Below are 140,853 nucleotides of genomic sequence, written 5' to 3'. Positions count from 1 at the left end.
CAGGGCAGGGGGATGCACAGAACTGGGACCAGGAGCAGGGCAGGGGGATGCACAGAACCAGGACCAGGAGCAGGAGCGGGAGCAGGGCAGGGGGATGCACAGAACCGGGACCAGGAGCAGGGCAGGGGGATGCACAGAACCGGGACCAGGAGCAGGAGCGGGAGCAGGGCAGGGGGATGCACAGAACCGGGACCAGGAGCAGGGCAGGGGGATGCACAGAACCGGGACCAGGAGCAGGAGTGGGAGCAGGGCAGGGGGATGCACAGAACCGGGACCAGGAGCAGGGCAGGGGGATGCACAGAACCGGGACCAGGAGCAGGAGCGGGAGCAGGGCAGGGGGATGCACAGAACCGGGACCAGGAGCAGGGCAGGGGGATGCACAGAACCGGGACCAGGAGCAGGAGTGGGAGCAGGGCAGGGGGATGCACAGAACCGGGACCAGGACCAGGAGCGGGAGCAGGGCAGGCGGATGCACAGGACCAGAACCAGAACCAGGAGCAGGGCAGGGGGATGCACAGAACTGGGACCAGGAGCAGGGCAGGGGGTTGCACAGAACCAGGACCAGGTGCAGGAGCGGGAGCAGGGCAGGGGGATGCACAGAACCGGGACCAGGAGCAGGAGCGGGAGCAGGGCAGGGGGATGCACAGAACCGGGACCAGGAGCAGGAGCGGGAGCAGGGCAGGGGGATGCACAGAACCGGGACCAGGAGCAGGAGCGGGAGCAGGGCAGGGGGATGCACAGAACCGGGACCAGGAGCAGGAGCAGGAGCAGGGCAGGGGGATGCACAGAACCGGGACCAGGAGCAGGAGCGGGAGCAGGGCAGGGGGATGCACAGAACCGGGACCAGGAGCAGGAGCAGGAGCAGGGCAGGGGGATGCACAGAACCGGGACCAGGAGCAGGAGCGGGAGCAGGGCAGGGGGATGCACAGAACCGGGACCAGGAGCAGGAGCGGGAGCAGGGCAGGGGGATGCACAGAACCGGGACCAGGAGCAGGAGCAGGAGCAGGGCAGGGGGATGCACAGAACCGGGACCAGGAGCAGGAGCAGGAGCAGGGCAGGGGGATGCACAGAACCGGGACCAGGAGCAGGAGCGGGAGCAGGGCAGGGGGATGCACAGAACTGGGACCAGGAGCAGGAGCAGCAGCAGCAGCAGGAGCAGGTCCGGGACGGTGCCAAAAGCGGGGGCGCGGTGCGCAGGAGCGGGGCAGCGGTGCCCAGCCGCGGGGTCGGGGGGCGCCCAGGCCCGAGCCCGGCGGCGCAGAGGCCCGCGGCCGGCGGCGGCGGGGGCGCGCGGGCCGGGCCGGGCCGGTGCCGCGGTGCCGGTGCCGGCGGCGGCGGCGGCGGCGGGGGCGGCGGGGCGGGGGCGGCGCTGCCCCTCCCCCGGCGGGGCCGGGCTTGCGCCGCTTCCTGCGGAGCCGCCGGGCGCTGGGAGCAGCCGGCAGCCCCGGCGCGCCGCGGCCCCGGCCCCGGGCCCCTCGCCGCGCCCCGCCGCCGCCGCGCCCCGGCCCGGCCCGGCCCGGCGCCCCCGGCGGGCCCGGCGCCGCCGCCGCCGCCGCACGCTGGCGCAGAGGCCCGGGCCCGGGCCCGCCTCGCCGCTCAGGATGTCCCGGAAGGCGCAGCGGGCGGAGGTGTGCGCCGACTGCAGCGCCCCAGGTAAGGGCCGCGCCGCCGCCGCCGCCGCCGGCCCCGGCCCGCTGCGGCCCCGGCTCGCCGCCGCCGTGAGCCCGCGGTGCAGCCGCGCTGCCGCCCCAGTGAGCCGCCTTGGCACGCCGCGGGGCGCCCCGTGTCCCCCCCCCCGCACCCCCGTGGTGCACCCCGCGCTGCGCCCTCGGCTGCCCCCCCCCCTTTGCATGCCGCGGGGCAGCCTTTTTTCTCCCCGCTGCCCCCCCCCTGCATGCCGCGGGGCACCCCGTCCTCCCCCCCGGTGAGCCCCCCGGTGTGCCCCCGCATCCCCTCTGGTGTGCTCTCAGCGTGCCCCTGCGGAGCCCCTTGGTGCACCCGTGTTGCACCCCAGGAATCTCCCGGTATACCCCTAATGTACCCCCAGTGAGCCCTAACCAGCAAACCCCCCGCCCCCGGAAGGCCCTGCTGCGACCCCAGTGCACCCCAAAGCCCCCCCAGTGCACGACCCCCCCCAGTCCTCTGCACCCCCCGGGCGCGGGGGCTGCTGCTGCAGGCTGGGGACGCACCTGGCCTGCACCAGCAGCACCGGGGACCCTGCAAGTGGCAGCGTGGGGGGACCCCTCCCTCTCCCCCCGGCTTGCCGAGGGGCCCCCCGCTCCTGCCCGACCCCCCGCTCCTGCCTGGCACCCCCAGCCGGCCGGGGCCAGGTTGGGCGACGCCGCGCAGGGCTGCGCCAGGCCCGCGCCGGCCGCGCTGCAAGCCGAAGCCTGAGCCTGGGCAAGACGATTCGCGTCCCCGGCTGCGCCGGTGCCCGGCAGCCCCCGCGCCGGATGCCAGCCCGGTGCTCGGCACGCCGCGCAGCCAGCGGGGAGGGGGCCGGGGCAGCCCCCCGAGCTGCCGCCCGCCGCCGTGCCCGCCGCCGGCCCAGGCGCGTTTCCGCGGCGCGGAGCTAATGAATGAAAAGGGCCGAGCGTCGAGGCTCGCTCCGCTCGGAGCCGGGCCCGGAAAGCTGCCTCCGGGCGAAGGGTGTGCTGGAATTATTCCGGCCGCGTGCCAAGGGCCGGATCCTGCCAGGAGAGCCGCCGGGCGCGCGTGGGAGCCGAGCAGCCCCGCGGGTCGGGGCGCTTCCCTGCGCTGGCAGGCGAGTCCGGGGGACGGGGGCATCGCCGCCAGGCCTGCCGTGCGTCAAGGATTCCTCCCGGCGCAGCGAAATGGGAACCGGTTTCTTCCACTCTCTTATCACCCGGCAGCCAGGGGAGGAAATGAGTTATAAAGTCCAGCGGGGCTGCGTCCCACCGCCCGGCGCGGGGGGAGAGCGCCGCGGGCTGCCCGCCCGGCACGCCGCCGCTTCGCCGCCCGCGCGTCCCCGGATGCCGCCCTCGGCATCGCGCGGGGCGCCGTGCCGGCGTGGTCCCCGCCGGCGCCGGGCGCCTCTCCGGGCCCCGCTGGTGCAGCCCGCCGGCCGGCCAAGCCGAACGCAGGGGCTCCGGGCGGGGGGGGCGGCGGGGACCCTCCCTGGCTCTGCCCGCCGGCGCGGCGGGCCGTTCCCGCAGCGCCCCGCGGGCAGCGCGCGCGGGCACAGATGCGGCCGCGCCGGCTGCCAAGGCTCCGCCATCTGCGCCCGCGGAGCCGCCAGGCCGCCGGCGAGGGCTGTGCACCGCGGCACGGCGCCCCGGCCCCGGGGACCCCCGGCGCCCCGTGGCGGCGGGGGCAGCTCTGCGGCAGCACCCGCCGCGGGCGGAGGGAAGGGGCCCGGCGTGCCGGCGACCCCGGCCGCCCTTTTGCCGGGGCAGGAAGGAAGCGCGGGGCGGGCTGGCTCCATCGCCGCCCGCCAGGCTTCCTCCGCGGGGGTAAGGGGAACGGGTCCTCGTCCCGCTGCGGCCGCGAGAGCGGCCCCGGGGGGCCAGAGGGGCAGCGCCGAGCTGGGCCTGGGCACCCTGCGGGGGCTGCTGCCGGGCGGGAGGGGGGGATGCTCCCGAACTCGCGGCCTCGGCCGCCGCGGGGGCTGCTCCGGAGGCTCCCGCCCGCCGGGGACGCGGTGACCTTGCGCCGGCCGCGTCCTGGCTGCTGCGGGGCGGCCCGGGCGCGCCGAGGGCCCCTTCGCGTCGGCCAGCGCCCGGGCGTCGGGAGCTGCACGTGCGCCCGCCGCCGGGCCCCGAGCGGGCGCCGAAGGGCCGAGGCGGGCAGGGCCCCCCCCCCGTCCGCCGGTGCCAGCTCGGAGCCGGAGCGCCCGGCCGCTCAAACGGCCCTTTGTTCTCGCGCGGATACAAAGGGCTCCAGTCCGGCCGGCCGGGGGGGAAGGGCGGCCCGGCCGGGGAAGGGGCCCGGCGGCGGGCAGGGGGCCGCAGCACCTGCCCCCCCCTCCCCGCCTGCCCCCCGCGCCGGGCCGCTCGCCGGCCGCCCGGGGCCTGCCGGAGCTGCGCACGCCGGAGCTGCAGCTCGGGGCAGCCCTGGTGGGTGCGACTCCCTCCCCCCCCGCCAAAGCCCCTGCTCGGCCCAATCCTGCCCCCCCCCAACCCATTTTGCCATGTTGCTAAGGGAAACCTTCAGGTTTTCCCTAGCGATGGGCTGAGCCCGCAGCGGTAGCTAGGGAAACCTTCGGGTTTCCATGGCAACGGGTCCCCTGCATCCCCCCCCCCCCCCGGCTCTGCCGGCAGTGGGGCAGCGGGGGGCCGGTGGCCGGGGCGGGGAGGGCGCCCTGTGACGCCCCGCGCGCCCCCCGCAGACCCCGGCTGGGCCTCCATCAACCGCGGCGTGCTCATCTGCGACGAGTGCTGCAGCGTGCACCGCAGCCTGGGCCGCCACATCTCCATCGTCAAGCACCTGCGCCACAGCCCCTGGCCCGCCACGCTGCTGCAGGTGGGTGCCGCGGGCCCCCGCCGGCCGCGGGCCCCCCCCCACCCCGCCGCCGCCGCCGCCGCCGTGCTCACCCTGCCCGCCTCTCGCCCCTGCCCAGATGGTGCACACCTTGGCCAGCAACGGGGCCAACTCCATCTGGGAGCACTCGCTGCTGGACCCGGCGCAGGTGCAGAGCGGGCGCCGCAAGGCCAACCCCCAGGACAAAGTGCAGTGAGTGCCGGCCGCGCCGCGCCGCGGGGAGGAGGAGGCGGGGGGGGGGGTCCGCGCCGCCCCCTCAGCCCCGTCTCCGTCCCCAGCCCCACCAAGTCGGAGTTCATCCGCGCCAAGTACCAGATGCTGGCCTTCGTGCACAAGCTGCCCTGCCGCGACGACGACGGCGTCACCGCCAAGGACCTCAGCAAGGTGGGCGGCGGGCCGCCGCGGGGGTCCCCGGGGCCCGGCCGCCGCCGGCCCGCTCTCACCCCGGCCTCTTGCAGCAACTGCACTCGAGCGTGCGGACGGGCAACCTGGAGACCTGCCTGCGCCTGCTCTCGCTGGGCGCCCAGGCCAACTTCTTCCACCCGGTGAGAGCCCCGCGCCGCGGGCAGCGCGCCCGCACCCGCTCCGGTCCCTACTCGCGCCCCTTTGCTTGGGGTGGAGGTGGGGGGGGGGGGGGGCTCAGGGAAGCGGGGGGGCTCGGCGGGCGCCCGGCTGAGCCGCGCCGCGCCGCAGGAGAAGGGCACCACGCCGCTGCACGTGGCCGCCAAAGCCGGCCAGATCCTGCAGGCGGAGCTGCTGGTGGTCTACGGCGCCGACCCCGGGGCGCCCGACGTCAACGGCCGGACGCCCATCGACTACGCCAGGTGAGCGCGGGTCGGGGCGCCCGGCTGGCCCCCCCCGGCGCCCCCGCCGCTGCCCCTCACCTCCCGGCCTCTCGCAGGCAGGCGGCCCAGCACGAGCTGGCCGAGCGGCTGGTGGAGTGCCAGTACGAGCTGACCGACCGGCTGGCCTTCTACCTGTGCGGCAGGAAGCCGGGTGAGTGCCGGGCTGGGCGCCGGGGGGGGGGTCGGCGGGGGGGGTCGGCGGGGGGGGCCGGCCGGCCGCTCTCACCGGCCCCGCTGTGTTTGCGCAGACCACAAGAACGGGCACTACATCATCCCGCAGATGGCCGACAGGTGAGCGCCGCCGCGGCCCCCCCGCGCCGGCATCGCCCTCGGGGCGGCCTTTTGGGGGGCCGGGGGGGGGGGGGGACGTGCGTGCGCGTTTAACGCCCTCCTTTGTCCTGTTCTTCCCCCCGCTGCCTTCTCCGGAGCGCAGGGTGCGCCCAAAGTGCATGGCACAGAGGTATAGTCCGCTCGGCACCGGGGGCCGCCCGGGCCGCCGGGGAGGGGGGTCCCCCGCGCCCGCCGCTCCGGACCCTCCGCAGAGCCTCCCGACACCGGGGGGGGGGTAGGGGGGTGCCCAGGGAGCATTTGGGAGGGTGGCAGAGCCAGGAATGACCGCCCCCCCCCCGCTTTGTGTCTCCCCTCCTGCCCCGGCAGCCTGGACCTCTCGGAGCTGGCGAAGGCGGCCAAGAAGAAGCTGCAGGCGGTGAGTGGGGCCGAGGGTGCCGGGGTTGGGGGGACCCTGGGCCGGCCCCCCCCCCCCCAGCACCCTGCTCCTGATGCCCCCCCACCCCATCTCACCGCAGCTCAGCAACCGGCTCTTCGAGGAGCTGGCCATGGACGTGTACGACGAGGTGGACCGCCGCGAGAACGACGCCGGTGAGCGGGGGGCCGCCGGGTGCACCCCCCCCCCCCAGCGGGGCTGGCAGCGGCGGAGGAGGAGGAGGAGGCAGCGGGCTGGGGGGGGCCGAGCCCTGGCGCTCCCCCCCCCCCCCAACCCCAGCAGGCCCCTCCTTCCTCATTCCTCCGGCCGGGCCGCGGGGGCAGCCGGGAGGTGGGTGCCGGGCGCCCCCCCGGCGGGGAGGGCAGCGGCCGGCGGTGGCGGCAGCAGCAGCACCGGGGGGGGTGGGGGGGACCCTGCTATAGCTGGGGTGGGTGGGCACGGGGTGGGGGGGCATGCAAGACCCTCTCCCCCCCCTCCCCGCCCCAGGGATGCCGGGATGCACTCCGCCCCCCCCCCCCCCCCAAACCTCGGCCCCGCGGGGCGGGATGGGGCCGGCACGGCCCGTTCCCGGCAGCCCCGGCCGGGCTGGCCGGCCGCCCGCGGCCGCGTCCTTCCGGCCCCGGCGGCGACGCAGCCCCCCCCCCGGCCAACGCCTGCCCTCCCGCAGTCTGGCTGACGACGCAGAACCACAGCACGCTGGTGACGGAGCGCAGCGCCGTGCCCTTCCTGCCCGTCAACCCCGAGTACTCGGCCACCCGCAACCAGGTGATGCCCCCCCCGACCCCCCCTGCCCGGCCCCCCCCCCGCATCCCGCTCATCCCCCTTTCCCCGCTGCGCTCCGCCCCGGCAGGGCCGGCAGAAGTTGGCGCGGTTCAACGCCCGGGAATTCGCCACTTTGCTCATCGACATCCTGGGCGAAGCCAAGCGGCGGCAGCAAGGGAAGAGCCTGCTGAGCCCCACAGGTGCGGGGCGGCGGGGGGGCGCGGGGCGAGCGCAGCCCCGCGGCGGGGCGGCGGGCGCTCAGCCTGCCCCCCGCCCGGCCGCAGACGCCCTCGACTACTCGCTGCGGAGCCAGAGCGACCTGGACGACCAGCACGACTACGACAGCGTCGCCTCCGACGAGGACACGGACCAGGAGCTGCTGCGCAACGCCTCCCGCAACAACCGGGCCCGGGTGAGCCCCGGCGTCCCCCCGGGGCGGCCGCGGGGGTCGTACGTAGCCCCGCTCCCCCGGGGACGGACGGCCGGGTTCCCGCGGCCCTGCCCCGAAAGCCCGGGGATGGCCGCGGGGGTCGCAGCCCCGCTCCCCCGGGGATGGACGGCCGGGTTCCCGTGGCCCTGCCCCGAAACCCTGGGGATGGCCATGGGGGTCGCAGCCCCACTCCCCCGGGGATGGACGGCCGGGTTCCCGTGGCCCTGCCCCGAAACCCCAGGGATGGCCGCGGGGGTCGCAGCCCTGCTCCCCCGGGGACGAACGGCCGGGTTCCCGCGGCCCTGCCCCGAAACCCTGGGGATGGCCGCGGGGGTCGCAGCCCCGCTCCCCCGGGGACCTACAACCAGGTTCCCGTGGCCCTGCCCCGAAACCCCGGGGATGGCTGTGGGGGTCACAGTCCTGTTCCCCTGGGGACAGCTGACCGCGTTCCTGCTTTTGGTGCTGAGCGCCTCTCCTTGCAGAGCATGGACTCCTCGGACCTGTCGGACGGCCCCATCACGCTGCAGGAGTACCTGGAGGTGAAGAAGGCCCTGGCGGCCTCGGAGGCCAAGGTGCAGCAGCTCATGAAGGTGAACAACAGCCTGAGCGACGAGCTGCGCCGGCTGCAGCGCGAGGTGGGTGCGGGGCCGCGGGCCGGGCTGCGGGTGCCCGGCACGGCTCGCCGCTCACGCTTCCCCCCTGCTTCTCCTCTTCCTCCAGATCCACAAGCTGCAGTCGGAAAACACGCAGATCCGGCAGCAGACGGGCCCCGCGCACCCGGCGCCGGCCCCCAGCGAGCGCCCGGAGCACGGGCACCCCCCGGGCCCGGCCGCCGCGCACCGCCGCGACCGCCAGGCCTTCTCCATGTACGAGCCCGGCTCGGCGCTCAAACCCTTCGGGCAGCCCGTGGAGGAGCTGGTGACGCGGCTCCAGCCCTTCGGCTCCAGCGTGAGTGTGCCGGGCGCGGGGCGCCCCTCGGGACGGGCGTCCCGCCGGTGGCTCCGGGCATGCCCGCGGCCGTGCCCTGCGCCCGCCTCCCCTCTCTTTGCACCCTGGAGGGGCTTGGGGCGTTGCAGATGCCCCAGCGGGGTGGTGGCGTCCCCGGCGGGGCGGTGACCCCCCCGCCTCGGCGGAGGGACGGGGCCGCCCGGCTGCACCGGCCCCCGTGGCGAGGAGCCCAGGGGCCGGCGGGGCCTTTAACCTTTCGTGTGTCGCCAGGAGGCGGAGGACGAGGCTCTGTACCCCGTGCACATCCCGGCCAGCGTGTACCGGGTAAGGGGGCCGCGGCGCTGTGGCCGGCCCCAGCTCCTGGTTGCGGGGGCGATGCACGGGGCCGGGGGCTCTGCGCGGTGCCTGGGGCGTGCGGGTCCCCCCGCTGCCCCGGCCTGGGATCTCCTCGCCGGACGGCGGCTGCGGGAGGCTCCGGCATGCCGGGCCGCGGCGTCCCCTGTGCCCGTCCTCTCCTGCACGTCGCCGGGGTCGCCGGCGGACCCTTTTGCACCCTTTCCAGCGATGTCTTCCCCCTCTCTTCCCCCTCCAGATCCGGAAAGGTGTGTCTGCCTCCTCGGTGCCCTTTCCCCCGTCCTCCCCGCTGCTCTCCTGCCCGCCTGACGGTGCCCGGCACATGGTGACGTACCGGGTGGCAGCTCCCGGGGAGGGGGCTGGTGGGACCCCCGGGCCCTGGCGCGGGGCCGGACAGTGCTTGACGCTGCTGCTTCTCCCACCCAGAGCAAGCTGGACCGGCACGGCAGCGGCACCGACAGCGACTACGACAACACGCAGGCGGGTGAGATCCTGCTGAGGTGAGCGCGGGGTCCGGGGGCTGCGCCGGGGGCCGGGGCCGGGGGCTGGCCCTCACCCGCCGGCGCTTTGGGCCCCGCAGCATGGAGGGGAAGCGGTTTGTGGAGCTGAGCAAGGAGGAGGACTTCCCGCACGAGCTAGACCCGCTGGACGGGGAGCTGGACCCCGGGCTGCCCAGCACGGAGGACGTCATCCTCAAAACCGAGCAGGTCACCAAGAACATCCAGGAGCTGCTGCGGGCTGCGCAGGAGTCCAAGCACGACAGGTAGGGCTGGGGCGCGGGTCCCTCCAGCCCTTCCCCGTCCGACACCGGCCGGAGGCGGCAATCCCCCCGGCCGCCGTGGGTCGGCACCCGTCGCTCGCCCCGGCCCCGCTGGCGCTAACCCCTCTGCTCGCCCCCAGCTTCGTGCCCTGCTCGGAGAAGATCCACTCGGCTGTGACGGAGATGGCTTCGCTCTTCCCCAAGGTAGGTGGGCGCGGGGGCGTCCCCGTCCCCGGCGGGCGCCGCGGCCCCGCGGCGGGAGCCTGACGCCCGCGTGTGCGCCCCGCTGCAGAAGCCGGCGCTGGAGACGGTGCGAAGCTCCCTGCGGCTGCTCAACGCCAGCGCCTACCGGCTGCAGAGCGAGTGCCGCAAGACCGTGCCGCCGGAGCCGGGCGCCGCCGTGGACTACCAGCTCCTGACGCAGCAGGTCATCCAGTGCGCCTACGACATCGCCAAGGCCGCCAAGCAGCTGGTCACCATCACCACGCGGGAGAAGAAGCAGTGAGCGCCGTCCGTCCCTCGCCCTCCCCGGCCCTGGGTCCCGCTCCTCCTCTCCGTCTCTCTTCCCTTCCCTGCGGCGGCGGCGGCGCCCCGGGCGGTGCGGGAGAGCCGGCGCGGTGCGAGCGGCCGTGCTCCCGCCTGCCGCGGACGGCGCGGGCACCCTGCCCGGCTGGCGTCCCGGGCCGCGGAGGAGCTGGTGCTGAGCGCCTCCTCGGGCAAACGCGTGCGGTAGGTGCCTGCATCCCCTTGTGTACATATAGATTTACCCCCGCCCGCCCTCCCGCCCCGCTCCGGCGCCCCTAACTTATCCTGTACATAGCGTGCGTAGCCGTGCGCGGCGGCGGGGATGCGCCCCCTCCCCTCGCCCGCAGCCTTACACTGGAACGGGGGGGTGCACGCGGCGGGGGCCGCCCGGGGCCGCCGTCCCCGCTGTAACATGTGTCCTTGTACATTTGTATCAATAAAGGTGTGAGCGTTGCACGGGCCCCCCCGCGTGCCTCCGCTGCCTGGGGCGTCTGCGGGGGGGGGACACGGGGGACGGGACGGGGATTTGCTGCCGGGATTCGCCCGCCGGCGCCGGGGAGGGCTCGCTGCCGCGGCCCGTGGCGTTTCACCCAGTCCCCTGGGCTCGCGGCCGGTCACGCTGCCCCCGGCGCGGCCCCCCCGCGCAGGCAGAGCCCGGGGCCGGCGGCTCCGCAAGCAGCCGGGACCCGCCGCGCCGCTCGCCCCATGCTGCCCCCCGAGGATTTCACGGTGGTGGCGGCGGCTGCTCTCCTCTGCCTGGGCCTCCTGGCCCGGCACCTTTGGGCGCGGAGCCAGCCGGCGCCCGGAGCTGCCAGCGGTGAGGAGGAGGAGGAGGAGGAGGAAGGAGCGTGGGGTGCTGCCGAGGAGGGCGCGGGGTGCTGCCGGCTGGTGTGCAAGCCCTCGGCGCTGGCCCGGCACCTGGGGCGCAGCCTGCGGCGCTGCGGGGCGCTGCGGGGCGGCCCCTGGCGCTGGCGGCGCTGGCCCCGGCTCCAGAGCCTCCGGCAGCTGCTGCTGCCGCCCGAGCCGGAGCCCGAGGTGGCCCGGGACCACCTGGAGCTGGCCGACGCCGGCATCGTGGCCCTGGACTGGGTGGTGGGGCCGGGGCGGCGGGGCCGGGGCGGCGGGGACGGTGCCCCCAGCCCCGTGCTGCTGCTCATCCCCAACGCCGCCGGCAAGGTCACCCGCGGCCTGCTGCAGCTGGGGCTGCGGGCGCTGGAGCGCGGCTACGTGCCCGTCGTCTTCAACCGCCGCGGCCACAACGGCTGCCCCCTGGCCAGCCCCCGGCTGCAGCCCTTCGGGGACCCCGGGGACCTGCGGCAGGCGGTGGCCTACGTGTGCTGCCGGCACCCGGCCGCCCCGCTCTTCGCCGTCAGCGAGGGCTCCGGCTCCGGCCTCCTGCTCTCCTACCTGGGCGAGTGCGGCTCCTCCAGCGCCCTGGCCGCCGCCGCCTGCATCTCGCCCGTCTTCCGCTGCCGCGACTGGTTCGAGGCCGCCATGCCCTGGCTCTACGAGTGGGCCCTGCTCCTGCACCTCAAGCGGGGGCTCAGCAGGTCAGTGGGACACCCCCCCCCCCAACACACACACACTCGGGGTGGGGGTGGCTGGACGGCGGTTGCACGGGGAGCCCTGCGGCGATCGGGCCCCCGCTGCGGGCGCCGGGGGCGGGGGGGGGTTGCGCGGGGGCAGAGAGCTGCTGAGAGCAGCAAAACGCGCTGGTTAATGAACACCAGGCGCCCGGCTGCAGCCCTGGGCAAGGCTGGTGGGGGGGGGGGGGGACAGCTCAGCCCACCCCCCCCCCATCTCTGGTGGGGGGGGGGCTCCCCAGTGCATTAGCCAAGCCCCACTGGGGACAAAGCAAAGCCCCCCCCCCCCCCCAAAACCCCCAGCAAACCCCAGCCAGGAGGCAGCGTCCAGGCAAAAGAGCAGCAGTTTTGGGGGGGGGGGGGGGGGGGGGGGGGCCGAGCCTGCCGGCTGCCGCGCGCAGCCGGCCTCATGCCAAGGCACCGCCCCGGGCTGGCGGGGAGGCTGCAGGCCCTGGCGGGGGGGGGGGATGAGGGCCAAAAAAGGGGTGGGGGGGCAGAGATTTTTGGGGGCAGTCTCCTGGGCTGGGAGGGCACAATATTTAATGCAGGGGGTGGGAGGCTGGGGGGGGGGGGGGGGAATGCCAGGGGCAGCAGATGCCCTGTTGGAGGTGGTTTGGGGGGGGGGGGGTTCTCCCCCTTCCAACTGGCTGCAAAAGCTGTTGTCGTAGCAACAGGCGCAGGCAGTGGCTGCATCCCGTTGCCATGGTAACAGGGCTGGCACTACTGTGCTGCAGGGCCCCAGGACCCCCCCCCCCCCCCCGACTCAGCCCAGCTGGCCCTCTTGGACCAGCCCCAGCCGGGGAACAGGGACCCCCCCACCCCCCCCCCACCCCCCAGCTGGCTGCGTCGGGGTGACCCAGCTCGAGGCCGTGGCGCGGGAGGCCCGGCCGCGCGTTCCCGGCAGGCCGGCGTCATGCTGCGGGGAGCAGCTTGTCGCAGGCACAAACGCTCGAGGACGCGGGCAGCGCCCGGGGCGGGGGGGCACTGCAGGACCCAGCCCCACCGGCCGTGCCCGCGCCCCGTAGGTACGCGGGTGCCCTGGCCGAGGTGGTGGACGTGGACAAGCTGCTCCGCAGCCGTTCTCTGCGGGAGCTGGAGGAAACCCTCTTCTGCCAGACCAAGAGCCACCCCACGAGCTGGGAGGCGTACCGGGCCCGCAACGACCCGCTGCGGGACGTGGACGAGGCGGCCGTGCCCGTCCTCTGCGTGTGCAGCGCCGACGACCCCGTGCGGGGCCCGCCGGCCCGCACCCTGCCCCTGGAGCTCTTCCGCACCAACCCCTACTTCTTCCTGCTGCTGAGCCCGCACGGCGGGCACTGCGGCTTCCTGCAGCAGGGCGCCGGGCGCTGCTGGAGCCACGGCGCCGTGCTCAAGTACTTCAGCGCCACGGCCGAGTTCCTGCGGGCCGAGGAGCGGCGGAAGGGGCTGCAGCGGGCCAGGCGGGGGGCCACGCGCCGGAAGGATGCATCTGGCCCCGGCCCCCCGGGCTTCACCTGGCGGAGGTCCTACACCCGGTGACGGTGCGGTGGCCCCCCCCGTCCCTGCGCCCTGGCACCCTCCCGGCGCCTCAGCAATGCAAGCAGACACTCCATGTACTAAAATTACTTTATTACAGTTGATTTTTAACATTTCCTTTGCTATGATACAAAGGATACTTACAAACAAAATATTACATATGACCTTATTTTTTTTTTTTTCTCTTCTCTTATTTTCTGACAACTTGGTAACAGCTTTAAATGCACAATCTATACAATTAATACAGGTTATATATGAGCTATAATGTATGTTGACCAGAAGAATACCAGAATACTGACAATATACTGTACATTAAGCCTTACCAGTTAGTGCTTGTGGCATTTTCTACAAGAAGGAAAATGCACACCTGTAGATTCACCCATACCAGCTGGTGCTACCAGACACCGAAGCAGGAAGGAGTTCAATTCCCCTATTCAAATCCTTTGTGACCCATCACAGTAGGTGCAGGATCTGGAAACCTCAGACCAGTGTTCATAGTAAAACAGCAGATATGTGTGTGTCTAACGAACGCGCTGCAGCCCACCACCACCACCACCACCACCGCATGCCGGTTCCCAGCGCCGCAGCAGCCTGGCTTTGCTGAAGCCGTGTTGCTACACCTGGATGATCCCCCAGAGCGAAGGGCTGCCGGACCGGCCACGGTGCTGAGCGAGCTCTTGGTGGTGAGCTGGACTTCCTTACGGAAAGGGGGGGAAGAGGAGGAGGAGGAGAGGAAGAGCAGCAGCAGCTTTGCTGTGGTCAGTAGGCAGCTCAGGGGGTAAGAGCAAGCCCGAGGGCCGGCCCTGCCCAGCACGGCTCATCCGAACCCGCGGGAACAGGCGCCCCGCTGCATCCTGAGCACAAGCCCGACAAAACGGCCGCGGAGCTCAGCGGCACCGCGGCCTCGGCCGGGCCGCCGGAGGGGCGCCGACCGCCGGCAGGACTGCCGGCTGCCTGCCCTCGAGGAAAGCTTTGCGTCTGGTTTGCAGCTAAAGCTAGCTTCGTGTTGCTACAGGTGTGCACTTCCCCTCCTCCCACCGCGGTCTCCTTCGGACTGATAAGGTTACATTTTTGTTTGTGTGTTTGTTTTTTTTTTTTTTAAGCAACCAACAAGTGAAGTGTTTTAGTTGACTGGCAAAAGACCTGGCATTTGCACAGAAGCTGCAAATGGGAATAGCCATCCCCTCCTCCCACCCATTGCATCCCACCCAGAAAAGCCCAAACTGTTGGTGGAAGAAAGAAAAACAGGGGTGGAGGAAAGGAAGGGGGCGGGGGGGGGGGAGAAAACAGGTTGGAAAAATACCAGGTTTGAGTTAACAGTTCTTTGACTTCACACAATGCTTGTGCAAAAAGAAACAAAACAAAACCCCAAACAAACAAAAAAAACCAAACCCAGAAACATGCTGGAAATAATGAAAACAAATGGAAAGTAATATATAAAATTAAAAATATAAATAGGATGTCTGGCTGACTGGTAGAAGAATAGGTCATTTAGGTTACAAAAAGGAATATACATTCAAGAGGCTCTGAACCCAGTGGGGTAACTGATGTTAAACTTGTGTTAATAGTTAGGCTAGAATTCTCAAGTTCGTCTTTAAAATCTTCACAATACAAGCAAGCTATTTTTTAAAAATATACACTATACACACCTCACACAGCTTCTCCTATCTTTATTTCACACGTTAGGCTACCCTCTCACACGCTAAACCAAGGGGGTTCTGACAGCTGGCTTACGCAAGGTAGTCCATCCTTTCCCGAACTGCTCGCCTCCAGTGGTCAACGGGTTAATGACGGCTGCAGAACCACAGACAGGACTGTTAGCAACCCAAGAGCGCACACAACCTTCTTAAGCATTTACAAGTCACCAAATGGCTGTAGCCGTTTATGTTATACACACCTCACTTTGTAACGTTAAGTATTTACATCAAGCCCGCCCCCAGGTTTCAGCTGGTTTTTTTTCGGTCAGGTAAAAACGTTCCTGTTCCAAGCGAGCAAGGTGAAGGGCTGAGAGGGGTTAGGAGAAAAGCAAAGCCGAAGAAAGGAAGCAGGTGGTTTGCTTGCCAGAAGCCAAACCCATACGCACACGTACGCCTCTCCTCTCTGATGCTCCTAGCATCCTTAAAAGCCCACGTCCCCCCAAAGGGCCCGGGTAACCTGACAAGGCAGCCGCGAGAGCCCGGCCTCGCTCCCGCGCTCGGCAGAGCGGCTCTCGACCCGCAGCCTCGCCTCTGCCACCAGATACGGAGCGGAGGTGGGACAGATCGCTTACTTCATCCTTATGAAATGCGAGGGGGGGGGGAAGCCCACCCAACTTAGTGACAGGTCTTTGGAAAGAAGCGTCAACGCAAGCCAGCTGTAGCCTACAGCCCACGGCCCGCTGCCCGACAGAGCTCCGCGCTGGTCGAAGGACGCGGCGGGAGGCCAGGCCGGCCGGCCTGCGCCCGGCCGGGGCCCTGGGGTGCGGGCGCGCGCTCGCCCGCCGCGGCTGCACGGGCCGCCGCCAAGGCAGGCGCACGCAGCAGCTGCCCGCTGCAGCGCATTAACGACCGCGTGCTGATTTCGAACCGCTGCTGAGCTCCGAGTTGCCATAGAAATGCGTGATCCTGGCACTAAAAGCAGGCGACGGTCTTAAACGAAAAGCATCTTTTCCTCCGGTAGGTTTAGATCATCTCAGGTTTACGACAAAAGCATTTAGAAGGGGAAAACATATCGTTTCTATAGAGTGTGAAAGACACGGTAATAAGACGCTATTAAACCGTAGCGAAGAGACCGAACTCGGCCCATGGCGAGCTCAGGCCCAGAAGAAGCTCCAAGCCATCGCGCCCGTCCCTCGCACCGACTACGTTACAGCGCCCGCACGGAAGGCGCGAGGGAAGAAGCTCCCCAGCAGCGAACACGGGTGAGCCGGCCGAGCTCGGGGAGCTGAAGGACGCAGCTCGGCGCCGTCCGCTTCAGCCGTCCCGCCGCCCGCTCGCCGCGGCTCCCGCCGCCCCAGCTTGCAACACTCGGGCACGATTCCTTACAGCGTCGCTCGGACAACTCCCAGGGGTTAGATGCATGCTGAACTACAACCGGCGATTACAGCAGCTTTTTGCTAGCTGGCACATACTGTATCTATAAATTTTAGTACAAAAACTTAAAAAATACAGAAACTAGGTCAATTTGTTAACTACATATTTACAGATAATTACAGTATTTTCACTCACAATAATTAAACTAATTGTCAGTGAAAAATTCAGACTGTGCATGTTCTGAGGTACCCGTACTCAGGGGGTGGGGAGCAGGGGGCAGAGGGGTGAGGCAGGGGCTGGAAGAGACCCCTGGTTTTGTTCACGTCCCTGGCGGTAACTCCCGCCGCTCCTCGGCGGATTACCTCCAGGTTTCTGGACTCAGTGCGTGCACTCAGAGAAAGCAAGCGGAGAGGGAACTGATTTTGCTTCTTCCCCCCTAGAACATGGCTTTAAGATGTTTTGAGGACACCAGACGGGGGCAAAGCGAATGGTCGTGTACAAACTGCCTTCCTCCTCCCCCTCCCCGAGGAGTCTTCAGGTGAAGTGCAAGTATTCAGAGACCCACAGCTTGGTGGTTAAGGTGCTTGTTTGCCGGCAAATCCTGATGTACCAAGTCCCCCTCCAGCTGGCAAAGGCCTTTCCTTCCCCAGCACTCAGGGAAGGCGAGCCGGGACGAGGGGCAGGGGAGGGATGCAGCGAGTAAACGGCACAGGCCCAACTGGTTGAATCCCGCTACGCGGCAGAAATCGGGGTTATCTGCTTCCATCTCTCCCTGGTGGGGTCATGTTTAATGTAACCGCTAGATCAGTCAGCTGCTTTCTGGCTGTAAACAGCAACCCACAACCCTAGGGCCTGTCTTACACACATTTCTCAACACACTCCGGCTCGATCGACTCATAAAAGTGCAAATTGAAACGAACACAGCAGACGGACATCAGCCAGCGTCAGGCTGGGCATCCACCACTCCTCCGCTCTTGGCACGCGACTCTAGGCTCGCTACAAGGCAGTGCCAGGGTGGAAAAGTCCCACAGGCAGGAGCACAGGCAAGTTTACGATGACACTACTTGTGAAAGGGCAAGGATGTCACAACCAAGCCCAGGCGTCTCCTAAAAAGCTCACAAGAGACCTCCTTTAAAGGGGAGAGGGAAAATTGCCTCCCATTTTTCTGGGAGCACAAAAAGAAAGAGTCCCTGTGTTTGGCATGCTTCGATGCTGGTCCTCCCCAGGGGGTAGATAGCCTGGCCGGATACACAGTTGTGACTTGACCCACCCAAGAACCATTTCTCCTCAAACTGCCAAACGCCTCGCTAAGATAGTGGGGTTTTCAGAGAGCAAAGGAGAAGAGTAGAAGAACGGGACTCCACAGCTTGAGAAGCTCACGTTTGAAGGCTGCCACTTGTCCAGCATGGCTTTTACCCCTCTGCTACGAGAAAGGCCATAGCAAGGTTTACTAGAATCAAGACAAAAACCAAAATAGGCATCTGGGGGAAGAGCAAGGCTGTCCTCTACTTCCTGGACGTGAGTAACAAAACACACATGCCTAAGCTGGAGGAGCAGGAAGGGAGTAGAATAAAGAACAGAACAACTGTGTGCGTATGCATATAAACATATATGCATGTATATACACACACACACACACACACTTCTTTAAAAACTTCCCAATTTCACTTCTCTTTTACCCTTCACAAAATCTGTTCCAGTTATCGGACATGAATAAAGGTAGATGCAGTGTTCAGAGTTAGCGGCAGCTTAAACTCAGGAATGCCAAAAGTTAGTGCCTGTGCAGCGTGCCAAGACCTTGCTGGGCTTGTGATCTTTCGTGGTGAGACACAGCTGGGGAATCTGAGCTCAGCCTGCTGAGCACTTCACCTGCCCACTCACCGCCTCTCCAGCAGATCCGTACATTGCCTGAGCTGCTTTCCTATCGCTACACCATCTTGTTTTCTTCTCTGCTGCCTCCTGACTTTCTGGTACCCTTTGAGAGCTCTCTTTTCTCCTTTACAGCACACCAATAGCAGCTATCCTACCCTCCCGCTCCCCCACAAAAGAAAGCTACAATTAACAGGGCAGTATTTATGCAAAGGGCTTTTCACTGTATGCAGCCCTAGCACATTTTGTTCGGATGTACACGCACTTGCCCTAACAGAGCCCTGCTGCAGGGTAGTGGTAGCTCAGGAACAGAGGCAGTGCTAAAGCACAGCAGCACTGAAGTGCCCCGACAGAAATGCACAGCATGAGGCGCGTGTGCAGGCATAACTGCATGCACACATACACGTAGAGTATATAAATTATATACAAATGAGACACCATATATATATCCAGAGAGATGTGCGTATTCAACAGAGTAATGGTAGACAGTGGTACAATACAATTTATTGCCTCCCAAGAAATGGCACATAAACAGGGTCAAAGCAGAAGGGCAGCTCAAAGTTCAACAGGCCCTTTTCCCTGTGGGGTGAATAAACAGCATTATTCCAGGATCTACCATAGTGCTTTCTGCACAGGTTACAGCGAATGCGCAGTGCACATTCTTCTGAAATGTTGAGGGATGAATGGGATAGAGTGACGCCAGCCTGTTCCCAAGCCAGGCAAGGAATGGCTGCAGGGAATTTTCTGTGGAAAGCTTGGTATCGTACCACTTTTGTTTCTTCAACCCCTTTGAAGCTCACAGGCTTGGACCGAATGCAGGTGAAAGAGAGCTGACCTCCGTTTCAATGCTGCATCCGAGGAACAAAGCACAGACCGTTCAACAGGGATGGGAGAGGTGGTTGCTGACTCCCTGGGACCACAGAGAATGAGGAAAAACGTGGTCCCTTTCACTGATTTTAATTAAATAAAATCAAAAGAATTTCAAATCTGATAAAGAGGTGAAAACGTTGGCTCCTCTGGTTTTATATCTCTGGGCTCAACTTCATCAGAACTTCAGGTGTTTGCAACGGGGAAAGAAAAATAATCACAGAATAAAAGATTTTAGGTGTCAAGCTGGGGGATCTGACAATACTGCAACAAAATTTGCCAGGTAGTCCATACAGAAGAATTTCTGCAGTGTTAAGTGTCAACATAGAAGAGGCAAGAACATCTTTGCTGAGGTACTAGAATAGTTTCTACAATTTTCAGATTACAATATTTTTAAAACCAAGTTTAGGGCATGACTGCAACAAGTACAAAATGGAGTAATTGGTCTTACTTTTAAAAACAGAGTTTGCAAACTGATTCAGAAAGTGTTTGCTTCTCTCCAGCACATTTTACAGTCATTCATATCTCTCACAAATAAATACTTGAGATATATTAAAATTCTCAACACCAATGACCTCCTCCTATACCTCCAACGTACAACCTGATCTTGAGTCTCTGGCTACACTTGCTTTCTCTTGAGATCAGGCTTACTTAGGACAGCTTTCCTTCCCACAGGTACACACAGGGACACACACATTTAGACCAGTTAATCTGAATCAGTTTTTGCAAACTATTTTAATTAAAATATTAACTTGTTGGAATAGTCCAGGTCTGCACATGATATACATGTAAAAATGGTTACTACACAATTCTTTTTGAATACAAAAAAGCCAATATGGGATAGCCATCATTTGGATTCAGCATTCAGTCATGCTTGACATTACACAAAGAGATGGGTTGAGGGAATTCTGTTGAAGTAGCTCAATTTAAGCCAGAGACTTTGACCAAATTCAAACCATAACAGAAGCAAAAGAATGAACCCACTGAACTCGCAGGTACAGCTTGTCGCTGCTGCTGTTTGTGATTGAGGAGCTGAACTGCAAAACATTGTGTTAGCACCATGCTCTGGGCACACCCTCCACACTCGCACTGTAAATTCCAATACAATTTGGGGTTTTTGGCTTTTCATTTCATTTTTTCTTTCCTTCTGAACCCAGGAAAATATAGGTACCCTTCCTATATCAGTTTTGCTGCATTTCAACAACATTGCAATGCAAAAGAATGACCCCCAAACATCAATTCCACATTAAAAAAAAAAAAAAAAACATAGCTGAAGAAGGAATAAGACAATTCACGGTCATCGCTTGCCCCGCAGGGGTCAACCAAACCAACCCCCTCCTTGGGGCCACTGCCTCATTCTCAAGCTTCCATGAACTGTTAATACTACAAAGCTCCTTACTAAGGGGCTGCTCAAACATATTTTGGTATAGTTTCCATCTTTGATTAGAGTGATATGCTATGCCAAGGCGCTGGAAATCCCACTTGGATTCACCAGACATTGGCAGAGAGTTAAGGACTGGGAGCGGATGTTAATTTAGCTAATGAAAGAACGTCGCCGTGTTGAGAGTACTAAAACAGCAGCGAGACTAGAGCATTTACTATATAAATATGTCACATGGACAAACACATTCGGAAAACCTTGCTTTTGAGCCCTATAAACATATTAAAGGCAAATCCTAGAGTTAGCAGCTAGTGTTTTCTTCAAGATGATTAGTGTGCAAGGAAAAACATTTACAAAGAACCCTGGCTGGTCAGTCCCCAAGACAGAAATCTTTGCCTCAAGCAAACTTCATCTACCTGCTCTTCTCCGAACCCCACAGTGCTGGCTGACGCAGAACGCACTGGCACAAGAGCACGGGGGTATCTCCGGTTCCCAGCACTAAGGGATGACGCTATGCCACAAAGTCATTAGACTCCCCGACCCTTTATCACCGGATTGATTTCACAACCACCTTTGCTTCCTTTCAGTAGTACAGCAGCTCCAAGGAGCCTCCAGAAGTAGTGCCTTCTTGCATGGTGTGACATGCTGCCAAACAATCGCAGCATCTCAAGGGACTGTAAAAGTTGTAATATATTGCAGCAAACAAAATAATAAAAAGGAGCCTCACATGCAGCAAGATCTACAGTGGTGATGTGGGTTAGTCATCAGCTGGGAAAGAGTCATTGGCTCAGCTCCTCCTGGTACACTGTGGCAACTAAACATTTAAACAGTTGGCTACACTCTACATGTAAACAGGAAATTGCAACAAGCCAAAAAGGTAATAAATTGGTGGATGTAGTGTAATAATGAAAAACCCGATCAATGGCGTTTCATGACTATGGCATTCTTCAAAATACCTCTGGCATTTGAGATTGATTGGCTGAAAAATCTAACATTTCTGAATGGAGCAAAAAGGACTATGCTGGGCTCCAAGAATCATTCTGATGCTTAGCTAAAATGAGATGTCACAGTATTAGCTGTACAAGTGTATCACTTATGCTCCTCTGCCCAACCTCACCTGAGCTACCAGCAGCACAGTCAGGGAGTGCCAAAGCGGGAATACAACTTTGAACATTTCTAGCCTGTTTCCTCCAGACAGGTTTACCTATGCAGTTCTCGGGAAGCCGACCAGTGCCTTCTGGGAGAAGGTCACTTCTTAAGCAACACGGGGTGGGCACTTGGGTAGAAGGGCCCTGCTAAGCCCTGGTGTCTCTTGGCCTCTCTTCTCACCCTTCTTCCTCACCTACAGGTCTCTGAAAATGCCTCTTGGCAGAGGCAATACCCTAGAAATGTATCCAATTTAATGACAAATAAAAACGGAACAGAAGATCCAGCTGTTCCTCCCTTGGATGCTGGTTTAAGGGCAGCTCACCTGGTTTTCGCAGGGTGGCAGTTAGAAATTTATGAACATGGGAGGAGGTCTCCATTCTCCCTCAGACTTCCTACGGATGGCGTGACAACAGCAGTCTGAGGCCCTTCTGTCACGTCAGTGCGACAACCACCAGCCAAAGCCAACTCTTCTGACTAATTGCATATATTTCTCAGATGCCCTCCCAAGTCCCCTCCAAAAAGTAAAAACAAACAGACAAACAAACAAAAACCAACCCTCCCAACCCTGCAGCCAAATACTATGACATCCCAGTTAGTAAACACAAAACATAATGCTTTACAAAATGAATACAATATTCCATGTGCACCCAGCTTCCACACGTCAGCACCGCACTGAGGAGGCTGCTGGGCTGGTGTCTGTAGGCAGTTTCTGTTGGCAGACAGCTCCAGTGGAATTGCCACCCTCAGTTATTGTTTAAGTTATGTATAAGACATGTGTGAACCATTGGATATTTGTGAAGTAACACTTGTGCTCCTGCTCATGCCCTGTTCCGTCCGTCCCCCAGAAGCTGTCCGCCTCAGAGCCTGGGGGCTGTTGCGGACCCCTATAGCACTACCTCGAGGTACCCCCTGCATGGGCCCCGAGGGGTGACCCCATGGCTGAGGTCCACCTTGCATTGGATGGCCCCAAGCTTGTGGTGGGCCACCCATGGGATGACCCCAGTGAGGTGCTGCGCCCCCAGTAGGATTGTGGGACCAGCCAGAAGCTCCCGGGTAGCTGTGGCTGAACGCCTCGGGGGAGAGATTAGAAAGAACCATATTACTAAAACCTAGCCTCATGCTTTCTGAGTCAAAGGCTTCGATCTCGCGAGCTTGACGCTCCAGCAGGCTTCGTATCCGTTCGGTACGCTCGTTTTGCAATGCCAGCATCTCCTCCTCAATCTGGGAAGGCAAAAAGAAAAGACATTCTGTAGCAGCAGGACTTTGCAGGCACGGCCTCAAGCCTTTGAAGGCCTTCTAACAGCAAGCAAACGGGGAAGCCTCTCCCCATGTTTCTGTGAAAGACTGGATCTCAGTCAAGCGCCCCCCAAAACACAATCTGAGCAAAAGGGTGAAAAGCGATGGTCAAGACTAACTTAGTTCACTGGCATCTCCCCTGCTGTCAGCAACCACACAGCCAAGAGGTTGTCTTGGTCTGTACTGAAGGCGCTGGAGAGAGCACTGCGCTTGTAAGCGCTCTGTTGCCTTAGTCAGGGAATATGCAAAGTGATTTCATCTGGAATTTAGGAAACAATCTGCTCCAACGTGAGTCATCTCCTGGGCCATTTGGGGCTTTCAGAAACTGCCTCATTTACTTGCCTATTTCTTAGTGCTAGCAGGGAGATACTGACTCTCTCCATAGAGCAGCCTTGCTCACTCTTGCTGAAGGCTGCACAGTGGTCAGCTGGCTTGGAAACGACAGAGTAGGAAGATGGTGTTTTCTCTAATGTTATCTCTTTAGATTTCTGCACCTGTTTCTTCCAATACTACTATCTAAGAAGAATCTCCCCTTTCCTTTCAAAACTAGCGCCTCCAGGATACGAAGCTGCACATAATTTCCAGTCTTTGCATCAACAAAACAAACAGGACTTAGTGTGACTGAACTTCACAGAAAGACATGCCCAATGCAGCACATTAAAATAACATCACTGAGAAGTGACCTCAGGATGCAGGACTCTGAAGATGAGGTGTCAGAGGCGCATGGGAAAGAAATGAGTAAATCTAAATTCTTTTGGAGACTCTCTTGGGACAGGCTCATTACTGTTGCAACATGAGCAACAGCATCAGGGTATAGCATGTACAAGTACCTCAGTAAAACTTTAAAACTGCCCGTTGATGGGGCTGGCTACTCCCTCCTTAGCCCAAGTCAGAGACACACATGCTCTGTTGAGTTACTATGGTGAAGGGCACCATCAAAAATAAAAAGCACTGCACTGAAAAGGAAGTAGAGTCCTACGCACGCACTGACATCTGGAATGTGGTTTATTGTTGAGTATCAGAGATTGACCTTGCCATAGGCTATGTATATGTTTGTGCATATAAATTCAGAGATTCATCTTGTGCACATACCTGCCCTTCCTCTGGCTGCCAGACAGCTTCAGTTAGCACATGTATGCAAATACCAGCTGACATCGCTGAGCTACCCACACCAGAACACTTGCAACTGTTAATTCTTCCAAAATAAACCCCCAAAGCCCCACACCCTAGCAACCTGGGCACGCAGGTGGTGCAGTTTTCCCTTGAGCTGCCGCTAAGCAACTGTAATCCCAGCAGAAACCAGTGGCCCACAACTTTGCGTGTTGCAACGCATGAGTACTACATGTATTTCTAAATAAAGCCTCCCGCCTATGGAAGTTGAAGGACTATCCAATTTTTTGCTATTCTAAGGCAGTAATTAACTGCAGGCATTAAAACCTGCAATGGGCTGAACTCATTATCAATGGTCAGGGACACTCAGCATACAAGCAGTAGGCTTGCTATGGCATGCTTCTTCCCAGAGCTCTTGTCAGATCGTGCCGCCAGAGGGCAATGCAGACCCAGCATAAATTCAGTTGCAGGGCTGCAATGGGAGCCGTCCTCTCCCGGATGGGAACAAAATAACTAGGACCAGACCAACCTAATGATGGGGTTTAAATACAGGTACAATACCTGTGAGTGCCACAGGGGAATCTTGTTTTCACAAATTAAATTGCTTCCTGCGATTCAACTTTCTGTAAGACCAAAGTGCAATAGGACTGTGCTGTTTTCTCAGAGGTGCTTTCTCTGCTGACCATGAGGTGGAGCAGTTTTATTCCAATAAGGCCCCTCTACCAGCCAACCATCCATCTGACAGCCTCTGGGGGAAGTAAGTGTGAAGAATCTCGAGGCCACAGAGTAATTGCCGTAATTTAACAATCGCTGATCAGCACCAAAGTTTGGAACTGTCGTGTGGACGGTGACGGCTGGCACCCACAGGGCAAATCAAGAGGGGAAAAATTCACAGGAGGAAGGCTGACTGTGCACTTCCTTTCACAGACTAATGCGTTAGTTACCCTTCCCCTGGTTTGCGTAGGCCACTCGCACGCATTTCTACACATACCACGTGTCTGGCACTGGATGGGAAAGCATGCTCCAACAAGAAAGCCCTTAAATACAGGTAGTCAATTCAAGCTTAAATCTAGGGAGCAGCAGGTCCCATGCTTGCGTGTCTGGCTCCTTCAATTTGCTTAAACCAACAGTGCAGATATAAGCATTTCCACAACCTGAATGTCATTTCACTGGGAAACTACAGCTCAGTCCCCATAGACCGACAAATGGAGCAGAGCTGCAGTAAATTAGATAACCGTATTGCCATAAAACACAGGGTCTCAAATCACAAGTCCATCCTAACGCATTTTACCTTTCTTAATCTCAAGATACCTACTGCTGACACCATGGAAAATAAATAAATACATAAATAAATAAATAAAATCTTAGCTTTGGATTGTTGTCTGTCCTCTAACAAGCCGGAGGAGTCAATCCGCAGCTCACAGACTGAAAGAACAGTTCACCTTCCCTTCTGCCCCGAGAGCCACGACTTCCTCCAGCAGGCAAAGCTTCAAAAGCAGCCAGAAGCAGCTCACAAAGGCTAAACTTTCTGCCAGCTCAACTATCCTATGTGTCACTGAGCTATCATCCTAGAAAGGCCAATATCCAAATGATCTGTGTTGCTCTATACAACAAGGTAAGAGCAATTTCTCTCTGTTGATGAGCAAGGTGCAATTTAAGATCTGAAACAAGGACAGTGCTACTGATACTCGCCTGCCCGTCTTACCTTCTGCTCAAGGAGGGCCCGGCGGAGGGATACCCTCTGCTCAAGGTCACGCAGCTCCCGATCATGCTGGGCTTCTGCCTGCATCTTGATTTTACTCTGATATGCATTCAGCAGCTCCAATTCCTGCTGCAGCTGCATCTTCAAAACCTGGCACTCTGCTTCCTGTGCCTCGTCCAAACGCAGCTGGGAAAGGCAGACAATAGAGACGTTTCACTATGGGGTAACCACTCATGACACCCTGGGGGAGGAACTGCAGGGAGGGGAAGAGAATAGGATGGGACTTTGCTTTCTTAGCAATACAATTGGCCTCTATTGTACTTAGTTTCACTGAACAGAGAACCTATAGTGACAAGGACTGGGGACAGTGAGCCCACAGCGCTGATGCAAGTGATGCTGCCGAGCAGTGGTGCCTCAGGAACCATGATCCATACTGCAAAGACCAGATTGCTGGAGGTGGTAGCATCCACAGCTCTCCTTTTCATTAGAGGCAAAGCTTAAAGAAAGAAAAGCTCTCCTGTGCTCTGTTCAACTGGATTAACCAATTTCCTGTATGTGGGAGACTTAAGTCCATATCCCTGCCAATGCAGGACTTAGGGTGAAAGAATAAAATGACAAACTTAGAAACCCGTAAGCAACGCGATACTGAACTTTTTTTAATCTTCCTATACAAAAATTAAGCCAGCTACCCTGCCTCACAGTGTCAAATTTGTGCACAGAGTGACTTGCGCAGGACACAATATGCAAGAAGTGCAAAGAAAACTGCACGTTCAGTTGCAGCAGGGACTCAAAGCATTGCTCATGTGGTCATCCCTTAAAGAAGGGTTTACAGAACTTTCACATCGCTTTTAACATTATTTCAGATTTACAGTCAAAAGTCTGGACTCCTCCATGACTCACTGAGCATCCTCCACCAGTAGGACATGCTTTGGTCAGTATCACTGAAAACTCAAAACCTCGATGACTTAGACAGTAGGCTGCTCATTATTTAATGAAGCTTTAACAGCAGCTTTTACATTGTCAGATTTCATGCAAAAGCAGTCTTTTGGCCACACAGACGCATCATTGTGCATCTCTAAAACAGCGGCTTCAGCTTCAACCTGCCTGAAGTGGGCAATGTCTCCTTTCTCTGAATTTGAACGCTGTTTTTTTAAATATAGAGGACTGTGCTGTGCATGGCGTATGTAGCACGGAAGCAGATCCCCTGTGCTATCAGGATACAGATCGGTTAAAACGTAAACATCCCCATTTGGCTGAGGAACCCTGGGTCCCTGGGAGGCAACTCACAGCTTGTGTAGAGAGCATTTCATTAATGCTGTGATCATACTGCTCGGCCAGGATAGCCAGCTTCCGGGTCTGCTCCTCCTTGAGCCGTTTGAGGACAGCTTTATGTTCACTCTTTGGCGTGGTCTCCAGCAGATGGTTTCTCAGTGCTTTGTACTGTCTGGTTTGAATCTTGCATGTATCCTGAAACTGCTTCTTTATCTGTAGTTCTTTTGACTGGAAAGATGGAGGGGACACAAACAAAAAGAAAAACAGCACATTTCAAATGGGAGAAATATCCATTCAAATGGATATTTAGGATTACATTAAGGACGTGAGTTCAAGAATCCACAAATGTATATTAACATCTACAGTACAAGGAGGGAAGCAAAATGCACAAGAGGCAACGACTACTGCTGCAGCTGCTTTGACACTGCTACTGCGCAAAACAATTACAATACAGACACTTTTGCAACAAAGCTCCAGCCTAAATACAGCTGTCTCTACACAAAGAGCCTCACATTTGTCACTGGACTGGATCCAGTCTTGGGTATTGCTTTTCAAGAAAAGTTCTTGAGGGATAGGACTAATATTTATTAGTACCGAAAGCCATACTCACACAGGGTTGCGCTTGTATGGCACATATATACGAAGAGCACTTAACGTTATGAAAAGAAGCAGATCTGGTGCATGGAAGGGACAGGGAAAAAGGGTGACACTTTTTCCATTAAGGGTTTCATGAATGAGGGATGTATTCTAAGTCTTAGATATTAAGAGTTTGATTTTCATAAGGATACTCAAAAATGGCTTGGAAAGGTTAGACATCTGAAGAGGTGCACCACAAGCAACGCTAGTAGCACGCTAGCCTAGCGGACAAACAATTCTCCAGTCCCCTTGGAGGCTTACTGGAGATTGATTTTTTCCTTTGCACTTGTTAGCATCTCCGTGTTGTTGAGAGACACGGTTTTGTGAATGTGCACAGGACTGAGACACACTAATCCCGGAAAAAGTACCTGGAGTTGCCATCGACTTTGCTGTACGATGCTGGATAAATTAATTACTCCTTTCTTTCACTTATCTTACCTGCCTCCAGAGCAGCTTGTAAGGGTTAACATCTGCAAAGTTTTTTGTTTTTTTTTTTTTTTTTAAGAGCCTGAAAAGGAAGCTTCTCTAGAGTTCCCTGCATCTTTCTACATGAAGACTGGGTTTTGCTTAGTTAGAAGTATCCTAGCCAGAAGTGATGAGTGATGGTGGTTAACTGATGGATAGTTATGTTCTCCGAGGAGGCGGGTAGGGGTCAAAAATCGGAGCCGGACACATCAGTCAGTACGCAGCCCGGGCCATTTATACTGTTAGCCCACCATGGTCAAATCCTGAAGTGCTGGGGACAGGCAACGAGTGTAGGAACAGATTCCTGTTCCTTGAAATAGCTTGGAAGAATTCTGGGTTCTGAACCAGCAAGGCAGATATGTGCATGTCTCCCGTCAGCTCCTCCACCGAGTGCTCCTGGCACTAACTCAAGGCTCAGCAGGGTAGGTGATAAGCACAGCACTTGCAGCTACCTATGAAGATTGAGAGGGATCAGACAATAAATCCAGCCCAATTTAGATGTCAGTACGCTTTGTTGCATAAACCAACAATTCGTCTTTGCTAAACTGATGCAGAAAACCGGACAGAGATGGTTTTCATTCAACCAAAACATGCTGCCATGGAGAGGAAGATATCACTTTTACCCTTTCTAAATTCACAGGAAGTTATTTTCCTCCAGGAAACCTTTAAGGTTGTTTCTCCCTGCCCCTAAGGGAAATGCCTGCAGGTTACATACTCCCATCATGGACCTGGTCACAGCAAAACACTATCAATCTATTTTGTCCTCACTTTCTGTCAAGTTTCACTTGGACGCCAGACTCTGTTTACAGCCTTCCAATCCAAAGGCTTTAACAACAGGAAACAAGGGAGGGGTAAGGTTTCCAGTCAGACTTTTGACAAGATCATTTTGACCTAGCCTTGTGAAATACCAGCAAGAGGGTATTTGCATCACAATTAAAAAACTCAAAATAATAACAGAGCAGTTTCCACTGAAGGGTGAATTCTAGCTATCATTCCTTCCAATACAGTAATAATTGCAACACACACTGACCATTAGAAACTGCTTTCAGGACAAAGGACTTCACTAAAAACAAAGGGAAAGCCTGAAACCTGTGCCCTCTAAGGAAAACACTGCTGGAGAGGGAAACCATACAAATAATCAAATTATCTAGTCAAATAAGAATACTTGCCTGCATTCGTCAGAAGCGGGAGAAAGAGTTAATACCAGGGAACAGTCTCAATACATAGGGGATTGTAATACAAACTGAGTGACTGTCCAGCAGGCTGCATTAGCAGCACTGTGTGTACGTGGAGGTGCTAGACTGAGAGCTCAAGCCTGAAATCCTTCACTAATCACAGAACAGCTATGCAAGGCAAACTGCAAGCTTTCCATGCTCCTCACCAAAATGCTCCAGCCCTCTCCCCACTGGAAAGGGGGAGGAGGTTGAGTAGTCTGCAAAGGTGAGAGGGGAGCTAAGACTCCACAGCCTGGGCAGACCTCCAATTTCACTGTGCCTACTGCCAGCTAGGGAATTCATACAAACGTGCTGCCCACTCGTGTTTGCATCGCATCACCTTGGGGAGGCGGAACTCATTCATGCTAATCTCGGAAGGATCAACCTAATGCAGCTGCTTCAGTTTTATTCAGCTCAGAGTGCAGCACAGCTTCTTTGTGAAGTCACCAGCTATTTATACATTATATCCTTGGAGATTCTTAACAGCGATAAGATGGTCCCTGGTACTCACAAGCTAGGTTTTTCACTATTTAGTATTATTCTGATATTGACAAACCACATATTTTACTCTTGCTGAAATTCTATTTCCAGTTGGTTACTTTCCAGACAATCTCTGTAAGAAGATGACTTGCAGGTGGTGCAAACTAAGTCAGACAGAAATATCACGAAGCAGGAAGACCTAGAACAATACAGAAACGCCATGCTCAGTATGCCATACGCTCATTTTGTTACTGGCACAGCTGAACACTGGGCGGAGAGAAGAATGCTGCCTCCTCAAAGGAAACGTACCAGGCAGCTATGTGAATGGCCTTATACTCCATTCTGAGGCACTTCAGAATAAACCACTGGACTTCTTTTGATGAAGTGAAGGCTTACAGTGAAAATACTAAGAGTCTCAATTACAGAGGCCCCATAGTTCTGGTCAGGCATCACAGTGGCAAGGGCAGCGCGAGTAACCCATGAGAGCACAACACAGCAAAGGTCGGCGTTAGCATCTTCCTCTTCCTGACGATGCTGCAATTGGTTGTTACCTCTTTCCCAACGTTGGCTGGCATATCAGCATTAACACAAAAAAGTAACGAGGTGTGCTATAGCCAAGACTGGTAGCGCATTTTACTTTGATGCACAAACACCACAAAGCCTTTAAAAAAAAACCCCAGAACACACACACGCAAAACACTGCTTCTTTCTATAAAGACAGATTATCTTCTTGTGTGTGCGGGGAGAAGAGGATCAGAAAACGGTGTAGGAGGAAGAGGGGAAAAAGGACACTGCAAAGACTAAATGCATTTTAAAGTAACACAAAAAGGAGGGCACGTTGCCGAGAACAGTATGCTTTTCAAATTAAATGAGGGAACAGTGTTGTTAGAGCCTGCCTATAATACCCTGCAACCATGATCACCATTGCTACAGTTCATACATATGGTGCTTGTAGGGCTGCAGTCACACAGCTTGACAAACATGACACTTCTATAAAAACATATTAATTATAGAATTAGATAGCTCTTCAAATTAGCGAGTTTCAAAATACCTTGGACCCACATGCACTGCAAATAAGAACTCAGCTGCAGCCTGGTCTCACGCTGCATCGCTCATGTGCAACGCGTGCACAAGCTCTCGCACGCTGAGCTGCGACATACCACTTTCCCACTACCACTAGCAGTGTCCTGCTCCTGCAGCGTGCTCCCAGCGCTCCTGCGTTACATAATACCTTCAGGCTCTTGGGCTGCTGCCGAACCTCCATGACGTGCTTACGCCGCAGCTCCCGCTCTCGGCGCTTGTTGTATTCCAGCTGGTTGGTGAGCTCCGTTTGGTGCTGGAGTCGGATCAGCTCACAGCGCATCTTCTGGATGGTACTGAGGTGGCGGAACTCCAGCTCCTGCATGGACTCGTGCTGACGCAGCAGCATGGCGTGCTCCAGATCCTTCTGTGTCTGCCTTTTGTTCAACTCCTAACAAAAGGAGGGAGGGAATTATTAGATCCTTTGCTTACTTGGATTTGCATTTGTGATGTGATATTTCACTTGGTCCACAAGGCATTTCCCTCTTTCCAAGGCATTTGAGGGCAGAGCACGGTTTTTACATCTTATCAGAAGCAAACAACATTGCCATAGGCAGTTTCTCCCTCCTCGTTTCACTCTTCTTCTTCCTGTCCTGGATGTTCAACAGGATTCACAGGAAGCATTTTCTGGAAAGGACAGTAATTGTTTTCTCTATTGACTCTTTGGATCTAACAGCTCTCTCAAAACAGAGCACTAAAGTGAACATTTGATTCTGAACGATCCCTTAAATGTCATGTTGATTCCCATCAGGGGTTGTGAAAAATATCAACCCATTATTTTACCAAAAAAATTTCTGATGTGGTGATTAATGTTTCAGTGAGACTGCAGGTGCTCTACAAGGTGCATTTCAGACTGGAGACAGTTCCACAGCCTCATCTCTACCTATTCTCTTACCTCCCGAACCAGGTCCTGCTCCAGGTTATGGCGGCCAAGGAGCATCCGTCTCTTAAAGCGGCGGCACTCCAGCTCCAAGTACTGTCTCTGACGCCTCAGTAAGTTGGCTTCCTCCTCTGCCTGGAAATGCTGGATATTCTCCTTCTGCTTGGAGAGCCACTCCTGCTTCTCCTTCTTTGGAGTGCTCTGGTTTTCATTCAGCTCCTGATAACAGCAAGGTAATTAATTGTGGAATAATCACATTAAGCTCCTTGGCACTGACCAACTGGACAGACCTGCCTAATAAACCACGTTTCAGGCAAAGCTGTTCCACCTTGTCTTTTCAGGGCCAGTACCATCAAAGCATTTGCAAAATGCATCATGTCACATATCTAAGGGAATATCAGAAGACAACTCGGACAGGATCAAATTTAATTGCAGCTTTTTTTGCATTGACCATTTTAGCTAATCAAAATGCTGTTCATGCTCACAGTTTCCAGGCACATATGATAGCCTAAAACTTAAAAATGATGGTTTGAAACCGAAAATGTAGAGGTGCAATGAGATCCAGCCATATTGCCTGACAGATATTTTTACAGGCCCCCGGGGGGTTGAAAGGAAGGGGAAAGTTTCATCATCCTAGCTCATTCACAAACGTTCTTCATACAGAACTCCAGGCCCCTAGCATATCAGACAATTATTATATGCCTTGCTTGATCAGAACACATATACACTGTACAAGCAACTCACTGAGGCTGGGCGACTCACTGAGATTCCATAACTTACAAAAACAATTTTAAAAAGTTCACAGGTGAAATTTAAGGCCACATTTTCCACATTTGTATTAAATTCAACATATAGCTTGAAACCTCTTTTATCAAAGAACTTGCTTGCTTGAATTTCATACTAGAGTATTCCGTACAATAATTAGACTTGTCACAATACATTTCAGCTCAAGTATGAGACAGAACTCCTCTGTATTTCATCAAGGGGTCAACCTACTGTGTCCTGGTGTGCTGTGATCTACTGCCTGTCCAGGAAAAGATTCCAAGTTATTATACAGAGCCCACGCTGCTACAGTTTTGCTGTTAGATCTTTCAGCTTTGCTGCTGGTCAGCCTTTTAACTCCCAGGAAATGTCTATGTCTGGGAATACTTCCCTTTGGATTTCATGGCTGCAGGTGCCACAGTTGCATCACACAAATTGATGGTTGAACTGTTCTTCCAAAAACATTATTTATAGTGCCTATAACTTCAGCCACTCTTTAAAAGGAACAAGGAAGTTCGATTCTACAGTTGTTCTGCATTTCACAAAGGTCCTTATTTTCACTAAAATACAGTAGCTACTGAACTAGTAGATAGATTTCTCCATTAAAATTAACTACCGTTTTACACATATTTTTCTTTAAAAAAACAACAGCAACAAACACTGCAGGTCACCTTTACTGCTCTATTTTCTTGCTGCCACATAGACAGCATTTAAACGATGAGAAACTTCACTAATTGCTGCAGTGCGTGGTCAATATTGCAGCTACAAAATATAAGAGAAATGCTCACTACTTTTCTTAAATTATTTTCATTCCTTAGGATTACTAAATGTGCGTGCTTCTAGCTAAAAATTAATACTGAACACAACACAAATATATATGTGCCAATATCAGGATAAATCCTCTTATTCTAAGGTCAGAGATATGAAACAAATATAATATATAACGGGACTCCGCTCATGAAACGCAGAGCTTGCTGAAACCAGCAAGTTTTCTTGCTCATAGCAGCACTCATTTCTGAACGTTCACTGCTCTTGCACTGCATTTTACACTGTACTATTGGTTCACATTTCTCATTACAGATGAGTTACCTCTTTCAGCTGCTCTTTACGCAGCTTATATTCTCTCTTCTGGGACTCCAGGAAACTGTTCAGTTCTTTTTTCTGTTGGGCCTGAATATGCTGCTGAAATTTCTTTTCTTCATTGGCCATCACTTTAGCCTACAGCAAGTCCAGAGGCAAATCAGTCTGAGGCCTGATTGATTACAACCCATCTTCCATTTCAGCCCCAATACCCAGAACTCATGGTACAGTCACGACGATACTCACCATGGCTCTGAAAAAGAGCAAGTCTCAGGAGCTTGCCCTCACCCTCTTTTCATTCCACCCCACTCCCCACATAATCACACCCTGCAGGAGTCCTTTTTCAGTGCTTCATTTTCTCAACCCATTATAATGCTCAGCTCTTCTTACCAAAGTCAACTGCTTATGACAAGCTATATCTTTAGCTTTCCACTAAGAGACACAAGATAAGCGTATCATCAAGAACGATTTCTGCAGACAATACCACTTCGTTATCAATTATTTAAAAGCATAGGAAGGAGAAAAAAACCAAACATATCCATAAGCAACTAAAGGGTGAACATTCTAAGCACAGCTGGCACATTTCTGTGCAGGCCAATCTGCTTCCATAACTCTCTTGGCAGTCAGATATTGACAGCAGATATGTGACAAAAGAAAGGAAAACCCTTACAGTATTTTTTCTGGGGTCAGTATACTAACATTTAGTATAACGCACTGTGATGAAGGACATACCTTTCCTCTAGTTACATAAACCCCTTAGTGTAAGGAGGTGATGTATTAGCCTTTTTCTAATTAGCAATTTGCTTGGCTCCTGAAAACAGACACGTAAGAGACTACAATGTCATCTCTTCGTCAGTGAGGGGAAGCGGACAATTCAATGTAATTAACAGATAGAGACCAGTCTGCTAAACTGTAATCTCATACCTCTTTTTCCATGGCCGCTTGGTGCTTTTTAATTAGCTTTTCCATTTCTGCAGCAAAATTGTTACGCTGTGTTTCAAGATCTTTGTCCAACCTGAGGCGATGCTCGTCCATCTCCGCCTTCAGTTTATTCTCTAATGCCATCAGTTGCTTCTGGTGTTGCCGTCTCATGCGTTTATAGCCAGACATTTGCTCTCGGAGTTCAGAGTCTTGTTCATGTTCCTGCATTTGCCTCGTCACCTAGAAAGACAACCACAGCAGGGCAAAATAACTTAATGCTTCTTAATCTGCTTTTCAGCAGTCTTCAAACCACACAAGAAAACTACTCATGAAATAAATACGATTTTGCTGTAAAGGAAAGCACATGTCCTAATGACAGCAGGTCAGATTAAAAACTGAATTCTGCTGCAGCAGAGAAGACGCTCAGTGGGCTCCAGCAGAAAACTGGACAACCGTTATAAACTGTTACTTTACTTACTGTTACTTAGTGTCTTAGTAGCCCACTGCAATATGAGTGTGCGCGCATACACACACACACAATATACACATGAAAATAAAACACAACTCGTTATTATAAACTGTTCCCTGCATTCTACTAGGTATACCGGTTTTGAAAATATCTAGTACAGAGAAATTAGGTTTGCCCAGGTGTCACATTTATGCATTTATTAACCCATATTAAACTAATTCAGTGATAATATGATATCAGGATATGAGGATAGCTCATATTCTGATGAAATCCTAGAAGTTGCACATCGTTTCATAGCTGCATGTACTAAGACAACCTGTCTATACAACTTCTTCAAAAGAAGAGTCTTAACATACCAGCGATGCTGTGCGTATAGTAGCAAAGTGCTCCCGGTTGCGATAATGAGACTTGTGCCGAGACACTTGGGGAGGAGACTGGGGTTCTGATGCCCTTGTTCGAGGATCTGATTCTTCTCTGTAGTTTTCTTCCTCCTGAAGAGGACACGAGAGCGAATAAAAAGAATCTGTGTTACAAAAGATTTTTACATTGTTCTGTTTCAGAAGGCATAAAACCAAAAGGAAGCAAAACCATTTTACACTCATCAACCCTGAAAGACTCTCCTGCCACTAAGTACACCAAAAGAATATACTGTAAGAAGAGCTATATTATGCTATCTCTGATGCTGGAAATTTCATTGTGCAATTTTATTACTAGAATAAAAATTACTAGTTACCACTGTAAATGAAAAAAAATGGGAAAATGAAAACTGAGTTAAGTAGTTTATTCCAACAAAACATAAAAGCTATATATAAGTAGATCATATCAAGTCAGGACAGACAAAAACAACTTTTCTGTAGCCCTGAAAGACAGAAGATGATTTTTTTTTTTTCAAATACTTCAAAGCAAATTTTAAAATTTGTCATGGTACAGTCCACATTCTTATTTTGAGTTTGTCATTCATCACAGAGCGATTAGTAGTTAGATATGATATACTAATTAACTCCCTGAGGAAATACCTGTGTCTTTGTTGCATATCTGGCAAAGAACAAAACATTCTAACCACACCTATCATTAGCTAGGGAAACGTTACTAGTTTGAGAAAACATATCATATCCCCTCCATAGCAAGGGCAGCATGGTTCAGAGAGACACGCTGCCGCTGAGCCTTCATCATTGTGCAGGCAAAGCAAGGAAGTGGTTTCACAGCGCATCATGCCCAAAGTGCTGTATTTTTTTTCTACTCACCTTTCTTCATTAATCAAATATTCAGCTCAAGTGCTGGGATTTTACCCAATGCTGTGGGTCTAATATTTAAGAATCCACTAACAAGGAGGTAAAAAGTGGGAACTCTCACGCCTTTTGTCCCATGAAACAATGCTCTGTACACTAAGGGCACCCACTAAACAAACTTGCTATTCCAAGCCCTCATGATAAAGCAAATTTGTTTTGAAACAATTCAATTACTAAAATAGCTGTTACCAAATCAACAGAAATAAATAACAAAGTACATAAGCACAAAGTCATTTGTACCCACCAAACCACTCCTGTTCCACACCTTTAAAGTTATCCAGCCAAAAAACTCAATGCTCACCGGCTTTAAATGAATGACAGAGCTATTTGACATCACGGTGTGGTCTCCCTCCATCATATCCAGCTCACTCTTATCATCTGAGGCATCTGGAAGACTGTTAACACTACTGCTTTGGCTACTGGCACTGATAGACATACTGGGAATGGACTGATTACTTCCGACACTATTCACTGTTCCTGTCCTGCCAACACCATGATCTTGTTCCTAGGAGAAAGGAATTACACTTTTAAATAACAAATCTATCACAGTGGTATCTATGGACACTACCAAATGATATGCTCATTCTACTCTTTTATATAGGCATCCACCTGCCATGTCACAGTAGCTCCCACCCTCCAGGCATTGCCATGAAACATTTCTCTTGTGGGATGCTGAGGCTGGAAAGAATCAACCTTGTCAAGATTAACCGGCTGATGTCAGATTCTTTTCAACAGTGAGCCTGTTAACAAGCTGAACTCTATCATGAATCAGCAGCAGTGTGTTACCAGAAACTGCTCTGACACCAGCATCATCTAAGCAAGCGTTCTGCCGGCACCCTGCACTTTGCACAGTTCCCTTCTCTACACGAGAGAACTGGACTGTATCTCCGCAGTTCAGAAAGCCTTAACTTCTGCATGGTGACTGCAGCACACAACCCCAAAAAAATGAAAAAAGAGAGGAAAAAAAAGAAAAAAAAAATCAAGTGGACTCCCATGGGTGTGAGTTTGTTTTTAAATCAAGTACAAGTTTCTAGGTCTTAGATGCGGAAGGAAAACATTCCCCAGAAGAACCAGAAGGCTGCAAGGGGCCTTGCATACACGGCCAAAATAGGGGGCTAACTAACTACAATTGCTGAAAGAGTCTGCATAAAATCTTATGAGCATGCAAAGAAAGCTAAGATTTATACCACTGGAAGGTAACTGTTCAAGCATAGGCACAGCACAGCTTCTTGCCAGCACTAGGCATCTACCCTGCCTGCCCTTGTTTATGTCTTTCAGTAGCTTTATTCCGAGCATAGAGTTTACAGTCAGGTGCGTAAACAGCCTCTATTCATTTTAGCAAGATTCGAGTCATGGTTATTTAAGTGACAGCATCATTCTCTGGCTCACTGATGAAACCTCAAGTTTCTCTCACCTCCTCCTCCTCCTGTGCTTCAACCGCAGGGCCATTGTGTGCCTCCTGGAAGAGGAGCTTCTTCATTTTACGATATTGCAGATTGTCCAGTTCTCTCACTGCATCCTTTGTTCTCTGAATCAAGTCTATTAACACTGTTTCGGGCCGCTCCCGAAGAACAAACATGTGCTGTAGAACACACAAATAGGTGAGTGACATCTCACACCTCCAGCGCACATACTTTGGAGCACACAATTATGAACTCCAGTTGGATTTGTTCACCCTCTTTCCTGGATAGGAGGAAAAGATCTTCACAGCCTATTTGGTACCATTTTCAGACTTTGTGATCCAGGGGGCTATCAGAATGATTGTTTTCTGATGGGAGACACTCACTAAAAATGAAGATGTAAAAAACCAGAAATAGTATTTCAAATACTATGAAAACAGGGGCTCAGTTTAAACCTATACTTCTTTGAGTTGGAGCATTTAGAGACATTACCTAGTTGTGGCCCAGTGGGGGGGGAAGAGTAACAAACAACATGTAAATTCTAAAGGTGTAAGATTGGTCCCCTCTCAGCGCTCAGCGTCTCTAACCAAACACTAGTATCTCATCAGCTAACTCTCACTCTAAAACCCTTTTCCTAGTTTTGAAAGGCCTAAGAATCAGACATTCAGCATAGAGCTCTGAGTCATAAAATGGGCTGTGGACCTTTGCTCCTGGTCTTAGAACGATTAGCCCATATTATGCTCCTTCTTGGAGACATTCACTGTGTTTCATTGCAAAAGTAGCTACATTTTGCCAATAGGTGAAACGAGCCTTGCCTATCTATGTATGTTGGGAAGCAGTTTTTGCAGTCTCCAGATGAAATGTGCTGTGCAAGCATGAGTCATAATTAACATCACTAGTTTCATTTTGTTCCTTTGGAGAACTGTACTGCCATTTCCAACCTGTTTCCCTACCTGTCCCTGTAAAGCGGTATGCAGCTGTTTGAGATTAGTGATATGAAGGGAATATATGCACAAACATTTAATTCCTACTAATGTTCTCTTTAATTGCTGTGCCATGCTCAAAATAAAACCAGCCTGCAGAATTCTGAAATGGCAGGACTGACTACACACCCACACCAAAACCTTTCGTGGATAATTGCATTTACTTTCTGAATACACGATTTCTAAGGAGGCAAAAGTCCTCACAACCATTTAATTCTTTAAATAAAAAAAAAAAAAAAAGAGCAAAGGTGATGATTAAACTGTCATGAATAGCATCCATTTGCTGGTAGGGCAAAATTTGGGAATATCACTCTTTAGTAGAAACATGGCTAGCATAAAATTCTCCAAAATAACGTCATAAGAACTGTAAAGAGAATGACAAGTTAATAAAATTCCGAATGCCACTTGATATCACAAAGGAAATGCACCAAAGTCACACTTAAAATGAAGCTGTAACACCTAAGTTTCACGTGAGTTGCGTTCACTTCGGAACACGTCCTTTTTGCAAACATCCAACACACTTGCTTTGTTTCCAGACTAGAGCAAAGAAAAATCAACTCTCTGCAGCACACAGGAGCACAAATCAAGAAAGAAAAGCTAAGAAATAAAGCAGGAGAAAATTTGCAAATGACTGAGGCTTATTCACGTCAAGAAAAGGAATGTGGGGAGGAAAAATCGTTTTTCTCTGTTCCCCTTCCCCCTAGGGATACTATTAGAACAGCAGATTTCAGTTCTACGTGTAAAGCACAAAGGTGACGGGAGGTGATAAAAAGCCTGCAGGCGTATATATAGCATAGCATAAAGAGGGAAGTAAAGAAAGGTATTTGTTAACTAATGCATGGCAGCTTTGTCAGGATTAATTATAGTCACTGGAAGGAGAGACCGAGCTTAAGAAACTGAAACTCTCTACAAGCTGATGGTCACCCAGTGGCACTCGTTGGGATGTTCCTTTATGACGAGAACATGGCTGGCTCGGTGAGTCACCTGGTAACTGCTTGAGACACTGCAACGGGGCAGTAAAGCTAGGAAAGCCAGCACATTACAGTCCACAGCATCCGTTAGTTCTTAGCTCAGAAGTGTTAGGGATAACAGGCAGAGCATTGTTAACCATAAGCCAGTATTGTAGGTGAGACAGGAAGAAAATTGCAGGGCACGTCCCTTTTTTTAATACCACATTGAGAACAGAAAGGACAAGCAAGCCAACCTTCAGAAGCTCCTCTGATGTAGGCCTGTCTTGAGGAATTTTCTGGAGGCAAGAATCTACGAAGTTTCGGAAATAATCAGACCTGTGGCAAGGACAGGAAAAGAATCCATTTGAATTAACTCCCCAATTTAATTTTAAAAGCTCAGTCAGGAACCAAGACATTCACATCTGTGTGCTGCTAGTAGAAAGAGTAGGGAGAAACCACACATAGCCAGTACTTTACACAACAGCATCTGACATCCCTGTGTACACCAAAGCCCACAGCTACTAGTAGGCAGATTCCTTTAACCTCAGCTTCCAGAGGAAATGATTATTAAGAATGTAAAAATATGAGGCAATTCAAGAGGAAAGAAAAGGTTCTGTATACACACAGACACCCATCTATTTCAGTACTGGGATCAACACCGTCAAATTCAATATTGCACAAATACTGCACAAGACCTAATGAGAGCATCTAGCCTGTTCTGACCTCTTTGTGCAGGTGTGGCTCATTCTCAAACCGCATCAACACACAATTCCTGAAATATTTTTGGCCCCTTAGACAAAACTTCCACACTATTGTGCAATCTGTCAGAAGTAAGACTTAAGGCCATGATTTGTTCAGGAAAAGCATCCCTCCCTCTATAAGCTAAAATTCTGTATTTTGCCCTTTCTTTCTCTGAACTAAGTTTTCAGAAGGGCGTGATTATACCCTGAACGTGGCAGTAGGTCAGTTTTACAGGTTTTATTTCTTTCCCTCCCAGTCTTCCCCTCTCCTCCACATAATTTGGAGTTTGGCTACTGCATTTTTTCAGTAAATTAAATTCTTGTGCTTTTTTTTTTTTTGTCATAAAAATGCATAAAATGAGTTAATTTTTTTTGTCAAGCACCAGGGTGTAAAATAGCCTAACCAGAATATTTCAGAAGTAGAGAAAAATTTATAACAATATGGCAGAACAGATTATATTAGAGACCTAGGAGTACGGCTCAAAAAAAACATAATTTGGAATTTTTTAATTTTTATATTAGCTCACTGCATTTGCCGTTTCTAAAGACGGTCTTCAAGGCTGGCAGGCACAAAGCATTACCACTTTATGTGTACTTTATGCTTCTGAAGCTTATGCAGCAAAAACATTTGCCACACGCAAGCAACGACTTCATCTTGCAAACAATACTTCAACGAAACAAGGTTTAGGAATTGACAGTGTGGTTTGTGATTAAAAAACACACTAAAACACACTTTTTTGGCTAGCCTCTGAGCTTCAGAAGTTTACTGACCCATGAACTGAACTTATTACAGCATCTTAAGTTCTTTTAACAGCTTTGTCCTGTTTCTACTATGTTCTAGAGTCTAAAATGCATATTTAATAATTGGTCAATCTTGTATATAAGACGTACAGTGAACCTGATAAGAACCTTCCAGCTCACATCTTCCCAACAGGAACCCAGCCATTTCAAGAACTCAGCATGACAAAGCACTCCATTTATAGCAATTCCCTACAACATTCCTCCCTCAGTAATACTCACCATTCATTAGACTGTAGTGTAGGGGATTCATTCTGCGCTATGTGATATAAGGCACTCATTGCGTTCATATTAAACAAAGGAGGCTTCCTTTCCGCTACACACAAAAGAAAATAATTTTTATATAGGGAGATAGTCTCAAGTTTTTCCTTTTTTTTTTTTTTTTTTTTTTTAATTTACATCCCTTTAAAAAGAAATCACATCAGCAGAATCACTATTGCCCGAACATGGAGCCCCAAGCCAACCCTACCCTGCAATCAGATAGACATGTTGGCATATGTCCTATACCATCAGTTTCCCCACTGCAGAAGATGAAAGCACTTTGAAGATCAAATGCCTTGTCCTCTCAAGCTTTTAAATTACGTGGTTTATCACAGTTGATTTCTCTGACTCATTTTAATATACTAAAATAGGAGTAAGTTAACAACAAGTTCTATACTCAGTGCTTAGCCGCAGAGTGTTCTTGGTTTGGTTTTAGTGCCCCCCGCCCCTTTCTTTTTCAAACTACAGCTGCTTAAAAACTAACAAATATTAAATTCTAGTAAGACAGCAGTGATGAAGCAAAAGCTGGTTACAACCACCACCAAATCACACTTAACTGACTAAGCACACAGGCAGGAAGTCAGGAATAGGCTAGCCCTTTATACTATTTTGGGAGTTGCATTCTCTTTGGCTCTTCTCTTTCAAGCTTGTTTTACTCTTATAGACTGACACAGCATGAGAGCTTAATGAGGAAGGAGATGATCTCACTGCAACAACAGGATTGAAGCTTCACCAGAATGTTTCTAGGGTAAACCTACAAAGCTCAGCCTCTCTACAAACATTGCAGAGAAGCTGGTCAAGCCGTAAGGACGTTCTTACACCAGCGAAAACGCAACAGAGAACTTTCCTTCCTGAAAAAAAACAAACACGGAAAGAAAACACAACAAAACCAAGCCTAGGTTTTTATTGCCCTTCTCAATTTTGAATCTAAGGGTAGCACTGTGACAAACGCAAACTCAGCCTTGTTTCTATCAAATATTTTACAGTTACCTACGTATCAGAGGTCATGGTTAACTCATCAAGATTAGGGAACAGATTAAGCCCTACAGAGTCCTCAGAACTGGCAAATTGAGGAGTTGAACCTTTCCTGAAACACAGCAGTTCACCTTCTCTAATCTGTCAGATAACCACTTGCCTCTGCTTGGGACTGGACTGATTATCCACTAAGCTATTTTAAATAACTGTTCTCCCTATCTTTGCTCTCTTAACTCACCTGAATAAAATATAAAATCTTCAGAAAACACTGAAACTCAGCCTTCAGCAAGGGCCACTTACAAGACCAAGTAACAGCTTGGGAGTATTATTAGACATCTCATTTCTCTGACTTCTTTCCGTGTTTATTCAAACCAACTCAAATTGGATAACCGCACAGATCCAGCTTATAACGCTCTACTGTCTTGACCCAGTCTCACCTCCCACCAAGCGAAAAGCTCTCCACAAAGCCTAACGCTTCACATTGCAAGAATGCAGCATGCAGTAAGGCGCCCGGGGGTGTGGTCGCCATGAGCTAACTGCATTCCTGGAGCAGTGCATCCAGCCAAATCTCCCCAGCCCGCTCTGCGCAGGATTCTGTCATGACAGTCACACCCCTTAAACTTGCTTTATATTGGCAACAACAAAATTGCTGCTCTGAAGAAAGAATCTATTTCACGTCCTGGAAGAAAACGAAGTTGACAGTTTGGAATGCCAGACAGCATTTTTAGCTAAACTGTGCAGTTCACATGGATTAGCGTGTTCCCGAGAGCTCGCTCTGCCCAGTCAGACTGCTCCCTCGACCGAGGCTGTTTTAGAGAACAAGCAATACGATCTGACAAGGATGGTAGGACAGCCTCAGGTACAACGAGCAGCAGTACGCCCCATCATCCCAGGAAGAACTTTTAGCTAAGTGATTCCAGAGAGTTGGATCTTGACTATAAAGTAAATCTAAGTATTCGTGCACATTGTGTGGTGCTTTCCTGAGTGTATTCGTGTCCCAAGAAAAGGTTATACATTAAATTTAAATAAAGTGCTATATTAATATAGCCCTTTTAAACTGATGTTTTGCTTTAAGGAGCCTGCTCTAACAGCAGTGTCACTTCTGCCCCCACCCCACTTTACAGGTTAACACTTCAAAAACTGGATCATTCCAAATCTTAAAAGAGACTTTCCAGCCAAATGTGATAACAAGTGACAACATATACAGGGTATATGCAGCTTCCATGAAGCTGTCTGCTTGCTCCAAACTTCATTGTGATATCTTAAATTTTCATGCAAACAATATCACCATTTTACCACTAAATATATTTTCACATTGACAGATGTAATAGTTCATTTCATGTGTTTCTCAGTTCAAAAGTTAACTGCCTCTCCCACAAAACGTGAGCACCTTTAGCAATATAATTTGGTTATTTTCTTTCTCTGTACCAATCTTTTTCTTTGGGTAATGAAAACATCCATTCAATTAACATCAAACTGGAGACTTCAGTCTTGAATTCTGGGGAGCACATTTAGCTCTTTTCTCTAAAATTTAAGCCCCAAAGAAACCAGACAGGGAAGGAAGCATGGGTACTCTACACTAATTCAGATGAGTAAGTTCTAGGTATTAGAATGTTATAATTTTTTCAAAGAAAATAACTTACCTAACTCAATACAGGTAATTCCAAGAGACCAAACATCTACTTTGCCATCATACTGCCCTTCATCCATGGCTAAAATTACTTCTGGGGCCATCCTAAAATAGGAGATGGGCGCTCATAAAATTCTGTGCAATTGAACTTATCATCATCATCATCAATATTTCAGTGAAATGGAGTGCTTCACTAATTTCATCTACCATAAACAGATCATTCCCCAAAATATCAAGCATGAACACAGGTTACCAGGAACAAAGACCAGGTCTTATGGAGATAACCATTAAAATGCCACACAGCTGGGCACCCGCGCTAGTTCAAGCCTATAAAGAGGCTGCACAATGTTTTCTTGTGCTTTGCCCAGCTCTCAATTTATGAGTACTACCACCTTCTGGCCCTCCCACATTACCAATAGTTTAGCTGGCTGGCCTACTCTGGTGAAATAATTATAGCATGCAGTTGTGTAAACACCACAGATTAGGTGTAAGAGATCAAAAGCATACAAGGATCTGCAAAGGGTTTTGTTCAATGAACCTGGCCTTTCCTATGAAAGAAAAAACACTTCAGTTATTTCAACAGCCAGATGTGGTGAGAACATATGAATTGTTAAAACCACTGGGGGGAGTGATTAAAATATATTACAGACGATTAAATCCCACCTCTGTACCACTTAAAGTCAGAGTAAGTAGAACAGCAAAATATTTTTATTACTCTCTGTGAACTGTAAATACATGGAACCACAATTTCTTGAAGTCAGAACCCAATTACTATTTTTTCATTTTTTTCTTTTTCTTTTTCTTTTTTTTTTTTGCAAAGGACTTTTTATCACTACAACTACTGTAGGATCACAAAGCTAATTCATCTAATAGAGCCCAAGTACATTAAATACCCAGTAAACAATCCTTTTATTTCAAAGCCAAAAACGTGTAAGACACTTAGCTTACCAATATGGCGTCCCCACAAATGAATTGGCAGGAGAGGCTATGGAAGCAGATCCAAAGTCAGCAAGCTTCACCTGTCCTGGCTCTGTCAGCAGGATGTTTCCTGCCTTGATATCTCTGGTTATGGAATACAAATGTTAGTATTAGTCCTTCTCAAGGAAAAAAACCTTCTATAGGATAGACTATAAGACATGCCGGTATTCATACACTCAAGCTGCAAAATACCTGCATTTCTTTCAAATATGAAATCTTTAGTCTTTGGGTTAATTGCTTAACATGGTCCTTGATCTTGGAATCTAGTTTGTCTTAAACATCAACTTAAAACTTCAGCTACTTCTAATGGTACACTTAGATGAGCTTCAAATACAGTTCAGCAAAACCTGAACCAACTACATCTTTTATAAATGCTTTTATAGGAACTTCTAATAGTGGAATTATCCAAATCATTCATCGTACTAAAATGCAGCAGGTACTTTAAATATCAGGAACATTTGCATCTCATACTTATTGTCTACTTCTCAATATGTGTGTTCACTTAAAACTTATTATTATTATTATTTTTAATATTAGCACTTTTTCCCCCTTTACCAAGCAATCTTTGCACTGAAGTTGCTACGAGCTATTTAGGTAAACTGTGTACTCGGCCCGGCTTGTTATTCTCTGCTTCAAGGGACAGTCAGCACTGCATCATATCAAGAAGGGAAAAGCTAAGCAGATTCAAAGCACTTTGACAGAAATTACCAACCCCAGGTGTGGGAGATATTTTGTAAGGAAATACATAGCTTGCTAGTATTTTACTACTATTATAAATTACTAATTCAGAAACATATGGACACTGCAAGAAGACAATATTTGCTTACAAACATTGAACCAGGGATGAAGGGGATACAATCAACCAGGTAAATTACCTGTAAGTGCGTGACAAATCAAATCTATAACCACTTACCTATGGATCATATTGTGAGAATGCAAATATGCTAATCCCTGGAGAGCACCATGGGTAATTGCTGCTATTTCCACTTCTTGCAATGGCTTTTTATGAACTTAAGGAAAAAATTTATTTGAAATTCAATATTAAAGAAAACAATGCAGTTTGCAAACATGCAGTGAGTACTGTTAACAATGTAAACACACAGAAAATACTGAACTTTGATTTTACTAGGTCCAACAGGAAAATCAAACGTACAATTTAAAAACAGTTCACAGCATAACACAATCTGCAATCAAATATAATCTAACTGTAATACAGCAGCTATTTACTGTCAAAAAGAGACTCCTTTGCAATTTTAAACTGCATGCCCATCAGCTCTGTGATCATTCTCCCAAATACCTATTTGAGACTCAATATTCAGTTCTCCTTCAAAGAAGCTAAATCCCAAACCCTAGAACTTTATGACCATTCACACTTGAATAAACTGTAGCAATACAGGTGACTCCCAGGCAGCTCAGCCTTTTGTCTTAAAACGCTTCTGGCAAGGGAAGGAAGATGAACAGCTTACTGGCCACACAAATATCTTCAAAGACAGTTCACTTCAAGAAGCCTGATAGGAAAACAACCTTTTAACAAAAGACCTCATCAAACAAACCCCTAATACTGCTGCAGTACTGTTTTACTCAACAGGACTACAGCTGTCGTAAGCATTAGGATCAACAGCAAGGGTTTGCAGAAATAAATCTTGAACTGTCATAACAGGAGAGCCTCAAACTCAAAAGAAAACAAATAGCTGACTGACAACTTACTTTAAAATAACAAAAATAAATCACACACCTAGGAGAGCTGATATTCTACAGAAAAATATTATAGCCATATAAGATTTTGAATTGGCTCTGCCCCAACATTAAACCGTAAATTCAAGGACAATTCTGCGATCCTGTAACCTCTTATTTCAGTATTATGCTTCTGACTTGCAGTCAAATAAACGTTCATGACATACCTTCTAATAAGTCTGACGCTGATCCTAAACAATATTCCATAACAAGCTGTATGAGAAGAAATCAAAATAGTTGTTAGAAAACCACTATTGGTAAATACATATTTTCCAGATTTCTATGGAGGTTAAACTATCACTGGTACATACAATGCAACCTAGATTGAGTCTGCCCTGCGTCTAGCAATGAGGAAAAGGAAGGGACACGACTTCAGTTTCAAGTTCATATTTTATGAAAATAGACTGTCTTCTTATAAACTCTGTAGGTTAAGATATGCAGCTCTTATACAAGAAGGAAAGGAGGGAAAAAATTCCAGGATACTTTGTATTCATTAGAAGTAGCAAATTACTCTTTAGCAAAACAAACACATAAACAACAATAAATTGGCATTTAGAGTGACCAGCGCTCTTTGAAAAGAACTCTGCCAGTATGATATTGTCAGTTATGACGCGCTTTTCTTGCAGCCACTCAATACAAGCAAAAATCCTAGCACAGATCAGTTTTAACAGCATAAAAGCACTTTGGCTGGTATGGTTTACTCTGCTCAGCTAACTGGCACATGCTGTATCAATGAAAGCACTTTTTTTTGCTGGTACAAACTGCCCCTACTGTAAAAAGATTTGCTGGTCTAACCATATTGACACACCTTTTTTGATGTAAGCTCAACTTTGCTGGAAAACAACAGCACTCGGCCGTAACAATGCAAGTATTATAATAAACTGCCCCATCCTGGCACTGTCTTACTGACCCCTCACACACGGACAGCTCCCACGGAAGTTAGCGTAGCCTGCCTGCGTAAGATACCAAGTAATAAAGCTTCTAAGGAAGGCAAGAGCTCATTCATAGCCAGTTACATATCGCACTGCGTATCTTATTTTATATGTGTGTATCTAGTAGGAATGTCAAATTGCAAACAAGCATATCAGAGTATTACAGGGCTATTTAAGGATTTACTTAACTTTTTGTTCAGTCAAACTAAAAAAAAAAAAATTTGTGCTACAGATTTACTGAAGCTGATGCATGAACAGTACTTACAATTTAAACTATAATTTCAACTATGTGATTTCTTTAGTATGCTCTACTACAACAACCTTGTCAATGAAAGGTGCTAAATCACAATTTTAGTTTGACAGGATTCTTCTTCTGCACAACCAAATGCATCTATTCATACACAAACATTTTATGCAGACCAAGTCAAATGAACCAATTTTAGTTTTGGGTTTGCTTTTTTGTTTAAATCAAGCATATGAAGTTCTGTTGCGATATGACAGTCAGAAATAAAACCAGCTTGTTTTTGTCACCTAAACATAAGAAAAATTAAATGGCAAAAGTAGTAAACAATATACAAAAGAAGAGTTTAGTTAAACAGTCGAAATACTAACAATTCAAAAGTTACTTTAATTAAAAACTTATCAGTTGGGGATTCTAACCTGTTCCATTAAAATACAACTGACCACTCACTTCCAGAAAATATTTGGTCAGCCTGTAAAGTACTGAGTCACCATTAATAAACTCAGTGGCATAACAAATATGCCGCTACATGACCTGCCATAACAAAACTGCCATACTTGTCTCCCAGGCGCTACAAGTGAAACTCTCTCCTTTCCTTAGAGCAGGAACAGTGGCCACAATCTTTTTTTTTCTGTTATTATTTTTATTTTAAAATAATCAGTCCATCAAGCTAAAAACGCTGAAATAACAACGTATCAATCACCTCAGTCTGCAAAAGAAAGGAGAAATTTCCCCAAATCTTGTTTCAAAAAACTACACCTAGTTTTGCTGAGCATTTGTAAGGGTCCTAGGCTATACTTGTCTGTGCCTGTGCGATGCAAATATTCAGGTGCCTCTTGAGAGCCAGCTGGAGATACTTTATTTAAAGTGCCCCTAACCAAGGCAAGAGAAGTGCAGAGTGCAGCAGATGCTTACCCATGCTGTATGCTCCCGCAAATAGCAGCCTTTGTATTCTATACTGTTAGGGTGTTTTATTCTTTGGAGGAACTTGACTTCCTTAATAATATCCTGCCATTTCTGTAGAAAAGAAAAGGAACAGAAAGACTTTACAGAACTGTTACCTTATTTTTCTTGGTGAAGTTAGTATGTCATTTATTTACTTTAAAAGGCAGAAACCATCTTAAGATTCCAAATTAAAATAAATTTACATCAACACCATGCTTTTCACGGCTCAGCTCCTCAATGGGCTTGCAACATAAGTAGTCAGCTGATCACGCAGTATGGCAAAGATCTCCTATCAATGCAGTATTTCATATTTGTATGTATGGATAGGATACACTGGTAAACACTTGATACCTGAGCAAGTCCTCAAAAAAGAAGCAACCTCTTTCTAAGGGATACCATTTCTGCTGTCATATCAAACACACATCCCAACCTGAAAGAGAGGTAGATGATAAAAAGTGTCCTCTGCCAGTATCAGCTGTCTCTCACTTACTCTGGAAGATGTAAATATCTATCCCTACTAGTAACTACATTACATCAGATGGGGCTCCATTTGCCAGCTGCTAAGCATCTCTGTTTTTGATAACATTGCTCCATTACTAGTTTAGTCTTTACAGGTAACAATTTAAACCGAGTTGCCTACCGGATAAGGGAGTAGTTTGGACAGAGTAAAAGAGTAAACAGATAAAACAAAAACCAGCTTTACATTAAAAGGAACTCTGCCAGTGCAATTTTTAGGTACAAAAGAGGCCAAGAAAATGCCATTTTCCACTGTAAAGCTAGCCACTTTCACTGCTCCACCTTGTGGGAATCGCCAAATCTCCTGTCGCATATCCGCCCAGCCTCAGGTGAGAAAAGCAAGAGCTTGGAAGTGCAATGGCAAAACTAAAACTGCTGAGAAAGATGTTCAAGAACAAATGTAGTACCCAAAACCATTTAAGTACACAGGCGTCAACATGTCAGTGTTGACAATGAAAACGTTTTCAAGGAAGAGCATCAGTCCTGAAGTTAATCAGAAGTCGAGAAACCTCCCCCAAAACTAAGAGGTTCAAAAGCTGTTTTCCAGGTCCTGTAAACATACACTTCTTCAGACATACATATGTGGCTAGGATATGTAGATGGAAAGTGATTCCAACTTACAAATAGGTTGTCACATACTCAAATGTTTTGGAAAATAGGTACAAAACCCAAACTCTACTCAATAAAAAATTTTAGGGTTAGAGAGACAAGTGAAACCTGGGCATGCGGTACCCACAGACAAAGCAGCTTACTGACTAAGCATTTCTGAACACAAGAAATTTTATGGGAGCTACATTAGCGGAGTTATCCTGATAAAAACTCTCTCACCGACACCCTCACTTTAGTATGAAAGAGTCACTTATTTGCCTTTGAGGTACTAAGCAATAAAAACAAAAACAAGAAAGCACCACTCTAACTGGAACAAGCATTTCTTCTACACTGGGAAGAGAAAAGCATTACATTTGTTTATCAAGACATATTTTTGATTTCTTGCATAAAAAAAAAGCTCCAAGATTACATTAGGAGTACAGCACTACATATTATAAAGGCCCCTAACTTATTTTTGGAATGAAATATGTACTTATTGTAAGGAATCATTGTTCCCAAAGATAAAATCTTATTATGAAACCAAGTAAATATAAATGATACTGGAATGTCCTTAATCAATGTTATTTACATAGGCTATGTAAATAACTCTAGTGAACTTCTGAACAAAACAAATATAGAAGTAAAATAGAAAGTGTTTTAACCCTGGTCTGATTACTTTCTTCAAAATAAAGACACATATGCAATGAAGACAAACAAAAGCTATTTCTGAAGCATGCACAGTTTGTTTCATGTGAATAGAGTATTTATAGCTCATAGTAATTAAAACAGTAGGACAAGCAGTAGGTACAAATTATTCTTTCATCAGTACATGGTTAAACAAGCCACTGCGGTGACAAAAGAGAGACATGCATAGCAGATTTAACTATGAAACTAGAATTCAGGATTGCTGAAGACACTGTCGCGTCCTCCACCACATGCACACAGGAAATTATACTTGAGCTCCTTGTTGTATAGATGATCAATACACAAAAGGTATGAAGGTATGCACAGAAAAGCAAAGAGAACTGACAGTCAAACTCAGAGCAAGGTTACTTCTAAGAGTGGAAAAGAGAGAACGGAGGGAGGGAACCCTAAGTGCCTTGAACAACAGGCTTATAGTACTCTTATTAAAAAAATGATTCCATAACCTGATACATGTCATTGGTAGAAATAATACCAAACAAGCTGTTCAACTTCAAGTCAAGTTGGGCTTTTCAAGAATCTACATTAGCACTTAAACATCTCAACCATAAAACCAATTATCTCTATCAAGTGTCCTAGGGAAAAACCACACACCTAGGGTGGCCATGAAAACGTTTAATGTTTAAATCTCAGAGGTCTACTTTTACAGCTGACTTTTAAAGACTACCTAAATCCTCAGTTCTGACAGTTCTGGCTTCTGTAATTATGCCACTGCTCAGATTTCCATTCATTCACTGTTGTTGTTTTGCTTTTGTTTTAGCTCATCAGCAGTTATTTCAGGGGAGGATGCATTCTGCCTTATTACTTTATGCAAACAATATTCCTTCTGAATTTTTCACTACCGCATCCACTGCTATCATGCCTAACAAGCCTTTCTCCAGTTAGCAAAATGGTATTTTAAAAAGAATTTACAATGGAACGTTTAAGGGCAAAAAGACAACTTTTTTTTTTTTTTAGCTTGAATACAAATATACTATTTTATTACTTTCTATACATCTATGTGGTCCCATAGAAGAGCCTTTTATGTCCAAAAGCAAAGAAACCTACCATTCCTTTCCAAGAGCAGACTAGGCAGAAATTTGCTGGGAACAGTGAAACTGATTTGTTTTGTTTACACAGCCCCCTCATTCACCTTTACTGCCATAGGAAAGACCTCTCTTGCTGTGCAGCCTCTATCATAAGCGTTTGCAACAGTCTAGATTTAACACACAAAATGCTTCACGTACCTCATTTGACTGCTTCCCACTATATGACATTTTCTTGATGGCCACCACTTCATTGGTGCGCACATCACGTGCCTGTAACATTAAAACATGAACCATCAGTCTCCTCAGATCATAAATATGATGGGAACCAAACACATACACACACACAAGGATTTGCGTCTCTGGAAGAAGCAGCGAAAACTCTTAATTTCTGCAAAAGCTAACCAGAATGGATAAACTAAAGCATCTTCTAAGTGGTGTGAATGTTGTACCTATTAGAAATTTCCTTCCAAAGCTGAAGATCACCCTCTGGTCTGTGAGATGAGGTAGGATTATTTTCCCTGTTTTTAGCATTTAGGAAGTCTCCGCAGGAGTCAAATACTGTTAATTTTAAACTACAGATCATAGCTTATAAAGGCAACTGATTCAATCAACTTCTTTCCCTGCCCAGGTACATTCCCGGCAAGACAGAAGCAAGGTTCAACCCCTTACTCCATTTCAAACATACGCAAAGATGTCACTTTGTGTGTAGGAGATACCTGCTCCAGACACTACTTTCTTCCCTGTGCTCCCAGGAAATAGCAATCGTTAAAGCCAGACAGATTATATAGCAAAAAACGGCAGCAATTTAAGTGACTAAAGCTTAGTTTCCAATTCAAACTTATTTTTGCTCTCCAATAGCATTGTTGTTTATACAGCGCAATAAATGAACGTGGTTTTTCACACTTCAAAGGCAGGCTTCCTGACTTCACACAATAATAGTCTAAGATAAGAGAATACAAGAAGTTCTGTTTAATTTAGCACCAAAGCAACGTCTCATTCACCCTTGCAGGAAGAGAGACAGCATTACTTCACCTTGCAGAAGTGATGCTTCCAAACCACATGCCAGCCAATCCCCTGTTAAGAATTTCAGTAGCGCTGGGTGGTAGACAAGGAAAAAAACCTCTGAGTCTCTCTGATAAGCATAATCAACTTGGACACGAAGCCAAATGATATAAATCAAAATAGCGTGCATCACAGCATTCATGATGACTGATGAAAATGCTGATTTTTAAAAATATCTGTACTATCAAATGCAGCCTATCAGAACACGGATTAATGAAGTACCAGGACTCTACCTTTTGTAAAAAGGTTTGTCATATTTTAATTCTGCCATTCATTAAAAAAGAGATTCCCAGAATCCCTGTCAGTGCTTATTTCAACAAGTTTACTTATGATAAGCTTGAACCAATACTATTTTTAGTTTTCCTTTTGTTTGAGAGAATATTTCCTAGCTTCTTGCTAATATTACAACAGAACAAAGATTTGGACTTTTTATTTTTGTTTTTTTAAAGACAAAAAAGAATAAAATTCTAACTCCTAGATCTTCACTAACTAGAGGCAAGCTTTGAAACATTCAAATCAGCAAACAGCCACAATAAAACCGGCAAGCAGAATAGTATAGAGCAGAAGGATCACAACTGTAACAAAAGAAGGGGGGTTATTCTTCTGCTCCATCTGCAGTATTTCAGTATAGTAGGTTTCCTGTGTCAAATGAAAGCTATTATTACATTGCAGAACACAGAGTGGGGTAAGGATAATACCAAAATGATTCCAAGGTGTCAGACTTGCAATTTCTAAGCAACTAAAACCACGAGGTGAACCAACAGAGTTCCTGTCAATTATAAAAGAAAAAGAAAAACACCCTGCGTTGACAGAAAGTTAAGTGACAGAACCAAAGAAGAAAATAGTTAGTGAACGTTCTTAGCCAGTTATCACATACGATAAACGTATCACCCCGTCTTGGGGATCACCAAGAAAGGGAAAGAAAGGTAGGTACAACTAACAAAGAGTAAACTGCATTTTAAAAAAATGCAATATTTCAGGCCTATCTGGATTTTTCTATTTATTAATTATTCCCACTGATATTTATTATCAACCTTTTTGATCCAGGCTGTATGCAATAAAAGCAGACTGTTGGTGGTGGTGCCATCTATTAAAAAACCTAAGCAAACAATCACTGATTGTGTTTGTGCAACACCTACAGTTCCTCATTGCTACGGTTGGACTAAAAAGAGACCACCACCATGGTCGAGACTGCCGTGAACGTTAAAAATCACTGAGTTTAGTTAGCTTTCCCCCCGCCCCAGGTTCCCTGTGATCTTGAATAGCTAAAAAAAGACAGTTTCTAGACAAAAGATTTGAAGATGTTACAAGGCCAGCTAATTTAAACAATTCAAACAAAACAGGTCTCTTTTTTTTTTTTTTCTCCAATGACAGACATTTATGTGCACATATCCTGCTTTCCTCTGAAAACTCCACACAAAGGATCAAAGTCAGGTGACTATAGCAACTTCAGCAGTAATACAAGAGCTGCATAAGCAAAGAAAAGGTAAAGCACATCACTGGCTTTGGTAATATGCTTTTAAATAGTTATTAACTATAATCCAATATCACATTGATTAGAGGATGTTTCATAGTTTACGTTAGCTGAATTCAAACCTTGTTAAAGAAACTTAAAGGGATTTTTTTCCCCTAGTTTTACAGAATAAAAGATCCAAGACACACACTCCCCTAATTTAGTTCTTTATACATACTTCATTTACACTAAATTTCTCTTCCCATGCTGCCTTTCTCATCTTTTTGGCTTGTGCTTGACATAGGAAGTATGTTAAACAGTTTCCGATTCAAGATCTCTTGGAATTGGTAGCAGTGAGAAGGTTCTATATATTTAGTATGTAACTTATAGGTTAAAGCTTCATTACACAGAAATTATACTAGCTAACAATGTATCTTCTTTGTAGGAAGCATCCCCTTACTTAGCAAAATTATAACCCCCTGCAATGAATGCGAGTAGTGTAACGCATGCTTATGCTCCGTCTTTTTGCAAGTGTCGGACTTGCTTTCTGCCAAAGCAGCACAATCTGAACTGAGTAGAGGTAGACACGCTCTTCAGTGAATGAATGCTAGCCTACACTGAATTAATGGTCTAAAATGGTGGAAATTCACGACATCTTATTTCCTATCTCATTGGAAAAGGAGCTGGTAACGGGTAGTCAGCCCTTACAAACACTATGAAGTTTGGGCAGTCAACAGATGCTGCAAACACAGCTTCTTGCTGATGGTTGCTAAAGCCGTTAGCATACAGCTTGCAGGTTATCTCTAGCTGTATGCCAGTTTTGCATACCCCTGTGGTTTGTGCATACCGTTATAAGACAGAGTAGTCCTGAAAAACTTCAGTAATATTTCCACACAGCAGGAAAATAGATTTATCATTTCTCTCCTTTTATATCCACTCTTTTGTCAGAGGGAGAAAATTATATTAAGTAAAGACCACAGGTGAGTACTGTTTTGTTAGAAAACACTTTCCTCCTGATCTGTTCCCAGACAGTGGCAGCTCATACTTTCAAGCAGGGAACAAAATTAAGAAGCTTTTCCTAATTAGTTCATCTGTGCTGCATTAAATTTGTGCTGGAAGGTTCCCAACATGGTCTGCTGCAATTATTAACAATGAATAGGCATCTCATAAAATACTGACACAAACGGCTTTCTGAAGGAAAATTGGCAGGTTTGGCCACACCTCTTGTAATTATAAATGAGAAAAGGTTTTCTGAGGAAAAGGGGTTTTTAATGAAGGTCTCACAGTATGCACTTCGGTTAACATACAGCAACCTGCAAATGAGGTTACCATGAAATATCCCACCTCCAGTTGAGCTATACAGGCAGCCTGGGAAAAATTCTGCTGACCAGAAGCTTGTGTCAAATAAGGAGTTTTATACAGATGAGCACTGGGATTCTTGCCTGCAGCAGGAAAGGATGTGACAGGGCAACTGATAACGAAAGCACCAACATTCAGGTGGCCAAACACAAAGAATGGCTTTAAGGGAGCCTGTGGGGTATGCAAGACAGGAGAGAGAACTCAACTGCTCTCCAGGGACAAGAGCTGATAAGGAGGCATACAGACTAATAAATCTGCATTGCCAATCAAAATGGATGGAGTAGAAGCATGAGTTTTAATGTGCAGATAAACCTCTACTTGAAACATAACCACACACATAAGAGCACCAGGCAAGGACCAAGTTCCCGGTTTTTCTTTTCAGTTTGCATGCAAACACCTTACACATACTGCAAGTCCGTGAACGGACAGAGACTGCACAGACACCCCACAAGAAAAGCATCCTTACCCCAAAGATCACATGATGAGATCCACATTAGTTTCTTTTCCTCACTATGTACAAGTAGTCAATGTCCAGGGTCTAAAGATAAACAGAATACAGCTAACTTTCAAAGCCATGAAGTTACTTACAAAATAAACTGCTCCGAAGCTTCCATGGCCAATCTCTCGGAGGTCTGTGAAGAGCTTTTCTGGATCTTCTTTGAAGAAGAGCTCTGCAATTTCTGGGTCCTTCAGGCTGCCCGCTCGGCTGGTTGATGGCATCCTGCTGGGCAGTTAGCCGACCGACTATCTGGGTTTAAAGTGCTGCTTCAACCCTTGGTTCATCTGTATGAATGGAGCCTCTTCAGCATGGATTACTGCAAGAAAAAGATTGCAATCCTTGTCTGATTATCCTGCTCTCAAAGAGTCAGAAACAAAGCTACAGAAGAGCAGTTTCCCCTTCTTCCAGAGCAAGCATCCCAGTTACATGGAACAATGCAACCTATCCGATGTGATAATCCAAAGTCCCACTGACACACCAGTCAGGCACTTCTACAGAATGCAAATCAAAATGAAAACACAAAACGAGACAAGATTCCTCACTCCATCATCTGCTCAGTCACCTGCACAGAAGTCCACAAAATCTCTTTTGACCTACAACGATAACCAGTTTGTCATTAGTGAGCCCAGATTATCTTGTTATCTTTCCTTTGAAGAGTTAAGTTACACATACTAAAATTTTAGTTGGATTTTTTTTTTTTAAACGGACTACACAATTGCGTATGTGTCATGGTCTTTCCAAGACAAACTACGTGGTACAAGTTTGACATGTATGAACTACCACTTCCATGTACTAGTTCTGCATTTACATCTTCTTAATTCAGTACTGTATTCCTTTCTTCTGTAATTGTACTCCAGCTAAGAAGCCAGTGACTGATTTTTACTCATTTCTGCATGCACACAGAGACTTCATTAAGGCTGCTCCGTCCGTGATTAAGTCCTAGTCCCTTCTGTCTTTTCTCATATCGAAATTCAAGAGCTCTACCTTAAAATGCTCTTCCTCTTCAGATTCTTATTCACAGTCCCCTCCCATCCCCTTTTTTTTTTTTTTTTTTTTAAAAAAAAGGGGAATGGTATCTAGGATAGGAGCTATCAAATTCCACATACGTCTTTCTACTCTGTTTAAAACAGATGCAAAAATACATTTTAATTGTGATAGCACATTATACAACCCTCTACGATAGCCTACTGGCAAGCAGTTTTTTCAGAGGAACTTGCAACTTCAGATGCCATTAGGAATGTATGAAATTTTCTGTTTACACTGTGCATTTGCTTTCATTTATTCAAAGTGTATGTCTTGGAATCTATCCACTTAGGAATAAAAGTATACTTCAAGTTGTGCTAAAATTTTACTGCCTCTTTGCAACAGGTGAAGCCAAACAACCATCACAAGTAAAAATGCACATTCTTTTCCTCTTAAAGGAAGGGGCCTTGACAAGAGGGCTTTCCTGCCAATCCTCCATAAACTGTCACCAACAAAACCAGTTCTGTGTCCCTGGCAAACAGCTAATCACACAGCTCACTTAACCAGAGAGAAGGATTTCGTGTAAGACTTGCATTTTTATGTTATGCATTTCATATCTTAAATCTATTTTTAAAAAAAAATGTTTTACAACTTCACAATGGGAAAAAAGACAATTATTTTGAGTTTAACAGATACACCAGAAGGCCCTACCCCTGCCCACTTTTCCTCCTTTTCTGGAGTCTGTAAACTCCACCTTTCTCCAAGTCTCTAGATCATCAATGAATCACTTGTTTTCTCCTCCCCGTGGAGTAATTCCTACAAGGATGGAAAAAGACATACTCTTGAATGTTTATGCTTTGTGGTACTCTTCTTTATACACTTGCAGCACATAAAGTGCCAAAGACTGCCTGGTCCTTGTTAGTTCGAATGCCACCAGCTGCCAGCTGGATGCTGCCAGAATACTGCCAGCATCACTACAAGGAAAGTACGATTGCACGAGAGACAGCCAAGCATACCTAGTTGTAAAGTCTGCAAGATTCTCCAATTTTTCTGATTAAAGACATGCGTGGGAGAGAGAACGCAGAGAAGGGACGTGAAATCTCATAGCTTTCCTCCAAACAGGTTTTAAAAAGATGTATCATGTAACCCAAAACGTGTTTCCATGATAGCCCCACTCTCAGGGGCTCGGGAAAAACTGACATTCACATCTCAGTGAATGGACCAAGCACAAAAAATATCCGTATACAAAATATGCAGCTGTTCACAACTGTTATCGTGCACTTGGTGAGCATGCACACACAGATCTCACATCGAGGCAGGCAGCCTTACAGGAACCTTCACAACAGGCAGCGTTAGCACATGACACATCAACTGCCAAAGAAGCACTTAGACGTATAGCACTGCGATATCTCCACCTTGGGTTACATAACCCAGTAACAAATACAGTGTGGGAAGGATAATAATTAGCCACAATTCAGGCCATACCTGAAGCATGCTACATTTATGAAGACTGGAAGAAAAGTTTTTTGTTATTTCTGTCTGGCTTTCAAAAAAGCCAACAATATTCCACTTGATTCCAGCTCTAACAAGCACATAACACTGAAAGACAACTGTTTCGCATTTACAGCCCCGAACTAAACAATAGACAAAAAGCATCAGTCAGAGAAGCGAGCGAAAGGCGCTGGGGGAAGGGAGCTGATAACCAGAGCACACTCAGTATTATTGAAGGAATGTTTCTTGGATCGACGGTAATGATGTCATGTTCCATCTTTTAAGAAGCATCAGATTCTTACAAAAAGGACATTGTTGTTCAAAAGCAACTGCTGCAATCCCACAATGCCCTTTTCCCTACATCTGTTAGTCAGAGGGGCTAGGCTTGGATAAACCTGCTAATGTGGCCAAAAGTCACATGTCCCCTCGAGTGAGCGAGTGTGCCCGCCCGCGAGAAAGGGGGAGAGACGAGAAAAACCCCTGCGCGCACGCAGCTGAAAGGGATTACAGCTTCCTCCCCTCCCCGTTTACCCCTTATGCCAAACCAGCCACTAGCCTCCTTCTTGGCATGATGTTTGAGCATGCCTCGGAAACGTCAGCAACAGGCAATGCTTTTTACCGTTGCTAAAACTCTTACTGGGCTAATTGGCAATATATGCAGAAGTGGTACAGGGCTGGCTATTGCTCTGCCTTACTTCAAATGGCAAATTAGAGGAGAATTGGCAAGACCAGAACTCCTCGTCTAAGGAGCGCGATGCACCTTAAAATACATGTTGTTCACTTTAACCCTGAGAATCTCTAGGGAAATTTAATTATCTTGATTCTTGGAAATAATCGTTACTACTTTCAAATGTATGAAAATAAAAACAGTACATATTAACAACTCTGTTTAATGGAATAGTTACAAACGTGTATGTGACACAATGCTTATCATTCCCTCTGTTTAGGTGGAACAATGAAATGCATTAATGTAAATCCCATCCATAGGAAAGCTTCGCACAGTCTTACTTAATAAAGTGCTCCCATTTTTTTAAAGGATGCTACAATATTAAATTCCCTCAGTCTTCTTTTTGATCCAGACAACACACACTGCCTGCCAAAGCCCAACAGCTCCAGCAGCTGAGATGCTGTCTCCTTTCTTGCAATAAGGACACCTGAATACTTTGGGGAAATGGAAGTGAAGCTACGAGAAGCGGCATGCAAAGTGTTTACTGCATTATTTTAAGTGTATTAAAAACACAGATGAGCCTTAAGATTTGGGGGGGGGGGGAATACACACACACACACACACACACACACACCATGCTGCACCTAAACTGCACTGAAAATTAAGTTATATATCAGCAGGCAGCTGATTTTCTAAATTAGGGTCAACCTGCACTTAGACATTTCACATTCTTTCCTCAGTGCCGTCTCTTTCCTAGAGTTCTTTTTTTCCTTTTTTTTCTTCTTCTTTTCTTTAAATTATAGTGCAGCTATATTGTTAAATATAATTGTTCCCAACAGTTGGGACTGATCATCTCATTTTAGACAACTCAGATCGGGCGGCCAGATTCTCACTGTGGCCCCGAAGAGACAGGCCTTTCGGACAGGTTACAGTGTCCTCTGACTGTGCCCACCTCTCTCCGCTGGCTGAAGGGCAGTCTACATAATAGCTAAGGCTAGAAGCCTATCTTGTAGGCTGCTAAAGTTACATACAAATAAATTTCACTTTTTTTTTTCCTAGCTGTCAGTTGACGAAAGAATAGTACCATGTATACAACTGGCAGTTAGATTGATTCCACTCATAATCAACAACAGGACACAGGAATCTGAAAAAGATTCAAAATCAGTGAGGGAATGACCAAGGCACAAGACCCAACCATTTCCGTATAGTAGGCCGAACCTGCTTTAGTTACTGGATACCGTTACTTGTGTAACCGACACTGACTACAGGTCAAAATGTTTTATCAAATTACTTTCATTTGAACAACTATCAATTAGCAGGAACTGCATGCACACATCCACAAAAGTCTATACATAAATAAGACTTTACATTCCCTACAACTACAGCTACATTAAATCTACCCACACCCACTCCTTGAGCAACTGACACCATGGAGCCAGACGATGAGGAAGGGGGTCTCTTCGGGTTTCTGCCCGCCACGTCGCCTCTTGCTCCCGTCAGACCCACCCTTGCGACTCAGATCCCCTGGGATCCCGCAGGGTAGTTCACGCAGAGCTCTAAGCAGTCAGTTGCCCTATTTAAAGTAGAGATTTAAACTTCATGCTACACCAGACCTTAGAAAAAACGCAATCAAAACGGAGCGCATGTTTAGCAAGGCTGTTAAAAACAACAACAACAAAAAAAATCTATTAGTCAACTGCTGTCCATGCTACAAGAAAGCACCCAACTGCTGTTAGTTGACACAGATAACTGCTTTCACGTAATGAGCAGACATCCTAGGAAGAGAACGTACTTAGCCTTCTCCACAAAAGAGAAGTGAACCTATTCACCAAGACTCCACCCATAGCATTATTTTTCAGATCCATATCCAGGCATGGAACTGCGAGAATGACGACAACGAGAACATATTAGACTGCGCTTAACGCCTGTGAATCAAAGGATTGGTAGTTCCTTAAGAAGGTTCACAAAGTTGTAGAAAACAAAACGTGACAATTAGCACATAGGCTTGCTTGTAGATTATTAGCATTAAAAAGCAGCACACCTTCTCCATACAACTCAAGTTTCAAAGAATCAACATATTCAATGTCTTTCAGCTTCTATAAATAGGAATATTACTACTAAAGTTAAACAAATACCACACAACCACAAAAATGGAAGCAGATTTATGCACTGTAAAACAATCCATCATCCTGTGTCACTCTCCATTTCACTGGGCATCAAGCGGCACGCTACATGGTGTCCTAAAAGCTGGATTCCTATGATGTCTAAGGAGAACAGGAATGCTGTCCTCCATTACTGAACTAAAAACAAAAATAGTTTGCAATTGGAAGTGTAAACCTTGCATTATGTTATAGTCTTCTGCCATGTGATACCCTTAGTACACTAAAACCTATAAAAACTTATCTTTAGTATCAAATGTAGGTACACTATATATTTCTTACTGGCAAAATACATGCCACATTTAAAAAAATAAATTCAGGTGTCCAGCTACAGCACCCAAGACCTTTAGAGGTGTATTCTCTAACAGCAAAGACTACAAAGTGAATATCCAACACAGAAAACCACTGCTTCTTCAGATAACTTCTTACCCAAAGCTAGAGGAAACCCTCTGCCCCCACACCACAGTTTAACTTTATTTGGAAATTGGCATGCAGGATTTTTTTTTCTTTTTGGTAAAGCATCTACACTGCATATAGTGCAAACAGTTGCTAAATTTTAGAGTAATTTCCTTTGGCAGGATATAATGCAAGAGCATCAAATAGATGGGGAATGAGTGTCATCATGCAACTGTCAAACGAGGGAAAAGGGATTTTCTCTTAGTTGCATATGGGTCAGTTCTGGGGAGTGTATGAAGCAGAGATTAAGTTATCCTCTCAACACACCATTAAAATTTTCCTGAATGGCTTCCAGCTGACACTGAAAATTTCCACCACTATCATAAATATGGTAAACTGGAACTATTGGAAGTATTGCTTTACTTTTTTTTTGTTTTGTTTTGTTTTACTTACTCTAGCTGTAGGTATAATTGTTAGATGGGAAGAATGCCTAAAATACAAACTAACTTCTTAAAATTTCTGTTCATTTTCAGTACAGAATTGAAGGCTTGACCTGCAAGCACAATTTCTTGAAGTAGCAGATCAGTCATTCCCCCTTTTTTTTGGGTAGATTCTGAATAAAAGTACATAAGGCAAAAAATTAAGCTAAATTATAGGATGCATGTTGCTGCTTGTACACAAATGTGAAGAAGTCAGTATTTCATGTATTTTCACAAAAAATTCTTAAGAGTTTTATTCTTACACTATAACACAGACCAGATATACCAGTATGTCCGAGCTGCGTTCTATATACCACACAGAGAAATCCTCAGCTGGACTTTTAACATAAAAGTTACTTATCACATAGAGGAAACATATGTGTCTTTGATACATATTTAGACTGCCTATGAGGTTCTCCCAGCACTACATGCAATTGTGTAGCCCTGGCACATCATCATTTTATCAAGACACCACCATCATGAGGCTGAGCACTAGCTGTTATATGACTGGTGGTAAAAGACCTTATCTACAGCGCTGCAAAACAAGGCCACAACATATGGAAAGAGAAGACAATGTGATGAATAGCACATGTAGCAATTGAGAGAAAAAAAATCCTCATTGTACTCTGCAATGTACTCTCCTCCAGCGGAAACGAGATGTTGCAATACCCACCCCTCGAATTTGTGGGGACGTTAAGTGCGATATCATTTGGCACTAACCTGGTATCAGAAGTGGAAGGGCAATACAGTTGTTGGGGATATATCAGAACAGATGCTGAAGTTTCAGCATCAGAGGAAATAAACATATTATGCCCTCATCACACCAGGAAGTGCTGATATATGTGACTTTAGGAATGATGCTACTATATGTAACTTATTCTGTGATCTTCGTATAAATCTCCTCCCTGTATATTAGCCTTTAAAATTTTAGCCAGATGAAATCTGAGTGCAGTAATCTCACCCGGAAATGGAAAGAGCAAGCAGAGATTACCTGCTATACATCCCATGGCTTTATTTGCTGCTTAGCAGAAGCCAGGCACTAGCTAGCCTGCTGTGGTGGGGCTGCGCAATAGGACCAGTATCAGTAGGTTCTTTCTGCAAGGCACAGACATAAAAAGTTCTGTTGGCTGATCTGAAGTTCAGCGGATCTGCAGTCAGTGCAATACTGCCAGATTCAGGACTGTCTTCTCCTATTTATCCATCTGCAGATCTCAGCAAACACAGGGACGTATGCCCATCAGGTTCTTCAGGAGCCCTGAGAAAGTACTTTCTTGATCATTGCACCCTATCTCTCCTTCTAGGAAGCCAACCCAAACTATACGACTGTATAACATGTTTTTCTTGTTCCCCAAATCAAAAAAAAAAAAAAAACGCCCTGCCAACTTGCCAAGTGCTGTGGCTGTTCCTTAAAACATCTCTCAACACAGGCTCTAGTCCACCCAGGCTATTCTTTTTCCTGTTCTGATAAAAGCAGAGCAACTCTCAAGTGGCTTAACGTGCACTGCATACATGGAAAATAAGTTACTCTGCTCACAGCAGAAAAAGGCTGCTTCCTCAAACAGCTGAAAACCAGCTTCCCATCCATGCTCAGTTACACCACGGCAGATGGTACCAAAACACTTGTATTCTAGGTGACTATCACAATGGAAAGTCTATCAGCATCTTCAGGCCTCTCAAAAGGGACTGCAATTTTAGTCACCTGATTCATGTGAAACCACATACCACTTACGTACTTGGGCAAGCCTCTCCCCCCTCCTCCTTCTAGTTCTGCAATTTGAAAGTCTTACTCGAGTGACAATTAAGAAAAACAAAATCCAGGAAACAGGACAGGAAAAAGCTGGAGGTGCAGCAAGTGGCATGTAGCTCCTCCTAGGCTCTGCAGAAGGGGCAGGAGGGACCCAGAAACATCTCCCCTGGGAGTCTCCCCTGGGTAACTTACTTTTACCACTTAGTAGTGAGCTGCAGCTGAGGTGAAAAAAAATGCTGGCAAAGTCACCAACTTGCCTTTTGCTTCATTATCTTAAAACCACTCTTTTTTGGTACACTTGTTCTCTACGCTGAATCCACTAGGACTATCTGTCACTAAAGAAGACAGCGATGCAAATGAATGGCATTCTACCAGAGACTGTTAGGAAAACGTTTAATATTCAGAAAAAAATCCAAAGCGCTGTCACAAAACTGAATTAAAAAAAGGAATCATACTGAAATACTGCCAACCAGAAGCCAAACAAAGACACTTGGAAAGGGCTGAGAAAACTGGACTACAGAAGGGAGCTGTAGACCAGGGAAAGCCCCCTTAAACAGTGTGCTCTTCTACGTTTTGCTTTTCAGCCTCATGCATATATACACTAAATGCTCCTCTGTTTCCTCCCAGCCTCCTGGAGGAGACAGACAATAGAGGGACTGCTGAGTTAGAAATCACTCCTACTGCCAGCGGCTGAAGCAGGTGAGATCTAAACAGCCATTTGGACAGTTAACGCTGTTCCCTTTATATATAGATGAGAATGTGAAAAGCATTTGTAGAAGGAATAGATTATAGGGACAAGTTAAATCTGCACCTGAATACTGTGGTGAATTCTAGCAGCTTTTCATGTCTGTGAGCTCCTATGTTCAAATAGACTTTATTTCCTCAATACAGTAAATTTTTCCTTCATCTTAATTCCAGTAAGATTCCTTTTGCAGCTGTATTTTTCTTCTTCTTCTTCTTTTCTGAGGGGTTAGGGGGGTGCTGAGGAGTGGTTCCCTCCTGGAAAAACCTCTTTAGGAACAATTTTTTCTTCCTCTGCTTCACCATCTGTATTTTTTCTTGTATTATACTTCTTCACAGAATAGCCTCAGGAAGATACTTTTATCTTAGAGTACTGCTTGCATTTCCCTTATACGTGCAGTTGCAGACTGTGTGGCTTACTTTGATTTCCTCTCAAAATTCTGCCACTAAGATGTCCATCATCAACGCCCTGAATTACTTACCCCAGCACACTTTCTGATGCTGCTGAGCTGTTCTGCTTGGATGCTTACTTTCCAGGAATGCCACTAGCAAAAGGGTCAGAGAGGTATGTTTTCCCATAGCTCAGTTGACAAGGCCAGGATCTATGCTTCTAGGTTGGGCATAAGTATTTGTTAGGATGACCTGCACCAGCAGCAAAGCCAACAGTGACTACCATTAACAATGCCAGAAGAACCAATGCTTTTCCCATACTTTCCATTTCATTTTCTGTACTTCTGATTATTTCTACAATCTTTTCAAATTTTTAAGTAGGAGAAAAGGCAGCTCTAACTAGGTAAGCCTGTTACTGCGTTCAAGATAGATATTTTAAACATAATGAAATCTATTTTCACAACATTTACCTATGCCAGTTATAAACAAACATAAATATATCTAACACTAGCAGTGCTCTTGGAAATACTACAGTTTGGTTAACTGGCAATTTTTTGCAACTACACTCACCTGAGAAACAAAGCTTACCACTGATCTTATCCCTTAAATAACACAAAAGACAGATTGCTGATGTAGTTGAAGAAAGAAACATTAATGCCAAGAGGCATCTAGTATTTTATGAAATTTCTCCCGTTTACAACGAGGCATCCCATATGATCATAGTTAGACGCAGACCTACAGAATAGCTGAAGAATAGCCAGTGTTCACAGACCAATGTTATGGAAGGTCAAGAAGCACTAACCATACTCTGACCTATGCAACACTAACATCTCCCGTATCTCTTTGCTTGCGATAGTTCTGGTATATTTATTATGAAGGTCAGCTCTAAATTTAGTAATTCCTTAGGCTAGCAAAGCTTTGAGGAAAGCAACTGGAAAAAAAAGAAATCCTCTGCCCCCTTCTTTTGCAATTCATTAGGTTCACAGTAGTTGCCAACTATTTTCCTCTACTACATTAAAAGCATCACATTAATACACATTCTGTGTCTGAATCATCTACAGATAACCCTCTGCGGCCACATCTCTTGTCTTAAACTTTAATGACTGAAGAAGTTTTGAGTGTTACATTATAAAAATTCCTGTGCAGGAAGTGCTCTGGTGGTAGCGTACTGCTTGAGAAAAGGTTAGCAAGCAACCAGCTGAGGAGAGCCAATTACGTCTAGAGGCAAAAATAATGGGCAACTCCAACTGCCCAGATAAAACTAGTCAGATGTCACAATGGGATTAGAGTTCAGAGAAACCTCTTCTTCACCTCCCCCCCCACCACCGATTTTGTCCCAGAACAACGAATGCGGTAAGGTTAGCTATTTTTGATTCAGCATAAACAATGTACAACTCAGAAGCAAGCTACCAAAGCCCACATTATCCTTGAGAAAAGTAGTAATTAAAAAATAACAGTATCAAACTTGGTTTTAGAAAAGAGGACTGACAGGAAGGAATTCAAAGTCTTTCTGACCAGTATGAAAATATTTAAATTGCACATGCAAGTTAATTCACTACAGTGTAGAAGAACGATAGGAAGCATGTAAACTCCAACCAAAGGTCTACTTCCTCATAAAATAGACAATTCACAGCTCAGAATCTTATCTGAGCAGGTATTTTTCTGAAAAAGTAAACCTGGCAAAATTGATGCCTGCAGGAAGGATCTAAAGTAGAAAAAAGATAAAACACAAATTGAAAAAGCCGAGAGAAAATTGGAAGACTGTATGGCCACAGTCTTAAAACAAACAAACGGTCTAAGCAGGAAGCCTCAGGCAGTCACCAGCCTGTTCAACTACCAGGGCAAGAAAAAGAAAGCCACAGAGGACAGTAAGGATATAGGAAAGGAGCTAAATTATTTGCACAAAGAAGATAACTTTACTCTGTGAAAAGACTAGGTATACGTTACGGTATTGTCACAGACTATATGCCAAGAAAGCTGGTCCTTCAACAAATTTGTAAATTAAACATTATTGTGCCATCAAGATGAGTAAGTAGCTACTCTAAAAGTTTAAAACAACTCAAGAACAGACGTTTATTTTTGTCACAGAACCGCTATCTCTTCCTTACAATAGCTACCACTCCAGAGAATTATACAACAATGGACACAGCCAAAGAGAAGAATTAATTGAGCTAATAATTAGGGGAAATAATTCTCATCACTCAATGCCTATGAAGCAATAAGAACTAACAAATCAAACATTTATGCACTAGACTATTTGTCATTAAAATAACTCAACAACTGAAGAGGATTTTCGAAAAGTACCGGGCATATGAAATTAGGTATTAATTAGTTATGAGTGGAGAAGAGAAACATTAACTCTGAACTGAGAACTGAAATACTGTTACAATATGAAAAAACAAACAAACAAACAAAAAACCCAAACCCAGGAGGTCAAATACATAACTAAACATTTTAAGCAAGGGAAAAAGCCCTTGCAAGCACAGGATGACCACAGGTATTGTACAGACCCCAAGTAACTTTCGCATCTAAGATCTAGAACGGGGGGAAAAAGAACCTGACAAATTTCATTTAGGGCAGCTGATAGCAACCAAAATTGCAGAAGAACCTTTTAAAACAATGTGAATGAGCAACAAAATAGGGGGTGAAAGTTTAAAAAGTAACACACCTAATCTTAAACTAAACAACTCAAGACGGGTCTTTTGCAGACTGCTCAATGAAAATAGTTGCACAATGATATGAGGGCATGTTAGACATTTCTTTAGAGCAACAAGAAAAATCAATTAGGAAAATAACATAGAATTTCTAGCAAAATGTTAAGGAAATCTCTGGCACGTCTGCTTCTGGATATTGTTCTCCACTCACATCTTCCAGCAACAAAAGTACAGCACAAAAAGGCTTCAGAAATAGGAAGTCATAAATGTCTGAGAAGACAACCTACACTGGAAGAGAAAACGTGTAGAAGTTAAAAAGCATAAGAAAGCCATGTAAATTGCTCAGGTTTCAAGAACAAGGGGACATGCCATAAAATGCAAGAGCAGCACTTTTTAATAGGGTGAAGGAATTGAACCAACCAAGCCTACAAAGAGCAAAATTAACCTACAGAAATTACTGCAAGGCACTGAGGCCAAGAGATATAAACATTGTTTTTTAAACTAGACATTTACATGAATAAGAACATCCACAGACGGGTCAGGTAAGGTATTTTTGAATGCTCCTGGCACCTCTTCTGAAGCATGTAATTGTTACCACTGCCAGAAACAGAAGAGAGGACTAGACAGACAATGCGTTAGATTCAGGATGGCAATTTCTATATTGCTAGTCTTTCCTAGGATCAAACAAATATCATTTCATTAAAACCGGTTATAAGAAAGGTCAATTTTGGTTAATAGAGGAGTTAAATATATATATATATATATATATACACACATATATATACACACACACACACTACTATCAGATGCAGAAAAAAAATTGACTGAAAGGCAGCTGCACAGAAATAATGAGAAAGTATCTTACTAGGTTCTACTAGTGTGCACGTATGTGATATACCTTCATTACTGGACAAATGTTGATAAGCTGTTTGAAATTAGATTACCAGTGAAAGGCTATTCTGTTCTTTATGAAGAAGTGACCAATCTAATTGAGTATCCTGAAAGCCGACTTTAGGAGGAGTTCTGCAAGGGTATCTAGCTGCTTACCTAAGTTTGTAACTTAAGGCAGATTCAAGAAAGCTAGCATGTATTTCAAGAGTTTAAGCAATTACAGGAGATTTTAATCTATCAGATTATCTATGTCCATAAATCCAATACCTTTACTGAGCTATTATTTCAGACATTTCTAGAGCCCACAAACACCTCATTTCCTGTTGCAATTCCCCAAAGGGATAGCATTTGGTTCAGTTTGACTCCAGCTGAAGTTGAGTATTTACCCCTCCAGTCCTCACATGACTGAATAAAACAACTTTTTAAATAGCACATGGCAAGAGAACGAGTCAAAAATATAATCAAAGAAAAACATCGTCTTCTTTCTACATTTTGCCTAACGGAAGAAATGCTTCTCTAGTGAGTTCTGCAAGAGCTAGATTGCTTCTCTCTATCCCCTCTACTTAAAACAAGAAGTAGTTCTCAGTGTATATTGATTTAACAAGCAAATTCTTTTAATTTGACAGGTTTTATTTGGTTTCACAAAGGAAGAAGCTAATTTGAACTAACATACAAAACAACTTAGGTACCAGTGGTCAATATACAGAACATGCCCCAACTGGATAGTTAAGATCACTGGATTGGAGGTCCTATTAAAGTCCTGTACCTGCTATTTTAAGCAACTATATAATAGAATTCAGTTATCAACTAGTGATCAACTCGTGAGAGCTTTTTAAAGCCCCTATTCTGCCTACAAGGTTGCTCCAGAACCCCACTATGACCAGTAAAAAGACACTTTCTGATTGACAGTTTGTATTTACTAGCTGTCAGTTTACACTGACTGACTCTTTGCCCATACTGTCTTTTAAGTTCTCTTCCCTTGTCAGTATTGAGGGATAAGCACAAGTACAGACATATAGTATATCTACCTTAGCCTTCATTTGCCAGCTGAACAAAACAGACCAATTTTGCTCCCTTCATGAGACAGGAGAGACGACCCATTTCCTTGACCATCCTCACAGCCCTTTCACGCATCTGTCACAAACTAAGGCTTTGTTTTTAAAATATCACTGACTAGAGCTCTTCACATCTGCTTATTTCCTGGCCAGACAGTATTAAAGGCTTGTAATCATCATGCTATCAATAAATATACTCGAGTCTTTCTCACCCTCTCATTTCTAACTGATAATCCCCACTTTTATGCAACATATTTGTTGTTAACTGCCCATTAACTGCATAACCTTGCACTCTGCACTATCCCATTTATCATGTTTCTATTATTCCGAATCCTCCAGCTCATTCAGCCCTTCCGAGTGAGATTCTGATCCTTCTCTAGGTTGACAATGCCTCCCAGCTTTGCCTCGCAGATTTTATTAGTGTGGTCCTTCCATGTGTACATCAAGACCAAAATATCCTGTAAAATTTGTTTTAAGACTGGTCCTTGAAAATTATCAGCAACTTCCCTTTAGCCCATTCTCCCTCCTTCAAGACAACCTAACTCACCTTCCCTCAGCCAGTTCCTAAACCATCCTACGATATTCAGCTTTAACAACTTCCAGCAGGGTGCTGCGTCCTATGCTTTACTAAAGTTTGCCCTTTTAAGACGAATCATGTTCACAGTGCTATTCCATCCCAGCTGCTGTTCTGCTCCAAACAGTTCTCCAGCAACCTTCTCCTCTCTGCCAGGACACTTTCAGCACAGATGATCACCCCTCGCAACCATTCTGTCCCCAAGCCTGAGAAATGCTGTACGAGTAGTTCTTAAAGTGGAAGGTGTGGGTGGGCATACAAAATGTATCCTTACTATAGAGGGGGAAAGGAAGGGATGGCATGGCACGGGAAGCACACGAGAACCACCATCCTTTCGACTCCTATGTTGATGGTTGTCCTACATTTCCACCTGATGCTCCTACTGAATGCACTTACTCCCCATCACCTTCCCAAAACGCTGTGGCTGAGCAAGAACAGCCCCTCACCAAGTCGCACTAACGAAAGCAATTGCTTCTGGCCCTGACTTTTAAAAACTAGACATCAGCTGCACTTCCCAAAATCAGTCTAGACAGAGCACCAACAGTAAGGAGGCAGGAAGGAGAAAAAAGAAGAGAGAGAGAGAGAGAGAGAGAGAGAGAGAGAGAGAGAGAGAGAGAATATGCCTGGAGACAGACACATAGCCTTGCAGCAAACCCAACCCTGCAGTCCCTCCTCAGGTGCAGGACCGGTCGCGGGATCCCGGAACGAGCCACTCACCCACAGCTCAGCTGGCCCAGCCACTGAGCAAGGGGGACCGAGGGAGCCGGAGCAGGCAGCAGCAGTCCGTCCAGCCACTATCTCTCCCAGGCCGCACACATGTGGTGCGGCAGGTCAGCACAAGTGCAACGACCCTGGCACTCCCAGAGGCCAGGGTGGGACCACAGAGACCTCCCTCTCCTGGCACAGGAGGGAGGTCTGTGGTCTGTTTATCCAGATATTTTGGGCACGTCTGCTAAAATCCCATAAAACCAAAAGACTTCTTGTAGTGGTTCACTTTCACATAGGAACAGACATTCTGGCAGTAAAACATGAGATCGAAGTAGAAGTTTATAATGACCTGCTTCCCCAAATTCATGGCAATCATAGGTTTGTGTGTCAAATTACAGTTGGTTCGTTTACTGAAATGTTATCTCTCATGTACTTATACACCCATTACCATAGTAACCAAATTCCTCAGAACATACAATGCAATTTTTGTACCTAGCATATTAAAACAAAATTAAGGTTACAAAGTCAAGCACTCCAAAATTAGGAAGCGTCAGAATTAAGACTACCAGCTCCCCTGCCAAACTATCTTAGCTTGTTGCCTTCCTCCCCATCTCCAGAGCTCCCAAGTCATCTCTTCCGCAAATCTCCATCTCCATCTCTCTGTCAGTCATAGCTCCTTTCTCTCTGATCCCTCTGCAGTCCCAGTCTCACTACACTTCTGTCCTGACCTATTCTTATCTCTCCTCTCTTACCTGACTCTTATACCTTCTGCATTCACATCAGACATTTTCCTCCTCCACATTGCCTGGGTGTTCTCCAGGAATGATTCACTGGACACAGGACAGAGATTCCCTATAGTCTAGGAACCGGAAACCAAAAAAAGTCCCTGTTGCAGGGAAAAGTCCTTCCGATCCCCCATAGCTCTGAGGTTAAGCATCAGGTCAGCACCAGGAGCAGCAAAATGCCTAGACAACGCATGGTGTTGGTTTACACTGTTGCTACCACCGAGTATTATACTAGAAGAGCATCCTAGGGACCGCAGTAAGGAATAGGCCTCTATCTCAGGAGATGCTTTGGGGGAAGGGGGAGGGGGGAAAAAGGTACATTCTGATGAGCTTACATAAGACAAATTGCCAAATTAACCTTTATGCCTTACTGTCTATACCATGAGGATATATATCACTAGGAGTAAGATAAATCCACGGAGTACTCGAGCACTACAGGTTTTAATATCAACAGCTACGAGCACTCTAAAGCCGAAGAGTGGAACTACTTCCAATGGAATATATCGAGTAAAGACTGGAGATCTCTCCTCAAAGAGGTTTCACTCAAATACTAATCAAATCAGAGACTTTTGCATTTTGTTGCTTAACTGCCTCTCTACTAGAAAAACAGGTTAAGTTAATGTATCACTGCACACACACAAAAGACAAACGAGTAGATCTTTTCTCAAAATATCTGCTTTAAAAAAAAAAAAAAAAAGAGCTAGCTCTTTTCTTGTTTTAACAGTATTACTAAAAATCCTGACAGAAGGAATGAAAGAGGTAGGTCAATATCTGCACCTGAAGGAAATACTTGGAAATATAGTTCAAAAACAAGGACCACAAAGCAGGTTAATGCCCAAGCTCCATTCAACGTAGGCTGATTCTTACTGAAAGTCTTTTCAAAAAATCCTTCTCTTCTACACCAATTCTTCAGCACTCTAAGCAAAACACACTGCACTTTCACCTAGGACTGAACAGAAAAGCACCCAGAAAAGCACTTAAGTTATTTCAGTGTACCTAGTAAACTTTAAAATATTTTGAAGCTGAAAAGGCAATTTCAACCCAAGTAGGAACACATCCATCCCAAATCTGACAGAAAGCTGTAATCAGAAATCAGTCTATTCCAGTAGCATGGATCCAACAACTTTATATTTCACATGTTCTTTGTGTGCTCACAAACCAAGCTTCTTAATCCAGCTCTTCTCAGGATGCATTCACAAAAGGAAATGAATGAATAAATAAATAAATTCAGCAATTATCTCCACTCCTATCCTTTAACTGAGGCGAAGGATAATTTGACTGCTTCAGTTTATGGACAAACCTATTTTCTCTGTCTTTTAAAGAGGTTAACGGAGATATGGTGGAACCTGCTCTCAGTTCAGCTTTCTGAAAACAGTGTTGTCCTGCCTGTTCCAAGTACTCTGGCCTCAGCGTTTGCATGAGGTGAGACGGGGAACTGGCCAGAAAGTGCCAATAACGGGTCACTTTTCTGACAAAGGCCAGATCTTTGAGAGATACAGTAAATGAATAGCATTGCAAAGGAAAGCCAATTAAAATAATCTTATACTCTTCCTTAAGCATCCACTGCTGACTACTGTCAGGGACTGAGCTAGAAGGCCTTTGTCTAAGCCAGTGCTGTGCTGGATGGCAGTAGCGGCTGTTATGAAGAGCCTTTGATCTAAAGGCAATCACTGATTTGGTCAAAGCTGAATTGTACTACTCACAGCACAATCATGCCATCTAATGAAGTATGGTAGCTGAAGATGATAAAAGCTACTACCCAGGACTATGACCACATTGCACAGCTTGAGCTGGATTAAGCTGTATGGTATAAAGAGCCTCCTTAAGACTGTCTGCAAATATGCAACATAGGAGCTGGCTCCATCAAATTACAGAAGTAAAGCAGCAGGGGACAGAGAGAGCCATGAGAACAGTCCCAAGAGAGCAGTGGGACAGACCTTACTAGGGAAGAAGGTTGTAAATTTTCAACAAGAAATAACCTGCGGTTTTTTTTTTTTCCTCCAGAAACAGGGCTTTGTATTCTTCCTCCATTTTTGTTTTAGCAAACTGACAAAACACACAAAACACTATGCTTTTCTTATACGACACCTTCCAGAAACCTTCCTATTTCCCTGGAGGGCATAACAAATATTTTTAGGCAAAATAAGAGAGGTTGGTTGCATTAGAGTTTAATACTGTTACCTTATCTGTCTTGATACTTTAAAATGGTCCTCTTTCTTACAGTTACAGCTGCAGTAAATCAGTCCTAAATTCCGTGGCACACAATCCCACAGCATTTTTCACTTTAATTTTAAGAAAACTAGTGGAATTTTAAAAGCAAAAGAGTACATAACAACAACCCTTATCTAAAATCCAACTTGTTTAATGCTGTATCTTCAGATTTTATCATACCACCACTATTTCATACTAATGCTGAGTAACGCGTGGCAAACAGTAGAAGCTTTTACAAAGAGCTCTTTCTTTTTGGATGGAGGCAGTGGTTTGCACCAGGGCTGGTGGTACCTAATTGCTGGTGAAAAGTAAAATAAAATAATGTCTCTGAAATAAAGATCATTCATTCTAAAGCTGAAAGAGATCTATCTGTGGTATTCACACATATTGCCAACCCAGAATGAAGAAAGCAGATCACAACTCTAGGTCTATTGTTTCTCAGTCTGCACAGTGAGGAAGATAGCTTTGCCTGACTAACCTGAACCAACAGTAACAAAACAGCACGATGGAAAAGACTGCACCTGCAACGTTTCCATTCATAGATTCCTTAGCATTTCTCAGCTCTTGTGCTGCGTCTGGAAAAGTATGAAAAGACCAGAACTCTGGTGACAAATGACTGCTCCCTCTCCTATTTTTCCATTCTCACTACCTTCTCACAAGAGGATATTATTCAATTGTCAAAACTGGTGTTGCACATCTGACCTGGACTTTCATTATAAACACTTAAAAAGCATCTTACTTTTGCAGAGTACTTGGTAGAGCTGCAGTAAATATTCTTACCTTACAAACACGTAAACTACACGAGTAGGAGGTGATCTGCCCGAGATGACAAAAGTTCACAGCAAGAACAGAAAGGTCCGACATCCTGTTCCTTATACCAACCATTAAATTAATAGCGTCTGATCTTTTTCAAGTTTCACCTAGTGCCTAGCTTACTAAAATAAGGAGCAGCCTGGCTTTATAATCTTGTATCTCAATATGACTTACATGTATCACAAGACAGTGTTAAACCTTTGCGGAAGAACGGATAACTAAGTGAATCACAGAATTGTATCCAGAATCTTTCAACTCTTAAGACAAAGTCCCAATACGAGGCAAGAATATGGTGGCTGAAAGTTGCCTCTGCTACAGTAGCTGTTTAAGAGATAGATGTTATAAAATTCCTTTCACATCTATTTAGACTTCAGGAGACAAGCACCCACATCACAAAAAAACCCAGCTTCACATCCTGTTGGCAGTTTCATCAAAGTAGCCAACTACTTAAACAGGCACAGTGAAAGAATGAGTTCCTTTTCCCTAGAGGCTGCCTGTGAAGGGCACTGTTAAGGTATAACAGCAGAATAAAATAGGAAATCTTTGCACTACTGCAGTCTGCACTGTACCTAGGGATAAATAAAATTCCAATCTCCACAATCTCCAAGGCTGTCAATCTGACACCTTTTGTGAATACCAAATTCACGCCTACAAAGAACTTTCTTCTTTGCAGGTTCTGAAACATCTTACACACCGTTTCCTACTGGTAACTGAACAAGCAGCATAATTTCATACCTGGCAATTTGACGGTTCTTTTTCAGCAGCTTGGAATAATGGATTGTGTCTTTTGTTTGTCAGCAGAAACAGACAAATAAGAAAAAAAAAATCAATTTTCAAGTAATATTTCCTTTCTTCCTAAAAGAAGACCTATTTGCTGACTGCTCCGGTTGGCTAATAAACAAAGAGAAAGTCAGGTGTCCATTTTACAAAGTTCTAAGGATCTTGGATTTTGAGAAGGGAAAAAAGTAGGACAACCTCCTGATACCTTGGGCAGATACTGCCCTAACAACCAACCAGCAAAAAGCAAGAAACAGCTCCCTCATAATGCATGCAGGTCACCCCTGCAGTCCAGCTGGACAGGGAGTTACTGAGAACTCAACATGCCATGCCAGAAAACACTATTTACTTTTTGGATGCAAGCTATAAAGAGCAACCAAGAACTAATTAAGGTTCCTGAACACAAAAGGGCAAAGAATATGAGCTGTAGTGTTGCTTGCTGCCCAAAAGTTCTTACTACATCTGGACCACTTCTCAGAGACCACCAATCTCTCCTCTAACGACCAATACTCAGGGTTTATATCCTGCAAATACCTAAAAATGTCTCTCTGCAGATTATTTTGCAAAGTCATTATAAGTAAAGGAATATCTAAAACTCTAGCCTGTAAAGGAATAAACCTGTTCATATTTACATGAAATATATTGCTTAGTATAGCTAGTAACAAGCTTCATGAAGGCCAGTTGCAGCTAGACTGCAGAAGTGCTCCCTTAAAGCAAGGGAGAGAACTCAGATACACTCTTACATTAAATTTCATAGGCTTGAACAAAATCAGCCTGGTTATATCAGTCATGTAGTTGGTTTTGGCTGCCCCCCTGACCCTGGCCAGGGCCCAACAGTAATCTTGGTGGAAGGCTGCTGTTAGTACTACCACGATATTAATACAAACATCTGAAGTGTACAGGAGAGGTCTCTGGTAGAAACCGACACAAAGTGTGACAAGAAGTGATTATGCAGTGCTAATTTAAGTATCTCCACAACAGCGAAAAACAGGGAGAGGTTACATTAAAAAAAAAAAAAAAAACAACGAAACACACACACCATACTCACACAGAAATATGGAGGACTTAAGTATTTATAAAGTGCCCATATATTTGCATCTGGCACATAATGCATATCACGTCCTTTACTACATACAGCATACAAAGCAGAAAAAAAAGTTTGAGAACTTGATAGTAAGAACTGAAAAGAAGTAACTGTGCTTCTCTCTCTTTTTTTTTTTTCCTACTAAACTAATTCCTGTTGTATAAAGTCAGCTTGAAAGCTCCTTTCAAAGAAAAAGGGGGAGGGAGGAAAGGAGGAATCAGATCTGCTTGTTTTTTGCATTTGGAATTCAGGTCTCGTCTCCCCTGTTTTGTTTTCTTGGAAGATGTCGAAGCGGAGAACTTGCAGAATTATGACATCATGATTATTTAAAAAAGAAACTAAACTAAACTTCAAGGAGAAGCAGCTTTCAGTCAAATAAGAGTTTAAAATTTCAGGCTGCTTGTGTTTGTTAACACTCGGACAACTCAAAACTCCCCATGTCCACAGATAAAAGAATTTTCCCTTCAGACCTCTGGTCCTTGGAAACAGCCCAATCAAAATGGGGGAAGGCTGCAGTTCTGATGCTTTCAAGGTTAGCAGAATAAAGTTAAAAGATGTTTAGCTATTGTTCATCTATAAAGATACCTGGAACACTGCATTAGGATTTGCATTATTGAGTTGTACAGGCAAGTGGCTTTTACCATGACAAAACAAAGCAAAGCATAGCATGTTTAATCACTGTAAATTTGAAACTGCTATTCCTTGAAGACTTTACAAATTATTTCTTCCATATTATGCAAGCACTCTAAAAAGCATCTTTCCTGTAGAGCAAGTAAAATATGCCATACCAGAGACAGAGGAATTTCTCAGTGTGTATGCATATAGAAAGTAGCATCTGCAAAAGGAAAAAAACATGTTTCTCGCACTGGAGAGGATTTCATACCTTGTCTGCATTCATTAAAGCTCACGAGAGGCTCACGCTAAAACACACAAACTGACTACTCCATGCCACACGCAGATTCATCCTTCATGTAATACCTGAACTCAACAGAATTGACATGACTGGCAAGCTCAAAGATAGAAGGTTTCAAGTGAGAAATATCTTCAATGTCTTTGAAGAAGAAATCTCCAAGAAGTATCTTGAAGACTGAGACATCAAACTAGAAACTGCACAACCACTGTCCTTGCTTCAAACAATTTATGATTTAATTTCAAACAAAAACAAACAAACAAACCAGCAAAGCAAAAAGAAGCAGGAGAAGTACTGAGGTGGAAAAGAATAAATATGCAATGGTCACATGGTTTCACTGATAGCTAAACAGCACAATGGCTACAAATCATTTGAAAACTCTTTTCCTTGATTTTTTGGTAACTAAATATGAAATTATTAAGATTGCCCTCTCCACTTTATGCACAAGCTAATCAGTCTTAGTGGCCTGCTCAATTCAGTCAGAATACTAAGAATTTCTCAAAACAGCAAAGCTAATGTAGCTTGCTATTAACTGAGGGACAATGCTCCAATGATAACATCAACTAACCAGATATTTTTCTGAGACTTCATCCACAAAAAGAGATTTTTAAAAGATGCCATAGTGCAGGACGTCTCATACCTCTGCAGAACTTGTAAGACTTACTATTACTATCCATTTCTCCCTTGAGAAATCCAGGCATAACAACTAGTTGAGTTCAGATAAAACGCAATTATAGATTTCTGGGAAGCAGCTGAAGTTTTCTGTAGAGTTTGACTTCAAGACTTTAAACAGTAAAATGGTAAAACACTGGAATACACTGTCTAAGTATCAGAATCTCCTGCCCTGGTAAAGTTAGACAAACGGCTATCATTAATGAAGCATCAAAAGAAGGTGGGTAACTCCATTCAGAGAAGGAATTTTACTCAGAAGTTTTAACTCTGAGATTTATTAAATCATACAGAAGCAATCAAGAAAGCTGTGTCCTGATGGGTTACCTCTGGAAACTAGTCAGGACAGATGGACATCGACCACCACTGTAACTTTCTGTTTATGTACTTACAGGACATATTTTAGTGGTGTAACCATATGTGTCATGCACTTAAAAATGCAATCACATGCATGAAATCACACAAAAACTCCCTAAATCAGCAGGTGCTTGAATCCTCCAAACCAGAAAATAAGCGGACAAGTAGAATCACAACTCGGTACACTCCTTTCCACTTATTCTAGTCCGAATCATCCTGGTTTCCCCAATCGCTATGTAAACAGGTAGGTAGATTTTGCGATGCACAGGATGAAGATAAACAGAACTAAGAGTAAGAACTATTTCAAATCAACAAGGGTAGTATTAGTTCCAAAGCAAAAGAAGATCTTGGAGAAAACTAACTAAAGTTCGTACTCCATGACTGTGACAATATTGCACAGGGGGGTGGGGGAGAGGAACACACACACACACAGAAAACCTAGGTCCCAAAATACTGGGCATTCCCATAAAAGGGCTCAAATTTCAAGGTTTTTATTCTGTTTGGTTATTCTAGTTTTAAAACAACATGACTGAAGCAATATAATCCTTTGTTTGATTATTTCCAAAGAAGCTCCAGCAATTTTACTGTGTAGATATACTTTAAATGAAAAACAACGTTGTAAACTTCTCTGTAGAGACAATTAAAGTAGAATCTAGAATAGATGAAAGTTACTTGTGATGTATTCAGCAATGTCTCGCTCAGGGTGCTTACAGATGCCTTACAGGAATAGGGGGCTGGAAGCTCTTCCTTTTACTGCATCAGGTGAGAATGCTTTCAGCTTTCTACAGAAAACATCAGTGTGCATTTGTATTACATAATAACTGGACTCCAAGAAGATTTGACATTCAGGTCTAGTAGGGACGGTACGAACAGGATAAAAGGATATACTCTTCCTCCAGCTATCTCCACAAAAATCTCTAGTTCTTGCAATTATATATGCAGAAGAGTATTTTTACTTAGGTAAGCAGCCCCCAGGTATTCCTGTGTGCGACTGACTCACGCACTGAAAAGACCGAGTTTGTTATTCATCAAGTTCAAGTGATAAATATGTGAAATTGTAATGCATTAAGGACCCCTTTCACATTTAAAACAAACAAACAAGCAAACAAACATAAAGCAGGCAACATATCACATTACAAATTTCAAGATTAAGCTAGCTCATTCAGCAACAAACAGCATTAATTTGTCATAATGATAAGAAAAGTCTACATAGTGCTCATATGATGAAACAAAAAAATCTACACTCTATTCTTACTAGGTCAGGCAGAATTCTAAGAAGAGATCCAGGACAGCGCTGCTGCCATGCTTTTGGATACCTATGCCACTGCACCCACGGAACGGAGACCACACGTATAGCATACGACCCAGTACACTTACGCTTCTAGTTTACAACCTAGAAGGTGGTGGAGTCCTGTTGGTCAGCTGTTAATCAGGGACCAAGGAGACAAATTCTTCTACTTCTGTCACTGGTTAATCAGCAATGCTGGACAAATCACTCACTTTTCCACCTATATGACAGTATGAAGTACACCTTCTGAATGTGAAAAATAAATATACATTGATCACCTGTTTAAAATATCTTAGGATTTATGGATGAAATTAAGAACTTGAAATTACTATTATCATCCTACCACCTCAGAGAAAAGTATAAAAGCATCACATATTTCAGATAATCTTTCAGCCTTCTAGCTCGCGTAAATTTCTGTTTGTATATTAATAGTTCATTTTTCATATTAATACTTAACAATACCTATTTCTATTTAAACATTAACATATTTATAATACCTACATAAACAATTATACAAATGTATAGTCACAACAGTAATTAGTTCTCAATACCAAGAGTGGGAAGAATGTCCAAGCCTACTCGAAAGAGGAACATACACCCTGGTGCTGGTGGTGGACCAACCACTGTGGAGACCCCACAGCTCTGTGATGGCCTGTCTGCATAGTCACCCACAATTACCACTTCCTGCAACTGGAGAAAATACAAGATACTTGAAAAAATTAATTCACACATTATTTTAGGAGACAACAGCATCTAAGAAAAACTGCCTACTATTTAAATAAATTACTTCGAAAAACAGAGGGACTTTTCTAAAATATTTTTAAAAAATAGTGTGCGTCAAAAACTGCACATCAAACCGTTTCCAATAAATTAGCAAGTAATTCTTTAAATGTTCTTTATTTATATTTTCCTATAGTAGTAAACTACATTCACGTTGCTCTAGTATCCCAAAGCACCCCTCTTCTTGTTGTCCAACCAAGAACAAGTCTTTTGCTTTGTTTTTGCAAATTAATTTAAAGCATTAGTATTGCAATGAAAAGAAAAGTAATGGTGAGGATGATAACTTGCTTCATCAATGGTATACTTCTTTTTGGATAAAACCTACTGAAATTAAGCTTCTTGTCTCTACTAATAAGTGAATCCTCAGGCACCGATTTACACAGGGACATCTTCTTAAGCACAGATTATTTCAGTGCTTAGGACCCTGAGCTCTGTTCTTCCTAATCAGCAACAGACTGAAATTTTCAAGACTCTGGTCAGTTCAGCAGTGCTGCGTGGGCCTTCCGCAAAGCGAGCGAGCTGCTAGCAGTCTGAGCTTCTGAGCTAGCGGTTTATGGCAACATCTTTTAACTCTGGGAGAAGGAAGTAACTCAAATGATCGTTATGCAAGACAACAAAGCTTAGCTGAGAGCATCCTCACAAAGCTCTCCCCTGCTTTGGTCTGTATGCGCTCACACATGTATGTGTCTAGGCACGCGGCGTGACTTTTGGAGCGGAGATGGTCCAGGATTCATTTGCCCATGTATTGTGTCAACTGAAGACAAAACAATCTTCCATCCTCCACAAAGGACAGACGATCAGCACTCAGATGGGTTTGCCTGCATTCTTGCTGCAAAATGGGCAGGTCCCAGCAAGAATTAACAGGAGGTTCTAATATACAACTCCAGCCAGAGACTAGTCTAGTTTCAAATACTTCAAAGCATGGGTTGGGGGGGGGGGGGGGGGAGAGATTTGTGGAAAGGAAAGAAGGAAAATTAAGCCAAAAACCCAGGTAAGAGTTCAGGGTTTGCCTTCACAGCAATTAACCTGTAAGAAAAATGGAGCTTGACGTTCCTAGTAGGGCCCTGCCTCCAAAACATACTATTATTTCCTTCCCGACTTTGATATATCCTTCTGGAAGCTAGCACGAAATTTTGTCAAGGCTTAGGCTAATTTATTCTTTTTAATTAAGACAGCAAGCCTTCACAAAAACCTCAGTCTAAGGGCCTGCCCGCATATGAGGATATACTGAGCCAGTATAAAGTGGGGTTTGCACCACTTCAGCTGACTCCTAGGAAAATCATATCACTGCAACACATTTAGCCTTTTTTTTTGGGGGGGGGGGAGGGGTTGTGAAACCACATTACTACAGTTAGTCCAGTCCAGCAAAGAATAACAAAAAAAGCCCAAGCAGAAACGGCAGGGTTATGGACTTACAGGCAGATCATGCGCTGAGTTACAGCTATGCATATATCCGGTGTTTGATTTGACACCTAAAAAGGTAGACAGTTTGCCTAGGTGTACAGGGCCAAATCATACAGAAATGGATTTCAAAACCAGGGTTTAACTATTTTGCTATCTAGGCCAAGAAACAGTCCTGGAACATATTTAACAGAGTTTAATCGCATCAAATCATGGCTGGCCCAGAACCGATTTTAACAACTGTCAACTGCTTTTTGGAACAGGCAGAGCCAAAATAACAAAGATCGCAGCATACAGTTTACACTACGAAGAACATAGAGACAACCCAAACATTCATAGTAACAGCAGAAAAGCAAGGAACATTCAAATCCCATGATCTTTCTTCAGATTGGATTGCAAGGAAGTAGGAATGGGGAGGAGCTAATGCTAGTGACAACTGCAAACTAGAACTAAGGAAGAAACATGTTGCACTGCCGCTGGGACACAGCTTGAGAAATCCAAATATCTGATGGTTTCCCATGGAGGAAGTTACTGCACTGCTTACTGTCTACTGATGGCCTATTTGCGAAACTTTAGCAAAAATAGCCTCTTTTCTCATCCCCTGGGCTGGGGGTGGGGACGTGACAGTCAACAATTAAAAGGAGACTCAGGTGGGAAATAAGAATTGCATATTAAGGAGGAGGAAAACAAAAATAACAAACACGCAATACCACATGCAATTATTTCCAAGGAATTCCATTACAAGGAAGGGGCTCACGGGTATGTCACTGCCTTTGAGCAGCAGTACGTCAGGGAAGAGGAAGGATTTCTAGATGCTTGGAAAACAGACTGGAATATATGGTTGGGGAACAAGCCAAAAACTGTTACACAAAATATCCCCTATTCTTTCAACATACTTGCATTCACATACTCCACTTTCCCATGCTTCTGGACCTCAATGCTTTCCTCAGGTTAGAAATTAGTCAGATCAGAATGAACTGAAGCTGAACCAGCAGCAGACTGAGAGGGGCTGATCTTAAAGGAATTTCTAACCATTCAGGAACTGCTTCTACTGACGCTTAGTGAACAGCAGCAGACTAAGAGAAAGTTTTTTTTTTTTTTTTTAAGTTTAGCTGAACTAAGTCACAGCTTGAAAATAACTTTATTCTCTAGAGCAGCATTTTAAGAATTGACATATAATACACATTGGCTTTCAATCTGAAAGCTATGAGCAAAAATCTCTAAGATTAATATTAAGCATCAGCATTTATTTTTCAAATATGGCTCTACATCACTGACATAGCGTCATACATAGAACTTTCAACTAAATTCACAGACACCATTCATCCACATTCTACGAGAATGCTGCCCTGTAAATATGCTACATTTGATGAGCACAGGACAAAACTCTGTTTTTATAAAATTACATATCATTATAAAAAAAATTTGCATGGCTGTGGCCAGGACTATAACAAGGGTCAGTAAAAGAACACAGGCAGAGAAAATTGCAGAGTCTGCCAGCTTTAGGGTTCTGATTTTTTGCTTCTTTCCTCAAAACCTAAGTTTCCCCTAAAACAAAACATTTCTAGTCCTTTCCATTCTGAGGACAATATTCAACATGTAAATCTCGTGCTGTCACCCAGTTAACTGACCCCCAGAGAAAAAATAAAGCTGTTCCTAGCCAAGCAACACAACAGGCAAAACTACTAGCTACTGTCCACTCACATTAAGAAGTCATCATCACAGTACCCAGGAACGGCTGTTGGACTATCTTTGCAATACCCTTAATAGAAGGAAAACATTATCTCTAAGCTCAAAAAAAAAAAAAAAAGAACTAGAGCACATATAGCCAAAGGACCAAATCCAAGAAGAAATGTAGGTGCTTAACTACCTTTGGGGATCTGGGCTTAGCAAGTACTGATTAAACTGGGGCAACTTTTTTGCTTAGACAAAACTTACTACTGCTTTGGCAATTTCACATAATGTTTACAAGGGCTACCCTGCCTTGTCTTCTGGCAAAGAAATCAAGATTTAGGAGGGTTTCCCCCACCCCCAACATTGTCAAGAGCGTCCAATGAAATAATTTCTAACAAAGTATTTAAAGTTCTCAATGGCTATCCTTTGGTAACGAACAAATACTGTCATCTAGTGATCATTAAATAACTGTTTAAAAAATGCTTTAAAAAACATCTTTGGAGCCTCCATTGTGCTGCCTAATATCCACTGTGTTCCTTAAGACCTTCAGAAAGTATTTTTTCCTCCATGTTTCGCAGTGTAAACAAGCACTTAGATAAGAAGGAAGGAATATAGCATCTAAAAGCCAACTGCGCTTTAAACAGCTCTCCCATCCTTTCCTCCTGTTTTGTACACATTTTTTCCCCATAAGACACTTTGCACTTCACCTCTGATTTCAAGTTTTCATATTTTAAATCCTGTTTTCACAGAAAGGACTTGTTGCTTTGCACTTCTGCACAGCTTAGCTCCCTCTGGAACTTCACATGAGCAGATTAGTGGTTTTCTGACCCTTTATCCATCGGATTTTTTCCAACCTGTTCTCCCCACAGAAATCAATGTATATGAGTATCTCCTCGGCCTGTTAAAGAACAACACACACAAAGAATCCCTGAACCCAGCTACTACAAATTTGGGGTGCCACCAACCATCTCTGTCTGCAAACGTTTCTCTTTGATCAGGCTGTGGCTCCATAGCAGCATACATAAACTAATTTAATAGCTGGCTATCACAGTTCAGCCCAGTCCCTTGAGTTGTCCCTAGTACTCCTCTAACACTGCACTGAGCCATGTCAGCTCACCAAGCTGGCACAAAACTATTTAGATTTTTCCTTGGCTTAGCTTTCTGCTGTGTAGCTGAAGTGGCTCCGTGCAGGTTCAGAGAAGGACCAGAGACACCAGAATGGCATACATGGAAAAGGAGGTGGAGGATGGAACCATGCAGCTAAATATCAAAATTTATTTGACCATAGGTACTTTTAGCCTATCAAGAACTCACTAGAGAGCAGAAAATTGCACAGACCAGGGATTCATCCCGCATCATGTCACTTAAGAATGAGGAGTTTATGGAGAAGAGTAAGACACAGGCAAGAGTTATAAAAGAAAGGACAGCTATTGAGCTACGAAAGGTATTAAATCATTCCTCTCTGTATCTCTATAGGCAAGCTTGCCTCAAACATGGTTGACTGAAGGATGACTTACTGATATGTAAGCTACCCATAACTGTTTTCTGGATTATGAAAACACCAAATCAACCCGAAGTGGCAAAGACACTATCGGGCACAGGATAATTTTCTAATGCAGGCAGGATTCTAGTCCAGCATTGAAGTTAAGCTCTCCCCTTTGTCCAGGTTCACGTAAGGAAATACAAGGAAAAACCTTCACGCTAAATAGCGTACTTGAAGAGGAAGCATACAACGGCCAACCGCAACCACCAGAGCCCAGAAGACAGAAGCCTGGGTCACTGCCTGTACACTAACTGCCAAAGAAAGAGCTTTAGTTTCTGGTGTGCACTTCAATGTAACAACACATATGCTGTTTAAGCAGTTTTAATCCGAACAACGGTAGAAAATGATTCTAAGCAAGTATCTTCGTAATTGTACAAGTGTTCCCCAAAAAGATGTTGAGAATGGAATTGGACAAGTGATATTTATCATAGCGTTTTTACCACTTTTGCATTATAAAAAGACCCAAATCAACTCCAAGTATTTTCTTCTTTGATGAAGCATCTATACTGTCCAATATACTTATAAAAGGAATATTTTTCAAATGACTAATCTCTATTAAGATAGATCAGAAGTATATCCTTATAGAGACAGAAAAGAGAGAGAGCAGCAGTACATCCAGTCTGTCTTTGATAGATAAATTTCTTTGAAAGAGAATTAGCACCTTAGGACTAAGTACCTGGAAGTAAGCTAATGTTCCTGCTCAGAAAGCACAGGTTTTGTCAAAAGTGGAACTCATTACTGTAGAGTTGGCTACCTACAACATCTTTAAAACAAATCTCTGAATTCTTTGCCATATCTATTGTTCTTTGCAAAACATCCTCGTTACAGGAAATTCAGTAGTAGGATACATCTGAAGATGTAATTATTAGTATGATATTTGCTTCTTTTCTAAGATATCTCACCAAGTCCAAAAAATAGGCTGTCTTACAACCCAACTAAAATATATTATTCAAGTGACAAAAACTAATGAATTATAATGGATAGGTGAAGATGAAAGCTGCACAAAATGGAAATACTATTTAGAAGGAAGCAAACATTTTAAATGCTCCAACTTAGCTCATGACAGAATGTAATGGAAGGGCATGTGATAGGTAACTTTTAACAATAGTCTAACTTGAGGCCTAAGTCACCTTACTCCAACATCTGGTCCTCTACAAGCAGCATTTAATTTTAGCTTAGTTTAAAAAAAAAAAAAAAAGAAACAATCTAAGGAGTTTCTACTTCAAGAAGTTTTGCAGAAGATTAAATTTAATTTAAACTGTTCCTCCAGAATCACTTTCCCCTTAGCGAGACATTCCTAACACAGAAGAAAAACATTCAAGTTCAAAGGACAAATTAAGGTTCAAGTTTATCAATGTATTTGAGTCAATAGACAGAAGGAAGAGGAGATCTAAAAATGGCAAACATACCAGCCAGAACTAGGCCAATGTTGTGAAGAATCTAATATGAAGGCTCAAACCAATCGTTGATTAGGTTTGTCCTTGGGCATAAGTAGCAAAAACTATGACACATTCAATATGAACAAGGACAACAAAAATGAGAATGTAGAATCAAGCTAGTTTCTAGAAAAATGTATTTAAAAGCATGCTTATTGCAATAGAAGTTTTTATTCTGTAATCCTGAAGAAGGAGAACAAACCTATTACCACTGTCAAAATATATCACAATTTTCCACAATAGTTTCACTATTATGATGTGCTATATACTAAAGCTATTTTTCAAAGGGTGAAGATCTGAACTACAATATTCCACAAGATATATACCATTACGGATGGTATTTTGGGAGCATTTGATTCGAAGCATTCCAAGCTGATAACCTTTATGCAAATACATAAAACAAGAACCATGTCACATGCACTATAAATAGCATTAATAGTAAGGAATCAATAGCATTCAAACCTCTAGGTAACATCTCGTTAATCTGTCCTTGGCATGCATGGACACACTGCTGTAAAGGCTCTCAAAATGTACTAGTCAAAGGTGAAGGACACAATTTGTTCAACTAGTTAATGCAACTGCTATTTAACCAACTCAGTCACTAAAACGGTACCTAATCAAATAGTCCATACCATGATAAGCAGAAGAGACAAGTACGATAAATACTAAGTGTTTTTTATGAAGAAGAAAAAAAAAAAAAAGGTTCTCCAGGCTACTACTACGCTGTCATTTTCACTAAGATATTTAAAGATTTGACAACAACCATTTTCATCCTCGTCCCCCCCCCCCCCCCCCCCCGTTTCTTGTACCGCGCCCAACACAATGGTACAACTGCCCGTTACAGGCACCTAGGTCTCTCTCTCGTATTTATTTTTGTTTTCGCGATGACAAAGGTGAACTCCAGTACCCCAGAGATGCTTGCAGCAAAGCAGGCTGCACGCTATTTCTGGACACATACCCGCACACAAGTTGCGGAAATCCACCCTCAATGCCATATTTTAATCTGCCGGATGAAAACGGCTGGCAAACGCTATTCGGCTAACGGGACCAGCAGACACATGCCCGTCAGAAAGGGAGCGATAGAAGGTCTTTAAAATAGGTCACTTTCCTCCAAATCCCACACCGGCGCTGAACAAAATGGTATTTACACTGAAAACTCACCACTTGGGGAGGAGCGAGGGATTGGGGAGGGGAGGGGGGGGGAGAGAGAAAAAAAAACAGGGATCGGCGACAATATCTGAGGGAACACCTCGGAGGAGGAGGAGGAGGAGGAGGGTTAAGCGCCGGCGCTGGGTGACGCTAACGGGACGAGGCCCCCCGCCAGCACACGCACCCGCCGGGGCGCAGCCGAGGCGAAGAGCCACCGCCGCCAGCCGGGGCCCGGCCCGAGGCCTCCGACAGCGGCGGGGCGCCCCGGCCGCCCCTCGGCGGGCAGCGCCATTACCCGGCCGCCTCCCGCCGCCGGGGCTCCTGCGGCACTGCAGCACCGCGCGGCGGCGGGGGAGGAGGAGGAGGAGGAGGAGGAGGGGGGGGGGAGGAAGGAGGTGCCGGCCCCAGGCCGCCCCCACCCCGGGGGCGCCGCCGCCGCGCCCCGGCCGAGAGCCCCCCGCCGCCGCCGCGCCCGCCTTACCCTCCGCCGCAGCCGGGCTGGGAGCGCCGGTCGGCCCCCCGCGGAGGAGGAGGAGGAGGAGAGGGAGGAGGAGGAGGAGGAGCGGGGCAAGGGGCGGCGGCCCCGCGGGGGGAGGCGCCCCCGGCCCCCGCGGGTGCCCGGGCGCGGCGGGCACAAAGGCGGCGGGGCACGGCACGGCACCTAAGATGGCAGGGCAGGAGCGGCGGAGCGCCCAGCCGCCGCCGCCGCCGCCGCCTGGGCCCCGCTCGGCGAGCCGCGGCCAGGCCGCGCCGCGCCGCGGGGGCACGGCGTGTGGGAGGGCGGGCGGCGCCGGCCGTGCCTGCCGCGGCGGAGCGGGTGCCTCGGCCGCGCCGCGCCGCACCGCGCCGGGATGGCCGCCGGCCGCCTCCCCTCAGCGCCGACCGGGCTCCGGCTGCTGCTCCGCCGCTGCCGCCGCCGCCGCCGCCGCTCCGCGCTGCCCGCAGCCAGCGGCCCCCGCCCGCCCCTCTCGCGAGACTTCGCCGCCCTCCCTCCACCCCTCCCTCCACCGGCCGGCGGGAGGGAGGGGCGGGGCCGGGGGCAGCCGGGCCGGGAGGAGGGGCGGCGGGGGGCAGTTGGGGCCGGGCGGGGCGGCGGCAGCTGCTGCTGAGGGAGCGGTTGTGCCGTGAGGGAGGGCGGCTGAGCTGTGAGAGGGGGCAGGTGAGGGGGCGGTAGGGACGGGCAGGCAGTGAGAGGGGCAGTTGGGCCGCGCCGGGGGGGCAGCTGGGGGTGGTGAGGGGCAGTTGGGCAGTGAGGAGGGGCAGTGAGGGGAGAGGGGAGCAGCCGGGGGCGGAGGGGGCAGTGAAAGGGGAGAGGGGGGCAGCCGGGGGCGGAGGGGGCAGTGAGAGGGGAGAGGGGGGCAGCTGGGGGCGGAGGGGGCAGTGAGAGGGGAGAGGGGGGCAGCTGGGGGCGGAGGGGGCAGTGAGAGGGGAGAGGGGGGCAGCTGGGGGCGGAGGGGGCAGTGAGAGGGGAGAGGGGGGCAGCTGGGGGCGGAGGGGGCAGTGAGAGGGGAGAGGGGGGCAGCTGGGGGCGGAGGGGGGAGAGGGGGGCAGCTGGGGGTGGAGGGGGCAGTGAGAGGGGAGAGGGGGCAGCTGGGGGTGGAGGGGGTGGGGAGGGGGGAAGCTGGGGGCAGTGAGGGGCAGTGAGAGGGGAGAGGGGGGCAGCTGGGGGCGGAGGGGGTGGTGAGGGGCAGTTGGGCCGTGAGGAGGGGCAGTGAGAGGGGAGAGGAGGGGCAGCTGGGGGCGGAGGGGGCAGTGAGAGGGGAGAGGGGGCAGCTGGGGGTGGAGGGGGGAGAGGGGGGCAGCTGGGGGTGGAGGGGGCAGTGAGAGGGGAGAGGGGGCAGCTGGGGGTGGAGGGGGTGGGGAGGGGGGAAGCTGGGGGTGGTGAGGGGCAGTGAGAGGGGAGAGGGGGGCAGCTGGGGGCGGAGGGGGTGGTGAGGGGCAGTTGGGCCGTGAGGAGGGGCAGTGAGGGGAGAGGAGGGGCAGCTGGGGGCGGAGGGGGTGGTGAGGGGCAGTTGGGCCGTGAGGAAGGTCAGCTGGGGTGCGAGGAACGAGGGGGCTGAGGGGCAGTGGCATGAGGGGCAGATGACAGAGAGGAGGCAGTAGTGAGGGAGCGGCTGTGAGGAGGGGGCACTGGGGCAGGCATTGCAAGAGCCCCGTGGCGGAGCAGGGGGGCCATGGGCGAGCTTGCGGAGGGATGTGAGGTGTCTGGTGGGAGACTGGCAGCGGGGTGCTGCTGTGGGGGGCTGAGGTTGTAACAGCTTAACGGGGCTGCTGGGGGGCAGGAGGAGGAGGGGGCACCTGAGGGGGAATGGAGAACTTGAAGAGGGTCTCAGGAGGCTTTGCTGGGGGGCTCTGGAGAGAGGGGAGGGCCCGGGAATGGGAAAGATGGGGCCTGGGCACATGTGAGGAGATGAAGGATGAGGGCAGGGGAGAAACAGGTGGAGCTGGGGGGGCAGGTGTGCCTGAGGAGAGTAGTTATGGGGCAGGACTCCTGGGCGGGGGGGAGGAAGGTGGTGAGGATATCCAGCTGAATGGAAGGCTGCTTTACTTACTGGGAGCAGCTCAGCTACAAGTGATGGTCCTGGGAGCTGGTAGGTGTTTACTTGTGCTAACCGTGTTGTGCTACTGGCCTGACTTAATCAGTGTGTTTCAGAGCATCTGCCTTGGCCGAACTGTATCCGGTTTATGGCCAGAAGAGGAAAAATCTGGTGGACTGAGCACATGGCCTTCTGAGCCCTAGTCTCAGCTCTCAGTGATGGGCTTTGAACTTCATAGGTTGTTGAACTTCTGTTTGCTTTGGTGTCTCCATCTATGAACTAGAGATAACAGTTGGCTCTATGTGGGGATTAATTATCTCATCTTGTAGTCACATATTTATTTATTTATTTGTTTTTACAGTGGAGGACTTCTAAAGAATCCAGGTCTCCTTGTCATGGTGTTTAACTGCATTGTGCTCTTTGAACAGAGGAATCACTGAGGTCAGTCTCCCTTGTGTTTATTGTTGTTTTCCCTTTCAGAAGTATGAAGGCAAAGAATCATCAAAATAACAATTTATACTGACATCCTGACAATATATTAATAAAAATAATTACACAAGACATTGAGTTTTAAAAGGTGTGTTTATAGGGGTTGTTTCCACTTTTAAGTTCTGGATTGTGTATGAAACGACAGTATTCTCAGTCTGTAAAGTATCCTGCAAATATTGAGAGAGTTTCAAGTTGCCCTCAATATGAAATACTACAATTCTGTAAATCCAACATTACGGAAACTGCTCAAATAAAACAAGCAAACAAAACTTCCTTCCTGTTTTCCTAAAACGGTACGGTTTTGTACCGTAAGAAGGCTTTGTATCCAGCAGCCATTGAGGATGATGTTGTAGGCTCTCTATCAGAACTTCATACTTGCTTTTAGACAAGTAGAACTATGGGGATTATTTAATCTGGGATGAGGGAAAACTGCAGAAAGCTGAGAACAGAGGTTGACTGTAGTAGTTGTGGACCACATCTAGTGTTTTGCAAACTTGTCACATGATGGTCTGATACTTTGCCTTTTGAAATCCCAATAGGAAAAGTAAGACAAACGTGGATCGCTTCAAGCATATGTTGTTGTAAGTATTGGGAGAGGCAAACTAAAGGTTTATCTGATTATCTCAACCTTAAAGTTGGCAGCTATGACAGGAAACTTGGTTTCATTCATCTGCCAAAGATATTTGTAGCATATCACTTGACAAGTTAAAAGGCAGGCATTTCTGTAATGGCACAAAAATAAAACCATCCGCTTTCTCAAACTGCAGTTTCTGTCTGGTAAAATAATATGGGTTTGGAGGCACGCTTGGGGAAAATTAAGAACATACTAGAAAAGGTAAATATTTGTATTTGCAAATGTTAGAACAGTGGTATTTAACATGAATCTAGAATTATGTCTGTTCAGAATGGTCTATAAATATAAATTTGTTCTTGTATCAGTTTGGTCAAATTAGTGGGTATCATTTGCCTTTACAGATGAGGGAACTAAATGAAACAGTAGAAGGGAGCGATCTGCTCATGACTGCATAATGTACTTCCTTTTCTGAAGAACCTGTTTTTAAATCCTACAAGACTGAGCGTCAGGACAAGCTGCCTTTAAAGTTCATAGATGGTGAGGGTAAAAGCTTCGGTCAGTGAAGTCCATGGAGATAACCCAGCGAACACCAGCTGAGTGTCTGGGCCTCTGTCCTTTTCCTCTTTGTCTGTGCAACACAATGGTGGCTCTAGGTAGAAATCCATAGAGTCCCTAAAGGTGGCTGATGGAAAAATGTGAATAATGCTTCGCCATTAGCCATCAAGCATTTTAAATAAAATACTGGATCTACGTTTGGTAACAGTTGTCAGTGGCTGCTTCAGAAATACATCACGTCATCTGTCTACCATGAGTTTAGAAAAAAGTCTACTGAGATTCTTATGGAACAAGCGTTATTTGAAAAGAAGGCAAAAAATGTTTATTGTCGCCAGCTAAACGAAATAAAGAGACATTTAGCATCCTTTTTTCCTAGCCCTTTGCTGTTAGGCGTGCTCTTGCTTCCTTTTCAGATGATGATAGTAGGCATCTAGAAAGTTAAATTGGTTTACTTTAGTCTGCTAATTTACTGATGCAAATTTAGCTCACTTAAAGAAGAACTAAACAATTTCCTGTATGTCTGCATCTGGGATTTGCACCAATTTATCTATCAGATAGCTATACCCAAGGTTAATTCCATCTAAAGGAGGTGCCAGAACATCAGTAAATAAAAATTACAAATTGCCTAGCGGTTCAGCTGACAGGCCGAACAGGTTTCAACATGTTGTTCCTGCTGTTCTGTTGTGGAGCTTGTCCTGGGGTAGACCCATATGATGTTCTAGTGTAGACAGGACCTTTAAGAGCGTGCATCAGCACTCCATGATATTGTAGGAGAGGAAGTAGAGAACAATACTATGTCCAACGGAAACTGTGGCAAGAATTTATTCAAGGCACACTTTAATTACTCAAGCTGGGAATTTGGCCAGGACATTGGGGTTAACACCCCTACTTCTTTAGAAGTGTCATAGTTTATTTTTTTAATGACTTTTAAGTGATGAGGAGCTTGGCTTTCTGTTTCAGCAGAATGACAACACCTCTAGCAGTATAAACTTCTGAACCAGCACCTTTGTGTTGTTGTAAGCACTAACTCAGAGGAGTGATGGGGCCTATTACAGTAATCACTGCTATATAAATACTTTCAGTAGATAAGAAAGATAAGATTGTGATTATGGCAGAGTTTTAGCTAGTGAAGTCACATACGTACCTTCCTTAGCTTTCAGTCCACATGTTGCTTCAGTCTAACCTTTTTTAAGCAAATGAACGCAAATTCTAGACTAAATCCTAGAACTTGAACCTGTGAATCTTGGTTATTGTGATAGCAGTTAGGAGCTGCAGTTGTTTCTGCTTTTAAGTTCATTGTCTTACAAGCAGAATGTGCGATTAGCCAGAAATTCCTTTTGAAATTCTCACATGGCATTGAGATTTTTAGAATATGTTTTTGTATGTATTATGTACCGATTTAGAAACTAACTTTCACCTTGATCTCTGTTGGTGAAGAAGATAAGCGCTTGTGTGTTTTAGCTGTGAAATGCACAAATTGGAAATTATTTTTCTTTTTCCATCGTATCCCATGAAACCTGCTGTCATTCCTTTAGCACAGTTTAGGCCATTATTATGGGTTACAGGGTTATACAGGAAAAACGTGTTCTAGAGAAAGGTTGGTCAGAATGAACGAGGTAGTCTTCTAGATTGTTGTAATCTGTTTGGTATCAACAAGGTAAACAGTTCAGTACATCAACTGGGATGAAGATACCATGTCAGACAGCATCCCTTTGACAATTTATGTGGTAATGACAAAAATGAAGCAATACTGACCTTGTTACGTAACCACTCCTGTAATATATGACAATAATAATACTTCAGTCTTATGTTACCTTTTATTGTTCTTTGCTGTACACTTATGATTGTCCCATGAGTCAAAGGAGTGTTGTAATCCATTAAGAAGTGGGGAAACAGAGGCACAAGAAAAGGAAGTACTTGCCAAGGGTCATGTGGGAAATCAGTGTCAGAGGCGTAAACCAAATCTCAGCTTTCTGACTGACTGTCCCACTCTGCCCTCGAGGCAGACGGACTTCCACAAAAGTGGAAAAGTGGCTTGAGGTGTGACTCAACAGCTTTTCCTTCCTCAGGGACTGCCATTCTGTGCAATTACAAATAAATGCCAGCAGGCCATTCGCACCTGTGTCAAACAGGTTACCGAGGGACCCTGGGTAGGCATGTTTTTTGCTGGAGAGGGCAATGTTTTCAAGACTTGAAAAAAGCATATTTTCTTGCCAGATGTATATTTCCTCTGATTACTTTCAGGTTCTCTCTTAATTGTGTCTCTCAGGGATACCCCAGGCATTCTCTCTACCTTTCTCCGTGAGGGAATAACAATAAGCTGATCAAGCTGTTTCTCAGGTGCTTTTGTGTGCACTTATGACATGCATGCCAACTGAACTCGTTCCGGAGATGATTCCTTGGTTGATCCTGCAAGCTGCTCCCTGAGGGGGGAACTCTGCTGACCTCTGCAGCCCTGCACAGATTTGCCATGTGAATGAGAATGTATGATCAAGCCTTTCCTCTGGGGTAAAGCAAAAGCTGGGTGACAGTTCTGGAATTTAATTGCAAAACAGGGGGATTTGCCCAAATAGCAATGAATGTGGTCACTGTGGCCTGTTCTGTTCAGTGCCCCACAGTGAAAAGTGAGAATTCCCTTGACTTAAATGCACTTTTCATTTCTTGTAGCCAGTTGGCGAGGATGTTCAGGCATTGTTGGCAGTCGTGTCCATATCTTTTTACCAAGTACAGGGTGAAGTCCTGCATCTTTAAATTAAGAGCCACCTCTACTCTTGGTATGTTTATGCTTCTCCTCTGTATCATGCACCTGAATGCTGTTTTCATGGGTGTCTATAAATGCATTGTTTGGCACACTCATGCTAGGAGGTACTTCTAAAACATCAGTGTGATGTATTGTGACTGATACAGCCCAACAAGATGCATTACACGCGGATAAGTCAGCCCAGATGCTTAGAAATAAGTGGGGTGTTGGAGTATCTCTTAAATAAAGTCAGAGCTAAGAGTATTCTCATCTCCCTTTTAGCAATGCAACCAAAATGATTCGAGTAAAAAAATTTATTTATAGTTGTTCCAGGCCGTGGCAGCTGAGTATAAGGAGAATTTGTTCAGATATCTAAGATCTTCTCCCAAACAGTAGGGCTGAAGAGGGTTTTACTCTAGAGTTGGTGCAGAGTAACAGGGATGGAGAGCAAGGGTCGTTGTTGTGGAGGCCTTGACCTTGAAGAATCTCTGAAGGATGGAAGCAGCACAGGAAAGGCCTTTGTTTTGGTTCTGGGCCTTGCATGGATGGAGGGATGGAAGGATAAGAAGAAGCCTTTGACAGAGAATGGTGAAAGGTGACTAGTAACATGAAACTGGGAGGAAACCCTCTTAGTTATGCAATCTCCAGGTGGTTTTCTTCCTCTGTAAGAGTGCACCTTGCATTAGTTGTCCCACTGACAGTTGCTGCTTGCACTGTTTTCTGAACAGAAGTGTTAAAAATGATTTCTCTACTTGACTTTAAGCTTGATTTAACATTGTAGCAATGAGACTGCAACAGCACTTCATTTCTGTCTTCTCTGTCTACAGAATTTGTTTTAAGTTTACTTTGCCTTTACCCTTTCTTGTTGGTTCTTTTTCTATCTGTCTGGTAGTTTAGCCAACACATAGTTCTTTTACCTCCGTTGTCATGCACCTGTTAGTCCCCATATCTCATTTGTTCCATAGTTTTCTGTGTCCCTCCTGCCGTAATTCCAAAGTTGCCATGGAGAAGTTCCTCTGAATTTTGCTGTGGCAGGTTAAGATGTTGCTCCTGTCTCAGCTAGTCCTTGGCCACAGGTTGCCACCATTGTAGCAGAGCCAGCAAAAAGGAGTTTTTTCCTGCACGCGATTGCACCAGATTATAGTTAGATGCCTTAGCTCAAACCTAACAGTCCAGTTATGTTTTTGGGCTTTGTACTGGAGTAGCTGATGTAGAGGCATGTATTTGCTCCTGCTGATCCTGCTACAGGGTAGTAGCCTCTAGAATAGCAGCTTGCTGGAAATGATAGTTTAAACTGCTGGAGCAAGACTTGATGGAGCTTTTCTAATAAACCCCTCAGATTCCTGATTAGCGGGGCTGTTTTTTCCAGTGAGCTGCAATGAATAGCTTCCCCCCACTGACCCAGGCTGGATTTTAATCTTCCGTTTTGCAAGAAAAACAACAAATTTTACGTCGTTGTAATGAGATTCAGACCCTGAGAATATGTTTATAGTCCGTAAAAGAGTTCCGAAAAAATGGCCTTGCTCCTCAACAGTTCTACAGTTGCCAATCTCTGAGACGGTGTATTCTGTGTTCAGATAAGATTCTAGTCCTGCAAAAGAGTTGGACTGCATACAGATTAACAAATCTGTTGCTAGTATCTGTGGCTACTAGCATGACTCACCCATCAGTACTTGTCAGTGTCTGGTGTGACCTCACTGAAAGCTTCAGCATCTCTTATATGAAGGTAGGTAGTCTGTAATCCAGTGGGGGAATCCTAAAGAGATGGAAAGAAAAGTTCTGAGACAGCGATAATGCATACATCATAAACATTCCCCTATAAATTAGATATGCCCGCACCAGAAGTTACCATAAAAATTTTCATAGATGTATGAAGATTTCTTAACGCTAAATCTGCCTTCTCCATGCCTCTATTCAAAAGTACCTGTAACTATTCAAGACAGCAGTAGAAGTCAGTACTGATGGGAAAACTGAGTAGGTGGAAGGGGTTAGGGAGGAGATACTCCTTTATTTGCAAGGGCAAGAAATGACTGATGGTTCCTTTTTATTTAGCACAGCTTTTAAGGCTTGGAAGAAGATACAGTGGGTTTTTTGGTCCCCCCCCCCCCCCCCCCCCAATGCCTGTAGATAGGATTTCTGGCATGCTAGTTGAGGGGAAGCAGATAAGAAAAAGGAAGGAGGGAATATAACAAAGAGAAAAGGTGAGTGAATTCGCCTTTGGTACCTTACATGTGTATCTTACATATGTAGTGTGGTGATGAGACAAAAAGTGAGAGGCAACAGGAGTTAGAAATCAGATGGTTCTCTTTTCAGCTGTTGCTTTCTGAGCAAACATGCAGCTTGTGCTCAGTGTCTCTACCACCGTCCCATGGGCTGTTACGCGCAACAGATACTAGCAAAGCTCCTCAGTCTAAACAAAGCCAGTTACTGGTATTTTAGGTGCAGTGTCCACATCTAGTAACGTTCACCAGATACAGCAATCATCTTCTCACTTATTACAGAAGAAACTTTCAGTCTCTGAAAGCGCGAGGCTGATGTTTTCCTGCAGGTGTCCGCTGCCACCTGAAAAGAAATGAACGCTAGGCTGGAAGTGAAAATCCCTGGCTGCTGGTCCCGGTTTTGTCCTTAGGATGTGTGAGCGTCTGCTCCAGTTTTGCTATGGATGATGTCTGTATGTGGCAAAGCTCTCTATGCCAGCCTGACAGCTTCATCAGTAAGCAGCAATAGCCATTGCCTCCCGGCTTCCCAATCCCACCGTCCTCAAATCTCCCCTCCGGCTCCAGTGAGGAGCCCAGAGCCTGGCACGCTGTGAGAGGGTAGGAAACTTCCTAAAAATCTCTGCTTCAGTAGATCACCTTGCAACCCCTGAATTAACATGACAGCAGCCTCTTGTGTAGCATTTGCTTGGAAAGATAAGAGTGTCTGAGGTATGGGAGGACAGAAAGATACCCTGCTTCTAAAGGTATGCTGTTCTGGCAGCACCAAGGGGTCATCCGCTTAGGAAACACAATGTAGCTGCTTTGTCAGAAAGTAGCAAAGAACTTTGCAGAAATGGCTGTGTCCTCTCCTATGCGGTGGGATAAGCCCTGGTGCCTGCCTGAACATAATATGGCCCTGCTGCAAACCTGTTCTTCCTATCCAGACTGTTATCTGGCAAGACCGTTCCCTTACCCTTCACCTGAGGTGGGTGATAGTATTATTTCTGCTTCCTTTTTTTTTTTTCCTTGACCCTAGACTCAGACTTTCTCAGCAAAGATCCTGTTCTGAAAGGTTTCATTTCATGTTCTGGTGCTTCTTTCAGGAAGGCTTAGTGGATTTAAAGAGTCGAGGCGCACATGGGATTTGTAAGAGAGAAATATGCAACCTTATGCCTTTTCATCCGTTATTCCTTACCACTAGCTTGAGCCAGATGCTGTAGCTATCTGTTTAGTTGTTTCGTGATCCCAGGGTGAAATAAGCTGATGGCTCTGCCTAGTTCCTAGCACAGAGATGTGCATGTGCATAGAAGATAGGTCTAGTTCTGGAGATGAATACCTCTTTACTGTTCTTTGCACAGAGGGCAAGGTCTAAATGATATTTTGAGACTGAGCATGCCTTGCTGTATATAAGCGAACTTTCCCTGGATGATCTGATGGACATGCAGCACGATATACTAGCTGGGAAGAGACAGAACGCCCACAGTGATGCTCTCTGTGCTGCATCCACCCATGGGTGTGTTGGTTTAACTGATTGCTTCAGAGTTTGAAGTTCTAGCACTTAGATTTACATCTGGTTTTCAGTATCTTGGACGACTCTTCTTTCACGTTTTGAAACATACCCAGTGTTCTAGTAGCATCCTGCTCTTAACACCAACCTCAGATCTCACCGCTTTCTGTGTTCAGTTGGAAATAGGCAGACATCATTTGTGATTGCCTGAATATCCTGAGTCACAGATAACCAGCAGGCATTTGTGCTGCAGATTTTATTTCTTCCTTTACGACTGCACTCCCTAGAGGAGACTTGGAACAATTGCAGTTGTGAGCTGAAGCGTATTACGTGCAGTTATCTGAATCCACACAATTGGTGGACAACCTCTGACTACGTCTGTGGGGTGAGCTGCCTGTGATTTGTTACTGTATGTTTGGTGTTTCCATACCAGAAAATAGAACAGGTGCAAGAATATTTTAAAATATATGTTACTGCATTTACTAGTAAATAATCTGCCTTGTGGAGATGGTAACAGGATGTCTTCATCAGATAATTGTTGGAGGCAAGTGATTATTTCAGTAGTGCTCTAATAGTAAGATAAACTGTGTGGAAAATGGGTGAAGTATAAGGATGTAGATGGGTGATGAAAGATAAACTAGTAACCCTACACTGGCAAAGCTCTGCTAGCAGGAACACGGATATACCTTGCAGGAGCTGACAGGTCATCCATTCTCTCCATTCTGACAGAGATTCTTGTCATGTTGTGTTTATTATCCTGCATATGCAGTGTCCCAAAGCAAGGCTGCGGAAGCTCAGCAGGGAAAGAATACAACGTGTTGCTATGTCATTTCATCTTATGAAAGTATTTTCACTGTATAATGGTTACTGCTACTCTTGAGCATAGTTGCAGGGGAAGCTGAAACACAAAATACTTCATTGTACTTCTTGGTCCAACAGGCCTTGACGCATTGCTACTGGACATAGGTCTGTGTCTGAACTGAACTGCAGCTGTTCCGTTCTGTCCTGTTAAAATAACAACATATTAAACGGTACTGTTCTGTCCAGTCCGCTTCCACCTATTGACTAAAAAGCCAAATTCTTACTCAACTAGTTTTAATTTACGTGTTAGAAAATATTTGTTAATGGTCAACTGATTTCACAAAGATTGCAACATATGTAACATAGAACACTGACAAATTAATGCTTGTCTGAGATCAAATGAGTTAAAGCACCTCCTTCAACAAGACAAAATACCCAGTGAAGCAGGCAGAGTGATGCTCTGTAAATCAAATCTTAGTTTGCAACAGGTTGCTGGTGTTTGCCTGGGGCAGTCCATCCTGTTAGCAGATGGTGATCCTCCTAGGGAGGAGATGTGTGAGTTGTGCTGGCTCATGAGAGCAGGTGGTTGTTGCATCAGTTAGAAAGTGAGTGGCTCACCTTAAAAGTAGGACGTAGGTTTTAGCGTGAGAACTCTTAAAGAACTTCTAGAAGGAAGCTGGGGGAAAAATGTGAGATGGACTTGGAAGTCTAAGTTGATGAAATACTGCTTCCCCATGCTGCATGATGAGGGACTTGTCCCAAACAGGATGGCAGTATTAGGAGTTATGTGCCTCTCTGAAGTATCTTGGGAAAATACCTACTACGGCTGAAGTCAGCAAGAGTCCAAAGAGGAGTTTTCTGGGGAGGGGGATGGCTGACAGCAATTTAAAACCCTGTGTATACAGTTACTGCCTTGTTCTTCCTTTATCCATCTGACTCATCCATCCTTTTGTCTTATACACAGCAGTTTCAGTATTTTCTTTCCTCTCCTTTAATTTACCTCGTGTTTCCCGTCGTTCAAGCTTTCTTTTGTACCTATAGTTTTAACTCTGTTAAACCAAGTTGCTTTGGCTTCTACTCTGCCCATGCTTTGCACCTGCTTCACGTGGCCCCAGCAAACTTGGCAACCAACCCTTGGCACTCCAGAGAAAGCAACTGTCTAGACCAGCCACCTTCTGCCTGATGCACTGGTATCCCAGAGCTCCCAGGCATTAATCTGTATTCAGAACAACGTGTTGCTATGCGAACGGCTCCTCTCTGCTCTCCCCTTTTACCTCCGCAGAGTTCCATGCACCCGACTTCTCAGCCGGTACCGGACTAATATTTATTATCTTTTGCAAAAACTTGCATGAGGCAGAGGAAGATGGATGAAATCTTGTCCAGTGCCTTTGTGGACAAAGAAATTGCAACTGCCACCCCTTAGTGAGGCAAATGGGAGTGAGGGAGCCCTCAGTATCAATAGTACCTTCTGCAGACCTAAAAGCATTGCGGACCAGAAGACAACAATGCAAAGGCCCTACAGAGCCTGTTATACTGCAGCAGTGTTCAGGAAGATGTGTTGCTCACTTCTGAAACAATTAGAAATCAAATCTTGGTGTAAAGAGTCTTATGCTACAGGAAGGACAGAGAAGCCTTAGTGCAAAGTCATAAGCCATTCTCTTTCACAGTTAAAGCCCCTGTTGCCCTAGGCAAACACAAAGCCTGTCAGCATCCTGCAGCTCACAGTACAGAGATGTGATCAAAATAGCTCCACAACTTTACAACATGGCTAAAAATAGCTTGCAGGTCAGCTTCTTTCTTAAAGGTGGTGGTGACATCAGTGGGAGAGTGCTCTTACTGCTGCTCAGTACAGCTAGAACTGGGTAAACAAGGGGGGGAAGATCTGCAGTTTAATTAGCTAAGCAACGTTGAGGAAAGAGAGGAGCTAAGTGGTAGAAGAGTCAGACCAAGGAGGTACAGCAAGAGAGGAGGACAAAGAGTCAAAGGTCTAGGCAGACCCTCTGACGTTGACCGAGATAGTGCGCTTGCACAGAGACTTCTTCTCCCAGGGTTTTGTTTCCATGATATTTAAGAGGCAGTAGTCTGCCCAGTTCTCCTATCTCATGGTGACTGGTGTCAGGATGTGTTACTGGACTGGCAAGCAGGCCAATGGGAGCATGTTTCTTGCTCCTCATTTCCAGAGGGCGAACACGTCAGTCCACGACATAGCCTCTGGCCAGTGGCAGATCAGAGGCTATGGCAGTGGCAGTGTCAAGAGTGTTTTGTTGTAGCCACCCGACTAGAGAGTTATCTTTCACAGTGCAACTTGCATATGGACAAACTTGGATGGTCATTAGTCCTAGAGGAATTTCAGTATTTGTTCTCAGGCCGAAGGAAGTCTGTTTTTACATGGATGAACTGTCTGTTGTTGCAAAGCGTTCCATTTTACCAAAGGAGCAAAGCTGCTCACCGTGATCCTCAGAGTTTTCGTCTCTGTTGTGTATACTAAGTCTGGCCATGGAGAGAAGTCTCAGCCAAGTTTTGAAGTTAAGTGCCTGATCTGAAATGTTATGGGAATCAAATGTAGGTTATAAGAGAGGTTTACAGGGCTGGCAATTGCCTGTGTTGCTGAGGGAAGTGTACTGCAGCAGTCTGTGCTAGCTAGAATTTCCTTTATGCTGCAGGTTTCATGCCTAGTGATTTTTATGAGGCTGAAGGAGAGGAAGGAGGTGATAAAACTGTGAAAAACTGAGGCCGGGTCATTACTGCCCGACTACGACAGTGTCCTGTAGTCAGTCGGATGTGACAGAACGTACTTGCTGCTGCTGGTACCAGGAAGTTTGAGAGAAATGGGACTGAATGGCAGCAATGAGCATGTGCCTCAGTGAAAGGAGGCTATCTGTAAACTCTTATGATGCTTTTCTTTGCCCGACATCATTGCTTCTTTTTCTCAGGTTCTGCTTAGGCAGCTGTTCTGCGTTTATGATCTGATCTTGCCTTCACGCTGAACCATCTTCATGGTAACAGCGCAGTTATCTGAGATGAAGGACAGGTAGGAACTCAAGTTTGCTTTGAGTAAGCACTATAAACAGGGCAAAAGTACTGTAGTTATTGTTCCTTTAAACTACTGTGAAATAACCTTGTGGGACCATCTCCAGTTTGGACCTATGCAAAATAGCTCCTATTGCCCTGAAAGAGGGAGATTTCCTTAAGCCAAATGCATCTCCAGACTGACAAGTGTGGAGAGATTTCCAGGCAACGTCAGCTCGCTGAAGGTTTGGTTTGATGCGCAGCTAAACCAAACTTGAAGTAAGCTGCCAACCAAAAAGGAAGTTCTGCATTCCTGGTTCTGTATCTCCAGATCATTTTGAAGCTACAGGGTAAGTTTATTGTAGAATGTAGTTAGAATTGGTTCCAGGCAAAATCAACTCAGTACAACGCCCAGTGACTTGTGTCCAGCCAGTTTACCTTGGCAACAGTGATATACAGGAGCCTCTGCAAATGTAGCCGAGTTCCTGAATACAAGCAGATCTGCTCATCAGCTAATTAACATCAAGCAGAAGGCCTGGAGAAAATAGTCTGAATTTCCTAGCTGCCCATCTGATCAGTTCAGATTGGTTTCTCTTTAAAGTAGTTAATGTCTTCCACAGGCCTGTGAACTTAAGAGCCAGCGATTCATATTTTATCCTAGAGTGTATTCTTATGGACTAACGTCACAGTCTTTGAAAACAAACGTTTGTTGTGGAGATGCTGGAGCCACCTGAACTCCTGCATTATCAGTGCAGTGTGACTGCTCTGGAACCCTGTCCAGACTGGAGCTGCAGTGGTTGTCTGTGTCTGCTCAACAGGGCAGTCCCAGCAACCCAACTGGCAGCTTTGTTGAACTTGGAGAATTAGCTCCAGGCTGCTTGCAGTTTCCACCTTCCCAGTGGAATGGGCTCCAGTTACAACAATAGCATTGTATCTACTCCTGATGATAGCTGGATGTGAGGTCTTAGTGCGCTTTGTTCTCATTATCCAAAGTGTGAGCTGAAGAGAAAAGCCCCCCCCCCCCGCCTCCCCTCCAAATATTCTTGTCAGTGAGTTACAACAGCCCAGGAAGGCTTATTTTGCCTACAGAGTGTGTACACCATGGACATGGTGAAGGATGTTTTCACAGCCCATTTCATTTGCTAGCAAGCCAGAAACAACAGAAAAAGAACGTTATGTAGTTACTGGCCTTGGCTATAATTTGCCGCACACCATACTTTACCTTGTGTTCACCACCCTTCTAGGCATTGAAGAGAAGTCCCCATATCTCTAGGGGTAAAGTGGCTTCCTCCGACATGTGTGAACACTTCACTTGGAAGCCTGATTTTTGCATAATCATTGTAGTTCTGATGGGCCTTTCCCAGGCTTTGCAGGATGGGGCTAATATGCCAAATACAGGTACAGCATATACATATAGAGGGAGTGATAGGATGTGGTGGCTTTTTTTTTTTTTTTTTTTTTTTTTGCAGTGTTGTGTTGTGGCCTCAAATTATGCCCCATGAACGTGTAGCAGGGTTGGCGGCTTGTTTGTAGTTTTCTATAGTGCGTTCCTACCTCTGCATCAGCTTTCATGGTTTATGCTCCCAGTATAGCTCTTTAAAAACAACAATACCCTAATAAAAGGGGAGCACAAGACAGAAGCCGGAGTCTTGTCAGTGTTCAATTAAAAAAAAAAAAAGACGACTACTCCATGATAATATGCTACTTGCTCTGCGTGTGGTAAGTCCTAATAGTTCCTTAACTACTTAGTTCACCTGTCCTGGGGAAGACTTCTCACTCCCTCCTGAGTCTCTACACAGTAGTCTTCGCTTGCTAACAGTTGCATGCCCATAGGAGCTGATTTGCAAGCCAAATAGGCTGCTTCTGATTTCAGCTGTCCCTGTTTTATTGTAGCTCCTTGCTCTTCCTGTATCACAAAATACTTTTGTGATGGGGAGACAGAGGCACAAGAGAGCAAAAGCTGTATTCCCAGGCATATAGCAGCCAAGTTACACAGCTGAGCTTGTTGCCTCTGCCCTGCTTGGAATCTCTCCTTTCAGTAGTTAGGCAGAGGTAAGGTGTATAGTAATGTCTGGTATGAAGAGCCTGTTAGGGGACATTAGTTTGATATGTGATATTTTATATCAAAACCAGTTTGATGTGGGAATTAGCATTGCGGTTATGGACACTTGGTATAGCATCTGATCTCTTGCTTCATGCCTAACAGATGCTTAAATGTATTGGCTTTTGTCTTACTGACCCAATACCCAGGCTCATCAGGCCACTTTTCCAATTCTATACAGTCACTGCATGTTACAGCCTAAATTCGTCTATTCCGGCACTAGGTGCCCTCAGGATGCCAAAAGGACTTTGTCTTTTTCCATATAATCTAAGGGCACTAATCGGACCAAGGAAAGTATTCCAAATCATGTTCCAGGTGATAGAAAGTAACTAAGGGGTGTCCAAGGGGAAGCTTTGAGGAAGAGGCAGCCAGAGCTCTCCATCCTAACGTGCTATCTCTTCCAGCCAGAGTTTCTCAAGAGCTGGCTTTGGGGTCCACTGGAATGACTGACTTTCACCTACTAAGAAAGTTCGGAGAGAGCAGTGGAAGGAAAAATTGTCTTACGGGGCTGTTTTGGGATCGTTCTGGGAGCTGAAGCACCTCATCTTCCTTGGTCATAATCCAGACCTTTAACATAGTTGTCTCTGAGCACTGCAATACAGCTCTCGCCACAGCCTGTTCCTTCCATTCAGTGAGAGTTTCTCCCTGTTCTGCTGTGCCCAACTTGCAAATGTAGCTCATCAACCTCTGCTTCTTTGCAAATGAGCTGCTTAGGTAATGGAGGGAGGAGGAGGCAATTCAGCACCCTGCCCCTCCTATAAAGATATAAAGGTTCCTTGCTTCTTAGGCTTTCTGGAGACGTTTCCACGTGAAGAGTGGGTATGAAACTTTGCTTTTTTCCTAAATGCTCTGCCTCATGCAAACAAAAGGTCATTTCCCAGTGGGGAAAACAAGCTGTTGACATGGTGGGCATTCAGCTTGCCAGTTGAATAAGAACAAGGGCTGATTAGTTTGGGCACAGCAGTGCGGTAACACAGGTTATGGGAATGCCCCCAGACTGGCTCCCATCTCGATAGCTCAGGTCTCCCCGCGCTGTGCTCCGCTGTCCCTGCAGTTCAGCGGGAGCACAGGTCCATCTCCCTGCTTGTGCAGGCGTGCTGCCGGTGAACCATAATTTGCACCCAGAGCTGCTTGCCTGTATTTTGATTGCTGGCAAACCCTCCCAAAGCAAACAGTGATTTTTGCCTGTCTACACTGACTCAGCTATGCTGATGGCAGGAATCAGAGCTAAACTCCCTGGTTCAGTGAAGGGTAATAGGTACTGAGTAGCCTCCCACAGGATGTAGAGAAGCATTTTAAAGAAACTTGTCCGTGTCTCCGGAAATGCACTGAAGGGAACAATGCTGCATTAGGCCAGAGAACCTAACCAGGAGCTATTAATTTCTTTACATCTGTAGCCCTATAATATGCAAGCGCTGGAGGTTTTCGTCTCCTGTATGCAATTACTAGCTAGCAAATGGGAATTCAAAGGAATCTGGGCTATCTTTAGGAAACAAGCCCATCACTCCTTTCCTCCTCTCAGGAAGCAGGGTCCTTCATTACAGCCTGTCATGGCGAGGGGCTCACAGATTAGAAGGAGGGGCAGGAAACATGCCAGGCTTCACTTCTTTAGCAAGTCTAAATGTTTTCCGTAATCCTAGCACTGTGAGTCAGCAGTTCTGGAGCCTAGACTTGTTTACAGCAGCAATCAGTGAGATGGTGCTGGGTAGGTGGGGTGTGGAGGTACACGTGAAGCGAAAAAACGAGCGACCTTTTTCCTCAGAGGCAAACGAGGAAGTTACCAACTGTCTTTCCAAAATGGGTCTGGCAGGGAGTGAAGGACTGGATATCCTGAATGGTAACTTCAGTGGAGTCATACGTGGGGTAAGGAATTTTCTAGTGTGAGTAAGGGAATTGGAACTTGACAAAGAAGGTTTGTTTTTATATATTATGTTGTCTCAGTGCACTTAACATAAAAAAGGACTCTGCAAATATTTGGGATTATCAGTGTAGCAGGATAAAGATAACACTCTCCCCCTGAAGTGGTTATGGACTCATTTTTGCATTGGCCGGGCCAGGCTGGCTACGTGGAAGGAGGAGCTCCTAAAACTGTACAGGTAACAGACCAAATGCTGAGGTTTCTACTCAGGGCCCAGAGCTACTCTGGGATAAGGACCGTGAGCCTGGGGGTATCTTGTAGCATTGCAGGCTGATGTCTGCGCATGCAAAGCTTTCTGCCCGTGCCTGGCTGGTTAGCCTGGCTGGATCTTGTGGCAAAGCCAGTGACATTGAAAACGGTATGGATTACTTTAGATCTGCAACCTCAGTTCTGCAAAGGTATTTATTTTGAAAATTCTAGTTTCCATAGCAATGTAGTGCTGTTCTCTCTCTCATCTCTCTCCTGTTACTCCAATCTTAGCAGCCATTAGATGAATTGTCAGTGAAGCAAACCTTAGCATTTTTTATCCTAAGATTGATTTTTATGTATATTGGTTCCTCAGTGATTCAGAGCCAGTTAGTCAAGGATTGACTCATATCCTTTCCTGGGGCAGAGGTAAGGTCTACTGCAGTCTAAAGACGATAATTAAGAATGAATATTATTAATTAGACTTTGCCTATGAAGTCCTAGGCTACTTGCCAGTAGAGTGGGGTCTTACACCTAGGATTCTGGTTCAATTCCAGATGTATAATTTATGCTATGTCTTTAAATTTCGCTTGTACTGTAGTTTCATTAGGACATAAAATTCTTCTTCCATGCATGTAGTCAACTCTTTTGTAGGGTTGCTGTGTACTGCTATTCAGATGCTATTCTCCGCCCCAGAGGTGACTTCTGGACGCAGTCTCCCTTGGCTTTGTTAACAGGGCCAGTACTCGTGGCTCGTTCGTTCTCCTCTTTGGATGCATTAAAGAAAGAGGCAGTTTCTTAAGAAAACAAAACAAGCTATTCGTGTTTTGTCTTTCCTGGTTCATCTTGTCTTCCTGGTCAAGGAACTACTAGTTTTACCAGCATAGTTACGTGGGTTAAAATGTAAAAATCCCAGCCTTAACCCAGCAGCAATAATGGCACGCACGTAGAGATGATTTATTTTGCTGGTATAGTGTGTCTTTTAGGGAGATGGTCTAGCAAGTTCTTTGCCAATTTAAACTGCATTTCCAGCTGGGGAGCTGTGCCAGAATAACTGTTCCACAAACCCTTTGCTATGTACGATAGCCTTTGTCCTCTAGTCCAGTCCTCATGAATAGGTAAGCGGTGAAATAAAGGAAACTGCATGGGAGAGCAAGTGTGGCACTGTGGACCCAATTCCAAGATAAGGAAGTAGGGTAAAAGATGTGGTGAGAGCCAGCCTTTAGCAGTGCCTTCGGCAGTGTTGTTACTTAGTTGATATGTACTAAAATACCTGAATTTCAGAACTGAATTGGAGCGTGGATCCATGAAGTTGATGATGTAAGAAGCCCTCAGTGGAAGATGTTACAGATATTTGCTGTACGGCAACCACTGTTTGGCTTGCCTTTCAGTACTGGTCTCTGCTGTCTCCTGTTTTCCTCCCTGTCTAGCTAGATCCATCAGTTGTCTTATTTATACTCAGTTTATGAGTTATTCAGAGTGGATTGTTTTATTATGAGCGTATACTGTTTTCCCCCTCCCCCTTCTATTTGAGCTCTTCGGATGCTGGGTATCTAGCAGAAATCTCTAAAATCCAAAGAGCTAGAAGCTGATTTGTGCTAGATAACCCTTCTAAAACCTCTATTCTAGATGTTCACATTTGCTTTCAGCTGAATTATGCCCATCCTTTAGGAATACTAATAATGGCATGCTCTTCAGAATGTTGCGCGTCAATGAATTTTATATATACTTTATGCAAAGCATTAAAAGGTGGTTGCTTATCTGTTTTTAATTTACCATTTTTCTTTTTGCCTTCATGTTCCTGTGATGTTTTGAGATAACAGTTTGAGAATTTTTGTTCACCTTATCTCTAGGCCATGCATTTTGTAATACCTTCTCTGGACTTTTTGATTTGCTCCCTCTGAGGTGAATGGTCCCAGTCTTTTTAATTCCGCTTCAAACAAGAGCTTTTCTCAATCCCTGATGTTTTAGTCAACTATCATTGCCATGTATCACGTAATGAAATAGCAATTATAATACTAACTCAAAGAATAACCCTTACAGATTCAGTGTTCTGCCAGTACTAGGCATTTTTATGTTCCAAACTCTGAGTCCAGACACATGTATTTAAGCCTCCATGTGCTAGATACATACATACTCGATATATATTAAAAAAAAAAAAAAAAAGTCCCTATTTCAGAATAGTAGGTGCTTGGTATCCAAATGCAATTAGAAAGAAATGGAAGTGACTAGTGACCTTGTGACTGTTCTGTCGTATAACATGATAAAAAGTGCTTGGGATTTGTGGATTGAGCTTTTTCTCATTTGTCTTCCAGAGGTCAAAGTCCACTGCAAGCAGTGACTGACACAGTCCCACGCATAAGTCAATCCAGACTGCGTGTGCACTTGGGTCCTAGCAGAGCAGCCGGCAAAAGGGCAGTTATTGGAAGAGCACCTTGGAAAGTGTTTGTGCTGATTTCTCTGTGGTCCCTGTGGTGATCCTAGGAAAGTAAGGGGGGGATCTGGGACTATCTGAAATCCCAGAGCCAGGATTCTTTGAAATTCCAGACAAGTAATGATGTGAGACTTGGCAGAGGCTGACCTGCTAGCCTGCCTCCTCTGCTGTTTCATATGTATGTCCAAGAAGCTGCCTCCAGTTCACATGATTGCACTCTAGTAAACAATTTTTCATGTCGATTTAGGCAGCAGATGTTACTCGTGCTTGTATGAACACTTCAATGTGTTTAAAACAGGAGAGATTCCTCGGATCTAGTCCTATTAAACAATGACTGTAGCCATCAGAAAGAAGTCCCACTGGTTAGAGCCATCCTGTTATAGCTTCTGCAGAACACTTTGAAGGGTAGTCACACCATCCTTCTTTGGGCACTCGAGGGGATTGACTCAAAAATATGAGCAAAATAAAATAACATGGCTGAAGTGGCTGCAACCCTCAGCGGTGTCACCAGCTGTGTCACCACTGCCCAGTTCCCAGAAGGGGTTCATCCCTGTAGCATGGTTGGCTGTACAATGCAACTCCTGAGTTGCTGAGTTGCTCCTCGGTTGCTGAGTTGCTCCTCTCAGTGAGGAGAAAAAGAACAACTCTCTCAATTCAGGAAGCTTAACTAAGGGGGAAAGGTGTGCTCTCTTTAAAGCTGAAGAATGGTCTTTTAGTTTGATTTCTCAAACTGGCTCACCCGGGGTCAGAGAAGCAACAGTGCTGATGCAAGGGCAGGGCAGAGGCAAGCAGGCAGAACGGGGAGATGACCTTCCCTTTTGGGAGTAGCTAGCCGTTACGTCAGTTTTGCTGTCTCACAAAACTATGCCCTGTGGTTATTTTTGGTGCTGAGCTGCCTTACTTTTCTTGGGAGTGAATGAAGGATTAACATAGTGTATTTATGGCTTTTGAAAATTAAGTTTATTGCCGGGGGGGGGTGGGGAACCTAATTCAGCATGTGCTATTAGGTGGAATTGCTTAAGCTGTTAGTGATAGGACAGGTGTGTCCACAATATCCATTTCTGCAATTCATTTAGGGATTAAATTATTTTGTTGCCTTCTCTTAAGATCTCTAAGCTAAAGTCTACTACTACTATACACAGCAAAGTACAGAAATGGAGTTCAAGGAGAGGCTCCACCTTACCTGAACCTAATTCCAAATGACAGTATACTGAACTCAGTGAGGATATTTGTACCCCTATTCAAGCAGAAGACTGCAAGGAGTGCTGTCACCCCTGTGATCTGTCCTGACCAAACTGTTTCTTCCTCTGAAATGTCAGTCTTTCACATTTCTAACATTTTAATATCAAGTAGGTTGGTAAATTCTGGCTTCATTGTACTGAAATATATTAGACTTCAGGGGCCAGCTGCTGCAAGGTTTTTATCAGTATGATTATGAACATACCTGAAATTAAGCATCTAATTGAGTGCTTTGCTATGCTGGGCTTTCTGGAATGCAGAGCATTCGGCAAGTCCGAATACTTGCCATAAATGAAAGCATTTTGGCAAAAAGAAGAAAACTAATGCCACACATACCTTGTATAAGAGCTCTTACCAATATCTATAACTGTGGTAATTTTCATGTTTCCATATTTTGAGCCTTAAGCAGGAGACGGACACAAGAAATCTTACGAAGCCAGCATTTTTCATTTTACAGATAGATTAATTTTATAGTTTCAAAGTTTTAACGTAACCTCAAACATTTATTGGAGAATAAATTTAGGGTCGTAAAGAGGATTGCCTTCGGAAAGAAATTATTTGTTCTTAGAAAATCCCTGGAATGGCTTCCAAATTTAACTACGTTTTAACATGAATTCAAAACCCATCTCAAGTCAGGGTCAGACTCTCCAGAGAACTTTCTCATGATTCCTGTAGCAGTTGATTCACTCCTTACTGCTTTCATTTTGCAGCTTTTAATGGCAAGTTCTCCGAAAAGTCATATACTTCAAAGATTTACAAGATTCTGAGTTACTAAGCTAGAAATTATGCTGGTTCTGCCCAACTTCTGTGCCAGGATGTGGGAATACTTGGCAGTGGATTTGGAATTCCAAGAAAAATAACCTCTTTCCTTTGCATGAGGCACTGCTGACTTGCCAAACTCAAAGAGCAGCGAGGAAGAAAACCGCTGCAGATGAGGAGGCATTAAGTCTCCGGTTTCCCTTTTAAGCAGCTGTGGAGATCATAGCCCTAACAACTGCTGAACATTAATATCTTGTCTGTTTGGTGCAACATTGTGCTAATGATGGGAGAGGGCTGGATGTAACTCTTAACAAAGACAACTTGAAAGGAGAGCATGACATTTCCAAACGATGAACAAACTGCTACTGCCCTTAATAGGAAGCGTAGCCTGTAAAGACTACAGATCCCAGCATGTTTCAGAGACACCTCGAACCCAGCTGCAGCACTGCATGCTGGAACTTGTGGTGCCCTAGGCTGCATCTCCGCAGCGCCAGGGCTGTGACCCACCTCGTAGACCCGTGTGCAGTCAGCCGCCTCGCTAGCTTGGCGTGCCTGTGCTTCATTTGATGGACCACAAGCCTCAGTATTACCTTGGATTTTTTAAATCTGTTTTTGCACACTTTATACGTCTAATGTAGTACTGGCACCACCACGTTTCTAAGAAACAAAATAGTTACTTTGTCTTTCACGTAAAGAAAACCACTACTCTCTGTGTTTACATTTCTAATATGCTTGTGCATAGAGATGATTTGTTTGTAATTAAGGCTGCTTTCTTCAGTCTTTTGAAGTTTATTTCTTCAAGCCAGTTCTTACTATTAAAACTAAATTCTTCCAAGCTACCAATAAAATGTCAACTGTGATTAAAGTCTGACTCCTCATTTTAAGACTTGTCTCCTAACTAATGTGAGGTCACTTTATGAGTCAGTGTTTGAAAGGACCGTTATTCCTGAGAGTGTGGGTAAAGCCTAAACTTCACAGTTGCTTGCTTAAACTGTTTCACTACATCTTAAATCATTTTGCATTGTGTTGAAAGAAATGTGATCTGTACAGTTTGGCACAAAACTCATGATATTTCAGGCACCCCAAATTTAATGTTGGATTTGGATTTCTGGTAGGAAAAGTTTTGCCTCCTACATATTAAAATAGAGGGTGGAGTGGGGATGGGAAGCTGTGCTTGAGGCATAAACTTTCAGCTATGTTCTGTTGAAATAAAACTTGGGAAATGTAAAATCTTGGGGCAGGCACTCTGTCTTTCATACAGTGCCCAACAGAAGTCTGAGCCAAAGTCTGATAGGGCTTTCTGGACACTGAAACTTTTTTTATTTTATTTTTTTACTTTATTACAATACTTAAAAAAGGGGGAGGTGTTAAAGCTGCAAGTGCCAGCCATGAGAAGCTAGGAAATACTATTTTTAAGATTGTCTGTGCAGCCCATGTATTTCTTTTCTTCATAAGAGTTATGACAGTCTTTAATTACATGATCACATTTTCTTTTGTCATCCTCCCTCCCTGATTGCAGCAGTGCACGGTGTGAATATTTGGTGGTAATTAATCAAACTGGAGTAGTGAATAAGTCTTAGCAGAACTCTCCCTCTGACTCTAGCCTATATATGTCAGTCTCAGGTCTCCCCGTCCCTCCTTTTCCTACCCTTCTAATTAACCCGTTTCTGTTCCTCCTCGCTCTGCGTTCACATCGGACCCTTTTTTGTCTCCGTGCTGCCTGGTATCTGTGAAGAATTTTGGAGGCAAAAGGGAGGGTCTGTTTGCGCCCTACCATAGTGTTAAAGATGGAGCAGCTGGGAAGGAAAGACAGTCTTAGGGGAAAATCTTGCGAGCTGTTTCTTCCCGCAATTGGAGCGCGTTCAGAGCAGAGGCAGGAGTTCAGACGATGGAGCTGCTGAACGCTCCACTGACTGTGCTCAAATGGGAGTTATCAGATGTTTATAATGGTATAAAATCCATGAGGAATTTTAACAAATTTCCGGTCGTTTCCCCACTCCCCTCTCTTGCTTTTCAAAGTGGCTGTGATTTTTTGTTAAGCGATAATCGCGCTTCTCTCAGAAATGAGCAGAAATGTATGTGCCGGAACCCATTTTCTACTCTTTTTTCCTCACCGGATTTATACTGTACACGTGTGAGGAGGGACGTGGACCCTCAGGGGCAGGGAACCAGCTCGGTCAGGCCACACGGAGCGCTGCTGTGGCTTGGGGCTGCGTAACTGTTTGGGCGCAGGGGTCGGCGCCGGGGGCCGCGGTCCCCTCCGCTCCCTGCCACGGTGGCACTAGCCGAGCGGGGCGTCGGGCCGGCGTCTGGCTCCTCTCTCGGGCTCCGCTTAGCGGCTTGCGCTTTCATTCCGCAATCTGCTGGTGGAGCCCTAGAGCAAACCAGAACGCTCCAGCTCCTTCAAGCTTGTTCCTGTACGCGGACTCAGCTTCTTTCCGGAGGAGCTGCTGCTGCTGCTGCTGCTCCGGAGTTGTCAGTAACTGCTAGTGGAAACACAGTAATTTACAGTGTTCTTGTTCGTGTCCCGTCTGCGTGGTCCTGTTCAACGCCGCCCAGAGAAACTTCTGCCTGCTGGAGGCACCCCGGCTGCCTCCCTCGCTTCACTGCGGCCGCTTGGTCGATCCGCTCGTTGACGGTAAAAGGAGGATTTGCTTCCTCCCACCCCTTCTCCTCCTCCGCTTGGAGCCTGCAGTGAAATCATAATCTGAAGTAGTACACGACATTCATTTCCAGGATGCAAGGTCGCCCAGTCGCAGAACAGGATTACGAAACGCTGCTCCGTGGGAGGAAAGGGAAAAGCTCGTAGCCGGGCTCCGAGAGCGACGGGAACGGAAAAAGCGAGCGCCGCCCGCAGCGCTCCCGACGCCGGGGGGCCGGTTCCGCGGCGCGGCCGGCGCTTCCCTTTCCGCCCGGGGGGCGGGCGGGCCCCGGCGGCGGCGGCGGGGCGGGGCGGGGCGGGGGGCGGGCGGCCGCGGCGGCGGCGGCTCGCTGATTGCAGGGCGGGCGCTGCCAGTCCGCCGCCGCCGCCTCCCCCGCGCCAGCCGCGTCCCAGCGCCGGAGCCGCACGGCCCAGCAGCGAGCGACCAGCCCGGCCCGGCTCGGCTCGGCCCTCTCCGGCCCCGCCAGCCACCCCCCAATGGAGGAACAGCCTCACCATCACCACCACCACCACCACCACCACTACTACTACTACAGCCACCACCACCACCCGCAGAGCGCCTACCTGCCGCCGCCCGACGGCCGAGCCCAGCCCAAGCCGCCGCTCCGGCACGACCACAAGCACGGCGGCCCGCAGCACCAGGAGGCGCCGAAGCGCAGAGCAGGTCCGGGCGGGGGGCGGGCGGCCGGGCGCCCGTGACCTTCGCGCGGCGGCGGTTCCCCTCCTCCTCCTCCTCCTCCTCCTCCTCGCCGCCGCCTCCCGCGGCCCGGCTGGAAGCTTCTCCGCCGCGCTGGGGCCGCTTCCTGTCCGCCATGTTGGAGCCGGCGCGGCCGAGGCCGCCGCGGGCCCCGCCGCCGCCCGCCGGGCACGTGGGGCCGCGCCCGGGCCCCGCCGGCCGCTGCCCCCGGCCCTGCCGCGGGGGGGGGGGGGGGGGGGACCGGGACGGGGGGGGGGCGCTGGTTAAAAATTGATGAGCGTAAAAATCAATGAGTCAGATAAGGCGGCGGCGGCGCTGCTCGGGCCCGCTGCGGAGCCGGCGGCCGCGGGGGCCTCGCCCGGCCGCTTGGCCCCTCCTGGCATGTTCCCGGCTGCCCGGCGGGCGAAAGCGGAGAAATCCAGAAGTTGCCTCGATCCTCTTTTTTTTTTTTTTTTTTGTTGTTTGTTGTTAAGGTGGGGGGGGTCGGCGGAAGGAGGGGGCCGAGGCCCGGCGGCCGTTGCCTGCGGGGCATAGCCCCGGTTTGGGCAGGTCGGAGGGGAGGACCGGCGCCCTGACTTCACGGCCCCGGCCTGCAGGCAAGGACCGTTTTTGGTCTTTGAACGTTTTGCGGGCTCAAAGCAAATATGAGACTAAAAGAGTAGTCAGAAGGCCATGCACTTTCTTGCCCCCACCCCCCCACCCCACCCTTGAAATCTTCGTTTGCATAATCAGCCGGGAGGTGGGAAGGGACCTGGCTCCTATCAGAAATAGGTTTCATAGTGCCCTGAAACCGCAGTCTGGCCAGGCGCGTAAAGCCATCTGGAGCGGGAGTAGGGAGGGGATTGACCAGGCAGCCGCTCAAATAAGTTATTGGGCAAAAATAACTTGAGTAGTCGCTTCACTGTTTGCAGCGTGCCCGTGGTTTTCATGCTTAAGACTGATGCCCCTTTTCTTTCCAGCTATGAAATGATTTGTGAGGTTGCCAAATACCCCTCACGTGTTCTTTTGGACATCCTTCTCCCCCCCCCAAAAAATATTGGTTGTTGCACCTCTATTTCCGGGCCAGGACCAGCTATGCCAAATGTTGATTTGGAGAAAACTCGGGCAGCCGAGTTGTGAATACTTGAAAATTGGAACTTGAAACTGCTGACACTGACTTACTGAAGTGTTCTTCATTTTAGTCTTTCGCTCCTCATCTGCAGTGGTCTTATGACCGTTCTTACTGTTTTGTGTCGTTGACTAGTGATGTCAGAAGTCCTGAGTCTTACAAGGTCATCTATTACATGTTATTCTTGAGAAGACTTCCTCTGCATGTTACTCCGAAATAATTTTTAGTCCTTGAGTCATCAGAGAGTCCCATCCCATTCGTATCTCTGTGACGAAGTATTTATGGGTAATGTTATTAACAGCTTATTTGGAAGTTATGGTCATTACAGATACTTACATATAGTAAAATCCTTTTTGATCCCTCTCAGCAAACTCCATTGTGGAATTTCTATAAGGATTCCTTGAGCAGTTACATCTGCCAGACATCTGAGACTCCAGGATGTGTGGATAACAATGAATTTTAGTATAGCAGTTGAGTTAAACGACATCAGCAACAACAAAACATTCTTTCTGAAGCTGGAATTTTGCCCGCTCCTGGGTTTGGGGGTTTCTTTGTGCGCTGTGCTGATTTGACACCACTGTAACTGCAAATTAAGCCTTAGGTGGGTCATTTGTTGCAGAAGATGTGAGGCTTTCCACCTTTGCAAAGGAGGACAGAGATGAGTCAGAGGAGAAGCAAGGATCTCTCTCCTTTCCTGTACAAGCCGGTGCAATAGGAGGGAGTCCCCCTTCTCAGCCCATCAGCTGGGAGTGTATTTGCTTAGCTGGGTACAGCACGCTCTTCCTTCTTCTCAGTGGGACTCTGGCTGGAGATAGCCTTGAGAAGGATGAGGTGGTTCAGCCTGGACTGTCCTGGGCTTTCTGCTTCACTTGAGTTCCAGTCTTGAGGTTCTCGTCAGAACCACAAAGACTAGAAACGCACCTGAGAAACAAAAAGGAAAGCTGAGTTTACAGCATGATCTTGTATTTTGAGTTGGGGCCTTCAGCAAATGCCTCACCGCCTGGTTCTCAGTCTCTTGCTGCGTCTCCCCAGGACGCGGTGGAATAGTGAAGTTTCTCAGCAGGCAGGTGGCTAGTTGCCAGTGGTGGTGGAAGGATGCTTGCAGAGGTGCGTTTCTTCCCAGCTTTATCACCTTTTCAAAGCTAAAGAGCACGTGTAGAGAAGTGTTGGTTGCTATTTTGAAATGAAGTGAGGAAATGCTGTCACCCCTCCCCCCCCTCCATTTCCACCTGAACTTGCACATATCCTTTTGGAAAGCTTTTTTACTGGAGATGTTGCTTAGGAGGGAGATGGGAAGGGGGACTGCTGGTGTTGCAGGTCTGTGAGGTGACAGAGATGTTAGAAGTTGGCCCTTGTTCACAATATAGATGCTGAATCTCAGTGAATCATGTAGCAAAGGCAGCAGATCCCTCTGTCCTGTAGCATCTTGGGAATTAATATTTTCCTCTTGTGTGACCTGGAAACACTAGCTGGCTCTCTGACTTGCAAATGGTCTTTAGCACGATATATATATATTTCTGTCCTCTCATATCCTTTTGCTTTGTTTTGTTGTTATCAAATGCGTTAATCAACATGCTGCTGTTATGTCACCCTGTCGTATGAGAAGAGTCAACAGCCGCTGGTGTTTTTCTGCTTAACTCTTCTTACTGTGACTTTCAGTGAGTAAGGATGTGCTTTTATATGTCAGAGGCTAGATGTTTTCCTGTTTTAAAATGTCTGAGGAAACTGGATATGTTTAAGGGTTGATTACAGCTTTTTGCGATCAGAAGTTTAACATTTTAGATTCTAATTCTTGCCTTTTGTTGTTTTTGGCTTTCTTCTAGGCTACGGGGAGCTAAATGGTAATGCAGGAGAAAGAGAAGTATCATTAAAGGGCCTGTGCTCTGATGAAACAACCAACCCAGGATCCAGGGTACCAAATGGCAGCCAGCAACTTGTAGACACTAATGTGACCCCAAAGCAGACTGTTAAGGCCGGTGCTTTGGGGAAAGCCGGAATCAAAACCAAGAACTTCGTTCAGAAAAATAGCATGGACAAAAAGAATGAGAAATCCTACGAAAATAAGCTTAGAGAAAGTCAATCCTCTGACAAGCCGGAGGGAGTATCTATTCCAAATGGCGTGGTAACCAATAATTCTAGTTATATCACTAATGGCTACGTAGGCAAAGGGGCAGATAATGATGGTAGTGGCTCCGAGAGTGGATATACTACGCCTAAAAAACGGAAAGGCAGGCGCAACAGTGCTAAGGGTTGTGAGAACTTGAATCTAGTACAGGACAAAATAATGCAACAGGAGGTTAATACCCCAACCTTAAAACAGGAACTTGAGGGTTTCAAGCCTGATTATAGTGAACAAAAGGGGACCCGAATTGAAAATACTAAGCCTGTTTGGAAATACGAGGCTGGGGCTGGTGGAGCAGGCCGGGGAAAGCCTGGGCTTGGGGATGTACAGCGAAAAAATTCTGATGCCAAACCTGGAATTAGCAGCAAGAAGTTTGATGACCGGCCCAAAGGGAAGCATGCGTCATCAGCTACATCTAAAGAGGATTCATGGACCTTATTTAAACCACCCCCAGTTTTTCCAGTGGACAATAGCAGTGCTAAAATCGTTCCTAAAATAAGTTATGCAAGTAAAGTTAAAGAAAACCTCAACAAAGCAGCTCAAACCCCATCTACGTCTTCGTCGTCGTCTTCGTCATCTGCTGGGGAAACTCAGGCCCAGACATCAAGTCGACTCTCCCAAGTCCCTATGTCTGCTATGAAATCTGTTACTTCGGCTAGCTTTTCAAATGGGCCAATTTTAGCAGGGACTGATGGAAGCCTATATTCTCCAGGGACCCAGCCACTGCTCACAACTGCTGCTAGTACTGTAACATCAACCTCTTCTGAGTCAGTACCCCAGGACATAAGTACAACTTCAACAGCTCTTGAACAAAAGAAATCTAGCCTTTTTATCTACCCTTCAAATATGCAAACTGTGCTTCTGGGTGCAGCACAAGTCGATTTCCCGTCGCAGACAAATCAGCAGAACCTGGGAGATATCTTCCAGAATCAGTGGGGCTTGTCATTCATAAATGAGCCCAGTGCCGGCCCTGAAACTGTCGTGGGGAAATCTGCAGATAATCAGTTAATGGAAGTGACATTTCAAGGGGAATATCCTGCCGCTTTGGTTTCACAGTGTGCTGAAATCATTCCCTCAGGAACTGAACAACCTGTGTTTCCTAAGGCTTATGAGCTGGATAAACGGACTAGCCCTCAAATTCTTAGTGCTATTCTTAAGCCTGGGACTGCTGTTGAGGGTGGTGTCTTAGCTTTGGAGTCGCATCACACAGGTGACCTACAAAAGGCAGACACCGGTAGCCAAGGTGCTTTAGTGTTTCTTTCAAAAGACTATGAAATAGAGAATCCTCTGGCCTCCCCTACGAACAATTTGTTAGCCTCCGCCAAAGAACAGAGGTACCAGAGAGGCCTAGAAAGGAAAGATAGCTGGGGTTCTTTTGACCTGAGGGCTGCTATTATATATCACACTAAAGGTAATGGTTTAACTTGCTTCCTAAGGGAATTCTCTTCATTGTGGGTTTCTTTTTTTTAATGCACTATTGTGACGTGTTATATTGCTTACGGCAATTATGATCGTTTTAAAAACGGGCTTTTTGCTTCCATATCTTTCATGGCAATAGCAGTTTGAGAAAGTTACTCAAACAGACGTTTAATTTATGTTAAAAGATGCTCCTTGCCCTATTCCTGTGGGCAAAAAATAAGTATTATTGGTAAGGATAATGCTTAGCTGGAGTGTTTCTTTTTAATTTTAGTTCCTATGGAACAGGCAGGTCTTCCTAAGCTTCTTGGCATTGAAAGGAGTTAAACGCACAGGTTTACTTGGTCTGTTCTAGCTTTACCAAGCTGTTTTTATTCTGTCACTGAAAGGGCTTCTTAGTTTGTGCTCGCACCTCTACCTCTGCAATATTGCTGCTTCTCCCCTTAGCAGATAAGGCCATGAAAGCAGGGTACCTAGTTTAAAGGAAGAAAAAAAAAATACTCCTGTGTTTCTCTCTGGCTTTTCGTGATGTGATTTTTTTTTTTTTTTTAACCTCCCTGAGTTTTTCCTCATCTTTCTAAAATATTATGGCAGCAGTGAGGCAAATCTTTGCTTATCAACTCTTCACCAAGCTGCAGATTGAATTCTCTCATACCCTTTGTAGACCAAATCTTTCAGATGGATTTTATTGCCATGTCTGTTTTTATGGAGTTCTTTGTAGTTGCCTCTCCCCCTCCCCTTTTTTTTCCTTCTTTTTCTTTTTTGAGCCTGAGATGACTTAAACACGATACAGACATCTACAACCGGGAACCAAGAGATAAAGTCTGTAGAACTGTTTGCTTTTCCCCTTTCCTGCTAGGTCGTGGTCACAGAGACTCTGAGGTCTGGTGGCGGTTCTTGGTTTTGGGTCCCAGCTCTGCGGTAACAGGAACTCTGCTCTGTGTTGCTCTTTGGCATTGTGTTAACTTATCTCCTTCTGACAAACTCATGGGCAGTTCCTTTTTTATTCTTTTTTTCCTTCCCTCTCCCTGCATCCCTCTACCCTGAGAGAAAAAGGTGATCATCCTTTTTTTTTATTATTACTGTTCATCGTACGTATGTGGACATCTTATTCATTTCTCCTTTTGAGAGAGGTTGGCGCTGATAGCTGTGCAGAGAGGTTAGTATTTGATGGCTTTAGGAAAACCTGCTGTGTTTTGACCCATTGCAAAGTTCTTAAATTACCCATCCAAAGCCTTCGTACAAAGTGCAAAAATATAGATGGCTTCCTTCAGAACTGGTAAGCCCATGCATTTAAAAATGATTAAAAGATATTTTTCCAGGTCATCACACTCTTAAGGTGTCAACATCTTTAAGCTCTGGTATCTTCCTTGAGAAGAACAACGTTCATTAGTTCCCTGACCCCTTGCTCAATATATTCCAGTATTAAAGCAAGCTTTTCATTCTTATTTCTTGCATCCACCTGCATCCTGCATTTCATTTTCTCTCCAGAGAACGGGAATACTGGAAAGCCCAGCACGATGTAGGAGGGAGAGTCCCAGACAGTCCTCCTCTTACAGTTTTTCCGAACGCTTAGGCTTGGCTTTCTTATTTTGTTTTTGTCAACCTGGACTTTCTGGTACAAAAGCAACTTTGTAGCCAGCTCTCCCCTTGTCACTTGCTGTGTAAAAGACAGACCCCAGTAAAACAATAGTAACAACAGGAAAGTAAGGAACACTCCCTTCCCATGTTCTGTTAAGGAGGTGTTAACTTCAAAGGCTGGCTGACTTTAGTCCTTTTAAACACAGGAGTTAATTGCATTCAGTGCAAGAATGGACGCTTAATGCACACCTTAAAATAACCGCTTTTGGCTGTGCCCTCACTTCAGCTTCTGCAGGAGAGCATGCCGTGCTCTCGCCTGGGCTCTTGCTTTGAGCAGCCGGAGCAAGCAGGCGGTTCCTGCCCCTCCTTCCTCTGCGCCTCTACTTCTCAGGCTGCTTCTCTGCCCGTTTCAGGTGTCATTCGGGCGTTGGTGTAAAGGATAATGGATTTTTTCTGATCAGTGTTGTGCCGTTAATGTGGTGGTCAGGGTGCCGCACGCAGCTTGAGGCTGTGTCTCCACTGTAGTCTTTGGGTACTGTTGTTGGTTTACAAAGTGCAGATCAGTCTAGGTTTTACTACGGCTTCTGGGGTGATGCTGGACGTTGCATTTCTGTATTCGTTGAAGTCCATCGGGGTGAGCTAAGGGGAGTGATATTGGGAGGGATGGTGGCTCCCTCTGCCCCGTGTCCCCGCGATCCTGCAGCTGGAGCTGGGCAGGTGAGTTCCTGTGTCACAACATATTCAAAAGCGTTTAGCAGACAAAGCTGCCAGCGTGCAGTTTGCAGGACAGCAAAGTAGTAGGTCAAGCCCACCCTGTTCTCTCCATTTCCCTTGAGTTGTTTTCCCGAGTTCCTAGTAAGTAGCCACCAGCCCCTCTGAAGCAGGGACGAAATGTCTTTACCTATTTATTTTTCACAACTACCTTCCCCCCCTCCCTGCTGGGGGGAGCATGCGAGCGTGCCTGACAATGTTAGGGTGTCCCAGGCAGTTGGATCCTCAGTTTGTTTGGTTTTGATTTCGAGAGGAAGGTGAACTTCTCCCCCTTCAAATTGATCTGTTTGTTGTTGAGCAGAACAAAGTATCGATGATTTGATCTTCAAATCTGCCCTGCCTCTGAGGTTATGGACGTGAAAAGAAGTGATGGTGGGGAAAGGCCGGGGTGAGCTTAGAGCGCTGTCGTGGGTCTGTGGCACCCGCTCTGGTGCGCTCTTTTACCCTGAACTAAATACAAGGTAATTCAGTGCAAGTTACCCATAGTGAAAGAAAGAAGCTCTTTGTATTTACAGTGAGGAATGGGTTTCGGCGTGAACGGTTGCAGTGCTTTGGCCTGTCTGCTGCGAGCTTGCGCTCTCGCTTGCACTGTTTGTGCCTGTAGCTGTGATGCGTTGCTGTGGATCCTCACCCGTGGTTTGTCAGTAGGGTAGGGGAATGTCTCAAGCTGTTGACTTAGTAGCTTTGTTCCGGCAAACCACAGCTTTCCTGTACATGTTTTGTCCAGTGACTATAAAGGGCATTTTAAAACACAATTGTTTCGTGGCTTCGCTTGTGAAAGGATGGATGGATGGGTGGAGAAGGTAAGGCGAAGGGTGGGTTGGATCTGAAATATAGGCCTCCTACTTAAACCACCAGAGCAGCGTGCGCTGCTGGCAAGGCCGTGCTGGAGTCCAAGCCTGGGTGGCTGTGGAGTGCAATGAGTTCCTGGGGGAGGAAGCTGTGCTTATTTGCATGCAGCCAGGTTGCTCTTTCCCCAGATGTCTGGGCACCAGGCCGGCTGGTGAGGCTGATAATGCACTCTTGTGCTCTTCTCTTTGATGCTTTGCCTGTTGGTTTCATGTATGCTTGTGTTCCATGCCTGCCTTCTATTTTTTTAAGGACAGAGACCACCATGAGCATCTGATCTGCTTGACTGTATGCCATGATCCTTCAGTCTTCATTGACAGTGCTGCAGCTCAGTGTTTGCGACAGCTCTTTGAAACACTCGCTGGTGACATATCTGATGTAGTTAAGCATTGATGGGCCTACTGTTTATTTGGTTGGAGACAGGACCATTAGCTTTATATGGGAGAGTGGAATGAAGAGGAAGGGATGACGCCCTAGCTTAGGGACAGTACTCCCCTCTAGGGCAGAATCGAACCTCTGCCTCCGCGTGGTGTTGCTGCAAACCTCCTCTCTTTGAGGTGAAACTGGGCCTTACAAAAGAGGAGGCTGGATATATTTCAGCTGTATTTCTGTTGAAATTGGTATCTTCTCGTTGCTTTAGTACTCCTTTTGAAGACAGTTGGAGGAAACGTTTCATGCTGGAATTGTCGTGCTTTGCAGAATTTCATTGTGTTCAGACAGTTGCAGCCTTCCAGGCCAAAGGTGTCTGCGCTTTACAGCGGGCTCTATATGGTACATCTTGTGATGGAAAGCTCTGTAGCGTGCTTGTCCCTAGCTAAAAGGAGAATAATTGAGGTCTCCTACTCCTGTTGCATAGTAGCAAAGACCGCATAGGTGGAGGAGAGAGAAAATTGTGGTTGTTTTCCTGTTCTTTCTTGCCCCTAAGTTTCTGCCAGCGCTGCTGCTTTGTTCCTTCTCAGCTTCTCAGTTGCGCCAGCATCTCTGTTCGCATGAAGAAGCAGAAGAGCAGCATGGAAAATAGAGCAAGGCAGCGTGGGCCAGCCAGGAGTGGCGTTCACTGCAATGGTGAACTGGGTCAGAAGAAATAGCAGAGCTGTGAATTCAGCAATTTTTGTCCTTTACATCAGGAGGGGGGGGGGAAAAAAAAAGCCTTAGTTTCGTCTCTCTTGGTGGGAGGAGTTTAGATCTCAGTCTGTCGCTTCTGGGTCTGTGGGGCCTGGGCTGTGGGGCAAAAAGCTGATTTAATTCTTTGAGTCCTGTTTTTCCCATTTGTCAGGAACTACTGTCCAGCAGTAGAATGATGAGTCTCCCCAGTATTTAATTTTTAATCTCTGTTTTGTTTTCTAGGCAATCCCCAAACTTAATTATTCTGTCCTGCAGATAGACAGAGAAATCAAATGAGGATGGTTCCTCTTCATTTCTGTAGCCCTTCACTTTAAGGAGGATTGTCAGTTTCTGTATTAGATTTAAAAGAATAAAGAACTGACACCGTGGCACAGCGCAGGGACTTTTGTTTTCCGGGGCAGCCTCTCTAGCAAGGGAAATTTTATATAAAAAGTGTCTGCCATAACAAATTACCATATGCAGACTTTTCCCCTCCACGGTTATGTACCAATCCCCCCGTAAAGTTTATTGACCTATGAGCAATCTCACCGCAGTTCACCAGAAGGCACGTGTTAGTCTGTTCCTCGCATCAAAGCCAGGCACCGTGGACCCTCTCTGTTCCAATGATATTCCCAAGAAAAAGCGGCTCTCTTACCTGGAGCCCGTTAGGTGGATATTGCAGGAGTTGTCTTTTCCAGGCACCTGGAAGCTGATGGAAACGTTAGCCTTTGGCCGTTCCTACGCCTGCTGGAGCAAAGCCCACCCTTGGGGAACATCGAGCCGGAGGGCTGTGGAGAGCCACCCTAATCGCAAACTCCTGGAATAAGTGAGGTTGGAAGGGGTTGGAGGTTATCTAGTCCAGCCGCCCGCTCGAAGCGGGGCTGACTTAGAAGCTCGATTGTGAGAGGGTTTGTTGATAGCACTTTCTCCAGCTAGGTTAGAGGCTGCTGTGGAAAAAATGCATCATTTCCCTGGCCGTGTCTTGGGAGTGAGGGCCCTTGTCTGTTTTTTCAGGTATTGGCCGCCTTCTGTTTTGGAAAGTGGCAATACTGCTTTCTAGGTCTGCATCTGAGAGGGAGGTGGACTCGGACTACGTTGAGATGCCTCTTTGTAGTAGTCTCTTGCGGAGTTGCTTCCGTCTCTAGGTGTATTGAGAGGCTATTCCCAACACAGTTAAGGTTCCCCAATGAAAGTGCAGAGTATTCGTGCTGTTATCACGACACAAAAATGGCAGACGTTGTACAATTTTGTCAGGGCCTCTCTTACAAAAGGCTTGAACGTGCAGAGGCGACCGGTAACGTTTATTTGTGAGCAATTTCCTGCCCTAGGGAGCTTGAGATTGTAGCAGGCAAAACGCAGGTGAAGGGTTAGAGAAGGGGTGCGAACACGCAAGCGGGTGATGAAGGTGACACTTGGCACGCATCATGCTGCGGCCGTGAGCTTTGTAGGGGCTTATTTCTTCATCTTTTCCCATGCCAGTAAGTTTACTCATCGCCTTGTTTTGTTCTTTACCACGCGCGTTCATGTTGCTTAATAATCTCTGGCCGTTCTTTGTTCCTGGCCCCACCAAGGTCCCGTCTGCCTCCTTTCTGGCACAAGGGAGGCTATAAAGATCGTTCTTGCAGCTTGTGCTCCTACTAACTGCTCTTTTTCCGTAACGTTGTACTCCGTCCCCAAAATGAAGAGACAATTAGCGTCTTTGTAAATATTCTAGCTCGTGCGATAGCAACTTGGTAGTGGGTAAAAATATATTTGTTTTGAATGGGTCTCTAAAGATATATTGTGACTTAGGTTTTTGGATATTTTAAAGAAAATAGCCTTCTGTTATTTCTTAAATTAACGTGTGAAGAGAAAGTTAAAATATCTTATTTCTTGAGTAAACAAAAGCGTGTGCTCTTTCAGTGGGAGTTGGGGAGGGGGGCTGTTTCTTTGTTTGCTTTGCACCGTAAGCGTGTCTTGGAGACAACTGGGGAAAGAGCTGCAAGTCGGGCAGGCAGCCGGATGTCTGCCGGGAGCGGCGCACCTTGTTCTCTGGTGATAAGTTGGCAGTAGTTGCGCAGTGATCTTAGCGGAGCAATCGTTGCATGGTGCGCTTCAGCAGATAACATGCTGCGAACCCCGAGAAACTCACTTTGTCCAGCGGTTTTAATTTCACGCACGCTAAGTATCGGCTCATAAAAGACCTCTCTTCAGGCTACCTGGTGAGGCTGTAACGCCTGCTTGCAAAGCAGCGTTAGGGTAAACCTGAAGTTAAATAGGGATTTGCAAGAATAGAGAGTGGCAGTGACATTTCTAATGCTCGGTTTGGTCATCTGACTTTTTGGACCACATTATAGCTGTCTCTCTGCCTCTTATCGCTGGATCGTTCAAGTCAAATTCATGCGACCCTGTCAGCTTCATTTGGGTTGCGCTGCTGTGCTGAATGAAATTGGCTTTGTCTGAAAACCGTAGCCTGACTGTAGTAGCATGGTGCCACGCTCTGAAAATGAAAGCGTGTTTTGAGTTGTCTCTAACTGCAGCGTAAATCTGCCTAATAACAACAGTCTTTTCCTTTTGCCTCCACAGAAATGGAATCGGTTTGGAATTTGCAGAAGCAAGGTAAGGATCTCTGAAAAAAAGACGCCCGGTTGCTCTGCCCTGCTCTGTCTGTTGGGACTGTGCTGTGGGTGTTGAGAGCTGAACGGTGAATAATGTCAGAGTCCGGAGCTGCTCGAGTTCGGTTCTTCAGTGCTAGCCGTTTGTATTTGCCTGGGACCTAATTTGGGTTTATCTGCGCTCCACATCTTTGAAAATCGGGACAGTGAGCTTTGTAATGCTGGAGGTTTCAGAGGGAAGCAAAATGCCTAAAAGAAAGAGAATTCCAAACAGGATGTCAAATTAGATGTAAGTGGTGCTGCATAGGTGTATTTAGGAACAATCATTGTGTTATATTTCTGGTGTTGGCTTCCGCACCCAAAAATAAGTTTTAAATTCTGATGTATCTCCTGATTTCATCTGTAAACGTGTTATGTAGCTTGTGGGAAGAGCGCTGAGCGGAGCCTCTTGCGCTTTTTGCAGCGTTATTGCACGCGTGCAGCGTGGGGAGCAAACGCCGCCCTGCACAGAGTGGCTTAGGGCTCTCGCCTACGTTTGCGGGAGGTAGTGCCGCTGGGAGCGCGGGGACCGCCGCGCAGCCTCCGCTGCGTGCAGGAGGCAGATCAGCGACATGTCAGAGCAAGGAGGAAACTGCCTTTTAAATCGTGGCTCTTTACTGAGGGGAAAAAGGCAAAGTTTGTTAACAGTTAGCTGAGCGTCTTGCAGATCTGTTGCGAATATCTTCGGCCACAGGTTCTGAAAGTAGCTTGTGGGAAACTTAGGTTTCTGCTTTCTTTCCAGATCCCAAAAGGATAATCACTTACGATGAAGCCATGGATCGCCCGGATCAATGAAGGTAGCAAGACAAGACTGCCTGTTATAACCTTTTTGCAGCATTTGTGCTGTTCGTGGGGGACAAAAGGCTTTTATGCTCCTTCTAAATCTTCAGTGCAGCAGAGGAACCATAACTAGAATCACAGGATAATATATTCAAATATATATATAGTTATTTAAAAATGGTGACTGAAAGTAATTAGACTTCTTAAGAAATCTGAAAATTTATTTCAACGAGACTACACACGTGATTATTTAATCTCCGGTACTGAATAGATTTTTTTTTCTTTTGGTTTTTGTTTTGTTTTTTTTTTTTTGTTTAAAGAGTGAATGCAAGTGATTAACGAATACAGACTCAATTTACAAGCCCAGTTCTAAAGTTCCTGCTGTCGTCTGCGTGGGCAACAGCGACCCACTGGAGAGGCATTTCCACTTGACAAGGTTTCTGTTTCTTGTTCTGTGACTGTAGTGATACACTAATCATAGGGAAATCAGGATGATTCGCCATCCTTCATCTCCCCTTTCCCTTCCACCTCCCCCTTTTGTTTGTTTTTTTTTCTGTTTTGTTTTACATTGAATGCTGGAGAAACACCTTGAAGTTTGCAGAGTTTCCCCCCCGCCCTGAGAATTATAATCTGCATGTTTTGCCAGGAGTAAAGCAGCCAATCATATGCTGGGAAAATTTTCATAAAGCATCATTCTTCTGGGGGAAAGATTGTAATACTGCAGTTCTAGGATGCACAGTGAAGTCTCACGGTTGACATGGCTCCGGTTACACGTTGGACTATTACAACTGAAGAGCTCTTTCATTTTAAAAGACAACATTCAAAAATAAGCAATTGGTTTAGGCATCTTATATGGGAAAAAAAAAAACAAAAAACACTGTTCCCACAGCTTAATGCCATTGTATTACTGGGAGCAAAAAAAAAAAAAAAAAAACTCCTGCTTTCAACTGTAGGTGCTTCATATTTGCTCTGTCTGTCTCCTAACACTAAATGTCCTGGATTTTTTCCCATTTTCATTGAAAAACTCAAGAGAATTTGAGGTATGCTAACTTTCACCCTTCTTGATTATTTTTTTCTCTTAAAAAATTGGAAAAAAAAGGAAAAAAAAAAGGAAAAATGGGAATTTGAATCCTGTTTAATTTATCCATAGAAGACTGATGGCTGGGGTTTCTCGCACGTGCCCATTGGAAATGCTCTTTTATATTTTATTGCAGTCTGTGTGTTTCTGGGCTCTGCTTCTAATTATCTCTTAATAAAAATATATTTTATTACTACAAGAGCAAAATGGGGGTCTTAGGAATGAAAATAATAATTAAAAAAAAAATCGGAACAAAAGGAAAGCTTTCCAGCGATGGTAGAGAAGACTGAAAAGAGTGCAGGCTCCAGCTGTGTAACCCGTTGTGTCCCACTGCAGCTTGTGTAGCATGTTGAAATCATATTGACGTTGGATAGTTTTTTTGGGGTTTTTGTTTTGTTGTTTTAAAGGTGCAGAGTTCCAGGGGTCCAATGTAAGACCGAGCAATGAATCTTGAATGAAACAAAAATGGGTTTTCTGGCCTATTTAAACTCCATGCATACCCAGTGCTCAAAAAGGTCCGTGGGTGTTTGTGGCTGAATACAGGCTAACACGTGTCTGGGCATCGAGGTCAGCGGCAGCTGGGATACCCTAAAATTAGACTGGATCCTATGGGGCATTACAGGAAGCAGATAAGCCCAAAACTTTTGCCTACCCCTTATGCTTATGTATCCACTCTTTTGTTAAGTAGGAGTTTGTAGCATGCATTTTTTAATTGTTTTTATTCTTTTAGTAAGCTTGTTCCTGAATGAAGCTCTTGAGTTCATGGTGGGACAAAGAAACTTAATTCTGTACCTTTTTATAAGATTGCTAGCTTTCTGCACTGCTTAGTTTTAAAAGTTTGGGTATGGATTGCCTACTCCACTTTATGTACAAAATACTATGTGTGTGTGTATATATATATATACACATGTATTTATATACACACATATATATAGTAATAATTTATTGTATCAGTCCAGGTTCAGAAATTTGTGGTTGGCCGGTCACAAATAGTTCTGTTTCACCTATAAACTGTATCACCTTTACAGGTGTGTGTAACTTTCAAATGTATAACATGTTTACAGACGTGTCCTACATCTAGTCCTCCTATGCTCCTATTTTTAATTCTTTTGAGTCTCCCAACTGCTTGCCAAAAGTTGGAATCGCCTCCCGCTCTCCTGCGAACGAGGGCTGAGGCGTTCTTGAGTTTTAAAGTGTTGAACAAACTGGACAACGGAACTGAAACGCTTAAGATGGAAGAAATGGTTTTTTTTTTTTTTAATTTTAGAAAAGGAAAAAAAAATGTTGAAGGCTGATAGCAAAGTTTCCAGTTTGTTTTACTGGCTTTAAGGCTCTGCTATGTATTTGTTTGCCTTGTGTAGTCACTTGTCGCCTTAAGGGCTGGGTTCCATTAAAAAAAAAAAAAAAAAAAAAAAAGACAAAAACGAAACCTGTTTTGCTTACGTGGGGTGTGAAGTGTCCTGGGAGCCCGGCCCCAGGCTCTGCTTTGGGGCTGGCGCGGTACCGAAGCCGAGCAGCAATAACCCTGCCGCCGAACCCGACCCTTCGCGTTGAGACGCGCCGCCTGCCTCGTGCCGAGTTTTGCCGGGCGCTCCCCTCGTCTCCCAGATAGCGGCAGAAGCTCCGAAAGACCCGCGAGTCCGGGCGCGGGTCGGCTCGTTTTCCCCGCGCTCGTCCCTCCTGCTCCGTCGCGGCGCCGACGCGGAAACGCCGTCGGCGCTTTCCCCGCCGCGCTTGCGAGCCTCCCCTCTTGGCGTAACCGCCGTCCGCTCGCGCCGGGCCGCCGGAGCCCCCCTTTCTGGCTAGCCTGTTGCCGTGGGGTGAAGCCCCTGGGCAGCCGACCCCTGCCCCGCTCTGCGGTCCCCCCGCCTCCTCACGCGGTTCTTTACTGAGCACTTATTAAAAGTATCTTAAGATTTGATCTGTTTTCCGATTATTTTTGTGTAAACGTATGAAAAAAAGAAAAACTGAAATTGAGCTGTGACTAATTTAGCACATTTAAATACTGCTAAGGTGTTACGGATAAGTCTCCTGTGTTTTGGGTTTTTTTTTTGGGGGGGGGGGGGGTGTTGTTGTTGTTTTGTTTGACTCAGAGTATTAGTACTGTAGCCTAAACCAAATACAGCCCGGAAAGGGGTGCAGCGGCCTTCCCCACTGGGTGCGAAGCGGAGGCGCCTGGGTGCGTGCGCGGGGGCGAGCGGCTGGGCGCCGGGGGGCCGCGAGCCCTTCCTTAGCGTAAGGAGAGTGAGCGCGTATTTATTTGTGCCATTGTTTTCATTACACTGAGTACAGCGAGTTTAAAAACAAGAAACCCTTAATTACGTGTCGTATTGGAAAGTGGCACTAAGGGTGAAATCATGACCTAGTTTTCGAATAGCTGCAAAGATGCTAATTCAGGTTAAGGCTTCTTTCACCTTTCTGTTCTTATTGTAGGCCTTACTCCTGCTCTTCCTCCTGTTCCCTGTGCCAGGGTTTGCGTTACGTGACCGGTTAGCCCTGCCTGAGACAGAGGGGTATGTGCGTGTGCACAGGTGCCTCTGCAAATTTGGTTTTCCTCTCTTTCCCCCGCTGGACTAGAGCTTCGTCTCCCCCCCGGCAGGTTCTGCAGGGTGCCTCAGGCCACAGGTCTCGCGTGGACGCGGCTCGACGGGGCGCCCCAGCCCGGGCGGCGTGTTGTCTCCCCGGTGGGCTGGGGAGCGTGGTCTGTCTCCAAGCCGCTCCTTGCTCCGTTTCCCTCTGCTCACGGTGACTCAGGCGAGCGGTGGCCTCCTGGGTCCCTCGGGCAGGACCTGCTCGGTGGGCCAGCAGCGCTAGGGTTTCCAGCGTTGGCTTGGATTTGGTTTTGTTGGTGGTTTAAACCCACCTCGGTCCTCTGGGAAACCTGCTCACGACTTCAGGAATCGCCTGTCTCGCTGATAACGTCGGTAGCTTTGGGCAAAGCGGTGGTTTCTGTCGCTAGCCCTTCTCGAGCCGTAAATCCCGTTGTTTGCCTCTCGCGGCTGCTGTGAGCTGCTTTTAGACGTGGAAGAAGACAACTTCCGTTAGATGGCGAGCAGGCCAGCTATTCGAAGGCTGGGAGCAGGTAACAGGGCGAACGGGCTACCTAAATCAAAAGGCAAATTGTTTTCTCCTCGGAAAACGTGAGAGGTGGAAGTTGTCCTCCAGGTTTCACTTGTGATTAGTGCTTTTCGCCTTCGAGAGCGCTACCTTAGCGCAGGAGCGTCCTTTCCGGACGCGGCAGGTGAGGGTGACGTCTGGGTTGGGAGCACGATGTTATCGCAGGCTTATTTCAGGACTGCTTGTACGTGGCTAATAGTTTTCCTGCGTGTTCAGCTTTTGCTCTGATGCAGCGTTTTCAGTAAACTGCTCCGGTGTCCGATGCTTTCAGGAGTCTTGTCACTAGAAGATTTTTTTTTTTTTTGTCCCTGTGCATGTTTGCGATTTGTTTTCCTTGCAGAGGCTGTTTACAAGGGAGATGATTGAGGTCAGGAGGGGCGAGAACAAGGCTAAACAGGATTTAAAGCTGCGGCAGAATTTCAGCCAGGTGCGTGAGGCGGGCGGAGGTCCGGGGCTGGAAGACGGGGTCACGGAGAAGCGGCTGAAGCGGTGGGAGGTGGTCTAGCTGTGGCCACGGCCGGCGTGACGCGTGTTGCTGCCTCTCCGCGTGGCGAAGCGCGCAGAGAGCTGAGAACCAGGAGCGTGGCCGGAGGCAGAGGAGCGGGAGGGAGGTCGTTGGCTCCTCTGCCGGACGCGCTGCCTTCCAGAGACCACGGAGCCTTAGAAGCGCGCGCGCGAGACCTGTCGCCCCGCGGGCCAAGGCTGGCTTCCTCGTATGCTGCTCGAGGTCCTCAAAAGTGGCATAACTTAGCGGTGTGAGACGCGGTGGAGGCGCGAGGGGACGCGCGAGCGCGCCGGGCAGGCGGCTCCCGCCGTCGCTTTGCCCTTGATCCTGTTACAGGAACACAAGTCATACCTGTGCTTTCGCCAGGGGATGCGGATCTGTGTTTATCTTGACTGTTAACCAGAAAGCTTCGTATAACGTGTCCAGAGCTCTAAAGCCATTTTGTAAGATAGCAGTATCCCTTTTCTACAGCCTTATTAATGAGTAGAGTATCTTTAAAAAGAAAAAGGAAAAAAAAAAAAAGTTTGTTTCTTTCTGTGGTATGAAAACTTGTGTACTGCGAACATATGAACGTTTAGGAAAAATACAACTTACGGTTTTCTTATAAAAAAAAACAAAAAACAAAAAAAAACCTGTCTGCTTTCCATACGGTCTTTCCTCAGGTGCTAAATAAGGGTTCCAAAAATGGATACTGCTTTAGGAGTTTCTGCTTTATTCTTAAAATACATATTTTTTTGCTTAGGTGTTGTAAAGATATTTTAACAAGAATGTTTTTTTAATGTAAATAAGATTCTGCGTCTTTAATTTTGTTTTATCTCCTTTTTGTCTATATTAAATAATCTAATTTTCATGTTATCCTTTTGAGAAGGACCCTCTTATGACCTTCCTTGAAGACATTTCATTAAGTGTTGCTGCATTTAAGAATGAATCTACAACTGTTCATGTCTTGGATTAATGCTGCTGCTGCTATAAGTAACCCTGAAAATCAAGAATGTGTGATGCACTTTTTTTTACATGACCATATAGTTCCTCTGAGGATAGTTGAACCCTCCTGTAACACAGCCACTAGCTCTGCGGGTGGCCGAGGCACGGGAGCGTCTGGGGCGCGCGGGGCAAGGGGAGAGGAGCGTACCTGACTTTGGTGCTGACCTGCGAGATTTTCTATGCAAACGCAAGCAAAGGAGAACTCCTAACTTGAAAGAACACTGTGCGGTTTTTTTCTCTCCTTCCTTTTTTCTAGCTGCTATTGGAAGGGTAGTGCAAATCCCCGAGGGTTTCAACTTCTCCTTCCTTGATGGCTGGCACGGGAAAGATGCCTGAGTACTCGTAAGGTCGAAAGGATCTCGATGAACTTGTCTCCGGTTCTAACGTTCCATTTTCTGTTTGAGTACATCTTTGGAGGGAAATTGCTCATCTCTGAGAGAGGGGAGAAAAAAAAAAATCCTTGTAATGCTTTATCTCAATGTGAAATTTATGGCAGGGATTAACCAGCAGTATTAGAAATGGTATGACCTCCTTCCTAGCCGGTGGTATCTCTGCGTTCCCAAAGTTAGGAAGCAGTCTAACTTGCAAGCTGCCCTCGGGGCGACGGTATCTGAAGCAAGCTTTCTTCCCAGCAGTACGTCCCGCTGTTGCAGCGAGGCCGAGCCGTCTGCCCAGCCGAAACCTGACGGATAATGCGGGAAAGCGCAGAGTTTAGTGAGCAGCGGAGGAAGGTCCCGCTGCGCGGAGGCGCTGCCGTGGGACTAGGGCAGATCCAGAACCTCCTGCCCTCATAGGTTGCCCCTAGCCGTGCTCTCGCCGCCGGCGGGGCGAGCCGGCCGCGCGTGCTCACCTGTGATCGCAGGGGCGAGCTCACGTACCGTGAAGTAAGAGTTTACTGGAGAAAATAAAGGGAATTTACTTGATGTTTTACTTCGAGAAGATCCTTTAAAATATATAGAGAGAATATCTTTTGTGAAGTGAGGGAAGAGTAAGGGAGGTCTAAAGTTGCATAGGAAAAATGCTTTGGGATTACAACTGCCTGGAAAATAGTATATAAATATAGTCCGGAATTCTCTGCCTGTTTAATTAGCTTGTTCAGCATCATTTTTTTGACCAGCGTTTGCTTTTTTTACACACATGCGTGTGTGTACATATAAATAAATGTGCCTTGCATGTGTGCTTAAACAAAACTTGTAGTTTGTGAGCTGCTGCGGGACTTTGCAGTAGATAGCCAGGCTGCTCCCTCGCCAAGCGTAATAACCCTGCCCCATCTGCAGTCCAGGAGGAGTTAGTGTCTTGATGACCCATCAAACCTGCTGTTGAAATGAGACTCCGGGTAGTGGCTGTCTTACAGTTTGGGGAAAAAGTCCTATGGGACGGCACCTTTCCTTTCTTAACGTGACCTGTTTTCTGCGATTTTTGAGGGCAGTGGGGATGAGAGCAAGAGAATGTGCTTTGCTGTTCTCCTGCAGGCAAGAATAAGCCTTGCAGTGCTCTGCCGATGAAACGAGAGAAGGTCTGGAACCGGCTTTCCTCCGGAATTAGTTCTCTGCAGAGGCCGGGAATTCCATTATCCTGGGGATTTATTCCCTGCCAGGTTGTGGTTCTTGTTACTGTGGCTTTTTTTTTTTTTCCAGTTTTTTGCAAAGGAAAAAGAAAAGTAAACATGCCTTGCTTAAAGTTAACAAAATAGAAATGTTTATGTTTGCAGTCAGTGACTCGGGATATGAAACTGTGCAATTCTTGTTTCTTCATCTCTCTCTCTCTGTGTCTCTCTCTCAACTCACTTGCCCTAATGTGTGATGTCTGTTAGTCTTTCTGTACTTCTGCCACTGTAAATGTGAAAGCTTGCTTGCGTTATTTTTTAGAAATGCATTTTGCACACTCGAGTTTCGCTGAAGCTCCGTGAAAAGGTTAGTTTGAAGCAGATGAATAAAGCTATGCACATGTTTTGAAAGTTTAATTTGTGTCTCATTACCAGAAGTGACTTATCTGCCCTCTTTTGCATTCCCGTGCTGTCATTGCCTCCATTATCTTCACCGTCTCGGAGGGTATGATGTCAGGTGACGGTTCTTTGCTGACAGCTGTAGCAGAAAACTGGCGCTTCTTGATTTTTAGTAGCCTCTCTCTCCTTTGCTTTCTCTGTATCTCTCTCTGTATAGCTATATAAATATATATATTATTTTTTTATTTTAAAGAGCCTACTTTACTAATTGAATTGGAGGGAGAGGAGGTGTGCTGGCTTGCGTTTCAGATACACTTCATACTCTTGGATGAACGAGCGCCCCTTTTTCCCCCTCCTGTTAAGGCCGCGGCCGCGGCGGTACCCGCCAGCGTCCCCGGGCCGGCCGCCTTGCTGCCGGGCTCGCGGAGGGGCCGCGGTGGCGGGGAGGGGGGAGCACCGCGCGGCCTGTTCCTGCTCTCTCATCCTGTCGAAGCAGCTCTGAGGAGGGGGGAGACCAGCCGGCTGCCTTGGCCCGTTTGCAGGCTCACGGTGCCGGCTTGAGGCATCGAACAGCAAAACAACCGAAGAGAAACCTGACCAGTGGGTGTTCGCGCGGTGAGGCGAGAGGGACAGGCTTTCGCGTTGTCCCCGCAGCGGGGGTATGTATGCAGGGTGTAGTTCATGGCCGGCTGGAGCGGAGCGGGGGGTCCCTCCGGTCCCCAGGGCGCAAGGGCTTTATTTTGGTTCTGTTTTCCTGAGTTATGTGCATCGGTTGGCAAATACCACGTTTGAAAGCTTGTTGCTTAGCTCAGAGCCTTTGTGCGGAAGAGTCTGGATTTTGCGATGGGAGAAGTACCCCTGGCAGCTTTCTCCTCGTGTTCCCTTTGCCATGGCAGAAATTTGTACTAACTTTACAGCTTTTTTTCATACAGAACAGGGCTGCTTTTCTATCTACCATCACACGTGTACTTACACACCTTCCGTGGCTTGGAAGCCTCTGAAGGTCCTCAACTTGTTTACTTGGGGAGCAGATGCCCCTCTCTTCCCCGCCCCTGAATACTTCAGTGTTAAAAGCGGTTGGGAGCACAGCCGCGCGCTTAGGCTCAAAGCTGGGCTCGGGAGGTCTCTGGAGGTAGGCCTGCAGGAGCGGGGCGAAGGCTGGGCCTCGCGGGGCTCGCAGCCTCCCCTCCTGCCTCGGTCAATAGTTCTCATTTCCGTTCAGTTTCCTGGCGTGTATTAAAATCACAGCAAGGGGTTGTGTCCTACCTGCTCAGGAGCTGAGTTACCTCTTACTTGCGGAGAGGGGCAGCCCCTCTTTGTTGTCGATGTCGTAGCGTGCTACTACACAGAGACGGTAAAGGTAGTTTGCGTTTTTCTTCTCCCCGATACTTCTGAATAGGTTAATGCACTCTGTGTAGCCAGCTGAAAACGTAGGCGTTTTCCCGATCGCGAGAGGGTGGCTAGAGTAGTGCGATACCTGCTGTAGCGGTGTCTAGCGCAGGCAGTTGCGCTGGGATGGATGATGATGTCGCAGACTGTAAGGATAGGTAATGTCCATGAGCTGTAATGGCATGATGTATCTTTACTGATGATGTCATACTTCACACTAAATGTTTAAAAATTTACCTGAATTTTGTTTATTCTGCACCAACAGGTCTTCAAAATTTATCCAGATTTTATTATTTTATCAGGAAAAAAAAAATTGTGTAGATCGAATACGTTAAGACAGACAATAAGTGATGTAAATTGTTGAATAAAGATTTTAAAGTTTGTGGGTGTCAGTGTGACTTTCTTTTGCGCTCTTACAGAGCCTCCCTTTGCTCCCGGGGATGCTGCACGGCCGATGACTTGACTTTCAGTCCCTCAGGTCTGCCGGCACTAACCAGAAAGCATTCTGGAAATGCTGCATCCGTGGCTGTGTACACGTGAGTGTCCAGTGATGGGCGCACAGTGGGAAGGCTGGGGGTGTAGCAAAATGCCCTTCACCCTCAGGGAGGAAAGAAGAGGGCAGGGAGAAAAGGAGCCGCTGTGGCTGCAGATGTGCAGTGAATAATGGTTTTGCTACTCAGTATGGGCACTGCTGCCCTTGTGCATGGCAGACAGCTGTGGGCTGAACTTGCCCTGGAGTAAGGTCCACTGGACTTTAGTCCTGCTTAATTTGGGCAAGGAAGGGGGGGACCGGGCCGCCGGTAGTGGGATGGGGCTTTGTGGACTTCTCCTGAGCATCTTGTGCTCCTCAATTCCAAAATTGGAACAGCGAACAAAAACCACGCTCTGTCATCTTTTCCTTCAGTCACATTTATTGGCAATTGTGGCAGTTGGTACCATTTAGGAGTGTTGTTCCATAAGCAGTTGCAGTACAAGAAAGGGGTTGTTATTTCAGGAGGGGAGTATTAGCACCAAAAGGGAGCCGGTGAGCTTTAGAAACCTTGCAAAGATGTACTCGAAAGTGGGGAGCCAGGCGCTCAGGTAGCTACTGCTGGATGCGCCTGATGGATTGGATCTGGCAGGTTTGGGCGTGTGAACCCCACTCTCTCCAGTGCTTGTAATCTCCTCCGTGGTGGTCTGCCTCCAGGACGTACTGGTAGCCACGGTACCCAGGATACTGGTAGCAAACCCAGCTGGAAGAAACAGAGTTGTCAGGTGGCCGTGGTGGGATGAAGGGGCGAGTAAGAGGGTTGGGTCACGTTCCCTACTCCAGCAGCAGCGCTTTGTGCCAGGCTTTTCCCGCATGCCCTTTTCCAAACCAGTCCATGTTGCTAAGCCCAGATACATTTACACGTGTGGCTTTTTGCCTGTCACTTACGCGCCACATTGGATCTTCATGGAGCCCACTTCGTTGTTGGCCCAGCCCATGGCCTGCAGCGAAGGGTAGTCGTCACTTAGCTCCCACTGGCGGCCGATGAAGTTGTCTTTCTCAAAGACAGTGATCTTGGATTCCTTGTGATTCTGGGGCAGAAGAGCAGAGTGTGAGAGCGAGGCAGTACTCCGTCCGCAGGCGTGGAAGGGGACAGCACGGTGGAAGGGTTTTCCTCCTCACAGCACTGTTTGGGGGGGTTCCCAGGGGCATTTGGGCCCTTATGGCTGGTTTTGCCAATCCCAGATGTTGTACGGAGGTGCTCGGCAGGGTGATGCTGGGCCAGGGCTCTGCATCTCGGTGTGGAGCGGTACTAGTGTGTGCATCCAGGCTGGGAGGCCAGGCAAGACAGGGAGGGGGGTGTCCTAGGAGGTCTACGTGACAGCTATGCTCTAGTTACCATTTCAGGATGGCTGTCCCTGGGCTCTGAGCTCCAGTCATGTACAACTGGCCCAGAAGTGCCTTTAAAAGTCTCAGAAAACAGTAAAGCAAATCCTGCAGAGCGCAGGGGGAAGAAGTGAGCCCACCCCAAACGGGGGCTTTCCCCAAGCCCGCCGGGAAAGCGTCTGGGACAGCTGCATATTTGCCCTTCCTAATCGCGCGCCCTTAGCTGGATGGTGTTGCCTGGGACGCATTGCTCTCCACCTGGTGTCAGAGATGCGAGAGCACGACCTGCCATGCAGCCAGGCATCTCCTCCAACGCCCTGCCTGGGTCTGCGCTGGGGCAACTGAGGCTGCTGCAGCGCAGAAACCCGGGAGCAATTCCTGCCCTGCCTGTGCCCGCGGTGCTGCATGGGCTGGGGAAGGCGCTGCAGCAAGCCCAGGAGCGAGGGTCCCCCCTCGGAGCCGGGGCACTCACAGCAGAGCAGATGGGGCGGAAGGACATCAGGCGCTCGATGTGGTAGGCGTTGCTGCCGCTCCAGGCGTCCCAGCGGGGGTACTCGCCCCTCTCCAGGGTGAACTGCTGCCCGCAGAAGCCGGTATGCTCGTAACCAACCCAGCTGCAAAAATAGAGCGATGGGTGCCAGGGTTTCCTGCGCCTCCTGCTCAGGGCTGGCACCGAGGCCCAGATATAGGTGCAAGGAGGAGGTCAGGATCTGGCCTCTGCCCACAGGCTCTGGTGCCCAGGGAGGAAGGAAGCGGTGCTGGATGTGGGCACAGCATCTGGGGAGTGTGTAACAGCCTGTGTGTTACATGGGAGGCACTTGGCATGGCAAAGCGAGCATCCCCCAGCTGCAGTGGGTGACCCGGGTGCCCCCTCGAGGGACCCAAGCTGCAAACCTTCACTGTGGTCCCCTTTCTCCCAAGGGAGCTCAACGGTTATCAGATCCCCGTCACGTCAGGATCCCTGGCTGCTCAGGTTTCCTTCTCTGCTTAGTTCTTACTTGTTTCCCATTTACATTCTGGCACAGCTGGCAAGGCCTGAGTTGCTAATGCCCAAGCCAGGCAGAACAAATCCGGCTCTGGGCAGGGAAGGGAGCTGTGGCCCTTCACCTTTTGGGTCCCTCCCTGCCAAAAATGAACAAGAAGGGGGAGGTGGATGCCTCTGCCCCACAGGACACCACAACTTGCAAGTCCCAGTGCTCCCAGTGCTGCCCAGGCTGGGCACCTCGCAGGGTGGCAAATGTTGCCCAGACATGTCCCCTTACACGGACTGGGCATAGGACAGCTGGTGGCAGCTGGGGCAGGGCACACGCAGCAGAACGGGGCAGGGGAGGCCGAAGGAGGATGGCAGACATCTGTACAGCCCACAGTCCTCCTGCTTACGGGGTACGCGCAGTGCTGAGGGGCACAGCCTCTCTGGGGAGAACGGGAGGTTTGGAGGGCCTCGTGGCACTGACCACAGCTCAGCCCCAATCCTGTGTCCTGGCCTGGGCCTCCCACTACGCAAGGTGAACAGCCTGATTAGGAACACGTCAACTGGAGCAGTGAGCTGATTACGGCGTGAGCACGCATGCTGCTGTAATCCCATTAGCATTACAAATCCTAAATATAGCAGTGCAAATCTATCTTGTCTGCTTCCCCAGTCCCAGCAGGACGCTTGTCGTGGGGACAGCTCCTTACACAGCGTCGCGGAGCGGCTCAGGAGCTGCCTTGCCTGTTGCAGGGAAGATTGCTGCACGCTAGGAGAAGCCCAGCTGTGCTCCCTACCCCTAAGTGGAGTCCTAGGGTCCAGGACCGGACCTAGACACTGGTCGCAGCCCTGTGCAGGCTGCGGGAAAGCTCTGATCTTGCCCTGGGGAGCTGCATGGTCCAGCAGGAGCAGCAGGGAGAGAAAGGTGCAGAGCAGGGCTGGGCCCTGGAGCAAGAGAGGTAGTTCTTAGCCACGGTGCTTTATGGGGTTGCACGGGTGGATGGGGGACAGGCCAAGAGCCACTCTCAGAGCCCCTTGACCTTCACTGCTTCCTCGGGCAGCATCCACGCTGGGCACCGGGGAGCTCCAAGCCTGGCTGCTCGCAGGCTGCAGGAGGCAGTTTTGGATGATGCCAATGGCAATGCTGTCATCCTCTGGCCCTGTGTCTCTAGTGCCCATGTCCGGGCTGCCCGGGGCTGCCCGCTCTGCCCCTGCAGGGTGGGATTCACCGCGCCTGGCTCCCTGCAGTTGGCTCCAGCTCTGCGGAGTGAGGACGGCCAACCCCACTCTGTGCTCAGGTACCCCTTGTCCCCGCCAGCCCGAGACCTGCCCATGGGCAGCCTGCCTGGGAAACATCGCTGCCGCTGCCGGCCGGGTACTCACGCGCCGCATTCCACCTTCAGGGAGCGGATGTTGTCGAAGCTGCACTCCATGATGTTTGGACAGGCCGAAGTGAACTCCATCCTCTTGCCCTGGAAGTTTTCTTGGTCGTACACGGTGATCTGGAACGGAGAGCGAGCTGCCAAGTTGGGAACTGCCCAGCAGCGGCCCTGGGCAATTTGGTGCCTCTTCAAGACGGAGGTTCGTGCTCCGTCCGGGGAAGAGTCAGTGGAGGCCGCACTGGGCACCCCGCTGGGCCGGACGGCAGCCCCGCACGCCTGTGCGCTTCCCTGCACTTCTGGGCCCGCGGTACCCTGCCTGGGTGTCGAGGAAGCCGCACGCCGGCCCCTGCTCCGCTCTCCTGCTCACCCCTGCGGAGATCAGTTCCCGGGGCAGCGGTGCCGTCCGGAGGGAGGAGCGGAGCCGTTGTGGAACGGGCGGGTGGCAGAGCGGTGGCTGGCGGTTCTCCCGGCCTCTGCTCCGAACGCTCTAGGGCAAAGAGGATTAACTGGGGAAAGGGAGAGGGGGAACTCCCCGGGGGCTGCGGCGGCTGCTGTCCTCTCCAGCGACAGCTCCAGGGTTCGGCGGGGATTTGCCCCACTTGCGCACGGGCTTCTCTTCTCCCTCTCGGTCCCCTCCGTGAGCTGGCCGTGTCCCCGGGGCCGTGGCCAGCCCGGGCTCCGGCAGGGCTGCTCTCCACCATGCCCACCGCCCCGCTGGCAGCCCTCGTGCCCGCCCTGCCGTGTTCGTTCGCTAAGGGGGCCGGGCGAAGAAGAGCGTGTGGCTTCCTGGGGCTGTTGCGACCGCCTGGCGCAGCACAGCGGCCACGGCCGGGCCGGGAGGCTGCAAAGAGGTTTATGAACTACCCTGGGGGTGTTTGAGCAGGCAGGAGGCAAGCTCCCACGAGTAGGGGACGGGGGCGACTTGCCCCCTTCGCTCCCCGCCGGAGGGCAGCCTTCGCCCCTCTGCCCGTCCCCGAACTTCCCCCTCCAGCTCACGCAGGGCAGGGGGACGGGGGGCGGGCAGGGGACGCCGGGACCTACCTTCCAGGGGCCCATGGGGACGGGCAGAGGGTTTGTCTGAGCCATCTTTGCTGCTGGAAAGGTGTCTGGAAGAGGAAGGAAAAGCGACAGCTCGTCTCACGGCGCCGAGCCGGCTCCTTCGCGGGGCGGCGCTGGGCCCCCCCGCGCCTCTGCTCCCCCCTCCCCACCCACGGTGCCCGTTTCGGGGGCAAACGGCGTGAAAGGAGGCGGGGGGGCAGACTGGCAGGCGGGGGCGCCTGGTGAGTGCGGGCCGGTGTAGGGGGCGCGGGGGGCTGTTTTGGGACACTTCCCCACCGGGGACGAGCCGGGGCTGGAGAGCGGGCAAGGAGACCGGCCGTGTGGGGCAGGGGGTGGCCGCCCCCCGCCGCCGCCGCC

At 47.3% G+C, this 140,853-nt stretch overlaps 5 protein-coding genes across 10 annotated transcripts in view; 3 read left to right on the top strand and 2 right to left on the bottom strand.

Annotated features, from left to right (window-relative positions):
* Positions 1-1,534: 1,534 nt before the first annotated feature.
* Positions 1,535-10,309, top strand: GIT1 (GIT ArfGAP 1). Of its 2 annotated transcripts, XM_068910210.1 has the most exons (22): positions 1,535-1,653; positions 4,349-4,482; positions 4,580-4,692; positions 4,779-4,884; positions 4,959-5,045; positions 5,194-5,324; positions 5,402-5,496; positions 5,594-5,636; positions 5,779-5,805; positions 6,003-6,051; positions 6,152-6,224; positions 6,737-6,834; positions 6,920-7,031; positions 7,116-7,243; positions 7,744-7,896; positions 7,982-8,209; positions 8,480-8,533; positions 8,802-8,888; positions 8,990-9,063; positions 9,144-9,326; positions 9,464-9,527; positions 9,616-10,309. In XM_068910210.1, exons 1-22 carry the CDS (start codon positions 1,602-1,604, stop codon positions 9,826-9,828), a joined length of 2,304 nt encoding a protein of 767 aa, XP_068766311.1. In that variant the 5' UTR covers positions 1,535-1,601; the 3' UTR covers positions 9,829-10,309. The 2 variants fall into 2 exon arrangements, with proteins under 2 accessions (XP_068766311.1, XP_068766312.1); XM_068910211.1 differs by lacking the exon at positions 5,779-5,805.
* Positions 10,310-10,553: 244 nt separating this feature from the next.
* On the top strand, positions 10,554-13,125 carry ABHD15 (abhydrolase domain containing 15). The gene is made up of 2 exons (XM_068910573.1): positions 10,554-11,398; positions 12,457-13,125. Exons 1-2 carry the CDS (start codon positions 10,554-10,556, stop codon positions 12,947-12,949), a joined length of 1,338 nt encoding a protein of 445 aa, XP_068766674.1. The 3' UTR covers positions 12,950-13,125.
* A 6,274-nt stretch (positions 13,126-19,399) lies between these two features.
* On the bottom strand, positions 19,400-88,057 carry TAOK1 (TAO kinase 1). Of its 2 annotated transcripts, none has more exons than XM_068909541.1 (20): positions 87,927-88,057; positions 55,743-55,969; positions 51,479-51,550; positions 48,417-48,518; positions 46,496-46,541; positions 45,508-45,604; positions 44,565-44,678; positions 43,630-43,721; positions 40,973-41,066; positions 39,467-39,548; positions 37,294-37,461; positions 36,181-36,384; positions 34,947-35,081; positions 34,125-34,361; positions 33,210-33,338; positions 31,374-31,577; positions 30,630-30,869; positions 26,619-26,831; positions 25,335-25,517; positions 19,400-22,444 (listed from the first exon to the last, which is right to left on the bottom strand). In XM_068909541.1, the coding sequence occupies exons 2-20, from the start codon at positions 55,872-55,874 to the stop codon at positions 21,983-21,985; spliced, it is 3,006 nt and encodes a 1,001-aa protein (XP_068765642.1). In that variant the 5' UTR covers positions 55,875-55,969; positions 87,927-88,057; the 3' UTR covers positions 19,400-21,982. The 2 variants fall into 2 exon arrangements, with proteins under 2 accessions (XP_068765642.1, XP_068765643.1); XM_068909542.1 differs by lacking the exon at positions 87,927-88,057 and adding an exon at positions 79,552-79,568.
* Positions 88,058-88,533: 476 nt separating this feature from the next.
* NUFIP2 (nuclear FMR1 interacting protein 2) lies at positions 88,534-128,551 on the top strand. 3 transcript variants are annotated; one of them, XM_068909552.1, is made up of 5 exons: positions 88,534-88,604; positions 90,344-90,423; positions 116,783-118,492; positions 125,368-125,400; positions 126,178-128,551. In XM_068909552.1, the coding sequence occupies exons 3-5, from the start codon at positions 116,989-116,991 to the stop codon at positions 126,228-126,230; spliced, it is 1,590 nt and encodes a 529-aa protein (XP_068765653.1). In that variant the 5' UTR covers positions 88,534-88,604; positions 90,344-90,423; positions 116,783-116,988; the 3' UTR covers positions 126,231-128,551. The 3 variants fall into 3 exon arrangements, with proteins under 3 accessions (XP_068765653.1, XP_068765651.1, XP_068765652.1); XM_068909551.1 differs by lacking the exons at positions 88,534-88,604; positions 90,344-90,423 and adding an exon at positions 113,467-113,818 and having other exon boundaries at positions 126,178-126,232; positions 126,536-127,130; XM_068909550.1 differs by lacking the exons at positions 88,534-88,604; positions 90,344-90,423 and adding an exon at positions 113,460-113,818.
* Positions 128,552-136,130: 7,579 nt separating this feature from the next.
* Positions 136,131-140,853, bottom strand: part of CRYBA1 (crystallin beta A1) — a 5,394-nt gene continuing 671 nt past the window's right edge. Inside the window, exons 2-7 of one of the 2 annotated variants that reach the window (XM_068909554.1) lie at positions 140,479-140,543; positions 139,805-139,924; positions 139,439-139,557; positions 137,561-137,702; positions 136,651-136,793; positions 136,131-136,465 (exon numbers count right to left, since the gene is read on the bottom strand). In XM_068909554.1, coding sequence (XP_068765655.1) covers positions 136,318-136,465; positions 136,651-136,793; positions 137,561-137,702; positions 139,439-139,557; positions 139,805-139,924; positions 140,479-140,543 — 737 coding nt within the window. In that variant the 3' untranslated portion in view covers positions 136,131-136,317. The remainder of the gene's footprint in view (positions 136,466-136,650; positions 136,794-137,560; positions 137,703-139,438; positions 139,558-139,804; positions 139,925-140,478; positions 140,544-140,853) is intronic. The other variant, XM_068909553.1, reaches the window with a different exon arrangement.

The sequence above is a fragment of the Struthio camelus genome, chromosome 16 (assembly GCF_040807025.1).
Source record: "Struthio camelus isolate bStrCam1 chromosome 16, bStrCam1.hap1, whole genome shotgun sequence".
In the NCBI taxonomy this organism is placed as follows: Eukaryota; Metazoa; Chordata; class Aves; order Struthioniformes; family Struthionidae; genus Struthio; species Struthio camelus.
Note: the sequence above shows the minus strand (reverse complement) of the source record. Positions and strands in the feature narration are given on the sequence as shown.

What these genes read in the sequence shown, in the direction of transcription:
- GIT1 (XM_068910210.1), top strand. Translation starts at nt 1,602, where the DNA reads ATGTCCCGGAAGGCGCAGCGGGCGGAGGTGTGCGCCGACTGCAGCGCC. An exon ending in CCGCCAAGGACCTCAGCAAG is followed by an intron (nt 4,885 to 4,958) that starts GTGGGCGGCGGG and finishes GGCCTCTTGCAG; the next exon opens with CAACTGCACTCGAGCGTGCG. An exon ending in ACTCGGCCACCCGCAACCAG is followed by an intron (nt 6,835 to 6,919) that starts GTGATGCCCCCC and finishes CCGCCCCGGCAG; the next exon opens with GGCCGGCAGAAGTTGGCGCG.
- ABHD15 (XM_068910573.1), top strand. Translation starts at nt 10,554, where the DNA reads ATGCTGCCCCCCGAGGATTTCACGGTGGTGGCGGCGGCTGCTCTCCTC. An exon ending in CTCAAGCGGGGGCTCAGCAG is followed by an intron (nt 11,399 to 12,456) that starts GTCAGTGGGACA and finishes CGCGCCCCGTAG; the next exon opens with GTACGCGGGTGCCCTGGCCG.
- TAOK1 (XM_068909541.1), bottom strand. Translation starts at nt 55,874, where the DNA reads ATGCCATCAACCAGCCGAGCGGGCAGCCTGAAGGACCCAGAAATTGCA. An exon ending in GCTTCGGAGCAGTTTATTTT is followed by an intron (nt 51,551 to 55,742) that starts GTAAGTAACTTC and finishes TTAATGTTACAG; the next exon opens with GCACGTGATGTGCGCACCAA. An exon ending in GGGCCCTCCTTGAGCAGAAG is followed by an intron (nt 22,445 to 25,334) that starts GTAAGACGGGCA and finishes TTGCCTTCCCAG; the next exon opens with ATTGAGGAGGAGATGCTGGC.
- NUFIP2 (XM_068909550.1), top strand. Translation starts at nt 113,632, where the DNA reads ATGGAGGAACAGCCTCACCATCACCACCACCACCACCACCACCACTAC. An exon ending in GGCGCCGAAGCGCAGAGCAG is followed by an intron (nt 113,819 to 116,782) that starts GTCCGGGCGGGG and finishes GCTTTCTTCTAG; the next exon opens with GCTACGGGGAGCTAAATGGT. An exon ending in TATTATATATCACACTAAAG is followed by an intron (nt 118,493 to 125,367) that starts GTAATGGTTTAA and finishes TTGCCTCCACAG; the next exon opens with AAATGGAATCGGTTTGGAAT.